The 144179-nt window shown below is 44.6% G+C and overlaps 3 protein-coding genes across 10 annotated transcripts in view; all 3 read right to left on the reverse strand.

Annotated features, from left to right (window-relative positions):
* Window positions 1–27761: 27761 nt before the first annotated feature.
* Window positions 27762–97554, reverse strand: SNX31 (sorting nexin 31). 6 transcript variants are annotated; one of them, XR_007772630.1, is made up of 14 exons: window positions 97281–97429; window positions 96906–96980; window positions 79813–79927; window positions 78757–78821; window positions 51216–51326; window positions 46879–46969; window positions 44487–44574; window positions 43235–43304; window positions 41993–42085; window positions 41029–41232; window positions 40522–40629; window positions 38410–38487; window positions 28641–28753; window positions 27762–27933 (listed from the first exon to the last, which is right to left on the reverse strand). XR_007772630.1 is itself a non-coding variant. In XM_050941020.1 (14 exons), exons 1-14 carry the CDS (start codon window positions 97344–97346, stop codon window positions 27838–27840), a joined length of 1317 nt encoding a protein of 438 aa, XP_050796977.1. In that variant the 5' UTR covers window positions 97347–97554; the 3' UTR covers window positions 27762–27837. The 6 variants fall into 6 exon arrangements, 5 of the variants coding, with proteins under 5 accessions (XP_050796977.1, XP_050796981.1, XP_050796979.1 ...); XM_050941020.1 differs by lacking the exon at window positions 28641–28753 and adding an exon at window positions 34367–34423 and having other exon boundaries at window positions 97281–97554; XM_050941024.1 differs by lacking the exon at window positions 28641–28753 and adding an exon at window positions 34367–34423 and having other exon boundaries at window positions 96811–96980; window positions 97281–97300.
* A 5180-nt stretch (window positions 97555–102734) lies between these two features.
* LOC127044724 (zinc finger and SCAN domain-containing protein 29-like) lies at window positions 102735–107561 on the reverse strand. Its single transcript, XM_050939787.1, has 3 exons — window positions 107125–107561; window positions 106072–106088; window positions 102735–102848 (listed from the first exon to the last, which is right to left on the reverse strand). The coding sequence occupies exons 1-3, from the start codon at window positions 107498–107500 to the stop codon at window positions 102735–102737; spliced, it is 507 nt and encodes a 168-aa protein (XP_050795744.1). The 5' UTR covers window positions 107501–107561.
* A 27076-nt stretch (window positions 107562–134637) lies between these two features.
* Window positions 134638–144179, reverse strand: part of PABPC1 (poly(A) binding protein cytoplasmic 1) — a 23525-nt gene continuing 13983 nt past the window's right edge. For 2 of the 3 annotated variants that reach the window (XM_050940930.1, XM_050940928.1), the window contains exons 6-15: window positions 144172–144179; window positions 143978–144073; window positions 142727–142999; window positions 142343–142433; window positions 141781–141891; window positions 140335–140489; window positions 139489–139573; window positions 138645–138775; window positions 138418–138513; window positions 134638–135076 (exon numbers count right to left, since the gene is read on the reverse strand). The exon at window positions 144172–144179 is cut by the window's right edge and continues 130 nt beyond it. In XM_050940930.1, coding sequence (XP_050796887.1) covers window positions 138421–138513; window positions 138645–138775; window positions 139489–139573; window positions 140335–140489; window positions 141781–141891; window positions 142343–142433; window positions 142727–142999; window positions 143978–144073; window positions 144172–144179 — 1043 coding nt within the window. In that variant the 3' untranslated portion in view covers window positions 134638–135076; window positions 138418–138420. The remainder of the gene's footprint in view (window positions 135077–138417; window positions 138514–138644; window positions 138776–139488; window positions 139574–140334; window positions 140490–141780; window positions 141892–142342; window positions 142434–142726; window positions 143000–143977; window positions 144074–144171) is intronic. The other variant, XM_050940929.1, reaches the window with a different exon arrangement.

The raw sequence follows: 144179 nt of genomic DNA on the forward strand, positions 1-144179 counted from the left end.
ACAGAGCAATAGAGTGAACGGTGGCATGACAAACAACAGTGGCCAGAGCATTGGACTATGTTTTAGTGACTTCACTCCAGAATGCTAGATTTGTGACTCAGAAACTTATATAAATATACATTTCCTAGTAGGCCAAGATTTTTAAAATGCATTTTTTGCCAAGTTCTCACATCATCGCTATCTCAAGAGGTCATTATCTTGGGGAGTTTCTGTACTAAACTTTTTGATTATTATAATTATTTTTTATGTAAGAATGGCTATATTGGGTCAGACCAATGGTCCATATATCCCAGTATCCTGTCTTCCAACAGCAACTATTGCAGGTGCTTCAGAGGGAATGAACAGAACAGGGAATCATCGAGTGATCCATCCCGTGTTGTCCACTCCCAGTTTCTGGCAAACAGAGGCTAGGGACACTCAGAGCATGGTGTTGCATCCTGGCTAATAGTCACTGATGGACCTAACCTCCATGAACTTATCTAGTTCTTTTTTGAACCCTGTTATAATTTTGCCTTCACAACATGCCTTGCAATAAGTTCTACAGGTGGCTGTGCATTGTGTAAAGAAATACTTCCTTTTGTTTGTTTTAAACTTGCTGCCTATTCATTTCATTGAGTGACCCCTGGTTCTTGTGAAGGGGTAAATAACACTTCTTTATTAATTTTCTCCACACCAGTCAAGATATTATAAGCTCTATCATATCCCCTCTTAGTTGTCTCTTTTCCGAGATGAAAAGTCCCAGTCTTTTTAATCTCTCCTCATATGGAATCTGTTTCATACCCTTAATAATTTTTGGACATGCATTTAACGAAGTGGGTATTCACCCACGAAAGCTCATGCTCCAAAACGTCTGTTAGTCTATAAGGTGCCACAGGATTCTTTGCTGCTTTTACAGATCCAGACTAACACGGCTACCCCTCTGATACTTAATAATTTTTGTTGTCCTTCTCTGAACTTTTTCCAATTCCAATATATCTTTTTTGAGACGGGGTGACCATGAACATATCATGAAGGACTGGAAGTACCGGACACACAAGAAGACACCAAAGAGTGCAAAATTACAACAAGAAACCAAGAAGGCTGTAGATATAGTGCTTCATGGTAGGCTTGAGTAGCCAACTTTAATTTTTGTGATGATTTTAAAATGTGAGTTAAATCTAATAAAATGGTCATGAAACATTTTTCAGTTTTTACTCTGGTGCCATACAGCCCAACTTTGCCCTCATGGTCTCAACCCTCATCAGCCTTCACCCTCCCTGACTATTCCAACACCCCTCTAATTTCAATTCCTGGGGAAAACACTGTACAGCAGTGGTCCCCCCTTATCCTGTCAACCATCCCCTCCCTGTCCCATGGAGCCAAGGCCGGGAGCAGGGTCGCAGGAACAGATCTCCAGGAACAGCTGGCAGTCGGGGCCCCTGGCACTGGCTGGGAGTGGATCCCTGAGCGGGGAGCCTGGGTCTGGGCCAGGAATGGAGCTGGGTGCCGCTCCTTCCCCACGCCCTGTGGAGGCTGGCCTGGGCCCCAGCTGTGCCCCCTCAGTGGGGACAACCCACAGTTTGGCAATCTCTGATGTACAGGGTTTGCAGTTTGGTTCAATGGCTTTCAGCAACCCTTCCATAAACATTGTTCTAGCACCCCTGCAGCCAACCCCAGCAAGCTTTGATTGAGCAGCAAAGCCTGTTTGCAGGAGCAGGGGGACGTGGACACCACTCCAGGCTGTGACCAGGACAGGGGGCTAAGCTAGCACATGCAGCCTCATGTTTCTTATTCCAACTCACAGCTAGTTCAGGTAGGGCTGTCTAGGGGTGCTGCAATCACATCTCCTGTCTGCAGTGTTCATGTACAACTTCAGGGATTCAGGTACCACGGCAATGCCTGCCTTAAATACCAGAAATAGCTCATCAGTCTTGAAGTGATAGCAACTAGCCATAGCATAGGAACATAGAAATTGCCACAATGGATCAGACCAGAGCTCCATCCAGCGCAGCAACCTGTCTCCAACAGTGGCCAACACCCGATGTCTCAGAGCAAAGGGTAAGAACCCCACAGTCTGTGGGTGTGGGATGGTGTGCATCCCCACATTAGGTCCATCCTAATCTCTAATAGTTAGAAAAATGCACCAGCATTTAACGTAAAGGTTTATTTCATCTCAGTAATGCCTAAAGAAGTGGTTATGTTATACACTTAAAACTCTTGCATCTCAAACAGCCTTTGCTATATTAGAAGAAATTATTTCCATGTGGGTAAGGTTTGTAAATTAACTCGGTAAGCTTGCTAATTAACGATCATGCAGCTCTTTAGCCCACAGTTTTAAAAAATCTCCTAAAGGAAATGAAATAGCCTCTTTACAACATGGCTGTCTTTAAAGAAAATACAAGTGACACCAATACTGAACTTGCTTGTAAAAGCAGGCTAGTTTGCTCATGGCGGTATGCTGGAAATTAACATGAGGTGAAAAGTATTTCACCAGTGTGCTGAAGAGTGACATTGGGACTGTTCAGGGCTGCTGTCAGAAGCTACAAACTAGTTTTATAAGAACATAAGAATGGCCATATTGGGTCAGTCCAGTATCCTGTCTTCCAACAATGGCCAATGCCAGGTGCTTCAGAGGGAATGAACAGAACAGGTAATCATCAAGTGATCCATCTATAGTCCCCCATTCCCAGCGTTATGTCTGCTTTAATAGTGCCGTATAATTAAGGCTAAGATTTTGTCATGGATATTTGTAGTAAAAGTCAGGGACAGGTCATGGGCTTCCATTAATTTTTATTTATTGCCCGTGACCTGTCCGTGACTTTTACTAAAAATATGCATGATAAAATGGGAAGGGACTGGGCAGCCGCAGGTGGCTGGGAGCACTGGGGCCCCCACCACACTTGGGGGCTCAGAGCTCCAGAGTCCCTCTGATGTCCATCCCCCGCAACAGTGGAAAGCTGCAGCGTCAGCCTGCCCCCTCCCCAGCAGCGGGGAGCTGCAGGAATCAGTGATGCCACTGCAGTGGGGAGCTGGGGGGGTCCCTCTGCATCCCCATGGCAGCCAGGGGCTCCAGGGGTCCCCTTGTAGCCAAGAGGAGCTGTGGAGATCCCCCTGACACTGCCACAGTGGGGAGCAGCAAGAGTCCCCCTGTCACTGTACCTCAGGAGAACACCCTGCACCCCCATGTTCATCCTTATAAAATGATTGTGTGGTACCCAATGCAAAGTTTGTCCATGTTGGGTGTCTTCATAAGACTCGTGATGCACTGAGCATTGCTGTTATGGTAATCTTATAGTAATGTTATAGGTTGTAATTTCATGTATATAGCAGCAAAGAATCCTGTGGCACCTTATAGATTAACAGACATATTGAAGCATGAGCTTTCGTGGGTGAATACCCACTTCGTCGGGTCCGAAAGCTCATGCTCCAATACGTCTGTTAGTCTATAAGGTGCCACAGGACTCTTTGCTGCTTTTACAGATTCAGGCTAACATGGCTACCCCTCTGATACTTGACTTCATGTATATAGTTATGAGGCTGAAAATGTGTCCTCGTGGCTTAACACAAGCCCAGGCAAAACTCTCCAGGAACAGAGGGGCAGTTCACATCTCATCAGGGCATGTATGGGACAAACCCAGCCCAGCCTCACAGGAACAAAGGACCCTGGCCTAGGCAGCAAAAAAGGATCTTTTGGACTCTTGAGTGAGTCACCCCCCTTCCCTTGGTCAGTCAGGGACTACGATGAGGTAATGCTCACCTGACCCTGAGCAGGGGGAGGCAAAGCCAAGAGGGAAGAAAAAATATGATAAAATGGAGAGACATTTGCCATGCTCGCTCTCTCTCCCACTTCCATCTACAGTCACCACCACCAAGCGACTGAAGTGCTGATCAAAGGTGAGAGCCTGGTTGAAGGGCAACCAGCCATCCTGTGGTGAGAAGCATCTAAGTTTGTAAGGGCACTGAAAGTGTTAAGATCAGCTTAGAACACATTTTGCTTTTGTTTCATTTGACCAAATCAGACATATTCATAGACTCTGGGACTGGAAGTGACCTCGAGAGGTCATCGACTTGTTATGCTTTGACTTATAATCACTTAAAATATATCTTTTGCAGTTAATAAATTTGTTTGTTTATTCTGCCTGAAGCAGTGCCTTTGGTCTGAAGTGTGTCAGAGACTCCCCTTGGAATAACAAGCCTGGCACATATCAATTTCTTTGTTAAATTGATGAAGTCATATAAGCTTGCAGCATCCAGTGGGCATAACTGGACACTGCAAGACAGAGGATCCTAAGGTTGTGTCTGGGACTGGAGATATTGGCCAGTGTCATTCAGTTGCACAATCCAAGGAGCAGCTTACATGCCAGAGGCTGTGCATGAACGGCCCAGGAGTGGGGGTTCTCACAGCAGAGTAGGGTAAGGTTGGCTCCCAGAATCGAGGATAGGAGTGACTTAGCAGATCATCGGTCCCAATAACATCAAGGGAATGTCACACCCTTTACCCCTGTTGTGGCTGAAGGCTGTGGGAGTCCCCCTGCCGCACTATGACAGCTGGGGGCTGTGGAGATCCCCCGCTACCATGGCTGGCAGGGAGCTGTGGGGGTCCCTCTGTCTGCCGCAGTAGCTGGGAGCTGCAGGTTACCCTCCCTGCCTGCAGCAGCTGAGTATTTGGGGGCCCGCTGCCTCAGGTGATGGTGGCACGTCTCAGCTCCCTGCTGCAGGTGCTGAACTCACAGAGGTCTTTGGAAGTCATAATACCATGACTAATGCGACCACCATGACAAAATTGCAGGCTTACTTATAATTCGTTATTTTTTGGCCTTAATTTAGCATAAAATAGTGAGGTGTTGGGTTTTTTTTCTGCTTCTCCTTTTGGTAATTCTCACTTTCCACTCACGTTTCTTAATAAGGCTTTGTATAGTTTTATTTTTAAAACAAACAATGATCTTAAGAATGTAATATTCAACCTTTTAAAAAGAAGTTAGTTTCAGACCACTTGAAAAAAAAATAGCGCTGGCTAAGGTGCCACACAGACAGCCCTGGAGCTATAAGTCTTCACTGTGTACAGAACAGGTACAGCATGTATAGGGGCTATGCAAGCTTCCTGCACCCTAAGGAATACGAAGTCTATCCCAGGTAAGTTTCATGCATAAGAATAATTGCCAGTGATGTCACTGTTTCTCTTTGAGCAGTCACAGATTCTTTTCCGTCACAGAGAACTGGTTATAATATCTTACATATACTTAGTCTGATCTTCATTTTGTTTTGAATTACTTCTTTCACAGTGCATTTTTTTTATTCTCTTCACAAAACTTTCTGACCAGATTCTTTACAATGGAATAACAATTTGTTCAGACCATTTCACAGGGACTTGTTACCCAATTCCTCTTACTGTCGCAGATTTACTGGAGTTTTTGGCATTCATCTTATAGTCAGTTTTCCCATGATAAAAGTGTGCACCTACAGGTTAGACTGGTCTACAAATGCTGTGGTTGGGGCCTAAGAGCAAGTTGTGAAACTTTTGAAATTCTTTCCTTTACACCATGTAGTGGCTAAAGTATATTCTGCCCTTTTTGGAATTTATTATAGGCCCCCATGATAAAACTAACATTTCTAAATGTTTACCGTCAGTCTATCATGGCTGGTCTTGCAACTTGACGGGAATCAAAGGGTATGTCTACACTACAGGATTATTCCGATTTTACAGAAACCGATTTTTGGAAACAGATTGTATAAAGTTGAATGCACGCAGCCACACTATGCACATTAATTCGGCGGTGTCCATCCATGTACCGAGGCTAGCGTCGACTTCCAGAATGTTGCACTGTGGGTAGCTATCCCATAGTTCCCGCAGTCTCCCCCGCCCATTGGAATTCTGGGTTGAGATCCCATTGCCTGATGGGGCCAAAAATTTGTCACGGGTGGTTATGGGTAAATGTCGTCAGTCAATCCTCCCTCTGTGAAAGCAATGGCAGACAATCATTTCATGTCCTTTTCCCTGGATTGTCTGGGCAGACGCCATACCACGGCAACCATGGAGCCCATTCAGCCTTTTTTCACTGTTACCGTATGTCTACTAGATGTTACTAACAGACGCGGTACTGCAGTGCTACACAGCAGTATCCCCTTGCCTTTTGCAAGTTAGCAAAGACGGTTACCAGTTCTACTGTACTGTCTGCTGCTTTGCAAGTTGACAATGATGGTTACCAGTCATACTGTACCGTCTGCTGCTATCATGGGTGCTCCTGGCGGCCTTGGTGAGGTCGGCTGGGGGCCCATGGACAAAAATGGGAATGACTCCCCAGGTCATTCTCCCTTTAGACAAAACTTAAAGAAGAGAATCAGTCCTGCCTAGAACATCAAGCAAGCCTACTAAAGAACCAGAGAGGCAAACGGCAGCTCTAGGTCAGAGCCCCAGACATCCCTCAGAAATGATGAGCTGCATGCCATTCTAGGGGGTGCCCCTGCAACAACGCCACCCATTGCTTCCCTCCTCACCTATTCCTCCTGGGCTACCATGGCAGTTATCTCCCCATTTGTGTGATGAAGTAATAAAGAATGTATGAATTTGAAACAACATTGACTTTATTGCCTCTGCAAGCAGAGATCAAAGCAGGGAGGGGAGGGCAGCCTCCAGCTGCTATGATATTCCAGGCAGGAGTGAATCTCCATTAGACAAAGCTTAAAGAAGAAGAGAATGACCTGGAGTCATTCCCATTTTTGCCCAGGAACCCCCAGCCGACCTCACCAAGGCCAGCCAGGAGCACTCACGGGACGACGATGACAGATATCACTCATACTGTACCATCTGCCGAAGGGAAGGGAAGGGGATGCTGCTGTGTAGCACTGCAGCACCACATCTGTCAGCAGTATCCAGTAGACATACGATAACGTTGAAAAAAGGCGAGAAAGGATTTTTTTCCCTTTGCTTTTACAGAGGGAGGGAAGTGTGGGGGCTGACAACATATACCCCGAACCGCCCGCGACAATGTTTTTGACCCTTCAGGCTTTGGGAGCTCAGCCAAGAATTCAAATGGTTTTCGGAGACTGCGGGATAGCTACAGTCGTCAGTCGCCCCTCCCTCCATGAGCGTCCATTTGATTCTTTGGTTTTCTGGTACGCTTGTCTCAGCTCCTTAGTTTCACGCAGCACTGTGTTGAGTCTCTGTTGTGGCTTCTGTCCATCTTGGCCTTGGAGATTATTTCAAATGTTTTGGCATTTCGTCTATTGGAAAGGAGTTCTGATAGAACAGATTCATATCCCCATACAGAGATCAGATTTAGTAACTCCTGTACAGTCCATGCTAGAGCTCTTTTTTGATTCTGGGACTGCATGGTCACCTGTGCTGATCAGCTCTCCACGCTGGGCAAACAGGAAATGAAATTCAAAAGTTCGCGGGGATTTTCCTATCTACCTGGCCAGTGCATCTGAGTTCAGATTGCTGTCCAGAGCAGTCACAATGGTGCACTGTAGGATAGGTAGCGGAGGCTAATACCATCGAATTGCAGCCACACTAACCCTAATTTGAAATTGCAATACCAATGTGAGCGCTACTCCCTTCGTCGGGGAGAAGTACAGATATTGATATTAAGAGCCCTTTATATCGAGACGTAAGCAGAGTCAGGATGAGCTCTACCCTGACATCTGGTGGTGAATTATGGGGAGTATGGAAAGGAATTTCAGGTATTTGCATTGGCACACCCACCCCACCTAGCATAGCCCACAGCAGCCTGGGATGGTTATTCTGACAGCTCTGGGATCCCCAATTTCTTTGTCATTGGGGCAGGAGGATGTAAATGGGCAGACTCACCCCTGCAGTGCCTCCTGCTGGTCGTCCTCGGGAATTAGCTCTTTGACTCAGGAGCGCCCTCTGCAGGCTGGTGATCTACATGTCCTCTGCTGGCCCCCGTTTCCCTCCCAGGACCCCCGTGCCCTTATCCCAGGGTTCTGCCTCCTGCAATACCCCACAGTCTTACTGGGTTTCCCCACCCCCAGAGAAGCCCCACTCCCTATCCCCACATCGCCTCAGTCGTGGCTACTGCCAGTCTCTGTTTAGCCCCCGCACCCTGGGGCAGACTGCAGTGTATTAGCCAATCATCACAGGCAACAAGGGGTTTGGACTGGCTGCTTTTACCCACCCTCCGACTGCCCCTCTGAAAGCCCAGGAAAACCTGCCGTATGAAAGGAGACTCAAAGAGCTTGGCTTGTTTAGTCTAGCCAAAAGAAGGCTGAGGGGGGATATGCTTGCTCTTTATAAATATATCAGAGGGATTAATATTAGGGAGGGAGAGGAATTATTTAAGCTTAGTACCAATGTAGACACAAGAACAAATGGGTATAAACTGGACACTAGGAAGTTTAGACTTGAAATTAGACGAAGGTTTCTAACCATTAGAGGAGTGAAATTCTGGAACAGCCTTCCAAGGGGAGTAGTGGGGGCAAAAGACATATCTGGCTTTAAGATTAAGCTTGATAAGTTTATGGAAGGGATGGTATGATGGGAGAGCCTAATTTTGGCAATTGATCTTTGATTATCGCCAGATAAGTATGCCCAGTGGTTGGTGATGGGATGTTGGATGGGATGGGATCTGAGTTACTGCAGAGAATTCTTTCCTGAGTGCTGGCTGGTGAGTCTTGCCCACATGCTCAGGGTTTAGCTGATCGCCATATTTGGGATCGGGAAGGAATTTTCCTCCAGGGCAGATTGGCAGAGGCCCTGGAGGTTTTTCACCTTCCCCTGCAGCGGGGGGCATGGGTCACTTGCTGGTGGATTCTCTGCAGCTTGAGGTCTTCAGACCACAATTTGAAGACTTCAATAACTCAGGCATAGGTTAGGGGTTTGTTATAGAAGTGGATGGGTAGGGTTCTGTGGCCACAGAACCCTACCCATCCACTTCTATAACAAACCCCTAACCTTTGTGCAAGGGGTCGGACTAGATGATCACATTGGTCCCTTCTGACCCTAGAATCTATGAATCTATGAATCTAAGCCCAATTCCTGGGAGGCCTAGAGCTAGGCCCTGCAGCCTGGGGCTTCCCAGCTCCTAAGGCCATTCCCCAGCTCTGCCTTCCCCTAGGTACCCTGGGTGAGTTCCCCAGCAGCCAGGCCTGTCTCCCTCTCCAGTCAGAGAGAGACTCCTCCTGCTTTTGGCTCCCCTGACCTTCTTATACCACCTTGTGGCTCAGTTTGGGGCGTGGCCCCCAGCTGCAGCCACTCCTGCCATCAGCCCAGGCTTCTGGCTCCAGCTACGGCCCCTTCTCAGGGCTGCTTTTAACCCCTTCAGGGCAGGAGCAGGGATCCACCCTGCTACAGAAGAATAAAGTGTTGTCACTCTGATTATGTGAATGAGGAACTATGAGACTGCTTTATGACTGAGATGTCTCAATATCAATTAATTAGCACTTGCTAAACAAGGGACATGGGAGCCAAAACCCATTGAAATGAGAGATGTTGGGGACTTGTGTGTGTACCTGATGGTATGGGCTCCTTATGAGGGCCTGGAACACCAATTGCACATCCTCCTCTCTCCACTGTTGAAGAGTAGAGCTAATTTTGATTCCATTACGAGCCCATCTAGAGGCTGCTGAGCTGAATTCATGTTGGGCCAATGGTGCACCAGTGCCGGGGCTCCCCTATTACAAGCTGAAATCACTAAAAGAGCTAAGCTTACTGAACTGAGATCACTGAGTGCTGTGTTAACTAGTGGGGGAGCCTGAAGATCTATTGCTAAGCGGTTGGCAGAGCAAAACAGTTTGCAGCATGTTGGAGCAGCTCACGGAACAGTGAGCGGAGTGGAGCGGTTTGCGGGGATGACTGGAGCGGATCACGGGTCGGCTGGAGGAGCGGCACAGCTGGTGTAGTGGAGCTGGTCGTGGTGAAGCCTGCAGCAGAACTTCACTGAAAGGCAGACAGTTGGCCCTGGCCCACGTAAGGTGCCCCTTAACACCCTGTGTGTGCCCCCCTGCATTTCCACCCAGGCTGGGGGGGTAAAACTCTGCAGATAAACTTTTGAACTCTGGGGTGGCACTGACCAGAGACTTTCGGGTTGTTGGACTTTGGGGTGATTAGACTTAAGACCCCAAGGGGGAAAGGACATTGCCAAACATACTTGGAGGTGGGTTGTTCTTTTTTGCTCATGGTTTGTGTTATAATCGTGTTTGTGGTGTTTCTCCAACGTGATGCTGCATTGTTTCCCTCTGTAATGGTATAATTCCCCATTCTGAACCTTAGCGTCCAAAAGATGGGGTACCAGCATGAATTCCTCTAAGCTTAATTACCAGCTTAGAACCTGTAGCGCTGCCACCAACCAGGAATTCCAGTGCCTGGTACACTCTGGTCCCCCCAAAACCTTGCCCGGGGACCCCCAGGACCCAGACCCTCTGGATCTTAACACAAGGAAAGTAAACCCTTTCCTTCACCGTTGCCTCTCCCAGGCTTCCCCTCCCTGGGTTACCCTGGAAGATCACTGTGATTCAAACTCCTTGAATCTTAAAACAGAGAGGAAAATTCACCTTCCCCCCTCCTTCTCTCTCCCCCTCCCAGACTCTCCCTGAGAGTGAAAGTAATCCTGACACAGAGAGAATTTCTCCCCACCGATTCCCTGGTGAATCCAGCCCCAGCCCCTGGGGTCTCACCAGAATAAAATAAAAACAATCAGGTTCTTAAACAAGAAAAGCTTTAATTAAAGAAAGAAAAAACAGTAAAAATTATCTTTGTAAATTTAAAATGGAATAGGTACAGGGTCTTTCAGCTATAGACACTGGGAATACCCTCCCAGCCCAAGTATACAAGTACAAATTAAAATCCTTTCAGCAAAATACAAATTTGAACTCCTTCCAGCCAAATACACATTTGCAAATAAAGAAAACAAACATAAGCCTAACTCGCCTTATCACCTAGCACTTACTATTTTGAATCTATAAGAAACTGTATCAGGGAGATTGGTTGCATGTCTGGTCACTCTCAAAACCCAGAGAGAACAACAACCAAAAACTAACAGCACACACAAAAACTTCCCTCCCTCAAGATTTGAAAGTATCCTGTCCCCTGATTGGTCCTCTGGTCAGGTGACAGCCAGGCTCACTGATCTTGTTAACCCTTTACAGGCAAAAGAGATATGAAGTACTTCTGTTCTATTAACTCTTACTTATCTGTTTATGACACTCTCCTTTATTAAAAGTATTTTGCTACACTCAGACTCTGTGCTTGTGAGTGGGGAAATATTGCCTCCTAGAGGCGCCCAGGGGGCTGGTATGTAATTGTCCCAGGTCACTGGGTGGGGGCTCGAGCCGGTTTTGCATTGTGTTATTGAAACGGAACCTCTGGATACTGAACCTGGCCCTTGTTGCTGCCAACTCAGAGGGACAGAAGGGTTACATTTTTGGGGGCTTGTCCGGGATCCCTGGGTCAGTACCCCTCACAAGCACCTGTTGTGTGTTCCACTGTATTGGGAAACAATTTTGTTTATATTTTGAAGAAATTACTGTTTGTATAATGGCTAATATGTCGGGTTTGTTGGGCCCCAGTCCTGCAGCCTCTAGCTCAGGGGCAGCAGCCTCAGCCAGTGATTGGGAAAAAGCACTAGGGCATATATTGGAAAAGATTGTGTTGGCCTATGCTACGTCAAACTCTTGTTGTAAGTTAAGGTTATTTGCTGGGGAAGAGGAGTTTGAACCCTGGTTGGAGCATACCACTGAAATGCTGCGGGAGTGGGCCGTACCCGATGTAGAAAAGCGAAGATGTCTAATAGAGAGCCTTAGTGGCCCAGCATTAGATGTAATTCACACCCAGAAGCTCATTGACCCTGGGGTCAGTGTGAAGGACTGCCTAGAGGCCCTTGATAATACCTTTGGGAGTGTAGAGGGCCCTGAAGACAGTTACTGTAAATTCCTTAATTCCCGACAGCAAAGGGGAGAGAAAATTTCAGCCTATATACAGAGGTTGGAGAGACTGCTTCAGAGAGCTGTTATGAGGGGAGCAGTGACTGCTGAGCAGATGGATCAGACCAGACTTGCTCAAGTTGTAAGAGGGACTCAGTATCAGAAACTGATTCTACTTCATCTCCGACTAAGAGAATGGCAGGAACATCCCCCAAGTTACTCCCAGCTGATAAAGGAGGTCAGGGAAGAGGAAGAAAGGCAGGCTGCCAGCGAGTGTTGGGAAGCCCAAACTTTGGAACCAGCCAGCACAACGCCACTGCAAATGGTCAGTGTACTGATGGTGAGCACCACAGAGGAACTTGCCCAACAAATGCAGATCCTGACAGAACGGATAGCTGAGCTGCACAGCACCATTGACCGAGCTAAGATTTCCAGGAATAAGGAGCCTCAGACTGTGACGATGGAGAAGTCAGTATCTAGAGCCACTGTCCCACCCCTGCGAAGGGGGAAAGGACAATTCTTTTGCTACCAGTGCCGTCAGGATGGGCACAGTGCTGCTAACTGCCATAAGGAAAAAAACCCCTCCTTAGTGTATGAGAAAGCTGAGGATCAGTTGGAAGAGATCCAGTAGCTGCCAGAATGTCTAGGGACAGGGACCACCTAGGCCTACACGATTTGAAGATTCCTCCAGAAGAGACCGTCCAGCTGGGATCCCTGCAGGACTGATAGGGCCTCGAGCAGAGATCATGGTGAGGATTGAAGGGGCGGAGTGTAAAGCCGTGCTTGACACTGGATCTCAAGTGACTATTATATTTCAGTCATTCTACCAACAAATGATTAGGCACCTGCCTATGCAGCCACTGACTGGCATTGGTCTGTGTGGCCTCAGCATGGATGAACACTCCTATCAAGGGTATGTCATAGTGCACCTAGAATTCCCAGAGGAGGTTGCTGGGGTAAGGGAAGAGGTAGACACAGCTGCCTTAATATGCCCTGACCCTAAAGGGACCTCTGATGTGTCTGTGCTGATAGGGACCAACTCCAGTCTCTTCAAGGTGCCTGCGGATTACTGCAGACAACGGACTGGGGACCAATACCTGAGTACCCTGATGATCCATACGCTTTGTGCTGAAGCCTATAGGAAGATTGAGAGCGCTAAAAAGGAGACATCTGAGCTACCAATTGGGGCACTGAAGTACACGGGCACAACTCCCTTAGTAGTGTCTGCAAGGACAGAGCAAGAAGTGCTTGTCATGAGTACCAGGCTAAAAGGCAGTAAAGGGGCATTAGCAGTGATAGAGCAGCCAGTTGAAGGAGAGCTCCTGGAAGGAGTGCTGGTCCCCAGTGGAGTCATAACCCTACCTGCTGAAGCCCAGGAAAAGGTGACTATACTGATTGCTAATGAAACAAATCGAGATGTTGTTGTGAAGCAAGGACAAAAGATAGCAGACCTCTTCAAGCCTGAATCAATTGTAAAACCCCAGTGCGAGACTTAAGTTCCGACAATAGACCCAGCAAAGTTTGACTTTGGAGATTCACCATTGTCCGAGGAGTGGAAAGATTGCCTGAGGAGGAAACTTTGTGAAAGATCCAAGGTGTTCTCATTGCATGAGTGGGATATGGGATGTGCAAAAGGAGTAGAGCACAACATCAGATTACATGACTCTCGACCTTTCAGACGGAGATCTAGGAGGCTTGCTCTCTCCAAGATGGAAGATGTGCGACAACATCTTCAAAGGCTGGCTGCAAATGGCATAATTACAGAGTCCCGCAGCTCATGTGCCTCACCCATTGTGGTGGTCTGTAAAAAGAATGGGAAAATCCGGATGTGTACTGACTACCGCACCCTAAACCGCCGTACTGTGGTTGACCAGTACACAATGCCTCGAGTCCAAGATGCCTTAGACTGTTTGCTGGGAAGCCAGTGGTTCTCTGTGTTGGATCTTCAGAGTGGATACTACCAGATCCCTCTGGGTGAAGAAGATAAGGAGAAGACAGCCTTCATCTGCCCATTAGGGTTTTATCAGTTCGAACGCATGCCCCAAGGGATTTCTGGAGCACCTGCCACATTTCAACGTCTTATGGAGAAAGTTGTGGGAGACATGAATTTACTGCAAGTGTTAGTTTATTTGGATGACCTGATTGTGTTTGGAAGAACCTTGGAGGAGCATGAAGAAAGACTTCTTAAAGTACTTGATAGGTTGGAGGATTATGGTTTGAAGCTTTCAATTGACAAATGCCAGTTATGCAGGACCTTGGTGAAGTATGTGGGTCACATCGTGTCCCAAGAGGGTGCGAGTACTGATCCCAATAAAATAGAAGCACTTACTACATGGCCATGTCCAAGCAACTACAGAGAACTCAAGACCTTCCTTGGGTTTAGTGGCTACTACCGCAGATTTGTGAAAAACTATGCTACAACTGTAAAACCCCTCAATGATCTTACCAGGGGATATCAGTCCAGCAAGAACAAATCTAAGACCAAGAATAAGGGGTCTTCCGTGCAGAGACACTATGGCCCCTTCGAACCCTTTAGGCCACGGTGGGATGAGAGATGTGAAAGGGCTTTTCGAGAAATCAATACTTGCCTAACTCATGCCCCAGTCCTAGTCTTTGCTGACCGAAGTAAGTCATTTATCTTGCATACTGATGCCAGTTTGGAGGGTCTGGGAGCAGTACTGTATCAGGAGGTGGAAGGCAAGTGTAAACCTGTAGCCTTTGCCAGCCGAGGATTGTCTGATAGTGAAACCCGCTATCCCACCCACAAGCTGGAGTTCTTGGCCTTGAAATGGGCCATCACTGAGAAATTTTGAGACTACTTGTATGGTGCTCAGTTCCAGGTGTGGACAGACAACAACCTACTGACTTATGTGTTAACAAGTGCTAAACTGGATGCTACAGGGCAAAGATGGGTGGCCGCTTTGGCTAGCTATGACTTCAGCATTCAATACCGATCAGGGAGAAGCAATGTAGATGCAGATGCATTGTCCAGGCATCCACAGGTACCAGGAGTTGCTGTGATACCCATGGATGGAGTGAGAGCTATTTGCAGTGTGAGTCGCCGAGAGCTGGAGGCCCATGAAAGCCTTCATGGATGTGTTGCTGAGCTTTGGGCCTGCCCCCTGAATGCGTGCCTTCTGCTTCAGTGAACTATATTGCTTTGGACCAATCTCCCTTGCCTATGCTCAATGCGGCTGACTGGCAGGAAGCCCAGCAGCAAAATATTGACATTCGTGATACACTACTTGCCAAAAGGGAGGGGCGAGGCCCAGCTGCGGTTGTCCCACCTAACCCGGAGGTCAAACTACTATTGAGAGAATGGACCAAACTAAAACTGATTCAGGGAGTGCTACACTGCATGACCACAGACCCTGTGCAAAAGCAACGGAATCAACTAGTGCTGCCGAAAGAGTACAGAGCCCTGGCCATGAGGGCCCTGCATGATGACTTTAGACATTTAGGGATGGAGAGGACCCTGGAACTTATCCGCAGTAGGTTCTATTGGCCCCGGATGGCTGAAGATGTTCGCAGGAAATGCGACACCTGCGCTCGATGTGTTCAAAGGAAAACTCTGCCCACGAGGGCTGCATATCTGAAGAACATCACCAGCAACAAACCTCTGGAGCTGGTTTGCATTGATTTCTTGTCTTTAGAAGTAGGGAAGAGGAATATTGGGAACATTCTAGTAGTGACCGACCATTATACGCGATATGCGCAGGCATATCCCACATGTGATCAGAGGGCCACCACTGTCGCTCGAGTGCTGTGGGAAAAATATTTCTCAGTTTATGGATTCCCAGCCCAGATACACTCGGATCAGGGACAAGACTTTGAGAGTCACCTTCTGAAGGAGGTACTGAGGACAGCAGGAATTAAAAAGTCGAGGGCAATGCCTTATCACCGGCAAGGTGATCCTCAGCCAGAAAGGTTCAACTGAACCCTATTAGATATGTTAGGGACTTTGTGGCCAGAGCAGAAGGCAACCTGGAGCCAACATGTTGCATTTCTGGTGCACGCCTACAACGCCACAAAGAACAATGCTACGGGAGTTACCCCATATCTCTTGATGTTTGGGCGAGAACCAAGATTACCCATAGACCTGTGCTTTGGTGTATCAGAGGATGGCGATAGCTATGAAACCCATCAGCAATATGTATCCCGACTATGAAAAAAGCTGCGGGATGCTTATCACTTAGCTATATCTGCAGCTTGGAAGAACGCAAACCGCAACAAACATCGATATGATGCTAGGGTACGTCTGCAAGAGCTCCAGCCAGGGGACAGAGTCCTGCTGCAAAATTTGGGTATTGCTGGCAAACACAAGATAGCTGACAGATGGAAGGCAATACCTTACTTGGTGATGGAAAAGCTAGGAGACCTGCCGGTCTACAAGATCAAACCTGAAGAGGGTCCAGGGCAGACAAAGACAGTGCATAGAAACCTTTTGCTCCCTGTGGGGGAATTGGTAGGCACCCCTTATGAGATGGGCCACAACAGGGCAACTGGGCAGAATGAAGGTGCTGTACCAAAGCTGCCTTCCAACGTGGACAGCCGGCCCCCTGCAGCTAACATACCCCTACTCAGCACATCTGAGAGTGAGTCTGAGGAGGAAGACACAACCATGGTGTATCCTGGGATGAAGACAAGATTTCAGTCTCGATCAGCTGAATCAAAAGAGAGCACCTCCTCTTCTGCCCCAAACCCTATGGCAGAAGTATTTAGGCCCATTTCTGACACTCCTGAGCCACTGGTGGGACCCCCGTGTGATAACATACACAGGTTATTGGACAGTGGCAACATACAGATGGAGGATGTCCTGAGCACCTTCGACTCTCCACTGTTAGAACTAGAAATGCAGGAGCCTATGCCAGTATCCGAGGGGACCTCACAGGAAACTTCCCCATCCGTCACTCAAGAGGATGTCCCCCCTACCACAGCAACAGAGATTCTCAATAGGTGAGACAGGGTAATAAGACCAGTGAAATGGTTAACTTACGATGCACCTGGGGTGACTAGTGAGGAGTCAATACATTTAGCACACAGGTTTGTGGAAGCTAAAGTGGGCTATCCTAGGCCCTTTGGAGGGGACCAGTGAGTTGGTATAGTAGGGAATGTGATTTGTCGGGATGACAAATTCTCAGCTGGGGGGAGGATGTAAGCAGAGTCAGGATGAGCTCTACCCTGACATCTGGTGGTGAATTATGGGGAGTGTGGAAAGGAATTTCAGGTATTTGCATTGGCACGCCCACCCCACCTAGCATAGTCCACGGCAGCCTGGGATAGTTATTTTGACAGCTCTGGGATCCCCAATTTCTTTGTTATTGGGGCAGGAGGAATAAAGTATTGTCACCCTGATTATGCGAATGAGGAACTATGAAACTGCTTTATGACAGAGAAGTCTCAACATCAATTAAGTAGCACTTGCTATACAAGGGACATGGGTGCCAAAACCCAGTGAAAGGAGAGAAGTTGGGGACTGATGTGTGTACCAGATGGTATGGGCCCCTTTTGAGGGCCTGGAACACCAATTGCACATCCTCCTCTCTCCACTGTTGAAGAGTAGAGCCAGTTTTGATTCCATTAGGAGTCCATCTAGAGGCTGCTGAGCTGAATTCACATTGGGCCAATGGTGCACAAGCACCGGGGCTCCCCTACTACAAGCTGAAATCACTAAGAGCTGAAATCACTAAAAGAGCTAAGCTTACTGACCTGAGATCACTGAGTGCTGTGTTAACTAGTGGGAGAGCCTGAAGACCTATCGCTAAGTGGCTGGCAGAGCGGAGCAGTTTGCAGCATGTTGGAGCAGCTCACGGAACAGTGAGCGGAGTGGAGCGGTTTGCGGGGATGACTGGAGTGGATCACGGGTCGGCTGGAGGAGCGGCACAGCTGGCGGAGTGGAGCTGGTCGTGGTGAAACCTGCAGCAGAACTCCATGGAGAGGCAGAGCAGTTGGCCCTGGCCCACGTAAGGTGCCCCTTAACACCCTGTGTGCCTCCCCCCCATTTCCACCCAGCCTGGGGAGGTAAAACTCTGCAGATAAACTTTTGAACTCTGGGGTGGCACTGACCAGAGACTTTTGGGTTGTTGGACTTTGGGGTGATTAGAATTAAGACCCTAAGGGGGAAAGGACATTGTAATTGTAATTGTCCCAGGTCACTGGGTGGGGGCTCGAGCCGGTTTTGCATTGTGTTATTGAAACGGAACCCCTGGATACTGAACCCGGCCCTTGTTGCTGCCAACTCAGAGGGGCAGAAGGGTTACAGAAATAAAGGGCTTCGTTGTGTGGATGGGTGCAGGGTTAATTCAGTTTAATGCTGCTAAATTCGAGATAAACTCGTAGTGTAGACCAGGCCAAAGGAATATATGCATCAGACATAAGTGAAACACTTGGATCATTTTGAGAATGGCCTAAAACATGGGAAGCAGGTAGCATAAGCAGGGGAAGGCTGTGCCTCCCCAAACAGCCTGGTGTGGCCTAGCCCACACTCTGCCCCTAGACACTCTCCTGCCTGCTTCAGTTCCCTTCCCACTCTTCTGTGGCCTAGAGGCTGGGGCAGGCAGGCTGGGGCAAAGGCATACAAGGCTGGGGCTGAGGCCATGCCACACCACCCATCCACCCAGTGCTGGGACCGGGCTGCCCCACACCCCCGCCCCCAGTGCTCTGGGGCGGCTCCGTCCGCCTAGTGCTCTGGGCTGGGAGCGCTCCAGCCATGCCGCCCGCCCAGTGCTGGGGCTAGAGGCACTCCGGGGTTAACGGTGCTCCGGCCATACCGCCCGCCACTCCACTAAAGTGTGTATTTTTGTTCATTCTGGAGGGTTGGTGCCAGTGGAAAGCAGTGCTTGGTCTATGAACGGTCCCTCCTGCTGGTTCCAGTTGCTGAGGGGCAGATGGAAGTTTGGGTTTGCTGAGGCAATAAAGACACTTTTTTCCTAGTTAACTCTTAGGTTCCAAACAATGGCTTGTGCTTAAGGTTGCCCCAGAAGGAACCTGAGGTACAAAGATAATAATTAGAGACTTTTACCAAACAACAGCAAAGGTTCTGATCTGATTCTTGATGTTTGTTGAAGCCTAATATCAACAATATTTCTTATTCATTGTTAACATTTTTTGACATTCAAGTGATTTCCCATCACATGCTGCTAAAAATGTTTGTACATTTTTAAAAGTTGCAGCTGTTACTATTAAGACAATAATGGACTACACATAATTTAAATTATGTTAAAGCAGCCATGATTTCATTCTTCAGAATGACAATATAATGGGTATGATTGATGAAGATAACTGCTACCATCCACAGTGTAAGCAAAAGGTGACTATTTTAGTTATTAGCATTATTCTACTGTTCATTGTAGATCTGTGCCTTTAGTTTAGTATTAGAGCCAGCTGAAAACTTTAAATCTTTAAAAGAACATTTCAAGTAGTTAATAGATGTTTAGTAATTGTTACTCATCATTTATACCACTGACAAATCTTTCCCTATTGATGTTTATCAGCCAATTTGTATCATATGTACTGTAATTTTCTACTGTCCAGTTATTTAAGTGTTGAACTATGTGAATTTACTAAAAACAGTGATGTTTATTTCTAAAAAGAAGCACAAGTTGTAGATAATTGAAACAGATCAGACTTCAAAGTTGAGAACATGAAAGTGTTGTAAAGCACTTCAAACTGTTAACCCATTTTAAAAAACTGACTAGATCAACATCCACGTCATTTGTGAAGTACTGCCCTGTTCCTGAATCCCACTACCAAATTTTGTGATTTTACAGAGACATTTTCCTAGTTTAAAGAATGAGGAGTACTTGTGGCACCTTGGAGACTAACTTTATTTGAGCATAAGCTTTTGTAGGCTACAACCCATGGATGCATGCAGTGGAAAATACAGTAGGAAGATATATACACACACACGAGAGGACATGAAAAAATGGGTGTTGCCATACTAACTATAATGAGAGTAATCAGTTAAGGTGGGCTATTATCAGCAGGAGAAAAAAAAACCTTTTGTAGTAATAATCAGGATGGCCCTTCCAACAGTTGACAAGAAGGTGTAACAGTAGGGGGAAAAATTAGCATAGGAAAATAGGTTTTACTTTGTGTAATGACCCATCCACTCCCAGTCTTTATTCCAACCTAATTTAATGGTGTCAAGTTTGCAAATTAATTCCAATTCTGCAGTTTCTCAGGATGAGGTAGTATCTTTTTATTGGACCAACTTCTGTTGGTGAGAGATATAGACAAGCTTTTGAGATTACACCTAGTTTCTCTTCAGGTTTGGGAAACTTAGAGTATCGCAACTAAATGCAAAATATGACACTATGAGTAAGTTTTTCAGACTTGAAGAAGAACTCTGTGTAACCTCGAAAGCTTGTCTCTCTCACCAACAGAAGTTGGTCCAATAAGATACCTCATGCTGAGAAACTGCAGAATTGGAATTAATTTGCAAACTTTACACCATTAATTTAGGTTGGAATAAAGACTGGGAGTGGATGGGTCATTACACAAAGTAAAACCTATTTCCCCATGCTAATTTTTCCTCATCCACCTTGTCTCTCTAATATCTTGAGACCAACAGTTACAACCACCTTTCTTTTATAGTCCAGTTCAAGTGGATTCTCCTGAGGGTTACCCCTCACAGCAAAGTTTATTCAAACAGTAAAGGAGACAACATAGAGTCTGGTGAGAAGGAGGCTCTATGCTCTTTCTTCTCACCTGTGTTTACTGAAATGCAAATGTGCTTTGTCTCCTGCCATCTCCTCTCCCTGATGTCTCAAGGACCCAGTTTACTTCTTATATGTAAATCGTGCAGGGCTGTTTGGTTGGGCAGGGCTGTGTGGTTTTGAACGTATGCTAATAAAATCATACAGGGGATTTCATAGCTTTACATATAATGTTGCTACTGATAGACTCATAGACTCTAGGACTGGAAGGGACCTCAAGAGGTCATCGAGTCCAGTCCCCTGCCCTCATGGCAGGACCAAATACTGTCTAGACCATCCCTAATAGACATTTATCTAACCTACTCTTAAATACCTCCAGAGATGGAGATTCCACAACTTCCCGAGGCAATCTATTCCAGTGTTTAACTACCCTGACAGTTAGGAACTTTTTCCTAATGTCCAACCTAAATCTCCCTTGCTGCAGTTTAAGCCCATTGCTTCTTGTTCTATCATTGGAGGCTAAGGTGAACAAGTTTTCTCCCTCCTCCTGATGACACCCTTTTAGATACCTGAAAACTGCTATCATGTCCCCTCTCAGTCTTCTCTTTTCCAAACTAAACAAACCCAATTCCTTCAGCCTTCCTTCATAGGTCATGTTCTAAAGACCTTTAATAATTCTCGTTACTCTTCTCTGGACCCTCTCCAATTTCTCCACATCTTTCTTGAAATGCGGTGCCCAGAACTGGACACAATACTCCAGTTGAGGCCTAACCAGCGCAGAGTAAAGCGGAAGAATGACTTCTCGTGTCTTGTTTACAACACACCTGGTAATGCATCCCAGAATCACGTTTGCTTTTTTGCAACAGTATCACACTGTTGACTCATATTAAGCTTGTGGTCTACTATGACCCCTAGATCTCTTTCTGCCATACTCCTTCCTAGACAGTCTCTTCCCATTCTGTATGTGTGAAACTGATTGTTCCTTCCTAAGTGGAGCACTTTGCATTTATCTTTATTGAACTCCATCCTGTTTACCTCAGACCATTTCTCCAATTTGTCCAGATCATTTTGAATTTTGACCCTGTCCTCCAAAGCAGTTGCAATCCCTCCCAGTTTGGTATCGTCCGCAAACTTAATAAGCGTACTTTCTATGCCAACATCTAAATCGTTGATGAAGATATTGAACAGAGCCGGTCCCAAAACAGACCCCTGCGGAACCCCACTTGTTATACCTTTCCAGCAGGATTGGGAGCCATTAATAACTACTCTCTGAGTACGGTTATCCAGCCAGTTATGCACCCACCTTATAGTAGCCCCATCTAAATTGTACTTTCCTAGTTTATCTATAAGAATATCATGCGAGACCGTATCAAATGCCTTACTAAAGTCTAGGTATATCACATCCACCGCTTCTCCCTTATCCACAAGGCTCGTTATCCTATCAACGAATGCTATCAGATTAGTTTGACACGATTTGTTCTTTACAAATCCATGCTGGCTATTCCCTATCACCTTACCACCTTCCAAGTGTTTACAGATGATTTCTTTAATTACCTGCTCCATTATCTTCCCTGGCACAGAAGTTAAACTAACTGGTCTGTAGTTTCCTGGGTTGTTTTTATTTCCCTTTTTATAGATGGGCACTATATTTGCCCCCTTCCAGTCTTCTGGAATCTCCCCCGTCTCCCATGATTTCCCAAAGATAATAGCTAGAGGCTCAGATACCTCTTCTATTAACTCCTTGAGTATTCTAGGATGCATTTCATCAGGCCCTGGTGACTTGCAGGCATCTAACTTTTCTAAGTGATTTTTTACTTGCTCTTTTTTTATTTTATCTTCTAAACCTACCCTCTTCCCGTAAGCATTCACTATATTAGACATTCCTTCAGACTTCTCAGTGAAGACCGAAACAAAGAAGTCATTAAGCATCTCTGCCATTTCCAAGTCTCCCGTTACTGTTTCCCCCTCCTCACTGAGCAGTGGGCCTACCCTGTCCTTGGTCTTCCTCTTGCTTCTAATGTATTGATAAAAAGTCTTCTTGTTTCCCTTTATTCCCATAGCTAGTTTGAGCTCATTTTGTGCCTTTGCCTTTCTAATCTTGCCTCTGCATTCCTGTGTTATTTGTCTATATTCGTCCTTTGTAATCTGACCTAGTTTCCATTTTTTATATGACGCCTTTTTATTTTGTAGGTCACGCAAGATCTCGTGGTTAAGCCAAGGTGGTCTTTTGCCACATTTTCTATCTTTCCTAACCATCGGAATAGCTTGCTTTTGGGCCCTTAATAGCGTCCCTTTGAAAAACTGCCAACTCTCCTCAGTTGTTTTTCCCCTCAGTCTTGATTCCCATGGACCTTACCTATCAGCTCTCTGAGCTTACCAAAATCCGCCTTCCTGAAATCCATTGTCTCTATTTTGCTGTACTCCCTTCTATCCTTCTTTAGAATTGCAAACTCTATGATTTCATGATCACTTTCACCCAAGCTTCCTTCTACTTTCAAATTCTCAACGAGTTCCTCCCTATTTGTTAAAATCAAGTCTAGAACAGCTTCCCCCCTAGTAGCTTTTTCAACTTTCTGAAATAAAAAGTTGTCTGCAATGCAGTCCAGGAACTTATTGGATAGTCTATGCCCCGATGTGTTATTTTCCCAACATATATCTGGATAGTTGAAGTCCCCCATTACCACCAAAACTTGGGCTTTGGATGATTTTGTTACTTGTTTGAAAAAGCCTCATCCACCTCTTCCACCTGATTTGGTGGCCTGTAGTAGACTCCCAGCATGACATCACCCATGTTTTTTTACCCCTTTTAGCCTAACCCAGAGACTCTCAACACTTCCATCTCCTATGTCCATCTCCACCTCAGTCCAAGTGTGTACATTTTTAATATATAAGGCAACACCTCCTCCCTTTTTCCCCTGTCTATCCTTCCTGAGCAAACTATACCCATCCACACCAACATTCCAGTCGTGTGTATTATCCCACCAAGTTTCAGTAATGCCAACAATGTCATAGTTGTATTTATTTATTAGCACTTCCAGTTCTTCCTGCTTATTACCCATACTTCTTGCATTTGTATATAGGCATCTAAGATACTGGTTTGATCTTGCCTCCCAGCTTTGCCCTGACCCTCCTTTCTCTCTGCCATTATAGCCCGTGCTCCCTCCTGTTTCCAACCCATCTCCCAGGTCTTGTTCCCCACTTACCTGTGGGGTTTGCTCACCTGTCCCCGTCGAACCTAGTTTAAAGCCCTCCTTACTAGGTTAGCCAGTCTGTGCGCAAATAAGGCCTTTCCCCTCCTCGAAAAGTGAACACCATCTGTGCCTAGCAGTCCTTCCTCGAATAGCATCCCGTGGTCGAGGAAGCCAAAGCCCTCCTGGCGACACCATCTTCGCAGTCAGGCATTCACCTCCACGATGCATCTGTCTCTGCCCGGGCCCCTACCTTCGACAGGAAGAATCGAAGAGAATACCACCTGCGCTCCAAACTCCTTAACCCGTACTCCCAGAGCCCTGTAGTCACTCTTGATCTGCTCAGTGTCACACCTCACAGTATCATTTGTGCCCACATGGATGGGTAGCATGGGGTAGTAGTCAGAAGGCCGGATAATCCTCGACAATGCCTCTGTAACATCTCGGATATGGGCCCCTGGCAGGCAGCATACCTCCCGGGATGAACGGTCAGGGCGACAGATGCGTGTCTCCGTCCCCCTCAGCAGAGAGTCTCCAACCACCACTACCCTACGTTTCTTATTATCAGTGGTGGCAGCAGACCTCCCAGCCTTAGGGATACGAGGCTTCGCCTCCTTAACTGTTGGGGGTGATTCCTTCTCTCCTGTATCAAGAAGAGCATAACGGTTATCTATTACCACAGCAGGGGCGGAGCACTGCCTGCTGCCAGAAGTAACCAGCTGCCAGTGTCCACCCTGAGCCATCTCCTCCTCCACTGGTGTGTCAGTAGTCCTATGAACTGGGACAGCTACGTCAGCTGTCTCCACATGGATACTGTCCAGGAATTGCTCATGGATACGGATGTTCCTCAGCCTACCCACCTCCTCCTGTAGCTCTCCCACCTGCTGCCTGAGAGATTCCACCAGTAGGCACCTTTCACATTGGATGCCACCCCCAGCCTGGATATCAGTAAGTGGAAATTGCAAGTTACAATCTTTGCAAGCCCACACCAGAATCTGGGTAAAAGCATCCATGCTTTGGTGCTCTGTCTGGCTACAGGCGCAGGTGGAGGAGACAGAAGCAGTGCTGCCACAGGTGTTGCGGGTCCTCCTCACCATCGTAAGCCTACATACATTTTACCATGATATTATTGACCAGTGAGTTAGAAATTTTCAAATGATACCTCACAGGCATATTTTGTACAAAAATTATTACAATCATGTGTAAGGTGTGAGTACAAGGGTGCTTAGGGTCACAGAAAGGCCCAAACAGGGGAAATGACTATTAGTGTAACAAGAAGACAACATACAAACTAAAGTTGAAAAATGGGAAATATTTCCTTCTATTCTTTCACAGGTATAGTAATATTAATCACACAGTGCTGGGGTGTATGTGTGTGACATACTGCCCTGTATCTGCTTTATATCCATGGACCATGTTTGCTGATGGGATCCAAATTTTATATAGAGCCCTGCAAATCTGTGGATATCCACTTTATTTCTGTGGCCCATGTTTGTGGATCGCAGATGGATGTAAATACAAATTCTGTATCTGCGCAGTGCTCTACTGGTAAGAGATCCCTGCAGGGAGCAGAGATAGAAGTCTTAGTGGGGAGAGCCTTTAGAAAAGGTCAGGCAGCAGTTTCTGAATTTCAGGAAGGAACTATGAAGCCTATTAGAGATTTGTTTTGAGCTGACACTGAATTGTTTTGCTGAACAAAGAAAACCTTGAAGAAAGGGATTGAAATTCTGCTTGGACGGCAGCTTTATTTGATATACTGGCTAGGGCACTGGCCCATTAGTTTACGTTGTGACAGTGGGTAAAAACTCAGATGCAAGTGTGATTTAAGTTGAGACACTCTCTAATTAGTCCCCACCATACCTCTGTGAGATAGATAAGTATTTGCTTAAGTTTCTCCATCAGTAAAGTGGGCATAATTGGTCATGTGACTTGCCCAAGGCCAGAGATACAACAGAGATCAGAATTTAGACATTCATGGCTTCCAGCTCCTTTCTCAGATCACTCACAGATATGCCTGTCTTTTAAAGAGAGAAGGAGATAGGTCAAATGATGGATCAACCACTTTCAGCTTGTCTCTCTACACCTTTTGCTATTCAGCTAAATACATAGTTAACATGAAAGACTAATTTACATATAGAGTAATTCAAGATACAGCCAGCCAGGTCACATATCTAATAAAAGATTTAAGAGATACTTTGTCTTATTAACCTTGTCTCTAGCACCCCTCCTTCTGTAAATTCATTCAGTCCAGACACCTTCCTCCTATGATTGCTAGCTTCTGCCCAATGTGACATCAATGAAACATGCTTTCTGCTACTCTGCCATACAAACCAAGGCTAGAGCTTGCAGGCTGCCTGTAGGGGAGAAGCAATTTGCATGTTTTTTTAAATGGCAGCTTTCTGTGTATAAAGGTATAACAAGACATTTAAAAACAATTGGATTTTCCTTACTGCATTAAGGAGATTGTATGCCAGTCTATGCTGAGTAAGTTTAAGTTACTAACATCCTGAAATGCCTCTTCTGCTCTTTGGAGCCAATCCTGTATGCCCTACCACTGAAATTGCAGGAGAGCCTGTGCAGGAGAGGGCCTTTTTTGTGGCATTCAGCATCTTCCAGAAAGGTATTCTTTAAATTTTGCAGATCACCTATAAACTGCACAATATGCTGTATTTTTGTCTGTCATAAGGTATCTGCACACCATACTACAAAGCATGCACAAACACAACACATGGTCAGAAGAATCATCCAGCCCAACTTCACATTCAGTCAGAACCCTGCAAGCAGGCACAGAAGGATTCCTGACAGTCCTCATAGTATCCACCCCACCAGCTTGTGCAAAATTTGGGGATCAAAAACTAGTTAAGATTGGCCAGGTGAAATTTGCAGGGTTTGCAGTGTTCCCTAGAGGCTGCCAAGGAACCTCCCTCTCAGTAGTTCTTACAACCCAGGGTGCCTCGACAGAGAAAGTTCTCCCTATAGCTTGGTCCTGGCTGAAATTAGGGACCAAGAACAGCCTCAGCATAACGGCTGGCCATGGACTCATCATTTTAGAGATTACATTTTGAAGGACTTTATATATGAACACTTAAGGGCTTGTCTACACAGGGAAAGAGACCCAGAATAGCTAGTGAAAAATAGCTATTGTGCTTTAAATTCACACTCTAACTGCACTAATTCACACCCTAATTGCACTAACTTCCCCATGAATTCCCTGTGTAGACAAGTCCTAAGACCTTTAAATATGTTCTTAGGCGTATCAGCAGCCAATGTAGATTCCACTGTGTGGGTTAATAGGTATAACTGACTCCCTTGCTTGTCACAGCAAGCGTGCTAATGCACGATAGTTATCTCAGTGTAATATGAAATAGCTTTAAGGGGGGATAGCTCAGTGGTTTGCGCATTGGCCTGCTAAACCCATGGTTGTGAGTTCAATCCTTGAGGGGGCCACTTAGGGATCTGGGGCAAAATCAGTACTTGATCCTGCTAGGGAAGGCAGGGGGCTGGACTCAGCGACCTTTCAGGGTCCCTTCCACTATGAGATAGGTATATCTCTTATGCCAGGAAGTACATTAAAAGCTGCATTCAGCAACTGTTGCAGTCTCCAGATCAGCATCAAGTGAAGCTCAGTTAGAAGCATGGGGGCATTGTAGTAGGCTCACTGCCCTTGATAAGTAAAAGCATAAATGATCATGGTAAGGTGTGTCCCCAAGGGAAATGGGTGGACTTCCCAGATAATCCAGAGATAGCAACACTGAGTTGCACTCAACCACTGTCACAATATTTAAACCAGCCCTCAACTAATTAAAACTTTGTATTTTACTGCAAAATAAAATTCTCCAGCTCTAACATTTCAGTAGACTGTTTTCTATTTCAAAAATTTTTTAATTTCAGTTATAAAAATACACATATATAAGAAATGTAAGATGTTTTTATGTTGCCCTGTCTTCACTTTTTCTTCAAATTTGTAGCAAGTTCTAACTCCAGGGAGTGGTTAACTGGATCTTAAAACTACAAGATCAAGAATGTTATAATTGTCAAGGAATTAGAAAAATGTATACGGTATAGTTAAATTGAAGACTATTTTAATATAATTGATACTTTGCAACATATTTTTATAGGCAGTTCTAAATAATCTATCACAGATCTTCCTCTCTTATCTTCTCAAAAACACCATCCTCTTTATTTGGTCTAACCAAAATCCTTTTTCTTGGTATAAAACCAGAGTGAGCTATCTGCAGAGAAACAAATACACAGTTAAATACAGTACGAGCACACAAATCACAGTAACCAAAAAAACCAATAGACATTCAGCGATAAGTATGAACATTAATGCAACTAAAAAAAGTTTAGCAGACATTATCCTATGTTACTGATGCAATGGATGGCACTTCTAGGTCAGCACTTAGGAGACAGATAATTGCTTATTGGAGCAGGAAACTGTAATGTTAGTAATATTTATTTCAATGCTCTAATGATGGGACAAATTGGGACATTTGGGGCTGCTTTTTATTGGTGTTATGCCTGAATAATAATGTCACAATCCAGCAAATACTTACAAGTATGTGCTTAAATAAAATTGCTCACATACTAAAGTTAAGTCAGTGGGAATACTCACATGCTTTAAATTAGAGATGTGGGTGTGACACTCTGTACCCCAAGGCAACACCCTGAAACCCCCGTATTTACCATGGTGATATAATTATGATGTTTTGTAAAAGTATGCTTTGTGAGGTATCTTTTAAAAGTCTTAATCTGTTGAACATTAATATCCTGTTACACTGTATGTGCTATCATCGTATGTGGAGTTACGAAGTTTTGCTATATGTATGTTACTGAAATATGTTGAGAGGTTGGAGACACGCATAACCAGTCCTTCGGGTACAACAATGGTACAGCCAGAAACTGATGATGGCCCATTAAGAGGAATACACACACTCACAAGGATTATCCAGGAACTGTATAAAATGAAAACCTCTCAGAGATAGCACGTACACAGTGGATGTTGCTTGACTCACATCATAGCAAAGGATCTTTCCAGCAAGCTAGACAAAGCTATAAAAGGGGGAAGTGACATCATCATTTGGCCTCACTCCCCACACAACTCAACACCTGGCAGTACATCCGGAGAACAAAGACTGAACTGGGAAGGTGGTCCCAGGTTGAAGGGAGTTTCCAGCCTGTGTATGAAGATCTGTGACCAGCTTGTATTGTCTATCAGGGTGAGAACCTGCTTGATTCAAATCCTGTCTAGTATATAGAACTCAGATCGTGATTTTACTTTTTATTTCTTATGTAACCAACTTTGATCTGAATTCTTACAATTTATAATCACTTAAAATCTATCTTTCTGTAGTTAATAAATCTGTTTTATATATTTTACCTAAAACAGTGTGTTACTTGAAGTACAAGGGAAAACTTCTCAGGAACAAGGGCTTATGCCATCCTCTCCACAATGAGGGAGGAATGGACTGGGGAATAAACTTACACCGGTCAGGCTTCTGACCAAGGCAAAACGGTACAGCTCTAGGTTCCTAGGCTGGGGAGAGTTGGCTAGAGCCTCTCTATTGTTAGTTCATGAGTGGCTGGGAGAAGCATTCATGTAACTCAGCTGGGTATGTCTCTGCCTGTGGACGGCTGTGTGAATGCAGGATCTGGAGGGGTTTGCAGCTTGTCACAGCGTCACAGTGTGAGATGGAGCTCAGATTGGTAAGACAGACAGCTCTGCAGAACCCCAGTTCCAAGTTGCACTCTGGGGAATCCATCACAGTGGGCAAGTGTTTGCAGGACTGGGGCCTACATATGGTAATTATTTATATCCAACCACTGTGAATGCATTGCATTCTGCTCTTCTGTCCTCAAAGAGCCATCATTGTTTTAAGCTTTTAGTTGGGAGAAGAGACCTCTTCCAACAGGTGGTAGATGCTACCCCAAACTCTCCCACTACAATGTCACCCAATTTCTCTAGTGTCTAAGTTTGCATTTAACATGAGCCTGCGTCTACACTAATGTGATATGTATTTGTAGATTACTGTTTATATCTGGAGAATTTAGAGCATAAGTTTTTCTTTTGTGTGTCTTGCAAATAGCTGAAATCTTGAATTACACATTAAATAAATTGTTTAAAGCAATGTATAAAAATGTATGTTATATAAATTGTGGCAACCTTAATTTTCATTATCATCTGTACAAAATTCTGTTTATAACTTCACCTAGCAGTAACAAATTAGTTATCTCAGTTCCCTTGTTCAGAGATTCCTCGAAGACTCAGGGCTAGTCTACCCCACAGTTAGGTCAACACTAAGGCAGCTTATGTCAACCTAATTATGTCAGTGTCTCCACTACAGCTTTCCTCCCACCGATTTTAGTGCCCTACTACACCAAAATAATTACTTCACTTCCACAAGAGGTGCAAGGCTTATGTCGGTGTAATCAGGCAATGCAGTGTCTACACAGACATTGCGTGCCTCCCATTGGTGGTCTTGTCGGTGGGGAACGGGGAGAGGGGAGGGGGGGACAGCCCGTCGGGAGCCCATGAGCCAGTGGGGTTGCCAGGCTCCTGGCAGACAGCTGCCAACAGAGCTGAGGGACCGGGCTCTCAGCTCCCACACTGCCTCTCTTAGGTTGGTGGAAGTGCTCCTGCTGAGGAGACACACCCCCAACCCAAGAAGAGTAGTGTGGACATGCACCACTGCAGTAATTACTGCGGTAGCTGTAAGTTGACTTAATATAGGCTGACTTAGGTTTGTAGTGTACATATACCTTCAGTCATTCTAAACTTGTCTAGATGTTGGAACAGTCCATAACATGGCCTCACTGTACTTATGGACTGCCTATATACTGCCTGTCAACCACTGTTTTTATTTCCATCTAGCGGATGATTCTTCAACTTCCTATTAATTTTTATAGCTGTACTGGATAATCTACAAAACAGACTCTTTATAGGTTATCTTGGTGGCCTAATAGTAGCATCCATGAGGCAGCAAGAAAAATGAAGGTCAGATTTCTTGTACCCATGAGTAGACAAAAAATACCCAGAAATAGTTCTCTAGAGATTCCTTTGGGTAAACACTGGGAGAGTGGTTCATTAAACATCCATCCCTCCTGGGCAAAGGGGTTAAATTCAGCTGGAGCTGTCTGGAGTGGAGCTCTGGTAAATATTTTCAAATCCACAGGTCAGAAGCCTCAAACCCTGGGGCTCCAGAAAATGCTCTGAGAATTTAAGCCCTGCCTGGGCTAGAAGGAAGATCAGCAAGGTGTTTGATCAAGATGGTCGTGGTGAGAGTAAATAGAGGCAGCCCAAGAAATTCTCTCTTTAACCTAAAAAACCTGTTAGGGAAAGAGTAATTTTTATGAAAGGCTTTTCAAGCATCTTACTAAGTGATATTAAGGCTTCAACAACGGTGGTGGGGTTGGGAGGCCTCAAGAACCTTACCACTGAGATATGTAGGAGGTTTTAAGAGGTTCAACTGAATAAGATTGAATCAAATGAAATCTTTATTATCTGCATTTTTGATAATGTAACAGTGCATTCCACAGACGAGCACTGTCCAACAATCAACTCCCTCCTCCCTCAGGTTGTTAACATTACAGAATATTTACACTGCAAATTAAATCTGGTGTCTTAAAACCAGAAATAAAGACTGAAGACTTACCTCACTGGTGGTTTTATAGCTTAGAGAAAGGATTTTGAAGTCTAGATAGAAAGTATCAGCATCTCATGTAAAGATTCAATAAAAAGGCTAATACTGTAGATAAAAATTAGCTAAAGCAAGTGCTTGGATCTAGCATAAGTGAACAGTTTTCTTTTTAGAATTCACTATGGGTGACATTCACTGCAGTACAGAGAGCCCTCAAGATCATATGCACCTCTTAAGCCTCATTTAAATCTTTTGTACAGGGTCTTGTGTGGACCTCTGTACTGGAGTAAATGTCACTATGTATGTTACCAATGCTAATAAAGTAGGCTGTATGAGAAGTATGTTAGAATCAGAAGAGATGTCTCTCAAATGGGCCATTCCACACAACTGAGAAAAAGAAGTGCAAAAATTCTCACTTCTAATGATGCACCAGACAAGGCTACTGGCTCAAATTCTAGGGTCCTTTTTCAATCATTACAAGCATTAGGTGAACGATTGACAGTGAACAACCTATTCAGACAATTTAGTTCCCTTTCTCCATTGACAAGTTATCTGCAAACAGATGTGGATTTTTACATAGGAATTGCAATTCTGGTCCCTCTAGTCCAGTAACCTGTTTCTAACAGTGCCCACTACCAGCTACCTCGGAGGAAAGGGACAAGAAACCTCACAACAGACAATCATTGAATAATTTGCTCCTGGAGGAAAATTACTTCCTAATTTCAGCACATTTAGTGGTTGGTTTATAGCCCTTATACATCAATTTTTCTCTTGGTCTTATTATCATGTGGCAATGGGTTCCATAGGTTAACTTTGCACTGTATAAAAAGGACTTTTTTATTAAGTTTAGATTTGTTACCTTTCAACTTTTATGTTTGGATCTTATTCAACTATTGGTTTAAGTGAACATATTTTAGCCAATAGGTACTCAAGAAGTATTAGCCATGAATGATGCTTTGAGCAATTGCTACTTGTAATTTGTTATATGCTCTATGTGACTGAAACTTTCTTGACTTCTCTTTACTTGATTGGGAGTTATCCAATCAGAGAACAGAAACAATACTACGTGAACAAATAATCCTAGTGAAATACTTGTTTGAGTATATAAATTGCACAAACATTTGCCAATGGATACACACATATAGGCAAGTGTGAACTTTTGTTTTTCACAAACATTCTTGCAAACAAAAAATTTCTACTCATGCAAATATTTGCAAAAAGCAAAAAACCAAAACCCAAACCCCTCGCCACCCCCCAAAATACATGAGTGCGGTGTGGGGTGCCATTAAATCCATCAAAGTAAATTAGCATTTTTATTTAAACAAGATTCAATTCCCATATTTGTCTAGCTCTGAATTAAATTTCCACTGAACTCAGTGGGAGTCTGCCCAGGTAAGGAACCCAACTGTCTGCTCAAACAGCATTAAAAAGCAAAGTTGTTTGCAATTATGTTTCATTTACACAATTTCTCATTTCGATGGAATATACCTGTATTCACATCCTACATTATTGTTTGTACAAGGTATGCCTTGTGAAGTATCATTTAAAAACTCAATTTGCTGATCAATAATGTGGCAAAATGCATGTAGCAGCGTTATATGTGACGTTACAAACATAAGTTGAGATCCTGACTAAAAATATGTTTTCCAGATAAGTCTGGGGTTTGGCCAAACCAGTTCCTCAGAGACAAAGGGCAAGCTGAAGCCTCAGCCAGGTGTAAACAAAGCTGCTAGACCATTACCTACTAAGTGGTCATTCTTTGGCAGGAAAAGTGGAGGGGGGAGGGCAAAAATCTCCATCTTAGCAAAGAAAGAGCATGGAGTTTCCTTCCATACAGACTGCCTGTCACCTTGCTCCCAGCTTTAAACACTTCTCAAAGTGGGGGATGGAGAGATAGCTCGGTGGTTTGAGTATTGGCCTGCTAAACCCAGGGTTGTGAATTCAATCCTAAAGAGGGCCATGTAGGAATCTGGGGCAATAAATCTGTCTGGGGATTGGTCCCCCTTTGAGCAGGGGGTTGGACTAGATGACCTCCTGAAGTCCCTTCTAACCTTGATATTCTATGACTATAAAAAGAAGGGGCAAAAACCCCTTCTCTCTCATGTGTGTCTGGTTGCATGTAAGATGACAAAGGAAAACAGCCATTGGACTTGGGTGGGAAGGGAGGGTCCTGAACTGAGAGTTTGACCAGTAATCTGCTGGAGCATATGATGACAAACTTTGCTTGAATCTAATATAATTTGTTAAATTAGGCACCAATAAGCAGTTTCTCATTATTTTTCTTATAATCATTTCTGACTTTTATGCCTTATTACTTATACTCACTTAAAATTTCTTTGTAGTTGATAAGATTGTTTTATTTTATCTAATACAGTGTGTTTAAATTGAAGTGTTTGGATAACTATTTAAAATGATAAACTGGCATATTATTTCCTTAAGAGACTTAATATATTTGTGCTATCCAGGAGAGGGCTGGGCAGTACAAGACATACATTTCGGAGGGACGATCTCGGACTGGGGATATGTTCAGGTCACCCTGCAGCATAACTATAGCTACTAAGAGCAAAGGTGTGGCTACCTGGCTGCAGAACACACAGCCAGAGGTAGGAGTGACTTACATGCTGGAGGCTGTTTGTGAGCAGTCCAGGTTGGAGGCTACAGCAGCAAGGCACTATAATGGGCACGCCTAGGTAGGGATGACAACTACGCAGGCTTGTCTTCACATACAGCACTGCAGCTGTGCCGCTCGCTGTAGCACTTTAGAGAAGATGCTCCTATGCCTGCGCGAGAGCTTCTCTTGTTGGCGGAGTTAATCCACCTCTCCAAGAGGTGGGAGCTATGTTGATGGGAGACACTCTCCTGTCACCATAGTGCTGTCTACACAGGTGGTTAGGTCGGTATAACTATGTCACTCAAGGGTGTGGCTTTTTCACACCGCTGAGCAACAAAGTTATACCGATATAAGTCTGTAGCGCAGACCTGGCCTCAGTTTGGATTGTACCTCGGTATGTCACACTCACTCACTGACCTGACTTTGTTGGACGCTGGATTTTTTACTCTTCAGAGATTCAGGCATCTCAATCAGCTACACAGAGTAATGAAATTTAAAACACAGTAAACTCAAAGAAAACAAGTATACAGACAAACCACATTGGGCCTGGCCCAGTTTCCATTTAATCCAATAGGAGCAGGAGTAGGGCATTAGTTCATTTATTTACAAGTCCTTAATTCGGTTCAAAATCACTATAGCTACTAAATAGTAGTAGCAGCAGCATCTGAAAATTAGCCATCACTGCCACATTTAAAATGTTAGCATCTCTCTACTACATATAACTTACGGTTTAAAGATTAAATCAGTTTCAAATTGGTCTCCAGCTCCATTTACCCAATGTTTGTTTATTAATTGCTTAAAATGGAACATGGAAGTCATTTGTTGCCTTCCTGTTCACTGTAATGAACATGGCGATATCATAATCCAAGTACTAATCCGGCAGCCCACATGTATTCTCTTCCTTTCACTTCTTAAAGAAAAAGAATTGAACATAACAGCTGTTCTACAATACTGTCAAATTTCAGAATGTTAGCAAAGGTATTGACATTTAGCACTCAGGCCTGGTCTACACTACGCGTTTATACTGATTTTAGCAGCGTTAAACTGATTTAACGCTGCACCCGTCCACACAATGAGGCTCTTTATATCAATATAAAGGGCTCTTTAAACCGGTTTCTGTACTCCTCCCCGACGAGAGGAGTAGCATTGAAATCGGTATTACCATATCGGATTAGGGTTAGTGTGGCCACAAATCGACAATATTGGCATCAGGCGGTATCCCACAGTGCACCATTGTGACCGCTCTGGACAGCAATCTGAACTTGGATGCACTGGCCAGGTAGACAGGAAAAGCCCCGCGAACTTTTGAATTTCATTTCCTGTTTGCCCAGCGTGGAGTTCTGATCAGCACGGGTGGCAATGCAGTCCCAAATCCAAAAAGAGCTTCAGCATGGACTGTAAGGGAGATACTGGATCTGACCGCTGTATGGGGAGGCAAATCTGTTCCATCAGAGCTCCGTTCCAGAAGACGAAATGCCAAAGCATTTGAAAAAAATCTCCAGACAGAGGCCACAGCAGGGACTCAGCATAGTGCTGCGTGACAAGCATAACGGAAAGCCAAAGAATCAAATGGATGCTCATGGAGGGAGGGAGGGGGTACTGAGGACTCCAGCTATCCCACAGTCCCCGCAGTCTCCGAAAAGCATTTGCATTATTTGCTGAGCTCCAAATGCCTGTAGGGTGAAACACATTGTTCCGGGTATAGCTCATCAATTTACCCCCCGACTCCCGTGAAAGAAAAGGCAAAAAAATCGTTTCTTGACTTTTTTTATATGTCACCCTATGTCTACCGCATGTTGCTGGTAGATGCAGTACTGCGGCACTGAACAGCAGCACCCTCTCCTCTCCCCTCCCCGGTGGCAGATGGTACAATATGACTGCTATCCATCATCATTATCAGCCCATGAGTGCTCCTGGCTGGCCTCAGGTGAGGTCGGCCGGAGGCGCCTGGGTAAAAATAGGAATGACTCCTGGTCATTCCCAGTAGATGGTACAGAACGGCTGGTAACCATCTTCATCATAGCAACTGGGGGCTGAGCTCCATCAGCCTCCCTCCTTTCATGTCTAAAGAAAAGATTCTGTACTGCCTGGACTATCATAGCAGCGGGATGCTGGGCTCCTCTCCTCCGCACCGTTTAATGTCCTGCCTGGACTATCATAGCAGCTGGAGGCTGACTCCTCCTCATTTTATCTCACTAACAAGTCAATGTTTCCTATTCCTGCATTCTTTATTACTTCATCACACAAATGAGGGGAACACTGCAATGGTAGCACAGGAGGGTTGGGGGAGCAGGGAAGCAACAGGTGGGGTTGTTGCAGGGGCACCCCCTAGAATGGCATGCAGCTCATCATTTCTGCGGGATCTGACACAAAGCGGCTGTGCTCTCTAGTACACTGGTTCTCTAGCACACTTGCCCCATATTCTAGGCAGGACTGACTATTTTTAGATAGAACATAAAGGAGGGAATGACCCGGGGGGTCATTCCCATTTTTGTCTTTGCGCCCCCGGCCGACCTCAGCCAGGAGCACCCATGACAGTAGCAGATGGTACAGAACGACTGATAACCGTCATCTCATCGCCAATTTACAATGGAATGGCAGACAGTACAGAACAACTGATAACCGTCTCTGCTATCTTGCAAAAGCAAACGAATGCTGCTGTGTAGCACTGCAGTACCGCCTCTGTCAGCGGCATCCAGTACACATACGGTGACAGTGACAAAAGGCAAAATGGACTCCATGGTTGCCATGCTATGGTGTCTGCCAGACCAATCCAGGGAAAAAGGGCGCGAAATGATTGTCTGCCGTTGCTTTCACGGAGGGAGGAATGAGTGACGACATTTACTCAGAATCACCCGCGACACTATTTTTGCACCATCATGTATTGGGATCTCAACCCAGAATTCCAATGGGCGGGGGAGACTGTGGGAAGTATGGGATAGCTACGGGATAGCTACCCACAGTGCAATGCTCCAGAAATCGACACTAGCCTCGGTACATGGACGCACACCACCGAATTAATGTGCTTAGTGTGGCCGCGTGCACTCGACTTTATACAATCTGTTTTACAAAACCGATTTATGTAAAATCAGAATAATCCAGTAGTGTAGACGTACCCTCAGTCCCTATAGCTAAGACCACCATAGAAACACCTATTGTGGGGTAAGTATAAAATTAAAGATTAAATTTGGTCAAGGATATATATATATATATGTATGGGCTGTAAAGAAGGCCAGAATCAGCAAGAAAAAGAAGTCCATGAGAATAAGTAGCATTCGTTGTAGTATGGGAAGGATGTATGGTTCCAGAAGTAACTAATAAAATAAAGAGCTCCAGTAATAAGACAAACTGTCTTAAAAGAAACAAGCCTATACCTTCCCATTGTTCTGTGAGTAAGCAAGGAATGAGGGGACAAGATAAGAAAGGAAAGGCCTTGGGAAGAAAGAAGGCTGTAAATCTTATCTGGATTAAGACTGGAAATAAGGGAGAACTGTCTCAAATTTGTTTTTAGCAGAAGTCAGTAATTGGCAATAACATCACTTGTTTGTTAGAGGGTATAAAAAGTAAACTCTTAAAGGGTTCATTGCTAATACAGTACCTGCCTGACCACATTGAGCAAACCAATATGGGTCTAATCACTCCTAGGTTTAGCCCATTTGAAAGCATCTTAATCATATGCTTATAAACATTTTGTTACTGTTTGGATGTAGTAATTTGCTTATTAGTTAGGCTTTTAGGCATCTTTATAGCATCTGCATAAACTACCATTTGGCCTTTAGATTTCATAAAAAGAATTTCTGGTTACATTGGTGTTTGGTGCTTTCCCATATTAATAATTTCAAATATTATGAATAAATCTAACACCTATAAAAGATGTTCCTTTTTAAATTTAAAAAAAACCATTCAATGGCAACAGGGAACTTTGACTATTAGCCTTTTTACTTTTTAAGTTTACTAAACTTCTCTCTTTTAACAAAATAGGCCCTCTCTGTCTCCGTGTGAATTTTCAAAATTTCAGATTGATCACTGCAAACGTGGTGAATAAAATGTCTCAGCAGAAAACAAAAATTCAGACAGGACCTGAATACAGCAAGTGAGAGAAGACATATAAGAGTTATAAGATAAGTGTGCTTTGTCATATGTGATAAAAGCTAAAGCTAGAGTGGGATAGAGAAAGACTAACATTAAAAACCATTACGACAAAAGGTCATCTTTGAAATACAGATCACAATATTTTTTGCGCCATTTCCACCATCTTGTTCAATTCAATCTACAGTAAAAATACTGGAAGCTGCAAGAGCCTTTTCTACACTGCAGATGCCACTGATGCAGCTGAATTGATGATAGCAGCAATGGAAATTTCATTCCCATAAAAATTCCTTAGCATAGACAAGTGAGAGTTGCTGGCCAGCTGCCATATACTTGGGCACCAAGAGATGCAGATAGATTGCTTTGCTCACCATTTCTTTGTCTTCTTTGGTTGTCTTCATCAGCTGTTCTGATATTATCTTTTTTAAGCAGCTACTCAGTAGAAATGCCTAAATAGATAAACAGAATATATTCTAGTTTCTTTTGTTAAAGATTATTCAACCCTATTTCCCCTCCCACTTTTCCTGGTAACTACTGAACTATTACTTGCCTAATCTGGTTAATTTTACCATGTGTTTAAAATATTTGTGCTCACCAAATTAGTTGCAATCCAATCTCACTGTGACCTGACACCACCACTTAGAAAATTTAGGGTAGGTGTCTTTATTGTGGGTTCTGTACTGCAAGTTATTCTCTTATAATTACCCCCATTTTGTGCCTCTAAGGCCGCTGAACTACATTCAAGGCTGGCTTAGGCAAACTGAATTGGTATTGAAAATATCAAATTAAGTACAGTACCTACCATACTTCTAACACACCTTAAACTCGAGTTTCTGAAGTGCTGAGAACCCAAAACTTCAACGGAAGTAAATGGCAGCAGCAGGTGCTCAGCACCTCTTAAATTCAGATCCCCTTGTGTCTACATGCAAAAGTTGTTGCAACAATGCAAATAGTATATATTTGATAGTATATTGCAATTGCTTGGAGCCAATCTCACGGCTATTGTGCACTGCATGGTTACAGTGGTAGTGTGAACTGAAAGCAGTGGGCATGGCAGCAACACCAGTTCTACTGGGGCCGGATGCAAAGCCCATCAAAGTCTATAGGAGTCTTTCCATTGACTTCAGTGGGCTTTAGATTAAGCCCTGGGGTCCTCCCAGCACCTTTTCAGGCTATATTTTCTAGCTCTCACTTTTGAAGAAAGGGACACTGTTTTCCTATTTCTTGGAGTCTAGGGGCAGCTCTAGTTAACAGATTCAGCCCGAAAATTAACAATGAGGGAATTTCAATTTGGCTGCTTTCTTCCCATAACAGCGACCAAAGTGGAAAGCTTGTGAATATGAGGGTGATTGATGTTCCTGTAAAACTCTGAGTAGCAGCAAAATAATGAGCTGCTACATAAGTGGGTGGACAATACAGAGTCATACTGGAAGGCAGAAATAAAGCATCAAAAATTAAGCATTCTGATTTCACTTGTAAAGTCTTATCTGCTATTAATTTTGGCAGGTTTGGGGTGTGAGGAAGGAAAGAGGAGAGATGAGGGGAAAGAAGAGAAACAGCTTATTTGAAGAACACACCACATTCCCTCTGTTTGATTTTTTTTTTAAAAGCAAAGTACTAGGGGTAGGCCTGTACCAAGATCCCCAGATTCCACACACACCCCTCCAAAAAACTTGGGTTCCTTCATATCCAGCTCTGAGTTTTGCAGCTCTGGCGCATAACTATATATTGGCTACTTCTCTTTCTGAACACCTTTTTCTTTGAACAGCAGCCAGAGACCTGATGGGTGGGGTGGGACAGTACCGAAGGAGGAAAAAGGGATTTTTAAAAAAATATTGTAAAAGCAGCAAAGAGTCCTGTGGCACCTTATAGACTAACAGACGTATTGGAGCATGAGCTTTCGTGGGTGAATACCCACTTCGTCGGATGCATCACCCACGAAAGCTCATGCTCCAATATGTCTGTTAGTCTATAAGGTGCCACAGGACTCTTTGCTGCTTTTACAGATCCAGACTAACATGGCTACCCCTCTGCTACTAAAAAATTATTATTATTTACAATATGCTAGCATAGATTTATATCTACCATGTACCTGTTTTTTATTTAACATGTACTTGAGTGGAATATTCATGTGCATCATCTACTATGTAGAAGACAGTGTCCAGTCATTAAGCATTTCCACCACATTAAAATTTGTGACTATCCACTGGACTAGTAAATAAAAAAAGAAAACTAACACCTCTGCATACCATTCCAGGCTTGCAGCCCAGTGCAGGGCAATTTCTCTTGCCAATCTCAACCCTCTCTCTGGGGAGAAGTATTTGAGCTCCCATGTAAGTCTGTCCTTAGACTGAACTGGCAAAGACACAGCAGTTGTCTAGATATAGGAGCCACACATAAGCACTGAAGAATAAATTCCAGCTCCAGTGACTAGCAGCCTACTTTTCACCAAAGGCCTTTCTTTTTACTGCCCTGAGGCTAACCTGTTTTGTGTAAAAGACGATCCATTTCCATGAGTCCGAATCATTGTACTCAAACCTGAGCTCTAGGGTCTGCTCAGGTCCTTGGTCTTTTGGCTGTGTAACAGCGCCCTGAAGAGAAAGAGAAGAAACTGCTGCAAAGAGGTATTAACTCAGAATCAGGGCTGGACTCTCCAGTCAGCCAGGTTCAGTCTGTGTGGCTTACAGGGCAAAAGTGAATTTTAGGCAGATGGAGATCTGTACTGGAAGAGTCCCCCTGCGAAGAGTGAAATCTCCACTAACATAAAATTGACTAAGGTGGCTTTACCTCATGTGCCAGTTCCACTGTCCCACTCTACCTTCTAGCTTAAGAGAAAGCAGCTGAAGGTATGTACGCTGAGGGCAAGGTATCTGAGAATTAGAGAGCTCCGACCAGCTCACTGACAGCCTTGATCTCATACAGGAAAAAAGTCATTTTGAGTTAAATGTGTTGAAATATTTGGGGAGCTGCAATGTCAGCAAGGTACTTACTAGAAAAGTGACCTGCCAGCACCTCACTCTGTTGATCTTGAAGCTGACCTCTTTGGTCTGGTTACTAGGTAACTTTATGGAGCAGCTAATCTCATTATTTCCTACATGAACAGCAGCAGAACAGTCTACTTCTGGATAGTCACAGGTGCAGGGATCAAGCTGCATATATCCATAGTGCTGCACTTCCTGAACCAGCTCTAGAACCTGCATCAGAAACACAGAATTAGAAAGTGATGAAATATAGTGTCCTACATGATCTTCTGTACAGAGGCAGTTGTGATCTAGTAACTGAGCAAGGCACAAGGAACCAAGACCTGATTTCTAATCTTAGCTCTACCAATTCACTGTGGCCTTGAAGTCACCTCTGGACCTGGAAAAGTTTTTCTATCTGAATTTTTTTTTGGCTAAAAATGCAGATTCAGTAACATCAAGCCATCTTGTAAATTGGTTTAAAATTCACCAGTTGTTTCAGTCAAACCTCTCTCTCCACCACTCCCCGCCCCGGCATCTGAAACAATGGAAATGTTTTAGTCTGACATTTTTTAAATTAAACTCATTTTTTTGCTTCAGAAAAACTTTGTTTAGAAATTTCCTTCACTTTTATTAAACATTAACAGTGTTTAATAATGCTCATAATTGAAACATTTTGTTTTAGAGTGAATTAAATGTTTAACCCAAAAAATTTTCTTCAATTTTTTGGAATTGCAGTGAACCAAAAAAATCCATTATTCACCCAGCTCTAGTCATCTGGTGTCTGTATCTCAGTTTACCTGTAAAATGGGTCTGAAAGTCACAGAGGGAGCGGGGGAGGGAGAGAATAAATATGGAACATTATGATGCCATTTTTACAGATTCACTTTTCAGAGAAAAAACACATTAATTATATGTGGCTGCAGCCTCAAGGATCTTCATCCTGAAATATATTCTCTCAATAGGTTTATATCATTTTAAAAGAGCACTTCACCTTCATTTTGTTTGCCGCTTTTTGTAGCGATTCCATTTTCTGCATCTGTTCATCTGTGGGTTTGACCCAATTCTTCTCAATTTCCTGCAGTGCCTTATTTAGAAGAGTTAGTAAATTTTAACTTAAAAATAAGAAGGGGGGCGGCCATGGGTATTTCCATCTGCCCTTTACTGTGGGGGTGGGGAAGATATACCAACATTTTTTAAAACACGCACTCAGATTTTTGGACAGCTGCACATAACTTTTAGTCTACTCAACCCTTAGTTCCTGCACCAAAATAGTTTCTAATTCAGCATTGCCCAAAATACCTGCAAGCCCCTGACCTCTGGTTATGAAAAGTGGTATCTATTGTTACTCTGTCAACCTGCTCGTTTGCTTTTGCAGAATATGATTCCAGTACACAGAGAAAATGTAACAACACATGGAATGATGGGGCACAACTACCAATTTTAAAAATAAAATGAGCATGCAAAAATGGTAATTAATCATGACACCGAAGGACCTCCCAGCACAATATAGTGGTAAGGACATTGGAGCCCTGTCTATACCACAGCTTCCACCAAAACGATCACGGGTGGGGCTGCACAGAGGGTGAATTACAACCATTAAATTTGCTAACAGAGATTGCTTAAGACAATGCACGTGCCAGGTTTGAAGCCTTTTGTGTTGAGTTCTCAATAGAGAAAGGAGGAGTGTAAAAGTTGTTACGGATATTTATTTTTTTCTACCTTCAGATAAAACAGAAGGAGCCTAGTGGAGTTAATCTTCCAAAAAAATTAACTCTGGACAGAAACTACCAGGAGACATTTTAATCCTCAAAACAACTTTTTTTTTGTTTTGAGAAAATGGTAAGTAGTGGAAGTGTTCAGTATGCTAGTGTAATCTCAGCCTTAATGCCACTAGCACATAATAGCACTTACTTATATTGTCATGAGAAGAAAACGGACTGAGGTCTAAATAAATCCCCTGTATGCATGGAATAATTACTTACACTAAACAGAATTTGCAAACTAGACAGTGTTATTTGTACATGAAAAATTCTCATAGAACAAGCTCATTCATAGTTATTTCTTTTGTTTTTAAATAAAAAAAAAGAAAAATACAACAAGATAGAAGTACTTGTCCATACTTAATATTCAGATAACTTGCACTGTTTAAAACATAGCTTTTACATTATTAAAATGGGAGACACATTTTGGGAATTAGCTTTTAGAAGTATCAGGAGTTTTCTTCTTTTGTTACCTGCATATAGAGTAAATTCACTGAAGCGTCACAGTCCATTAACGTTTTATCAAGAGAAGGATCCATATACCTGACAAATGGAAAAACATTAAACATTACATTTCTAAGCACAACTATTAGCATTTTCATTCAGCAATAAGTATGCATTTAGATACAGGAAGATCCCACTACTCGCAAAGTAATAAAAGACAGCAACATGTCACATCTTTGAAATTACACATCTGAGAAGCATGTAAAAAAAATTACTCTTTACAGCACTGTAGCAAATAGACTGCGGTATGAAATAAATTAAATTGCTCATCTGCTTTTATCAAAGTAATACGGAAAACAATTATTTAGAATCCAAGTGTTAAAAAACAGCATTAAATATTTCTCTTGCATGTGTCTAAAACTTAGGGCTTACCTACATGGGGAAGTTTAGTGGCAGAACATACACATAAGCTAAACCACAAAAAAGCACTCAGATTGAAATAAGTGTGTCCAGACAGAAAGTTCTGCCACTAAATTTCCCTATGTAGGTAAGTCCTTATAAACTGGAGAATTTAACAGAAGGGCTTATGCATGCCAAGCTTCAGTCCAGTTAAATTTAAAATTGAGAAGTTACAAGTGTCTGAAAATATTTTTATATAGCTCAGTGACAGACACTTAAGCATTGTGGCACTGCTATAATTCAGGTATTTTGTGATCTAATATTTAGCAATGTGATCTCTAAAGAAAATTCCCAAAAAACAATCTCCCCCAAACACATTGCAACTTGCAGCTCAGAACCTCTAGCCCTCCCATTTTTCTTGTAGGAGATACAATGCTGAATATAAAAAATAAACAAACACCATTAACTAAAGAAAAGAAAATAAGCATAAAATGTTTCCTTTATTGGTGGCTTTGGCAAGAAAACAAACAAAAATAAAACAAAACCACCAACAACAAACCATCTGTATTTATAGATTTTGGAAGTGTTCAAGAGTAATTGGCTGATTGCAGAAGTGGACATTCCATCAACAACTGTTACAGGATCATGTAAAGGGATCAGTTCCAACATTACACTGAGAGGTCCAAAGACCAGCAGTTAGGAACCATTATAATCCTTAAACAAAACAAAACAAAACAAAACAAAACAAAACAAAACAAAAATCAGCTTTGTGTGTTATGCTCTCAGGCCAAACACAAAGAATTTAAGTTGTGAGGATTCTCTTCTCTAGTACATTCATAATTTTAATGCATCTTCCAAATTTCTCTTTAGCTTTCAGCTCACCATTTTCTGATCCCAATCTTACAGTCTGACTCTTTCATACTCTGAAGACTGACGTAAGGAAGTTCAAATTCTGCCACTTTTTTCACCACTGGGGGCAGGGCAGGTGGGAAAAAACAGAAGAGACAAATAAGCCTGATTGGTTGAAACCCCACTGAAGCAGAACAGCTATTTTAGTATTTCAATAAGTGCTCCATGACAACATATGTTATGTAAAAGAAAGAGGACATCACAAAAACAAATGATAAAAAATGGTAGATGACAATCATGTTGTTTAGACACTCCCCACGCCCACCCCTTTACCTAATTTTTAAGGAGCAGTGTATCAGTGTCTCCTTATTCTGCTTTATACTAATGCAAGGATTGCAAATAAGGAGCACTAAACTGAGAAATCCAGGAAAGGAGATTTAAGTTAGTATAGATCTCAAATAACGCTGAGCAGTTTGAAGCAGCTGCAAATATGGGAGGCAAAAGAAATGTGTGATTCGGATGTACGCTAACAGGGTTGTGGCACTTTAAGTTATTCATTGCTTGAATGAAACAGAAGACAAACACATTATCACTAAAGTACAGTAAGGAATAAAAGTCACACGAGAGATGACTGCTGTCAGTAATAAGTTTTCCAAACATAAAATTAAGGGCCAGGGTTAGGGGGCAGTGCCTGTGAACGGGGCAGCACGCAGCAGAGCTGCGTAGGAACTGGAGTAGGGACATGCTGCTGCTTCCAGGAGCCACGTGGACCAGCCCCTGACCCCGTTCCCCAGCTAGAGCACCAGAGCGGGGCAAGCCCCAGACCCCGCTCCCCAGCCGGAGCTCGAGGGCCAGATTAAAATGGCTGCCAGGCCAGATGCGGCCTGTGAGCCATAGTTTTCCCATCCCTGCTTTAGGCCCTGCAGTAGGTCAGTCAGTGTGCTCCCACCCTATTCTTAAAGGGGCAGCACCTATTTCTCTAATTATAGAATTTTTATTACCATTAACAAATATATACACAACAAATATTTTTATATTTAGTAATTTTGAATATGACTTTATAAAACATCATCTATTCCAGGGACCTCATACTGTGCCAAGAGTCCTAGACCATTGTAACATCAGAGGTAATTAGACAAATCACCACCCTAACTCTACATATAATTTGCATGCAACAATTTCATTGGTTGTATGAGGGAGCATGCACTGATTGGTTACTTGGCCCAACTGCCACACATGCAGTAGCACAGACTTTCAGGTACTACTCATGTAATAAAAGCTGGGGATTCCACACTCCCAGCATCACATTCATCCTAAAGCAAGACCTAGTCAAGATAGAGAAATGATAAATAAAATGACCCTATATAGTGAAGTTTCACAGTGACAGTTGCACTACAAACCCTTCAAGGGATTGAACACCTGTCATGACCCTAACACCCAGAAGTCTTTCAGCCTTAATCTTATATACATTTAAAAAAAATCTAGATCACTTCTACAGCAATGTTTTTGTCTATGGACCTGAAAATACTTCCAGGACAGTATCATCATCACCATTTTGCAGACTGGAAAACTGAGGCAGAGAGAGGTTAAGTGACTTGTCCAAGGCCACGCAGAATCAGTAACAGTCAAGTAGCAAATTCAAGGGTGAAATTCTGACCCCACTCAAGTCAACAAGAGTTTTGCCATTTACGTCAATGGGGCCAAGATTTCAACCCAGATCTGAGTCTCAGTCCTGGGTTCAGTCCACTAGATTACAGCTGCCCAAATGGAGGAAGGGGCGGAGGGCATATATGTATCACCAGCCCATATCGGACAAAAACACACAGTACTCCAAGAGACTTCTACATTTTGTGAGCACAGAGAATCACCCCCTAGATTTAGGGCACATCCAGTTCCATCACTGTTATGACCTTTCTATGCTTATCAATTAAAAAGTGAAATAGTGGAATAAGAGGGCATAAATGTAAGTAAATTAGGGACTTCATTTTATAAGGGGATAGAGGGGGAAATCTTCCAAGTGTACAGATCTGAGTTTGAGATTATACAAACAGTTTTTACTTCAAAGTATAACCATTTGCAGAGAAGCCTGAAATAAAGCCAACCTAGCTCAATATTTACCAAAACAACCCACACAATAGTGACCAAGTTACTATATGCCCTATAAATTAAATGCAATGAAAACTGTGCTTATAGGCAAAGTCCACTACGCTATAGATAACCTCAACCCACCTGTGATCCTCTGTTCCTCCCTCGTGGTTGCTGGGCTACATATAGAGATTCAAAGGCTGGAAGTTCATCAGCTAACAGAGATGAGTCTTTTAGCTCAAGCAGGACAGATTAATGCTTTTAGATCCAGAGGTCCGATCCCCACTGGCAATGACCCACCCAGGGGTACATTATGTGACACATACTGCACATGGCTTACCAGAGAGAACTCCATTGCTGTGATCTTGAATAAAATATAAGCTAAAATATCCTATTAATTCTCTTGACAGCCCCATCTTGTATGAGACAACCTTAAAAACAAAAAATGAAAAAGGAGGTCACCTATGCATCTGAACATGAATTTATCCGAGGTCTGGTCACCAGCCATTAATGCAGCTTCAAAATTGTTTTTTTTAAACTGTTCCTTTATCCCTCTAGGCAGAAGCAGCTGTTAAGACCTAAACTTCAACCCTCCATATTCTTGCTTCTGGCATCGCATGAGAAAGACCTACCCAACTTGACTCTCAGAATCAGATTCTATTTTGCTATGGCCCCTTTATGCCACCTGAAAGATGTAAAGGAGGAATGGCCCCAGCCCCACTGGCAAAGAAAGTACAAACAGTCCTGTGCCAGTCCTTCCCCCCAACCTCAAGTGCAGGACGTGTGATGAGGAAGGGGTGGGGCAGGGAGAGGAACAGAAAGGGTAGGGTGGAAAAGGATCTGAAAACACTCCACCCTGCCTATTTTCTGCTTCAGACATTGGAAATCAGAGCTTAATTTAAAACAACCAGAGCCTACCCCCACCATTCCCGCACTCGATGGGTACCACAGAACCTCCTGGGCTCACAGATAGAAGAGTAAAAAAGGTGCCTCTTTCACTCATGAGCAGCCCACTTGATCAGGAAGTCACTGAGATGCAACTATGGAGAGGCAAGGACATGGAGAAACTTTCACCAGGAAAATGATTTTTCCATAGTTTAGTTGCTGGGTGTGTGAGTTGGCATAAGAAGTATAGTGGGAGAAGCAGGACTTCTTTGGTCTGAACACAAGGTGGAAGCACAAGTTTTCAGAGTGCCTTTAGAAGGTACGAATTCCACAAACACTTCCAGATGAGAGAGAGCTGGAGCATCATATCACTTCCCCCAACCCTCACTAAGCACTAGAATAAATGTTCAGAGGCCCAGGCAAAAAAGACCCGGACCAGGACTAACTTTCACCGTATTATGTTCTTTACCCAAAGTCCCCATTAACCTGTTACCTGAAATTGCAAGGTGGTACTACAGAGTGTCAGAAACTCATCACTTAGTACAGCTTCTCGCAGTGATCCAAATGAAGCACCTACTTCTATTCAACACGCTTCATAGAGCTACCCAATGTGAAACATTCAGTCAGTATTGAGTTTAATTTTCTAATTCTTGGATCAAGGCATACCCCAAAATACATCACTCCAACCCCCTGTAGACTCTACGCTATTAATTGGGAAGCTATCAGGGGGAATGTGGTGAGACAAATCTATAATGAGGAAAGCTCACACATGCCCCTTAGCCTGTCTCACGCTAAAGGGAACCAAAGAACAAGCAGCATTTACAGTGCCAGTGAATTATCAGACTCATTGCTGTTTGCCTATAGTGCCATAAGTGAACATGGCACTTTATTGTGAAGTGTACCCAAGGTACTACTGCACAAAGAGTGGCACCGGCTTGAAGAGGATCTGGCCCTTAAACAGGACAAACAAACAATATGCTTAGATAGCAAGATATTTTTATGGAGAGATGGGATTGAAGATGCTAGTGATGAAGGAAGCTACTGTCATGCTGATATAAATCTGAAGGGTACAGTAACTCCTTATGTAAAGTCATCCTGGTTAACGCTGTTTTGTTATGTTGCTGATCAATTAGGGAACATGCTCATTTAAAGTTGTGCAATGCTCCCTTCTAACGTCGTTTGGCAGCCGCCTGCTTTGTCCACTGCTTGCAGGAAGAGCAGCCCATTGCAGCTAGCTGGTGGGGGCTTGTAACCAGAGTGGATCAACAGCCCCCATAAGCTCCCTCTATCAGCTCCCTGCTCCCCTAAGTTCCCTGCGCTGCAGCCACCCAGCAGGCTATCAATTGGCAGTTTAGCTGTCCCTCCCCCCACTGCCATGTCCTGCTCCTGCCCTCTGCCTTGAAGCTGCTCCCAGAGACTCCTGCCTGCTGTACAGGAGGAGAAGGTGGGGGCTAATGTCAGGGTGTCCCCCCAGCTCCTGCACCCCACTTACCCCTTCTCCATATAGAGCAGGGAGGGAACACGGGTGGAGAGAAACAGAGAGAGCCTGGGGCAGCAGCTGCTGTCTCAACTTCCTGATCCACTTAAAAAGACAATGCACTTAAGAGTGGGTCAGCTTACTTAACGGGGCAGTGTGCATCTCTCTTTCTCTCTCTCTCTCCCCCACACACAAGGTGTGTGTCTGTCTGTGTCTGCTATGCTGTCTCCTCTCTCTCCTGTTCATGCTGCCTTGATGAGAGGCTACATTAACAATGTGTTAACCCTTGAGGGCTCAGCCGAGTGCTAGTTCATCATTTAGCAGCAAAGCATTCCCTGGGAAACATCCTTCCCTCTTCCACTCTCTAACTTCACCACCTCAACCAAGTTTCACAATCATCATAGCTGTGAACCGTACTAAATTGTTTGTTTAAAACATATACTGTGTGTATATATCTATATAATATATAGTTTTTTGTCTGGTGAAAAAGTTTTTCCTGGAACCTAACCCCCCCTATTTACATTAATTCTTATGGGGAAATTGGATTTGCTTAACATTGTTTCGCTTAAAGTCGCATTTTTCAGGAACATAATGACGTTGAGTGAGGAGTTACTGTATGTGCTTTTTGGATCAACCAATTTTATTGTTTTGCAATTCCTTTATTTTGGCAACTAACCAGTGAGGAGCTCCAAAGGTAGACAGGGGCTCAACAAACTTGAACATGATGCTTTTCAAAGGGGTGGAGGAAATCATTGTAGGAAGGTGTGTGGAATTCATTTCACTTGCATGATGTAGAACTGCTAGAATGATGTTGTGTGGCCAGCCTGAACCACTGAGCAAAACTATCTGTTAATGAAAAAAAACCAAAGTGAGAGAAATCTTTACACAAGGCAAAGCAGCTGCTCAGCTGCAGTGCGCTTTACTTAAGCACTGTGATCTGGCCAGCATTTGGGCAGTTCTCTGTGCTATATCAGGGACTTCGCTTTGAGAAGAGATTTAGTGCTCTCTATTCTTGGACCCATGATGAACGGGGATATTAGAGGCAATGATAATGCGCATAGTGAAGAGATGGAGAGACTTCATTAGCCAGAGTAACATCTGAGGGCCAGGCTGCATAAATTCTTTACTTAGGATGGCAAGCAGTTACGTGCACAAATAATCCCACTGAGGTCAATGGGCGTGCTGGTGTGTAATTGCTCACCAATCTCACGCAATCTGGCTCTCTGTGTCCCCTGCAGCAGCAACAGTGGCTACTGGGGAAGTAGCATCCATATTGTTACACACTTGCCATCCCTGGCTAGAGGAATGTTGGAGGATGAAGCTCACAATGTGAAAGGGATGAGAAAATAGAAATCAGGCAGATGGCAATAGTTTGGCTTCTGTTACTAAGAAGAGAAACAACTAAAGGCCAGCAACTCAAGCTTCCCTATCTATAAACAGGCCTATTGTTATCTTTGAATTAAAAAAAGATGTTACAACACGGTTCAGACTCTCTCTGTTTAAATAAAGTTTGGCTGCTATAGTGTCTAAGACAAAACTTGTAACTGTTTATTATTGGTATTGTAGCAAAATCTAGACACCTCAGCCCCATTGTGCTAGGCACTGAACAAAGAGACACTCCTTACCCTAAAGGGTCTACATACGCACTATAGACAACAGATAGATACAAGACAGATAGAAAGAGGGAGCACCAGGAAAAAAAGATTGGGCATCGGTCTGCGAGATACATAGATTGTAGATTCCTTCTACTGTAGAGGCAGGAACCTCTGTTCCTTTTGTTCTGTTTCTGTACAGCGCCAAGCACAAAGGAGTCCAGGTCCATAACCAGAGCTCCTGTGTGCTAGGATAGTAACAATACATGTGTCAGCACCCCAACAGTCTTAAACTATATTTAAGACAAATGTAGAACACTGTCTCTGGCCACACTGCCTGGCAACACAACGTTTATACAGATTTGGCCTGAACTATATTAAAAAAAACTTTTTAAAAAACAAAACCCCAGTTCTCTAATCATCTTAGATGGCCTCCTGCACACAGGGCCAAAACAGCCACCTTTGGAGACAAAAAGAGCTGCAGGGATGTTGAGTGAGTGCGGTTAGGGGCAGAGGAAAAAAAATGCTGATTAATATAAAAACTTTAAGAAACTTATCTACAGAATTAGTAAACAATGCCAAGTGTATGTTTTCTTCAGGTATTCCCTCAAACAAGCATTTTTGCCCATGTCCTGCTAAACTATGAGGGAAGGCATCTCAATTCTTCACACGCTTTTCCTTAAATTTAACAGTTTCAGCAGTATCCCATTTAGAAACCCTTACCTCTAGTACTCTTTCAGCAGTGTCCGATGTCTGGATATCAAGCCTAACATTCCTTCCGTCAGCCAGGTAAACATCTAGAGAGGCTCTCTGTGTCTGGATCTGAAATGTATCCTGTTAAAGTGAAATATGAAGGTGTTTTATTGCTGCCCTTCTTATTAGAGCCCTGCTGAAGGTGCTGGTGCTTCGCTTCCCTGTTAATCTTAGAGAAATGAACTGGATTATGGGGTGAGACGCTACAGCATGATGGAGGCCTGGTCTATGCTTTAAATTTAGATTGACCCAGTTACATCACTCGGGGTGTGAAAAAGTCACACCTTCGCACCATAATTAAACCAACCAAGCCCCTAGCATAGACGCAGTTAAGTGGCCAGAAGAATTCTTTTATCAACCCAGCTACTGCTGCTTAGCAAGGTGGATTTCTTACACAGAGACAGCAAAACTCCTTCTGTCAATGTAGGAAGCGTCTACACTGCAATGCTACAGCAGCATACATGCAGCACTATAGTTGTGCCATTCTAGCCCCCATAGTGTTGACATGACCTGAGGGTCTGTAGGAGGGAAGAGGAAAGTACTGTATTGACTAGATTCTCACTCTTGTACTATAAAGCTGAAACCCAAGACAGGCCTTGTGTGTTTAAAATAATTATCCTTTCTCTGGGAAATTCACGGGATTTAGTGTTACAATTCATTTTCCTTCCGAGGTGACACCATTTCCAGTGTGATCTTGTCAAGAAGAGAAAGGCTCTTTTGGCTTCCTCCAAGGCTGCAGCATCTCTCTGCAGTTTGGGGTTTTCAGCTGATCCTGGATAAGAGCAAACAGCAAGTTTTGGCTATGGCTACACTACAGCTTAAGTTGACATGAGTTATGTCGCTCGGGTGTGAATTAGCCACCCCCCAACTGACAAGTTACACCGACCTACATGCCGGTGTGGACATGTTGGCAGGAAAGCTTCTCCTGGAGACAGGCTGCCACCATTTGTTGGGGGTGGATTACTTAAATTGGTGAGAGAGCTCTCTGCATCGGTGCAGCTACGCTGCTGTAAGCTCTCTAGTTAGCCATACCCTTTCAGCCTTCAGTCTTTCTGCTTTGTTCTACATAGTTTGCCACTGTGACCAACAGGACAGGAGTTGACTTGGATTTAAATCTTTTCTAATGGAGACAAATGTAGCACCAAAGACATAGGCAATACAGTACTGCTCAGACTATACAACTGTAAACATATACGTACATTTATATATATAGAGAGAGAGATAGATAATATGCGTGCTGAGGTATACAATAAAGAAAATCCATGAAAATACAGTCCAAATCTGCCAGAGAAAAAAACTATTACGTCACTTATCTCATCCGAATGAGGAGAATGTATAAGGACCTGTTAAATAGGACTATGGGCAGAACAATTTGTATAGTGGGGGTGCTGAGAGCCATTGACCCAAACTGTAAACCCTGTATATGACGGAAACCATCTCAAGCCAGGAGGTGCAGCAGCACCCCAAGTTTCACCACCTATGGCTAGGAAAACAAGCTTATGCAATTTAGGGTTTATTTTAAAACATGGGCAGTTTAATATCCTGCCTACACTGTGTAAAGCAAACTGTTAGCCTACACATATATGTTAGGTGTAGTATACACTACATTAATGGGTATTATGTGCATAGTATTAACATAATATACAAGTTTTGTGAGGTTATGTTAATTGAATGTATTACGCTCTTCCATCAGTTCTGTTCCCTTTTGCTAAATATCCCATAACACTTTGCAAAGCTGAAGTCAGCTATGGCTCCAGATGATATGAAGTCTGTCAAAATTCAAGATACATTTGTTCCACGTCCTAGTACAGGGACCTTCATGGGTAACTGGTTTGAAATGTAATATCCAAAACAGAGAAGAAAAGTACAGAACAAAATGGCAAGTTAAGTAACTGTTACAAACTGGAGGGTTGGATTTCAGTGACAAAGAGAGGGTTTTGTAACTTTTAAAACCACACTATAAATATACCCAGTTTAAATCCATATTTCCAAAGCACACCTACTATGTAAGGTGAGCATGCTGTAAGATAAGAATTGCTTCCTGGAAGGAGGGTATGTGTCTCCTTTTTGTACTGTGTTATTTTGTCTTTAGACAATAATTGGTTGAAAGTGGTTATTTGGTCTCGAACATTTTTAATATTGAATCACAAGTGTTATCAAAATCAACCAGCTACATATTAGCAATGCAACCACACTGTGTGACCCAGTTACAAAACAGCAGCGGCTGATTTGATTAAAACACAGAGTGGTCCTGTAGTGTAGGCAAAACTGAACCAGGCTCCCAAGCAATGCTGAACACCCGGTGAGGTTCAGATCATGGAGTGTGGCTAAAACACTATTCAGTATTATCTTCACCACAGGATTAAACTGGGTTTTAAGCACATTGAGATCTACTGTGTTGTACCACAATATGGTGGCTTTCCACAGCACAGACTGGATCCCTAAAGGACATGTTTGCACTGATATACTTGCCTATGCAATTTTAAGGAATCTCACACTACAGCCATTTAATTTACACAAGTAATTGGACAAGCGAAAGTATGCGAGTAGCCAGCAAACTGGGCTGCAAAGGGAAATATCTCTATATACTTCATTCCTTCACTGGGTTTGCTTGAAACCCACTTGCTCAGACACGAGCTAGCCAGGTACAGGGCAAGATTCACCCTTTGGAGAGCTCCCTAGTTTTAAGATACACATAACAGATTCCAGACCTATATCATTTTTTCTTTTGGAGCTCATTTTTCATCTTGAAACACTGCCAATACGTCATACTAAAAATACTTTAAAAACAGGAACAGTTGGAGAACAACATCAAAATATAAGATAAATTAAAAACCCAGGACGCTCTCAGCATGCTAGGGATAAAACCAACAGTAGCTCAGAGTTCCCAAGCTGTCTTAGCCATTGACTTAGGAGACCAATAGAGTTCATTTGGAGAGCAGAAAATGTACATGATCAAAACACCAGGTATGCTCATGTAGGTGGAAAGCAAAGGAGGCCCCAGACTTAGTGAAGGGCAGAGGTAAACCAACAAAGAGCGACAAAACAGAGAGACTATTTAGCAGGGTTTCCTTATTCAGGAAGAATCCAGGAACACACTACTCCTATGTTTCTGTACCCAGTTTCAATCCTTGTACTCATGTATATTATAACCAGAGCCCTGCACCTACTGCAATTCCACAGTTGGAGAATAAATCCAGATCAGCAGAGTTGACTAGCAAAAATAAGTGTAGATTAATCACACTTAACTCATGCATTTAACTCAAAAAAATTAATCGTGGTTAAAAAAAATTGACCATGATTAATAGCACTATTAACCAATAGAATACTAATGGAAATGTATTAAATATTTTTGGATGTTTTTCTACATTTCAAATATATTGATTTCTATTACAATGCAGAATACAAAGTGTACAGTGCTCACTTTATATTATTTTTATTATATATATTTGCACTGTAAAAGTGATAAACAAAAGAAACAGTATTTTTCAATTCACCTCATACAAGCACTGTAGTGCAATCTTTTAATCATGAAAGTGTAACTTACAAATGTAGATTTTTTTTGTTACATAACTGCACTCAAAACCAAAACAATGTAAAACTTTAGAGCCTACAAGTCCATTCAGTCCTACTTCTTGTTCAGCTAATTGCTAAGACAAACATGTTTGTTTACACTTACAGGAGATACTGATGGCTGCTTCTTATTTACAATGTCACATGAAAGTGAGAACAGGTATTTGCATGGCACTTTTGTAGCCAGTGTTGCAAGGTATTAATGTGTCAGATATCCTAAACATTCATATGTCTCTTCATGTTTGGGCCACCATTCCAGAGGACATGCTTCCATGTTGATTATGCCTGTTAAAAAAATAATGCGTTAATTAAATTTGTGACTGAACTCCTTGGCGGAGAATTGTACGCTACCTGTTCTTTTTTTACCCCCATTCTGCTATATATTTCATGTTACAGCAGTCTCGGACGATGACTCAGCACATGTTCATTTTAAGAACACTTTCATAGCAGATTTGACATAATGCAAAGAAGGTACCAATGTGAGAGAGTTCTAAAAGTAGCTACAGCACTTGACCCAAGAATCTGAAGTACCATCCAAAATCTGAGAGGGATGAGGTGTGGAGCATGCTTTCAGAAGTCTTAGAAGAGCAAAACTCAGATACGGAAACCACAGAACCCAAACCACCAAAAAAGAAAATCAACCTTCTGCTGGTGACATCTGACTCAGATGATGAAAATGAACATGTGTCAGTCCACACTGCTTTGGATTGTTATCAAGCAAAACCCGTCATCAGCATTGACGCATGTCCTCTAGAATGGTGGTTGAAGCATGAAGGGACATTTGAATCTTTAGCGCATCTGGCATGTAAATATCTTGTGACGCTCACTACAACAGTGCCATGAAAATGCCTGTTCTCACTTTCAGGTGATATTGTAAAGAAGAAGTGGGCAACATTATCTCCTGCAAATTGCAACCAAACTTGTCTGTCTGAGCAATTATCTAAGTAGGACTGGTGGACTTGTAGGCTCCAAAGTTTTACATTGTTTTATTTTTGAATGCAGTTAATTTTTCATACATAATTCTACATTTGTAAGTTCAACTTTATCATGATAAAGAGATTGCACTACAATACATGTATTAAGTGAATTGAAAAATACTAGTTTTTACAGTACAAATATTTATGATAAAAATATGAAGTGAGCATTGTACATTTTGTATTCTGTGTTGTAACTGAAATCAATATATTTGAAAATGTAGAAAACATGCAAAATATTTAAATAAATGGTATTCTATTATTGTTTAATCACATAATCACGATTTTTTTAATTGCCGGACAGCCCTAAAAATAAGCTATTTAATTATAAAGATAATTCAAGCTTCTAGCCACATATTAGAGAAGAAAACTTCCACACTGTAAAACAAATGCAAACCCAGGCAGCATTGTCTTTCAGAGTCTGCTAAGAGACAGCCTTAAACACCTCAGAGGATGAACTGTCCCATTCTTCTCAATGAAATGTAAAGTGGTCGCTATTATGATTCAGAGGGCTTGTCTACACTGGCAAGTTTTGTCGATGAAACTAATGTCAACAAGGAAAAAAACGACAAAAGCAAAGTCAGCAAAGCGTGTCTACATTTTCTCCCTCTGTTGACAGATCGTGTCCACATTCGGTGCACCTTTGTTGACAGCGAGAGCAATGGACAGTGGGTATGTATCCCACAGTGCCTGGCGACACCATCCATTGCTAAGTGTTGTAGGAATGTGGAAACAGAGTGCGACGCATCCTGGGATGTGCAAAATGTACCTTCATCATGCACCGCTCTGTGTCTCACCCCTCCAAAGGTTTCTGGCTTCCTTTTGTGCCATTTTTCCAACTGTCATTCTTTTGTAGTGCGCGCTAGCATCTGTAGTGAGAGGTTGAATCTCTCACTTCTCTCTTATGCATTGTTAGCTGTCGTGAGGACATTGTGCATGGTAGCACAGTTATTCGCAGAGTTAGCAGAGGATGAATCACAGGCACCAGAGTGTGATATGGATGACAGCAACTTATCAGTGCTTTGTGCATTCACAGAGCAGCTGCATACAGTAGACAGTTGCTTTTGGGCTAGGGAAATAAGCACTGATTGGTGAGACTGCAATGTCATGCAGGTGTTGGATGACGACCAGTGGGTACAGAACTTTAGACTGCGTAAAGCAACCTTCATGGAGCTATGTGCTGAGCTGTCCCCTGACCTGTGGCGCAAGGACACCAGATTGAGAGCTGCCCTTTCGGTAGAGAAGCGTGTTGCAATCGCTGTGTGGAAGCTGGCGAATCCAGACGGCTACTGGTCAGCTGCAAATCAATTTGGAGTAGGAAAGGGCACTGTTGGGGATGTATTACTCCAGGCATGCAGGGCAATAAATCGCATCTTGCTGCACAGGACCGTGTCTCTGGGAAATGTGCATGAAATAGCAGACGGCTTTGCAGAGATGGGTCTCCCTAACTGTGGCGGGGCAATTGATGGCACATACATTCCAATGTTAGTGTCTGACCACCTTGCCTCTGAATACATGAATAGGAAGTGATTCTTCTTCACGGTGTTGCAGGCTCTTGTGGCTCACCGGGGTTGTTTCATGGACATCAATGTAGACTGGTTTGGAAAGGTGCATGACGCACGCATCTTCAGGAACAGTGATCTGTACAGAAAGCTGTGGCCAGGGACTTTCTTTCCAGACCACAAGTTCACAGTGGGGGATGTGGAAATGCCCATAGTAATCCTGGGAGACCCGTCGTACCCCTTACAGTCCTGGCTTGTGAAACCTTACACAGGGCACCTGGGCAGCAGCAAGGATCATTTTAACAACAGGCTGAGCATGTACCACATGGTAGTCGAACGTGCCTTTGGCCATTTGAAAGCTCACTGGAGGTGTCTCAGTGGCAGGCTAGACCTTATTGAGGATAATATTCCCATGGGCATAGCTGCATGCTGTACTCTGCATAATCTGTGTGAATCTAAGGGTGAAATGTTTGCTCAGGTGTGGAGCACTGAGGCAGAGCACTTGGCTGCACAGTTTGAACAGCCAGATGCTAGGGCTGTCAGAGGAGCCTAGAGGGCAGCTATTAACATCGCAGAGGCTTTGAGGAACCACTTTGACAATGAGGGTCAGTAACACATGTCGGCTTTGGAGTTGCTTCCCTGGTGCATCCATGTACAATTTTGGGGCCCAAGATCCATGCAACACAATGCTTTAGAAGCCTGTTCCCGAGAGTGAATTGATTGCTATATGCTTCTGTAGAACACAGAATAAAAATGCTGTGCCATTAAATACTTTAGCCTTTATTTATTGTTAAAAAGTGTAAAACCTCAACTGTGTATAGCTACAGTTATCATTTTGCAAGCTGTGAGGGGGGCCTTATGGTACACCTGCCTCAGCTCCTTTATATTCGCTCTGCACTGCTGCATGTCCCGACCCTAGGTGCAGCAAAGAAGACATTCTGGGTGGTGCTGCAGCACGATGAGAGACAGACCAGGGAATGGAAAGAGTGCTGAAAGGCAGGACAGAAAAGAGAATGCTGCTTTTGCTAGGCAAGAGACAGAGCGGATGAGAAAAGTTATGGAGGATCAGACAGAGACAGACCTTTTAACACAAGCCTTGAGAAATCTGCCCACATATGTCCTGATTCCTATGGGTCACTCGCAGCTGCAACTGAACAGACTCCTCTCCCCATATACTGATCAGATCCAACAACTCAGCAGTGGTCCAAGTGCAAGCGTGTTTGGTGAGATAGCCAGCCATGCTCACCTGGGAAGCTACCTGGGAAGCCAGCAAGCAGGAAATGAGAATTAAAATTCCCGGATCTTACATGGGGGAGGGGCAGGTTGGCTACAGGGCAGTGGAGTTCAAACCACTGATCAGAGCGGCAGCATGGGAATTATGAGATACTTTCTGGAGGCCAATAAAATGGAAAAAAAAACCCAAAAAACTGTAGTGTCTACACTGCATGTTTGTCAACAATGAAGGGAGGGGAAAAGACAAAAGTCTCTCGCACGGGTGGAAGTTTTGTGTCACCAAAACTAGGCGTTTTTTCGAAAAAAGTCACATTGCAGTGTGTATGCTATCACTGTTTTGTCGCCAAAAGCCAGTTCTGGGCGACAAAAACTTACCAGTGTAGACAAGCCCAGTGTAAAACATTGGCATTGTTAACTATTTTACTACCAGTCATGAGAGTGCAATCATTCAGCAAACACACGCATCTATTGTTGATGAATGAGGAGTGGATGTTTTGGATGCCACCAGTTGCATCCAGTGTCGTTGAGCACTAAAGCCTAATCTACATTAGAAAATGTATCATTCCAACTTGAACCAGTGGGATTACACCTGAGCAAGTTACAATGGTGTAAAGCATTCATGCTAGGCATACTGTTTTGGAGCCACAGTGAGCACTGCATCCAGGAGCGGCAGGTCCACCGGAGCCTTTAGACCAGCGCACCATCCGCCGAAATAACTGCGGCAGCTCCACCGGAACCTTTCCAGCAGCAGACCATCTGCTGGCATTACTGTGGTAAGTCCACCGGACTCACGTGCCGCCCCCCACCCCCGGCAAAATAGTGCCCCCCCCAAAATTCTGGCGCCCTAGGCCATTGCCTACGTCGCCTAAATGGTAGTGCCAGCCCTAACTGCATCCACAGACAGAATACTCCCTGCAAGCTTTGCAAGACCTGTGAATTGCTGCAGAACTCCTAGCACAATTGCCAGCAGCAGGCACATGTCTATTTGCACCTGTACATTACTTTTTTTGCCTATAGTCTGTCTAGTCTGGTTCTGAAGTGCATGAGCACTGCTTACATTGAAATGGTCCAGGACTGGGCCCTGCTACAACCTCATGCTACCAATACCAATGGCACAGGAGAAGCTCCAGCCCCTCCCCAAAAGCTGCTGCTGCATCATTATGCAGAATTGCACCTCCACTGGGTGACGGTGCTTTAGGAGATAGAGAAGATTTTTAGTTATTTTCATTTAATTTTTCAGTAGGTTTTTGTGAGTTTTATTTTGGCTTTTTTGGGGTTCTTCAGCTTCTTTTTCTTCTTTATTTTGTCACTGGACAAATGCTTTCCCTTTCTTTCTCTTGTGTTTCCCTCTAGGGACCAATGATGGGAGTGATCCGGACTCCTCCATGCAGTTCAGTCTCATGTCCCACAATGCAGCGGGGTCCTGGAAAGGAGGGGGAGAATCCTCAGGAGAAGGGCTAGGGTGATGAGTAGTTGCTGGAGCACCAGGTGGTGGCAAATGTGTTTACATAAGGGCAAAGATAACCTTGCTTGTATCATTTAATTAATGAGCCTACACTATTTAATATCTTTATTAATGACCTGGAAGAAATTAAAATAATCACTGATAAAGTTTGCAAGTTACACAAAGATTGTAGGAATGGTAAGTAAAGATGAGGACAGAGCAATATGACCACTTGGTGTCAAGAATCAGGGCTTGCAGCAGAGCCAGCCTGCAAGCAACCTAACACACACAGCTGGCCTGAAGTAGGCTGCCTGATTGGTTGGAAGAGTCAGCAGACTGGCTCGTAAACCCAGCAGCAGCAGCTCTGCAGTGGCTTCTCAAAGCATTTGCCCTCACTTGTGATAGCTCCTGCCTTGGACTCAGCCTTGCCTCATTCCAGGTAACTCACCTCTGAGCCCCTGGCTCTGATTCCTGACTTTGGACTCCCGTTCCAACCACTAGGCCTGACTGTCCACATCCTGGTCTCTAACACTTGGTAAGCTGCACAAGTAAATGTGCATTTCAATATGGCCAAATATAAAGTCATACATCCGAGAACAAAGAATTTAGGCCGTACTTACAGGTTGGGGTACTCCATTCCAGGAAGCAGCAACTCTGATGTGGCGGCCATGGTGAAAAATCAACTGAACATCAGCTTCCAGTACAACACCATGGCCAAAAGGGCTAATGTGCTCCTTGGACGTACAAATGGGATTATTAAATAGGAGTAAGGAGGTTATATTAGGTGATTTCCCACCCCTCACCCCCACTGATATGACTGCTGCTGGAACAGGGTGTCTAATTCTGGTGTTCACAATTCAAGAAGGATGTTAATACATTGGAGGGGGTTCAGAGAAGAACCAGGAGAATGATTAACGGATTACAAAACATGCCTGATAGTGACACTTTCTTTATGCTAAATAGATTCAGCTTCTTGAAAGTTAAGGGGTCACTTGATTACAGTTTATAACTATCTACACAAGGAACAAACATTAGATAATGAGCTCTTCAGTCTAGCAGGCAAAAAGATAACACAGTCCAATGGCTGGAAGTTGAAGCTAGACATATTCAGACTGGAAATACAGCTTTTTTTTTTTTTTTTTTTTTTTTAACTGTAAGGATAATTAACCATTGGAACAACTTACCATGGGCTGTGATGAATTCTTCATCATCGGTAATTTTTAATCAAGGCTGAATGGCAGAAATAGGCTGCTGTAAATTTAGACAGAGCTGTCTAAATAAAACACTAGTGGCCACTTCAGTCCCCGCAGTGGCCCAGGATCAGGTGGATGAAAGAGTGGCCTAAAGCTACCTTAGCCCTGCTCCACCTGGGTTGAGAGGTTGGTGCTACGCGTCTTAGAGGCAGAGCACAGGATCTCATCCCCAGTGTCCAGTCACCCATCCAGGAGGATGAGGGAAAGAGGAGAGGCATCCCCTCTTGCATCAGAAGATTCAGCTACCTCTGAACTGCCCAACATTTAAACTGTCACCCACCTTCCTGAATGTCAGAAATACCAACTTTTCCCTGCCCAGCTGTTGATCTCCAGGTTCCCCTCCATCCATAGTTCAGCTATTGTATCTTCAACACAAAACTTAGCCAAACATTTAAAATTTAAGGGTATCATAAACTAAGATGTATTCGGTATATTAAAAAAACCCCTCAGACACCACAAGGAAGAGCGTATGGGGTGCATTATCTGTTTTAACAGCATAGACTGGGGGAAAGTGCACTGGACTAAGTCAAGAGACTTGAGGTTTTCTCCCAGATTTATTACCAGTTTGCAGAGTGACCTTGCACAGGTCACAGCACCTCTGTGCCTCAGTTTCCCCCTGTAAAATGGAGACAAATACCATCTTTTGTAGGGCTCTTTTAGAGAGCTTTTCTTCTGTACATCTTAAGGAGCTATATGTTGCTGAATTAAATTAGAGCTAGAACTGAATTGTTGAATTAAAGTTTACCTGAATCTGCTGCAGAAATCACAGGGCCTTGGCACAACAGTTTCAGCTTGCTGCCGAGTCCCAATTATAACATTAGTATTTACTAACAAGCCACTAAGTTAGGTATTTACCTCGATGAATTTTTCTTGAGGACAAGATAATGCACAGGTGATCAGGTTAATTTGGGTATCTGCTGAAAGGTGGGAGGTAAGTACAAAGAGAAAAATATGGAGAAAACCTACCCTGACTGGAATGACCACATTGAGTCACTCTGGAACTGCATAATACATAGTTTCCTTGTTTGCTATCTTAAGCCTACACCCATCTGTCTCCACTAAACTACAGGCAATTGTTTCATTTAACAGTATTGCTGTAACAAGATCTCCATTTCCTCATCTCCAACATTTGTCATAGTAACGTTAGGAAAATTTACTACAACAGAGTGGCTGCTCCCCCCAGAAAGTTCACCTGTACATTAAAAGCTTTTGGGTGAAAACAACTCAGACCATCTTCACCCAAAAAAGGTCTAAACCACAATTTCTATACATTAATTTAACATCTTACGTGTTTGTTATATCCATGTTTGGCTAACTACAGTACAGACAAAAAAATACTTATGTAAAAGCAAAAGAAGGAAATAGCACTGTAAAATATATATTCCCCCCGATAGCTATAAAAGTACTAAGGGAATTTGGGGTTAATTTGTTCCTGACATATTGGGAACAGTTTTATCATAGCTAGAAAGCAAATGCAATCTCCATAACACTGAAAAATAAATTTGTTATTTAAAAGTCCACAACTCTGGGAGTAAAGTGTGGCCAGGCTACGGCAGTGATACAATCACCTGAGTAGTCATTTACTTCTTATTCAATGCTGTTTTAATTTTATTTGAGGAGAGGGACAAAGGCACTGCCCCATTTACTCAAAGCCCAAAAACTTTCTCCAGACTACAACTTCATGTTTTTCTTTTTTGCTTTATTTTTTTTTAAAAAAGCTAATAATTTGGCAACCTCACCCTTCAGTATTTATGCCGTTACCTCTCTCTATATTCCCTAGGTCTTCTTGCCTCTCAAATACATTCCTATGTAGATTCTCAAGATCACATGAAACAACCCCCCACCCATCCAAATTCTTCTCCCTTAGGGTATGTCTACACTACAGGATTATTCCGATTTTACATAAACTGGTTTTGTAAAACAGATTGTATAAAGTCGAGTGCATGCAGCCACACAAAGCACAATAATTCGGCAGTGTGTGTCTATGTACTGAGGCTAACGTCAACTTCCGGAGCGTTGCACTGTGGGTAGCTATCCCATAGTTCCCGCAGTCTCCCCCGCCCCTTCGAATTCTGGGTTGAAATCCCAGTGCCTGATGGGAAAAAACATTGTCGCGGGTGGTTCTGGGTACAGCCTCACCCCTCCCTCCGTGAAAACAGCAGACAACCGTTTCGCGCCTTTTTCCCTACGTGAACTGTTCAGATGCCATAGCACAGCAAGCATGGACCCTGCTCAGATCAAGACCGCAATCGTGGACGTTGTAAACACCTCGCGCATTCTCGTGCAGTCTATGCTGAACCAGGACCTGCAAAGCCAGGCGAGGAGGCGGCGACTACGGCAGCGCGGCAACGAGAGTGATGAGGACATGGACACAGAATTCTCTCAAACCACGGGCCCCTGTGCTTTGGAGATCCTGCTGGTAATGGGGCAGGTTCTAGCCATTGAACGCCAATTTTGGGCCCGGGAAACAAGCACAGACTGGTGGGACCGCATAGTTTTGCGGGTGTGGGACGATTTCCAATGGCTGCGAAACTTTCGCATGCATAAGAGCACTTTCATGGAACTTTGTGACTTGCTTTCCTTTTCCCTGAAACACCAGAATACCAAGATGAGAGCAGCCCTCACAGTTGAGAAGCGAGTGGCAATAGCCCTCTGGAAGCTTGCAACGCCAGACAGCTATCGGTCAGTCGGGAATCAATTTGGAGTGGGTAAATCTACTGTGGGGACTGCTGTGATGCAAGCAGCCAAAGCAATCATTAAGCTGCTGCTACGAAAGGTTGTGACTCTGGGAAATGTGCAGGTCATAGTGGATGGCTTTGCTGCAATGGGATTCCCTAACTGTGGTGGGGCGATAGATGGAACTCATATCCCTATCTTGGCACCGGAGCACCAGGGCACCCAGTACATAAACCGCAAGGGGTACTTTTCCATGGTGCTGCAAGCACTGGTGGATCACAAGGGACGTTTCACCAACATCCACGTGGGATGGCCGGGAAGGGTTCATGATGCTCGTGTCTTCAGGAACACTACTCTGTTTAAACGGCTGCAGCAAGGGAATTACTTCCCAGACCAGAAAATAACAGTTGGGGATGTTGAAATGCCTGTAGTTATCCTGGGGGACCCATCCTACCCCTTGATGCCATGGCTCATGAAGCCATACACAGGCAGCCTGGACAGTAGTCAGGAGCTGTTCAACTACAGGCTGAGCAAGTGCAGAATGGTGGTAGAATGTGCATTTGGCCATTTAAAGGCGCACTGGCGCACATTACTTACTCGCTCAGACCTCAGCCAAACCAATGTCCCCATTGTTATTGCTGCTTGTTGTGTGCTCCACAATCTCTGTGAGAGTAAGGGGGAGACCTTTATGGCGGGGTGGGAGGCTGAGGCAAATCACATGGCTGCTGATTACGCGCAGCAAGACACCAGGGCGATTAGAAGAGCACACCAGGAAGCAGTGCGCAGAGAAGCTGTGAAAACGAGTTTCATCACGGGCCAGGGTACGGTGTGACTGCTGTGTTTGTTTCTCCTTGATCAACGCCCCCCTTGATTGACTCATCCCCTGTAAGCAACCCACCCTCCCCCTTTGATTACAGCTTGCTTAAGGAAATAAAGTCACTGTCGTCTAAAAATCATGTATTCTTTATTAATTCATTATAAAAAGAGGGAGAGAACTGACAAGGTATCCCGGGTGTGGTTTGGGAGGAGGATAAGAGGGAAGGAAAAGGCCACTAAAAAAATTTCAAAGTAATGACAGCCTTTTGGTTGGGCGGCCCACGGGGGTGGAGTGGGCAGGTGCATGAAGTTCTTATACGTCTGGGTGAGGAAGATATGGAATATGGTGAGGGTGGTTACACAGGGGCTGCAGCGGCACTCTGTGACCCTGCTGCTGTTCCTGAAGCTCCAGACGTCGGAGGATGTCAGTTTGATCATGCAGCAGCTCCAGCGTTGCATCCCGCCACCGCTGATCTTCCTGCCTACACCTCTGATCTTCTTGCCGCCACCTCTCATCTCGAGCGTCTCTCCTATCCTCACGTTCATCCCTCCTATCCTCACGTTCACAGGCATCTTTCCTGTAATTTGATACCACGTCCTTCCACTCATTCAGATGAGCTCTTTCATTGCGGGTCACTTCCATGATTTCTGAGAACATTTCGTCTCGCGTCTTTTTTTTCTGCCGCCTTATCTGAGATAGCCTTCGGGACGGAGTAGGGAGGCTTAAAAAATTTGCAGCTGCATGAGGGAGGGGAAAAAAGGGAGAGAAGTATTTAAAAAGATACATTTTACAGAACAATGCTTATACTCTTTCACGGTGAACAACACTATTCACCTTACATAGCACGTCATTTCACTACAAGGTCGCACTTTGCATCTTAATATTGAGTGCCTGCGGCTCTCGTGTAGGAGATCTCACAGACGCAGGTCCGGGCAGCAGAATTCAGCTTGCACACGTCCATGGTAAGCCATTGTCTTTTTGCTTCTGCAGCCTTCATATACACAGTGCCCTCCTTTCCCAAATACCAAGCAAATCCCGTGCAGTGCTGCTTCTTTCCTGTTAACATGCAGCAGCAGAAACCACCGCCCCATCCAATTTTCTGGGATGATTGCTTTACCCCTCCCCCCACCGCATGGCTGGTAGCAGGAAAGATCCCTGCTAGCCAAACGCGAAAAAGCTCAGCGCCATTCCCCTCTCCTCACCTCTCCCTGCTTGGCTTCCTGCAAGGAAGGATTTCTTTTAAGCAACAGGCAAACAGCCCAGTAGGAATGGCCATCTCTGTCCCCTTACTTAAATTCCTGAATTTCAACCAGGTTACCATGAACGATATCACTCTCCTGAGGATAACACAGCGAGATAAAGAACGGATGTTGCTTGAGTGCCAGCAATCACCGGGACCATACGCAGCTAGGCTTTGTCATGCAATGATACCTGATTACTTGCTACATGCATGGTGTGGTCAAGTGTCCTACCATGGAGGACGGAATAAGGCTGCCCTGCCCAGAAACCTTCTGCAAAGGCTTTTGGAGTACCTCCAGGAGAGCTTCACGGAGATGTTCCTGGACGATTTCCGCTCCATCCCCAGACATGTTAACAGACTTTTCCAATAACTGTACTGGCCGCGAATGCATCCCGAGTCCTCAGGGCAAATTAATAATTAAAAAATGCTTGCTTTTAAACCATGTTTTATATTTACAAAAGTACACTTACCAGAGGTCGCTTCCATGGCTTCATTGTCTGGGCTAGTGGCTTGGGAGGGCAGGGAGGGTAATTCGTCTGGGTGAGAAAAAGCTCCTGGCTGTTGGGAAGAACGGAGTGCTGTGTGCTCTCTGCAAGGTCATCCTCCTCTTCCTCCTCCTCATCTTCCCTGTCCGCAGAATCCTCAGGCATGGCTGAGATTACCACCCCCACCTCAGAATCCACGGACAGGGGTGGGGAACTGGTGGCAGACCCCCCTAGAATTGCATGCAGCTCAGCGTAGAAGCAGCATGTTTTCGGCCCTGCCCCGGAACTTCCATTTGCTTCTTTGGTTTTCTGGTAGGCTTGTCTGAGCTCCTTAACTTTCACTCTGCACTGCACTGAGTCCCTGGTGTGGCCTCTCTCCATCATGGCCTTGGAAATTTTTTCTAATGTTTTTTCATTTCGTCTTTTGGAACGGAGTTCTGTTAGCATGGAATCCTCTCCCCATACAGCGATCAGATCTAGTACCTCCCATGCGGTCCATGCTGGAGCTCTTTTTCTATTCTCAGGAGACTGCATTGTTACCTGTGCTGATGAGCTCTGCGTGGTCACCTGTGCTGGTGAGCGCTCCACGCTGGCCAAACAGGAAATTAAATTCAAAAGTTAGTGGGGCTTTTCCTGTCTACCTAACCACTGCATCCAAGTTCAGATTGCTTTCCAGAGCGGTCACAATGGTGCATTGTGGGATACCACCCGGAGGCCAATACCGTCGATTTGCGGCCACACTAACCCTAATCCGACATGGCAATACCGATTTCAGCGCTACTCCTCTCGTCGGGGAGGAGTACAGAAACCGGTTTAAAGAGCCCTTTATATCGATATTAAGGGCCTCGTTGTGTGGACGGGTGCACGGTTAAATTGGTTTAACGCTGCTAAATTCGGTTTAAACGCGTAGTGTAGACCAGGCCTTAGAGTTGCTACTACTACCACCAATAGTAACATCTTTCTAACTGCAAACAACATTTGCTGCCCCCTCTTCACTATACAGTCCAACAAGTTATTAACACAAGAATCCAGAACAATAACTAAGCTATTGAGTAGGGCTGGCCAAGAATTCTCCATCAAAATAGGTTTTTGATGGAACAAAAGCAGTTTCTGCACAATCAGTTTTCCCTGGAAAAGTTTTGAATTTACTGAATTTTTTTTTGGATTTTCCACTGTTAAGTTAAAAATGAAATATTACATTTTGGTTAGTGTCAATATTAATAGGTCTCACCTGAGCTGATGCAGTGCCTCATTGGAACTGTAGGTCTGGCACCTCACACACCCATTCCCCTCTATAGGCCAGTCTCCCTAGCTGAACCACCCATAGTGCATATAGCAGCCTCCCCTCTGACTGAGCTGCTGTAGTGCATTATTGGAGTCCCAAACAGGGAGTCGAGCCCATATAGCAGAACAGAGGGACGGGGCATCCATGAGGCACTGCAGCAGCTTAGGGGGACACAGATTAAAGTCAAACCAAGCCAAAACTAAATGTTTTGACATCTCCAGATCGCAATTTTTCACAATGTTTGCATTTGAATATTTTAACTTTTCATCCTGATTTAGGATCAAAACAAATTCTGAAATATCAAAATTTAGTGCAGGGTGGAAATTATGAGAATAGTACAGCAGGTCAGATCAACGTTTCATATATCTTTAGGCTGGAAGGGACTGTTAGGGTACGTCTACAGTACGAACTTAATTTGAACTTATTTTACTCGAATTTTCGGAAACAATTTTATAAAATCAGTGTTGTGTGTCCCCACTAAAGCACGTGAATTCAGCGGAGTGCATCCACAGTACTGAGACAAGCATCAAATGTCAGAGCAGTGCACTGTGGGAAGCTATCCCACAGTTCCCGACACCCATTGTAATTGTAGGTTAAGCTCTCAGTGCATGATGGGGCAAACGCATTCTCGCGGGTGTTTCTGGGTGTGTGCCATCACTCACTCATCCCTCCGTGAAAGCTATGGCAGATGCCATACTGCCAGCAGATGGTGCAGTGCCGTACACCGCCTGCCTCCTGGTACTATGAATCCACCTCGCATGTCCTCATGTCTATCTACTCTTTTATTGAGCCATTTCCCGCCTTTTTTCAGCTACCATGAACTGGGCAGCACAGCTTCTGCCACAAACTGTGTTTTCCTGCTCTTGCATCGCTAGCTAGTTTTTCCATGTTTATCTGTCCTGGGCTCCCATGGAAGCTACAGACAGCAACAATTCCCCACTGTTTTTTGGCCATCGTGACCTAAGCCGCACAGCTTCTGCCGCAAACTCTGCTCTCCTGCTCTTGCAGCTCTAGCGAGCTTCCCGACTCCATGAAAGCTACAGAAGACAACCATTTACCGCCTTTTATCAGCCATCTTGAACCGAACATGCCTCCTGCCTTTCGCGCCCTTTTTTCAGGATTACCCGTGCAGGCACCATAGCGCGGCAATCATGGAGCCCACTCAGATCTCCGCTGCAGTTTTGACCACTATAAATACCTCACGCATTATCCAGCAGTATGCGCAGTACCTGCAAAACCGGGCAAGGAAACGACTACAGTGCGATTACTATACTGATGAGGACATGGACACAGATGTTCCTAGAAGCATGGCATGTGGCAATTGGGAGATCATGGTGGCATTGGGCCAGGTTCACGCCATAGAACACCGATTCTGGGCCTGGGAAACAAGCACAGACTGGTGGGACCGCATAGTGTTGTGAGTCTGGGATGATTCCCAGTGGCTGCAAAACTTTCGTATGCGTAGGGCCACTTTCATGGAACTTTGTGATTTGCTGTCCCCTGCCCTGAAGAGCAAAGACACCAAAATGAGAGCACCCCTCACAGTTGAGAAGCGAGTGGCCATAGCACTGTGGAAGCTTGCAATGCCCAACAGCTACTGGTCAGTCGGGAATGGGCAAATCTACTGTAGGGGCTGCTGGGCTGCAAGTAGCCAACGCAATCATTGACCAGCTGCTATCAAAGGTAGTGACTTTGGGAAACGTGCAGACCATTGTGGATGGCTTTAATGCACTGGAGTTCCCTAACTGTGGCGGGGTGATAGATGGAACGCATATCCCTATCTTGGCCCCGGCATACCAGGGCGGCCAGTACATAAACCACAAGGGGTACTTCTCCATGGTGTGTAAGCACTGGTGGATCACAAGGGATGTTTCACCGACATCAGCATGGGATGACCGGGAAAGGTGCAGGACGCTTGCATCTTCAGGAACTCTGGTCTGTCTGAACAGCTTCAGGAAAGGACTTACTTCCCAGACCAGAAAATTACTGTGGGGGATATTGAAATGCCTATAGTTATCCTCGGGGACCCAGCCTCCCCTGAATGCCATGGCTCATGAAGCCGTACACAGGCACCCTGGACAGTATTAAGAAGCAGTTCAACTACAGGCTAAGCAAGTGCAGAATGGTGGTAGAATGTGCTTTTGGACCCTTGAAAGCGCGCTGGTGCAGTTTACTGACTTGGTTAGATCTCAGAGCAACCAATATTCCAATTGTAATTGCTGCTGGTTGCGTGCTCCACAATCTCTGTGAGAGTAAGGGGGAGACATTTATGGTGGGGTGGGAGGTTGAGGCAACTCACTTGGTGGCCAATTTTGCACAGCCAGACAACAGGGCTATTAGAAGAGTGCAGCAGTGTGCGCTGCACATCAGAGAAGCTTTGAAAGCCAGTTTCATGACTGGCCAGGGTACGGTGTGACAGTTGTGTTTGTTTCTCTTGAAGTTACCTGCCCCCTATATATATGTGAAAGGAAATAAAGTCAAAATTGTTTTAAAACTGTTATTTATTATTTGTTGCACAACACACTGAGAGAAATCCAAAGGTAGACTCGGGGGGGGGGGGGGGGTGGAGGGAAGGACAAGTCCAGAAACCAAATCAAAAGTCTGCATATGCCAGCTTTCTGCTGCTTGAGCGATCCTCTGGGGTTGAGTGTGTGGGTCCCCGTAGCCTCCCCCATCATGTTCTTGGGCGTCTGGGTGATGAGGTGATGGAACTTGGGGAGGAGGGAGGGTGGTTATACAGATGCTGCAGCAGCAGTCTGATCTTGCTTCCTTTCCCGCATTAGATCCACCATACAGAGGAGCTGGTCAGTTTGCTCCCCCATGAGCTTGACCATAGCGTCCTGCCTGCTCTCATTGTGCGCCTCCCTCCGCTCTTTGGGTTCCTGTAATGCTTTACGGGACTCTGCAATTGTTTGCCTCCACGCATTCAGCTGGGCCCTATCAGTGCAGGAGGACTGAATGAGCTCAGCAATCATGTCGTCCTGAGTTCGTTTTTTCTGCCTTCTAATCTGGACCAGCCTCTGGGATGGAATATTTGCACCTGCGGGAGGAGAAAAAGGGAGGGTAGTATTTTAAAAGATACATTTCAGAGAACAAAGGGGACACTTTGGTGTGAGTAAGCCATCACACATGGCCGGGCAACAGAATTCAGCTTGCAGGCAGCCTAGGGGCATGCGGGGTTCTGCTTCTTCTACATTCATTTCAATGCTTTCAAACTGCTAGGCCCCCTTTTCCATAGCAAGCAATGGCCTGGTGGGTTTGCCATATAAAAGGAGGGCCTGTGGGCTCTCTGGGATGATCGCTTCACACAACAAACCCCCTTCTGCACCCCCGCCCCGCACGGCTCTGATGAGGCTCTGAGCAGGGATGAGCCCTTTAAACTAAACGTGAACAGCCCAGCGCGGCTGGGTTTCCCTGCCCCCTGCCGCGTGGCTCTGATTAGGCTCTCCTTCACCAGAAGTACCTTCTCCAGGGTCATGGTCCGGGAGCCCGCCCTGGGAGTGGGGGGGAGGTTATTGGCTCCAGCATTAAGAATTGTTCCTGGCTAGGGGGAGGAAATGGATTCCCCACTTGCCGCCTGTGCACTGTCCTCTTCCTCTTCTTCATCCTCCAATGACTCTTCCTCCTTGCTCCGTGCAACTGCCCCCTTGCAGGTGTCCACAGAAAGTGGTGAGGTAGTGGTGGCATCACCCCCCATAATTGCATGCAGCTCATGATAGAAGTGGAATGTATGTGGCTGTGACCCAGAGCGCCCATTTGCCTCCCTGGCTTTTTGGTACACTTGCCTGAGCTCCTTGATTTTTGTACGACACTGCTCTGTGTCTCTGGAGTAGCCTCTTTCTGTCATGGCCCTGGAGACTTTAGCATTCCTTTTTTGGGAACGTAGTTCTGCCATAACAGACTCGTCTCCCCAACATGCAATGAGATCCAGTACCTCCCATTCGGACCATGCTGGAGCTTGTCTGCAAATCCAGGACTGCATGATCTCCTGTGATGGTGGACTCTGCATGGTCACCTGTGCTGATGGTGACCAAACAGGAAATGAAATTCAAAAGTTCCCGGGGCTTTTCCTGCCCACCTGGCTAGTGCATCGGAGTTGAGAGTGTCGTCCAGAGCAGTCACAAGGGAGCATACTGGGATAGCTCCCAGAGGCCAATTATCATAACCTAGTCCCAGATTTGGACCTTAGCGTCCAAAATATGGGGGTTAGCATGAAAACCTTCAAGCTTAGTTACCAGCTTGGACCTGGTAAAGCTGCCACCACCCAAAAAATTAGAGTGTTTTGGGGCACTCTGGTCCCCCCAAACCTTCCCTGGGGACCCCAAGACCCAAATACCTTGAGTCTCACAACAAAGGGAAATAATCCTTTTTCCCTTCCCCCCTCCAGGTGTTCCTGGAGAGATGCACAGAAGCAAGCTCCGTGAATCTAAACAGAGGGATTCCACCCTCCCCGTTCCCAGTCCTGGAAAACAGAATTACTTCCCTCTTCACCCAGAGGGTATGCAAAGTCAGGCTAGTAAATCTAACACACACAGATTTCCCCCTGACTTCTTCCTCCCACCAATTCCCTGGTGAGCACAGACTCAATTCCCTGGAGTTCCCCACTAAAGAAAAACTCCAACAGGTCTTAAAGAGAAAGCTTTATGTAAAAAGAAAAAAAAATACATAAAAATGGTCTCTCTGTATTAAGGTGACAAATACAGAGTCAATTGCTTAAAAGAAATATGAATAAACAGCCTTATTCAAAAAGAATACAATTCAAAACACTCCAGAAACTACATACATGTAAATACAAAAAAACAAACCTATCTTTGTACTCACAACTTGGAAACAGAAGATTAGAAAGCAGGAAATAGAAAAATCCTTTCCATAGCCGAGAGGGACAGATTCAAGACAAAGAACTCAGACACACACTTCCCTCCACCCAGACCTGAAAAAGTCTGGTTTCCTGATTGGTCCTTTGGTCAGGTGCTTCAGGTTACTTTTTTTTCAGGTGAAAGAGACATTAACCCTTAGCTATCTGTTTATGACACCAATAACGTCGAATTGCGTCCACAATACCTTTAACCTGGGATTGCGATCTCAATTTAAGTGCTACTCCACTTGCTGAGGTGGACGACAAAAATTGCATTAAAGAGCCCTTTAAATCAAAAAAACTGGTTTGTGTGGACGGAATCATTTTTTTCAAAATTAACTCAGCTAATTCCAAAATAACAGACTAGTGTAGACCAGGCCTTAGATTGTCTATTCTGACCTCCTGTATATCACAAGGTGTTAAATTTCACCCAAATACTCCTATATTATGCTCAATGACTTTAGTTAAAGTTGAGCATTTCAGTCCTCAGGAGACTCAACTGTTGTGTCTGCCACAGGCAGAGAAGAGAGACGAAGGTGCCACCTGGGCCTCAGCTATGGCAAGGAAGTGATTAGGTGAAATATGCCCAGCAGGTCCTAGCAGGCAATCCACACTGAAAAGGAAGGCAATCCTTGCCCCAAGATCCCTGACAATCTAAGCTGGGGGGAAATTCCTTCTTAACTCCAAATCTAATCATCAGTTTAATCCCAAGCACTGGGAGCAAGACATACCAGCCAAGTATCTAAGAAAGAAGATTCTCTGTATCACTTAGGACCACTGGTCCATCTTGTCCAGCGTCTCATCTCCAGCTGTGATCAGTCTCTGATGTTTCAGAAGAAGGCAAAACAAAACCCAGAATACATCAGGCCAATTGTGCATCCGGGGAGAGTGTGGGGGTGGGGGAGAATCCTTCCTGACCCTGGAGATGACCCACAAACTCTGAAGCATGAGATTTGTTTATAGTCACTGTCTGAATGCAGAGTTGCAAGTGTTATGAGCATGCTGAGGGTAATGCCTGCAATCCTGTCCTCCCCATGTTCATGAAGGAAAGGAAGGGGATGAACCAAGGAGATTCCAAGGCTGGAAAGGACCATCATGACCATCCCAAACACTCCCCCTCCCGTCATGGGCCATAAAATTTCTTCCAGAAACTGGATTAAAGCATAACTTTTAGAAAGATATCTAGTCTCAACCCAATGACTACGTTATGGTGCTTATGCCTCACATTGTAAGGCTTGTTTTCCAGCCCCTAGATCATGTTTGTGGACCTCCTTCAAACTCTCTTCAGTATTTCCACATCCATATTGAAGAGTGGACACCAGAACTGGACATAGCATTCTAATAGTGGTCTTACAATGCTGTGTACAGAGGCATGATCACTTCAATCCTTCTACCTGATATTCCCCCTTTTTATACATCCATGGATCACATTAGCTCATTTTGCCACTGCATCACTGAGCAGTCATGTTGAGGCAATTACCCACCATAACCCCTAAGTCCTTCTCTGAGTCATTGCTTTTCAAGACAGAGACCATTCTGTAGGCATATCATGCATTCATTGTCTCCAGATGTATTGCCCTGCATTTGGTTGTATTAAAAATCTTTTTATTGGATTGTGACCATTTAACTAGGTGATTCAGATCACTCTGTAACCGTAACCTGTCGTCCTCATTATTTAATTTTTACATTTACACCAACTTTGCAATCAGATTTTTCTATCATTGTTTAGATCATTGATAAAAATAATGAAGTAGAAAGCAATAAATACGGATCTCAATTCGCTTTGGTTTAGGAAAGCACAGCGTTTTTACACAAAGGACAAACCTTATTTAAGCCTAAGCCTGGTTTAAACCGAAGTAAGTGTCCACACATAGGAGGAAGACCTGTTGAAAGACTCAGGGTCAGGATAAAAGGGGTGATTTCGTGGTAGGAGTCTAACACAGATTACCTAACCACGAAGAAGAGGTGGATGAGGCTTTTTTTTAAAACAACTAACAAAATCATCCAAAGAACAGGACTTTGTGGTGATATGGAACTTCAGCTACCCAGACATCAGCTGGGAAAATACAGCTGGCACAGATTATTCAACAAGTGTTTGGAATGCACTGCAGACAACTTTTTCTTACATAGGGTGGAGAAAGTGACTAGGAGAATGGTTGTTCTAGATTTGATGCTGACAAACATGGAGGAACTAGTTGACATTCTGAAGGAAGAAGGCAGCCTGGGTAAAAATGATCATGGGATATGACAGTTATGGATTTTAAGGAATGGTAGGCGCAGAAACAGCAGATTAAAGAAAATGGAATTCGAAAGGCAGACTTTAGCAATTCAAAGAACTGGCAGGTTAGATCCTATGGGAAACAAGTTTAAGGAGAAAAACAGTTCAGGAGAGGTTTTTGGGTTTTTTTAAAGGGAAAAAAAAAGAGATTACTAAGGGCATAAGCACAAACAATCTCATTGCACAGGAAAGATTGGAAGTATGGTAAGAAATCACCCTGGCTTAACCAGGAGATCTTCAGTAACCTGAAACTCAAGAGTGCTACAAAAAGTGGAAGCGAGGTCAAATTACAAAGGACAAATTAAAAACAAAACAAAAAACACAACCCACCATCACAAACACATAGGGACACAACTGAAAAGACCAAAACACAAAATGAGATTAAGCAAAAAGGCCACAAGAAAACATTTTACGGATACATTAGAAGCAAAAAGGTGGCTTTATTTACACTACAAATTTAGGTCAACACAAGATGGCTGACATCAACCTAGTTGTGCACGTGTCTACATTTAAATTTGTCATCCACTGATGCAAGTACCCCTTTAGTGACACCACCTCCCTGAGCGGCATTGACCTCAATACATAGACACTGATGACCTATGTTGACCCTAACAGTCCTCCAGCAGCTGTCCCACAATGCCTGACACTGACTGCTCTGGTCATAACTGTTAACTCCACTGCCCATGGGTCACAGAGACGAGAAGTCCCCCTACCTCCTGCCCCTCTAAAGCTCTGGGAATTTTTAAAATGCTTTTCCTGATAGTCGAACTGAGCAAGCATAGTAGCAGCTCTCCACGGTTGTGTACATTAGCCCAGCCAACCATGCTGGCTACATGCTTCAGATGCACTCTGGACTGGAGTAGACAGGGAGTATTGGATCTGTTGGGACTGTGGGGAGAAGTGGGTGTGCAGGCACAGCTATGGACCATTCATAGAAACATGGACATCTACAAGCAGATTGCATGGGAAATGCAGGAGAGGGGGTATGACAGGGATCAGCAGCAGTGCTGTGTGAAAGCAAAGGAACTGCAGCAGGCATATCAGAAGGCCAGGGAGGCCAAGAGTCGATCTGATACCAAGCCACAGACCTGCACTCTTTGCCAACTATGGAATGCAGCTCTTGGTAAAGACCCCATCACCACTCTGCAGACCTCCATGGATATGTCCAAGAAACCCAATACACAGACCCTTAGCATGGACGATAAAGGAGGAAAATGCAACTGGAGGGTCCAGCTATGCCATGAACCAGGACCTGTTTGAGACTCCACTGCAGTTCAGCAGTTGAAAACGGGCAAGCCTGATGCAAGGGAAGGGCCCTTGCGTAAGTGTGTAAATATATTTCCTGTTACAAAGATGTACTGGTGGCACCCCCAACTCAGCAGGACAGCTAATTGACTTTTCATTCATTTACTACACCCCTCATGGAGGGGATTTTTTTCCAGTGTTGGAAGAGCTCTCTCTCCCAGTGCTGCACCATGACCACACAAGCCACGTTAAAGCGCAGCCACAGCAGCGCTTTAACGTTGCCAGTGTAGACTAGCCCTTAGTGTCATGCAAGACACAATAAGTGATGCCTGCAAGTCTTAAAGATATAGCAATGGAAATGAGGACTCTGCAGGGACATATGAAAGATCAAGTTTATTCATCTCTTTCAAAACTATCGCAGAATTTCTTTACCATAGAACATTTTTACAAGACATTGATTGTGCTATTAAATATTTGGAGCATCTCAACCAAAGCCATGTTGTTCAGCAAGATTCTTTAATATCTAAATGAATGTCTGTTAAGCTTTTATTTACACCAATTAAAGGCACTTAAGCACAGATGATGACAGAGAATGAACTTGTGTCATTCACACAGCTTTCAGGTTTGTCCCAGGATCCAGCTCTTCCCCATAATGGAAGAACATACCCAGCACTATTGCTATGTGTATTAAGAAGAAATCACTTTGTGTAAGTCTAATAATTATAAGATGAAGTTGTAAACAAAAATGTTGCGGAACTAGTATCTTTGCCAGGCAGAAAACTTAAAAAAAACAGCACAAGAAACAAGCCATTCCAAAGTGGAACAGAAAGTTCTCTCGATTTTGTGTTGCGAGGATACATTGACTTTGTATTAAAACTTAAGATTTATTTCAACCTACCATGAAATGCAGGAAGCAATTGACTAATGTGGTGTTCAGTATCTCTCTACTTTAATAAATGCATTTGACTGTACAATCATAGTTTGAAACATTCCCCCCATCAGATGTTCCCCAAAACAAAGAAATTCACATCCCCTATGCAGACAGCCAGTTTCAACACTTGCAATACACGTGTAGGAATATGTCATTCCAAAACCAGTGCCCCACTCTCCCAGTTAAGACAACATAGTGGCAAAGTTTTTTCCATTAGAGCTCTGATAGAAAAGGCTTACTATCAGAAATTAATAGTTGAGGGGGGGAAATGACAAGACAAGGGGACCTGTGAAGGATCCACTCTTTTTAGCCATCTTTATGGATCTGAGCCAGACCCCATGGGAGTCACCAGGAGTCATTCTGTTGATTGTAAAGGCTTTGGATCAGAGCTTAACATGCTATATCCTTCCCTAAATAAATCTCTAAGAGCTTGTCTATACTGGCACTTTACAGCATGGGGAAAACATACCCGAGCACTGCAAGTTTCAGTACTGTAAAGTGCCAGTGTAGACAGTGTACCAGCGCTGGTAGCTATTCCCCTCATGGAGGTGGGTTTTTTACAGCGCTGTGCAGCGACTACACAGCCAGCAGCGCTTTAATATTGCTAGTGAAGACGTGCCCTAACTCTCAAATACAGAGTGCTGCTTTGCTCATTGACTCAAGAACCTTTCCTGGTCTGGAAAAAAAGAAGAGGTAGTAAATAAGCCACATTTTTATTGTGAAAAAATTTGTCTAAGCTTTGTGTGGAATGCTTTTTTACGCAATTACCTGTAATCTTGCTAGCCCTAAAATTCACAGCAAATATTAACCAAGAGCAGTAAAGTTACAAAGTTAAACATTAATTGTTACATTATGAAATTCTTACAAGCATAACTTCCTCTCAGGAATTTCTAATAACTATTAGGATTATGGTCACACAACAGGTAGGTGCTTTCCATAACAAAAGACAAAAAGTCCCTTCAGAAAGAGAGGCTCACTGTGGTATTTAAGAGCCAAACTAAACATAAAATTGACATATTGCACATCCACAAACACCGTACGATGGGGGGGAGGGGAGAGCAAGAGAGTTAGTTAGTTACTTTGGGAGTCATAACCGTTTCCGGATTGTGCATTTACTGCAATGTTATGGTGGACCCTTTCAGTGCAGTGGGGATTTTTGTGATTATACTTAATATTCCCGTCCTTCACCCCCTGCCCCACTATGGAGCAAGTAAAAATGGATTTTGAAAGCAGTTCAGGCTGCAAAACTCCATATACATGCCCAACTCTGTCACGGTGTGTTACAAGATAAGAGAAGCTGACATTCACAGCAGTCATCAATACACTCATTGCCCCAAAGTACTGACACAACCAAAAAACATCTATGCTTGCAAAACTCAAGGATGTATATAATCCTTTCAGTGAGCTCTCAACAAAAGACTTTTCTGGGCATTATTTAGGGGCAAAAGATTCATCAGATACCACACCAGGACATAAATAAAGCAAACAATTCTTTTAATGGTGAGGTTGTACCGAGAGGAACAATTTAGTATGTGGATAAGATAACAACTAGCTCTTACATAGCACTTTTTATCAGTAGATCTCAAAGTGCTTTACAAAGGAGGTCAATATTTTGCGCATATGAATACAAGGAAGCACACAGCCTTTGTGCAGAGGAGCTGAAGCACAAGTTCAATCATCCCAAGCAGCTAATTGTGTTGCTGAAAAATTCAAAACTTACCTGCTGTAATTTTCTAAAAAAACTGATGAAGACATCACTGTTTGTAATACTTGGATCTACAGTTACTGAAAAACAAAGGTATAGAAATCAAAGTTAATTGAAGGGATGGGAGAAAAGGGTCTGCATCTGTAAGTAAGATTACCTGCAATGCCCCTCTAAGTTAACATTTAAGTATCAAAAGACTTCTGGTAGAGCTGTCAACGAGTGCTTTAACCATCTTTTGATTTAAGCAAAGTTTGCTTTTTATTGGATGGTGCTCAGATCACTCCCAAGTCCTGCTCAGCCAAAGGCAGGTACTGCATTAGGTACACATCCCAGTGGTGAAACCTGGCTCTACTGAAGTAAATGGAAGTTTTACCATGGACTTCAACAGTGCAAGGATTTCATCTCAATATTTAATATATGGGCCTAGAGTTGTGGTCATTTATTTAGGAGCTTATTTTATGAAGTGCTGAGCACCCAGCAGCTCCCACTATCATCATCAGAAGCTGCTGGGTGCTCAACAGTTTTGGAAGTGAGGTTATTTAAAAGATTAACCTTATTTTTTTTTAAAAGTCTTGGCCAAAGCATATATTACATCAGAGGCCAAAAAGTGTCTCAGAGCTTCCTATTTCTTGTAGTTGAAAGGGTTACATTTAATTTATTGGCTTACGTGAAATTCATGCACGACACATTATACCTGCACTTCAGATATATAGTTTTCCTACAAACTTCACGTGTCTTGTAACAATTCTCAACTCTCTGCTTGGAAATCTGAGAAAAACAAATTTACTTACTTCTAGAAAAAATGGAGGCCAATTTAAAGGCAAGAGGAGGGGTATGATATCTGAAAGGGACCTGCCCAAAGGCTCAGTTTTTGACTCTGAAGTCAGTGGAAGTATTTGGCATGCTAGGACTGCAGGATCAGGCCCCCTATGTAGTTTAATCCCAACATTTCAGGGTATGCTCCCTGCAGAGCCTACAAATCATGACTTGCAGAATCCATAAACATATTTCAACTGTTCAATCCACATGAGATGAAAACCCAACCATCTAGTGGAAGCAGAGACTCCGTACCACTTTGTAGATATTGCTCAAGCTGAGACCTCCTCTCCTCAGCCATGGACTTGGTCATTGCAAGATAGAACTTTGGAGGGAAAGCAGGCACGGTACTCCCAAAGATCCGTCTTAGCTACAATGGCAGTCAAATAATGCTTAAGGTTAGTGAAGATCCGCTATGGGCTTCTGTGGACATCACCGTATTACCACATTCCCCGGGTTGGAGATGTCCATTCACTTTAGCCCCAAGGCAGCTGACAGCTCTCTCAACTTCTAAATGTATTCAAGACATACAACCCCTTCAGTGCCAAACAATGTAGTCAATAATGAAACTTTCTTCAGAGCCACTCAGAGGGGACTCTGTCACCAATGCAAAGCATGCTGCATTTTGTTTTGTTTTTAGCTTTATTCAATCTGAGTAGCAGCTTGGAAGCAGTTTTTATTTCCAAGTCAGAAGGATCGCAGCATGTCTTCTTCATTAAGTCTTACACATTCTATATAGACAAATGCTATGCTGTCTTTGTCAACACTCAGTATTTGCTTTCCAAACTATCTATACCAGGATTTATTGGTAATACTGTATGATCACATAAACCCTCTCTTTTGGGAACCACTGACTTCCATCCTTGATTTTCATTCACAAATGCAAAGAAAGGAATCCTCGACATGCCATAATCCTTGCCACAGGTCTCCCTTGCATCACTGTATTTCTTTAACATATTAAAGACTCTGTATAGCGTTGAGAAATATTTGGAGACACTTTACACTTCCAGTTGACTGTTACCATGCTTTACAGTCAGCTGTGGTTGAATGTGGACAGTAAGTTTTACAGAGAGCATGTTGCTTCCTGAGCACTTTCAACTCAGTTGCAACCAAGCACAGCAGAAAATTGAACTTTCTTCTGACAACAGCATAGAACACTCGATTGGCTTGGCTTTTGTTTTTAAAAATACATGATCAGGCAGAGTCACTTCAGGACTCCATTTCTTTGTTTGTCACCCAACACAATACCAGTTTTCTTGCAGTTTAGATTCCACCAGAAAGTGATGGAAGACACAGGAAATATGATCCTCTTAGTTCAGTTGAATTAAATGGAGATTTTCCAACTTGGTATTTGGACAATCCAATGGGAATCTTCCAGTACACAGGAGGGAGGGATCTCAAACTAAAGAAGGAGCAACTGTTTTTAAAGTTACAATTTACAATGTTGCCAATTCTTGTGATATTATCCAAAATCCTGTGATATTTGGCATTTTTTCCTGAAGCCCCAGCTCCTAGAGTCACATGAATGTGAAGTGCTCAGCTTTCACTTAAAAATAAAAAAGTTTCTAATTCTCTTGTTTGTGGAGGAAAGCTTGAAATCATGAACCAAGTGCACCCTAAGGCCTCAGAAACCCAGAAGAAAGATTCATCATTTTTAAAAACATCATTTTTCAGCTAGTCAATTTATTGATTGGGGGAGGGGGGCTGACCCAGGAATTTTGAGCCAATAGGGTTGGCAATATTGAAGTTAAAGAAACCTGAAATTAAGACGTCCATTCTCTCCTACTCATGCCACTTGATCATGTGATCCCCCAAACTGGAAGTGCTCCTGCTTTCAGGAACTCATGTGGTCAGTTAAAAAAACAAACAAAATACACACTTAGACCCAGCTTTTGTAAACCCTTAAGGGGCTACCAGGCAACAAGCTGGCAAAAATGAAAAGCCAGCTGGAAGCATGGGCACCTCATAGACCCTCCTTGATAATAAGAGTCTGTTGTAGTAAGTAAATAATAATTTAAACTTTTTTTTTTTTAACATTACCATATACTAAAGGTGCACATTGATACTATGTGTTGGTTTTCCCACCTCCACGACTCAAGACCATACCTGACTAACATGAAAAGAGCATGAAAGGTGAACATTCTGCTTAAAATAATTTTTAATGGGCGGCGCAATCCCATTGTCACCAATGGCACGTGCTGCAAGGAGCTTAAAGTATTTACAAAGGTGTTAAACTTCCATCCTAACCCAAGTGACTGATTAAAAGCTAGAGCTTGTTGTAAATTTTAAAAATTGTAAAAAGTTTCAAAGTTATTACCATTTTTTAAAGCAGGGGTCCCCAACGCAGAAATTCGGCAGCATTTCGGCGGATGCTCCACCATCGCCATGGTCCTTCGTCTGGCGCCCGCCAGACAAAAAGGTTGGGGACCACTGTTTTAAAGTGACTCTCAATATTTACAAGGATTTTGAAAAAAATGCCATAAAACTAACTTTTAATTTATTTTTAGGGCAAAAAAAACCTTTTGTTTTCAAAGGGACTTTTTTTTTTTTTTTTTTTTTTTAAACCAGAAAAGCTTTGTTTGAAAAGCTTCAGTCAACTCTAGTCAAAGCTATTTAATTTAGTGGACTTACAGATTGATTTTTACAACCAGACGCCATTCGGCCACTATTGAGAAATGATAGTTCATGGATCAAGGTTTATTATACATTTAATGCCACTCTCTGGAACCAGGGGAAAATGGAGGTAGAAAACAATTATAGGCATTTTCAGGAAGGAAGAGGCATTAAGTCTGACAAGCCTGGCCAAAAATCCCTCTCTCAGTAAAGCAGTTTCTGAATATATTAAGATTTGTGAGAGCTTTGCTTGTGGCACATGTAGCAGCTACTCCATTACCCCTATACTGGCAACACATCACCAGTTTCCAATTTGTTTATTATTTACCTATTATTAGGTACTTGTAAATTGCCTTGAGAGACACAGGAGTATAAAAGGAGCTATATAAAACCAAATCATGTTTTCCATGTAGTGTTGCTGCATAAATATAACGAACAGCAGCTTTTATAGAATGCTTTTCATCTTCAAAGTTCTTCATATACATACACTGATGCCTCCAAAGCCTCAGAGACAGAGAAGCATTCTCTGTTTTACAGACAGGGAAAGTGAGGCAAAGATATAAAAAGTAATTTGCCAGAGTTCAGAGATGGAGTCAGAGCTTGAATCAGAACCTCCTGCCTCCTCACCATGCCTATCACCCATGTAATACAGCACTACCCATCATCATCAGTAGTTCGTACAAATGGAGATATGGACTATTTAAAAATATCCAAATTAATGAGAGCAATTAATTCACCTTGGAACAGACTGATTGGTCAATTTTATTTTTCAAACTTAGGCTATGTTTGTCTGAAGGATTTGGAGGAGTGGGGAAGTGGGGTGGGGAGAGAAGTATCTCCCTTGTCGTACTTCTAAGAACTATAGAAATTTTCCATAATAGTTTACACACATACTTTGGAAGGTGGAGGTGGGGAGTTATTTTAAATCAGACAGAGCTATCAGTCTGCAGGCATTAAGTTTCAGTCCAACATGATTGGAAACTTGGTTGTTTCCAATATTCACCAGCCCAAAAGATGGACTTACATTTTAAACACAAACAGAGGCTGTACCTGGCAGAGCTATGTTCTGGGGGCCAAATTCACTTCCAGCACAACATAGGTTGCAGATCTCCAGATGGCAGTAAATCCATCTAGAGAAGGAGCCAGAAGCACAAGCTGCTTGCAACCCTTGCTCTGCTGGGAACCTCAAAGCCTGGTAATACATCTCAAAGTGGGCAAGGCCAGGCTGACTGGGAGAAGAGCTGAATCAATGTCTCTCCAGGGCTTCTTCCACCAGTAGAGCTCCTATGAACACCCAGACAGGTTTAAAGCTGTCCTATCTTGTGGAGAGACAAGTGGTTTCACCAATAGAAGTTGGTCTAATAAAAGATATTACCTCACCCACTTTGTCTCACTGAGCTTTTCTTTGGGTCCGGGAAAAGTACTCAGTGTCACAGCTAAATACAAGATGGAACAGATTGTTTAGCACAGTCATACTCAGACCTCTGTGGCTCAGAAGCCAAATTAGCAATCAACATTACCCAAAAGAGCCAGGGTAGTGTGAATTAATGGTTTCTTTTTATATATATGCACACACATATTAGTGCACTAGATGAGCACACCACATGTTGTGATAGGCATGTGTAGGACCAATGGATCTTGAAACGTGTGTTGTTGGGAGTATTGATCATCATAGCAGTGTTATGGCAGGGTCTAGTGCTGCTTTGAGTTGTTTGAACAGGACACCCACATGCCCTAAGAGAACTTGCTTCAATACAGAAGAAAAACCTGTCTAATCGCACACCTCTTGTTGTCATGTACTACCCCAGGCTGGAACTCATACGTGGGGTAATTACAGCCCATACTTTAGGAGGACCACATCCTGAAGGAAATCTTCCCTGAACTCCCTCTTCTGACCTTCAAACAACCCCCCAAAATCATCAGTTCCCCACAGAACCTTTCAAAAATCCATGGGACCTACCCATGCCTATCAACATTTGATGTACCTCATCCAGTGTACTAAATGCCCCAATAACTATGTGGGTGAAGTGAGACAATCACTACATTCCTGAATTAACTCACAGAAAATTGAGAGAAAAACACTATCAACCATGGATGAACACTTTTCCCAGCATGATCACTTCATTTCGGACTTCAGTCTGCATCCTTAAAGGAAAATGGGACAAGACATTCAAAAAGATGAGCCTGGGAGCTTAAATTCATAACTTGCCATGATTTTCAGTGTCTAGCATTCCGTAAAGACATTATTGGCTTTATGGCTCATTACAATCTGTAACCCACTAATACATCTTCATTTTATGACCACAAAGGTGTTAACCGCCTACTTCACCTTGAATGCTCTCTTTTAACATGTTAAGTCTTTATGCTAAAGAATCTGTTCCTCCCTGTATTTAGCTGCAACACTCTGGATATGTGTACACTGCAATAAAAAAAAAAAAAAAAAAACACCCCACAAGGAGTCTCCAAACCCAGGTCAGCTGAGTTGAGCTAGTAGGGCTCAGGTTTCAGAACTAACTAAAAACTGCGGTGTAGCTGTTTGGGCTTGGGTTGGAGCCTGGGCTCTGAGAGGCTGGGAGAGAAAGGGTCTCAGAGTCCAGGCTCCAGCCCAAACCCGAATGTCTACACTGCAATTTTACAACTCTGCAGCCCAAGCTCCACTAACCCAAGTCAGCTGACCCAGGCCAGCTTTGGATATGCCACTCGTCTTTTTTTGCAGTGTTGATATACCATCTGAGTATCTTTCCCAGACGTGAAGATGAGCTCTGTGTAGCTCAAAAGCTTGTGTCTTTCACCAACAGAACTTAGTCCAATAAAAAGATATTAACTCACTCACCTTGTCTCGCTAATATCCTGGGATTAACATAGCTACAACACTACCTTGTGGAATCCACCTAACGTTGAAACCCTCCATTCATCTGGCCCAAGACATACAAAGCAGAGAGTATTGTTTCTTTTCCATCCATCCACAAAAATGCTCCTCTTCCACAGAAAATGGTTGCTTGTTTCTGTTGCAGCCCTAAGGTCTTTATTCCAACATGGTGTCTGTATGGCTAACTGTCGGTCATCTAAAGGTCACACTGGTACTGTGTGCAACACCACGGTGCTGTGTGCAATCTTAAGGTGCGGTGTGCAACATTAGAGTGTGCCGTGTGCAGTTTCCCGCTCTTTTTGCCTGGTCATCTAAGGGTCAGGTTAGTGCTGTGTGCATAGCACCGGCGTGCCATGAACAAAGGAATCCAATCTGACCAATCGTAGTTCAGTTCAAACGGTCAGATTGGAGTTGTGTGCAAAATCATGCTAGTGTGCTGGGTGCAGCTTCTAGCAGCTTCCAGTGTGCCGTGTGCAGACTATCTACGTGGAGGGCGCCAGCTCGGAACCTGGAAGGTGAAGGAGCTAGGAACCAATCAGATTTTAACAAGTGTAAAAGAGCCTTTGAATAAAACTATGCCTCGTGCCAGAATCTGCAGGAGTATCCACGTACTGACTGAAGGACCTGATCAACCCTTCAGCCAGGGGTCTCTTCCGGATGTAGCCGGCTCGGGACGTGTCGTTTTATTGCTTTTTCAACTTTATCTTTTACGGATTCGGTATGCTTCTGGTGTCTGTACTGCTGGTCAGCTGCGCCTGGAATACGGTACTTGCTTTCTAATTTTTCTGTCTGTGCTTTGCTTAGCCTTTTCTCCTCTCTTATTTGATACAGAACTGCATATATGTTATCTGATGTATAGTTGTGTACATATGGTATATAAGAACTGTGTCGTTGTAATAACTGCTATTGAAGTTAATTGGTGTACTTGACAGTAGTATTTGGTTAGTGTGCACACAGTTCGTTTAATTTGGTGTATTCGTTTACCTTTTTTAAAGTGCAGTTAATTTTGAAGTATTTCGTTTCTTGTTAATGGATGTAAATAGATTGCTTCAGGTTGTGTGAAGATTTCTTGTTCCAATAGTACTGTTAGTTGGTAAAAGTGCTCCTCCCCAGCCCAACTTTAGATTTTTTCCCTGTTAATAAACGGCCACGTGGTGTTTTGAAGTTTCAATTTGTCTGGTTTTAATTTTCCTCTCTCAATTAAAAAATTCACCGAACCCGCATTAGGGACGGACAGTTTCAAGAGTAAGTGGCTGGAATTACCTAATCTTGTGGGGGTGTTTTTAAATGAAGTGTTTAGCCCCACCCACACTGTCTAAACCAACTATTTCAGCCACAGCCACGTTCCATTATATGGTAAAAGCCTAGGGCAGATGGGGCATTTGAGATAAGATTTCTACCCTGGAAATAATAGTCAGAGCAGCTTTACTAAAAGGAGTTAGAAAGGTGTCAAACTGTCCATAAAGAGCAATTAAGGGAGCTGTACTTTTAGATACAGTTTACATGAAGTGTACAGAAAGGGGCTCCTAATTTTAAAGTGTATTTAAACACGTTTCACATGCTAATAAAAATATTTGTATATGTAGATGCCTAACAAACCCAAAATATAAAATTAGTCTGCTATACGAATACACAAAATTGAAAAACAAATTTATTTTAATCATTAAATCCTTTATGCCTAATTACTTTTGTGATTAATTGACTTTTAGAATAATTTTCCAAACAGCTGTTCATGAAAATCATGGTTGTTCCTAGAGTGACTCAGTGAATGCTGGTACAGTGTTTAGAATCAATCAACATTATGCTTTTGTCTTCAGACTAATTGTTACCATTTCAGAAGTGACTCTTTGTCTGAATATTCATTGTTGACTTATTTCCAGGCACTAAATGTACAATTATGATACCTAGCAGCTTTTTCTTCTTGGCTTTATAACTTCTTGTCAGGTTGTCATATGCGTGTTATTCTAATATTTGTCTAGAAAGGGACAAGCAGCATACTATTTTCATCTGCTTCTGAATAGTCACCCAAATCTAAAAAGTCATTTGTTAACACCACAGTTTTTCAAAGTTGGAAAGTAAGGAGAATTTAGCCACCACAACCCCCATCAAAATAGAATTGTTTTGTAATAATGAAATCCAGCAGCTATTTCAATCTTCCCAAACAATTTGCAGTAAAGCTCTCCTTTTCAAAACAAAAAATTATGTTCAGTTTCCCATACTTTTATAATAGAGTTTATTCTTCCTAAGACTCAAATATTTGAATGAAGGAGACAGCTGACATCTACTAATACCATACCATCAGCCTGAGTTCCTCAAATCAGACTTATCTGGGGTTAGTGCAGTTAGTGCTTTACATTAAAAGAACATCAATATTTACCTGGCACATTCCCTTTAAAGATATTGATAACGATTTGTGTGGAGAAATTCAGGGAACACTTTATACAGAATACAACAGCCCCTACAGATAGAAAGGAAAAGAAATTTAAAAGTGGTAAAGATGCAAGTACATTACTTGCAATAATGGTGAATGGAAAGATGCACAAATGGGGGGGAAAAGTGAGGTTCAAGTGTCATAGGCAAAAATGAACTAAAGATTGAGTCAGTCTGAGGAGAGGAGTTTCTAGAGATGAGGTAACAGTACTTAGGAACTGCTGCACTGGATCAGACCAGCAGTCCAACTAACCCAGTATCATGTCTCTGACAGTGGCCAGAACTAGATGCTTCAGAGAACTGTTCAAGGGAAGCTGTAGTGAACAATTATGCAATAGTATGCCCATAGAGGAAGTTTCCTTCAAACCAGGCGTGTGCGCAAAGCGGAGTCAGCAGAGACTCAGCTATTTCTTCCCCCCACCCCCCCAATAATCAGCAGGGGATGCAGAAATCCTCCTGCTCCTGGGCTGCTGCAAGGAGAGTGAGAGCTCCTCTCCCTGGGGCTGTGGCAAGAAAAGTGCTCTCCTCACCGCAGCCCTGGGGCTGAAGAAGGAGTTCTGCTCTCCCAGCCACAGCCCAGGAGCAGGAGCAGTTCCCTCTCCCTGCCGCAGCCCCAGGGAGAGGAGCTGTCTCCCTCTCCCCACCACATCCTAGGAGCAGGAGGAGTTCTGCACCCCTCACTGGGGCCAGAGGAGTTTGCTCACTCTCCCTGTCATAGTATCATTCCCAAATCTGAACCTTAGTGTCCAAAATATGGGTACTAGCATGAATTCCCCTAAGCTTAATTACCAGCTTAGATTCTGTAGCGCTGCCACCAATCAGGAATTTCAGGGCCTGATACCCTCTGGTCCCCCCAAACCCTTCCCTGGGGACCCCCAAGACCCAGATTCCTTGAGTCTCAAAACAAAGAGGAATAAACCATTTCCCCTCCTTTCTTTCTCCCAGCTCCTTCCCGCCCTGGGTACACTAGGAGACCACCGTGATTCAATTCCTTGAATCCCCACCCAAAAGGAATGTTCCCTTCCCCCTCCCTTCTTCCCCGGAGAGAGATACAGAGATAAACGCAGAGAGCAGGTTTTTCTTCCCTCCTCCCTTTCCTTTCTCCCACCAATTCCCTGGTGAGTGCAGACTCCCTTCCCTGGAGTCTTACAAAAGATAACCCAAAAAAATCAATTAGGTTCTAAAAAAGAGGAAAACTTTAATAAAGAAGGAAAAAACATAAAAATTGTCTCTGTAATCAAGATGGTAAATATACAGGGATTTTTAGCTTATAGACAATAGAAAGAAGCTTTCTCCAGCAGAAAAACAATTTAAGCTACTTCCAGCAAGTACACATCTGCAAATAAAGAAAAACAAGTTAAAACACTATGGCCGCCTTTGTACTTCCTTACTATTCTGAATAGATAAAAGACTGTAGCAGGGAGATTGGCAGAAACCTGGTTGCACCTCCAGTCCCGTCCAGGACCCAGAGAGAACGCACGCACAAACCCAAAACCCCCAAACAAAGGCTTCCCTCCACCCAGATTTGAAAGTATCTTGTTTCCTGATTGGTCCTCTGGTCAGGTGTTTGGGTCCCTGTTTGTTAACCCTTTACAGGTAAAAAAAGAGACATTAACCCTTAACTATCTGTTTATGACACACCCCGCGCCGGAGGAGTTCTGTATCCCCCACCGGTGTCCCGTCACCCCACCCCCCCCCCTCGAAAGCAGTAAAATTTAAATTTCTGCGCACTCCCCTGGACTCATGCCGTTCAGTGGTCCAATTATGACCAGAAGCATGAATATTTATTGTGGCGGATGTGGAGACATTATGCAATAAGTAGTATATTAATATTATGAATACTCTACAACCTGGTTAGTGAGGTGATATTATTGTACATTGGATTATAAGGCTTTCCTGTATGAATGTACTGTTCTAACTTAATAGGGTAGGGAAAAGAACAAGCAGTGATGCAACACAGTAACAACCTCCCAGCAAACATTGGGGAAGCAGTTACAGGACAATGGCATACTTTCCAGCACCAGGCCAAAGTGACAGCTGTTCTACCAATTCTGGGAAACAAAGATCTAAAGAAAAATGAACAGGATGAACTGATTTAAATTTAAATCATCCATTTTAATCATGATTTAAATCAGCAAGCACAAATCAGTTATTTAAATCCAGGCTTTCTACCTTGTTTTGAACTGGTACTCTCTTTTGGAAAATATTTTAAAAGAGTGATAATGGTAGATATAATTTGGTACTACTTTTTGCTAACTGGGAGGGATTCACTATATATTACACACACACTTATATGGCTTAATATATATTTTTCAGATTCTTATTTTTTATATTTTTATTATGTTAGAAAATGACAAATGAGGCATTTCTTGCTTATTTGATTAATCCTTTTTTTACTCGTGATATGTGTCAAGCTGCACTCGATGAAAATTTGGAATTCAATTAAAATGCACAAAACCGGACATTTAAAAACTGTTTTTGTTAATTAAATAAAAGCTACCTTAAATGTGCTGAATACATCATAAGAAAAAGTTTATCAAAATATGATTTACGTTTAAAAAGTAACTGCTTTATGAATCAAAGGAAATATTCTCTGTAGGTAGCATATAGAACTGATTATTTCTGGTGACCATGTCCTTCAACATTTTGGAAATAGTAGATCTAATTCTCTCACCCATAGTTTTTAGTCTCAGATTGAAATTGAAAACAAGTTTTCCTGCCTTTTCAACTCCCAACTGGTTTCTCAACTTAGAAAGAACTAGTCATTGAACTGAACTAATTGAATAAACTGAAATAAAGAAAACAGGTTCTCTGCACCTGCCGCCAAAAGCCAGTTTATGCAGTGGTGTTATAGCTGTGTTAGTTCCAGGACAAGAGAAAGAAAAGGTGGGTGAGGTAATATCTTTTATTGGACTAAATTCTGTTGGCGAGAGCTGTGTAGCTTGAAAGTTTCTCTCTCACTCACCAACAGTTGTTGGTCCAATAGAAGATATTATCTCACATACCTTGTCTCTCTAAAAGCTAGTTTAGCACTTCAACCAACTCTGCTTCCAGGTGATTAGCCACTGACTTCTACCAGTTCAGTGGTCTGACTGTTTAAAACTTGGGTAGCAAACATATACGGCTTGAATTTTCTTTTATTTAATTTGAATTATTTTAATATAGTATAATAAGTTGAGGCCTAAATATGATTGTCAATTTTAAAACAGATTTTTTTCATTAATTTGACTTTAAAAAATTGCTTCTAAAAAATGGATCTTTAATCCATCCTGCACTAAACAATTAAAAAGCCCTTCTTAGGCTTCTGAATTTTCAGAAGCTGTTGAGAGACAGGCGGATACTGAGAGACTTTACAGACAGAGTCTGAAGGAGTTGGACATTCACAGGTCCCGGGAATGGTAAACCTTAGGGAAAGGCAGGCCTGTGTATAGACAGGTTTATTGTTTAAGATTGGTTTTCTCAGAAATGTTTTTATTCTAAATAAATAACACTTTGCTCTAATCAGACTGTTTGGTTTTTGGACACCACTGTTATAGAACTGCAGGGCTGAGCCTAAGTCAGACCTAAAGAGATGATCACAAGGGACTGCTACTAGGTACTAGTTTAAGAGTGGGAGAATCGCATGATTAAAACCTGAGAGAGAAACTGCTAGAAGCCCAAGACTTGAGAGGGAGTGCCCTCAAAAAGACCCAGAACGGTGAGAGATGCAGTTAACCTGGTGATGATGGCAGAGGATAGAGCCATGTGTTCCTGCTTACAAAACTAGAGGCAACTTGGACAGTAAATAAGATACACAAACTCCCAAAAAAGTAGTTCTGAAATAATCCAGTTGTTTTAGGGATACTGTTTATCTGTGTCACTGTCACTGTTCATTTGTCTACTTAAGTAGCACCATTGAGACTACGGATAAAGCTGCATCCTGCTCTCCTTGAGTTTATATATGCATGTGTGTTTTCTGAGGCCGAAAGGCAATGAGTACCAGCCCTAGAAATTAAGTTTTCTGTTTAATATCTGAACAGATATAGCATAGTCCTCAGTTCTACAACCTTTTCCACACTACGATGTTAACATGGCTCCAAACTTTGTTCCAGGGATGCTAAGACATAATTCATTCTTCAGGCTCATTTTGGTTCTTGGCCTCTCTGCCAAGATGGCCAACAAAGTACTTGGTTATGGTTTTTGTCATGGGACAAGTGTCCTCTGGGACTAGGATTGAGATAAAAAAGTTATTGTCTGCTTGGTTGAGCATTACCACTTGAGCTGGTTTTGAACTGGTGACCTAGATATAAAAGTTTCTATAGCCCACGACCAATCTTTGGAGTCATCCAGTTTCCACAAGCCTGCTTTGTTTCAATGTGGCACTCAGGGAATAAAGAGCAAAACCAAGAATGAATCTGAGGAACAGAGGCATCAAAAAACTCATTTACAGACAGAAAAGGTATTTGACAAGCATTCATAACACAGCAGCCTCTTCAAGTCACTGGAAAGTTGGGGGAAGTGAGCTAGAACTCATCAAATCTTCAATTTGGGCACTGGATAAGCCAGTGGTTCTCAACCTATTTACCATTGTGGGCCACCCCCCCCCCCCACAATATACATACACACACTCTCTCTCTCTCTCTCTACCTGTATGGGACTAAGGATGTCACATGGGCCACAGCTGTGTGCTGATTGGACTTCAGGTTGAGAACCACTAGGATAAATACTCACAAGTCTGAAAAACACTGTTCTTCCGGCTATATAGCTTATTAGCATATCCCCTAGAAACAAAGGCTGACATTTTAAAGCTTAGGGCTTACATTTTCTAAGCTTGAGAAGCCTGGAGAAAAGTACTTAAATAGGTCCCCGATTGTGCAATTAAATCAACATATGCATATTCCTGCACCCCCACAAAGCCCCACCGACTTCAACTGCTTGACAAACACATTGCGGAATCAAGATCTATGTGGTCTGCTTTTCAGAAATATAAGTACCCTCAATTCCTACTGAAGTCTGAGTTACAAATGCTCACTAACTCTGGGAAAAAAAAGAGGCCACTTATACAGGTGCCTAAACATACATTCAGGAGCTTCAACTGAGGGCATCCAAGCTTGAAATTTTGGACATGCAGAGAAAATCTATTCAAAATGCTGACATGATTGAAACATGGACTCATGAAATCCATATAAGACAGAAAACAAATAAAAGATTTTTAAGTTTTGTGGAAACTGTATCCAGAACAAAATTCTACCTTTTTGTTCTCAGAAATTACTGCTTAAGCTGGACATTAAAGGAAGACTCAGTTGGACTAGCTAAAGAGAAGACACGTATTGGGTCACATCTACTTAAACAAAAATAAAGAAATGAAAAAAAATTGTGTTTTAAGTCCTGAGTTTCATAAACATCCATCCAATAAAAGTTACAATGATTTATATTGTACATTTCAAAAATTCAGTTTCACATAAGACAGAAGTGGAATTCAAGGGACACTTTCTGAATAAATGCCATTCTTGACATCCAAAACCAGATACAATTCCAGTGATAAATACAAAACTTCACTGTCAAGTAATTCTGTTATCTACAAAAACGCTGGTTTTCAAATTAGTTACATTTTCAATCAATGACATTGGCTTTTATGATGACTGCACTATCAGTGTGATCCCATGCTGTGATGTTCCATTCTATAGCATCAAGAAATTTACACATTAAGTGGGGAGAGTGAAAAAGCACTGGAGGCAGAGGTCTGCCAATGTAGAATGGCTTGCAAGATCAGGGCCATAATATTAAGGGATGGAACAGACCTCACAGACCAGGGGCTCTCGAACTTTTTCACAGCATGAATCATTATAGTATCAAAATGGACCACTTTAAACACAGAGATTGTCACGGACACATCCCATAATCATGAAGACCACCTCCCTGATCCTTCATAACCACGTAACATCCCTGTCTCAACTGAAATGATTGCTTACAATTAGGGCTGTCAATTAAATCACAGTTAATTCACATGATTAACTCAAAAAAGTTAATTGCAATTTAAAATTTAATCATCATTAATTTCAGTTTTAAATGCACTGTTAAATAGAGTACCAATTGAAATTTATTAAATATTTGGATGTTTTTCTACATTTTCAAATATATTAGTTTCAGTTACAATATAGAAAACAAAGTGTACAGTTGTCACTTTATATTATTTTTATTACAAATATTTGCACTGTAAAAATGATAAAATAGCATTTTTCAATTCACCTCATATAAGTACCATAGTGCAATCTCTTTATTGTGATAGCGCAACTTACAAATGTAGATTTTTTTTTTGTTACATAACTATGCACTCAAAAACAAAACAATGCAAAACTTTAGAGCCTACAAGTCCACTCAGTCCTACTTCTTGTGCAGCCAATCGCTAAGAGAAACAAGTTTGTTTACATTTATGCGAGATAATGCTGCCCGCTTATTTACAATATCTTCTGAAAGTGAGAACAGACATTTGCATGGCACTTTTGTAGCCTGCATTGCAAGGTATTTACGTGCCAGATATGCTAAAAGTTCATATGCCCCTTCATGCTTGGGCCACCATTCCAGAGGACATGCTTCAGCATAGAAGCATGTCCTCTGGAATGCCGGCCGAAGACACTCGTTAAAAAAAAAAATGCATTAATTAAATTTGTGACTGAACTCCTTGGGGCAGAATTGTATGCCTCCTGCTCTGTGTTTTATCCACATTTTGTCATATATTTCATGTTATAGCAGTCTTGGACAATGACCCAGCATGTTGTTCATTTTAAGAACACTTTCATTGCAGATCTGACAAAATGCAAAGAAGATACCAATGTGAGATTTCTAAAGATAGCTACAGCACTCGACCCAAGGTTTAAGACTCTGAAGTGTCTTCCAAAAATCTGAGAAGGATGGGGTGTGGAGAATGCTTTCAGAAGTCTTAAAAGAGCAACATTCTGATGCAGAAACTATAGAACCTGAACCCCCCCAAAAAGGAAAATCAACCTTCTGCTGGTGACATCTGACTCAGATGATGAAAATGAATATACATTGGTCTGCACTGCTTTAGATCATTATTGAGCAGAAAACATCATCAGCAAGAACGCATCTCCTCTGGAATGGTGGTTGAAGCATGAAGGGACATATGAATCTTTAGAGCATCTGGCAAGTAAATATCTTGCAACGCCGGCTACAACAGTGCCATGCAAACCCCTGTTATCACTTTCAGGTGATATTATAAACAAGAAGCGGGCAACATTATCTCCTGCAAATGTAAACAAACTTGTTTGTCTGAGCGATTGGCTGAACAAGAAGTAGGACTGAGTGGACTTGTAAAAATTTAGAGCCTATGTTGTTTTATTTGCATGCAGTTATTCTTTGTACATAACTCTACATTTGTAAGTTCAACTTTCATGATAAAGAGATTGCATTACAGTACTTGTATTATTTTTTCAGTTCACTTAATATTTTTATTTTACAGTACCAATGTTTACAATAAAAATACATATAAAGTGAGCACTGTACACTTTGTATTCTGTGTTGTAACTGAAATCAATATATTTGAAAATGTGGAAAATATCCAAAAATACTTAAATAATAATAGAATACCGTTTATATAACAGCAGGATTAATCACGATTAATTTTTGTAATTGCTTGACAGCCCTACTTACAATACTTCCCTAGTGGCCTTTTTCTATGTATTTGCAGCTGTCTTCATGCAATACAGCAGGTGGAGAGGAGGAGGGAACCAACATTATGTTAACGTGCATGTTTCCACAGACTACAGTTTGAGAACTTCTGGAATAGATTATCCAGTCCACCTATCACCAGTACTGGACTGACCTCTGCAGTACATCTTCTACTGCTATTTCCAGTCTGCTGTTAGAATTCTTAAGCAGAGTGGCTTCCCTACGACGCTATTAAACATATGTGATCTGGACACTTATCTCATATTTGTTACTGGATCAGAGAATGGGTGATCCAGAAGAATACATTAATGAAGAGCAACAGGTTGTACACGATACAAAACAGCTTGTTATGTAATTATCTGTAACACTTACTGTTATCTGAAAATTATGTGATAAACCTCTCTAGATATTTATAAAGCTCCCACTATCATTAATGGGGATTTTATCTTCACACCAACCCCGTGAGGAAGAGAAGTAATTATTCCCATGTTACAGATAAATAACTGAGGAAAAGGGTAGATTAATTGACATGTCCAAGATCACAGAGTGTCTGTAGTCAAGTTAGAAACTGAACCCAGGTCTCCTCAATCCCAGTCCAGTGCTCTATTCACAAGATAATCTTTCCTATGACTCTGACTCACACAGTCCATAGGTGTGTTAACAGCAGGACCTTGGCCTCAGCATACATAGCTGGAGCCTACATACTTGAACTCAAAACAATGTTAACACCTTCCAAGCAAGAAAAGTTTGAAAAAAAACCCAACCACCTATGATTTGAACTCTAGCATAGACAGAACCTAAAAGAGGCTCTAGTGTTATTTATGACTCAGACAGGAATGCTGCAATAGTTTCGGATGTCCTAAAATCAGAGCAAGCTTCTTGTAGTCAATGATACTAAAAATAACTGTGAAACCTATTCCCCTGAATACTGGGTACATGACCATTACTCAATTCCTCTTTCATAGCTTTCAGATGTTGCCAGGTCTCAATAAGGAAACACCTTAAACCTTCACTGAGGAGTATTATGGGGAAAACGGAAAATATTTTGCAAAGAAAAAAGTGGGAGAAAGAGCTCATCTCTTGCATATAGTTCAGACCAGCACGCGTGGGGTATGCACAATAGAAGCCAAAGAATTGCCATGAAAATAACTGAAAAAGTAGGAGAAAAAAATGAAAATCAGACTGCTTACAAAGGGGGAAGAGTTTGCCAAAGAAGTATTCGATTTGTAATCACCTCCAATTCATACTTCATATTACCTGTTTAAGTGTAAAGGAAATGGGGGACAGCCAAAAAATTCCATTGCCATTACCCAAAAAATAGATCTTATTTGACACTAATATAAATTCCCAGCATATTGTATTTCCCAACACCCCTCCTCTCAATATTTCTCTGTGATTTGCTTCAGAGTTTGCCACTCCCTATTGTGCAGGGCACCTTAAAAATGTGTGTAATAACAAATACGACAACACATTCACTCCACAGCATCCAGACCTTTATGTATCTCCCTCCCACTTCAGGTACTACACAAGAAAAGCTCGTTACCATCCAGAGGCAACATTACAGGATATCAGCCTGTATTCATTTCAACAAGGTGAAGAAGAGCTGTGCAGCTCAAAAGCTCCTCTCTTTCACCCACAGAAGTTGGTCCAGTAAAAGATATGCTCTCACCCACCTTGTCTGTCCTCATTTCAATGGGATATTTGTTGGAAATTCCCATAGCTGAAGCTGGAAGGGCAGAGTGAAGGGGGTTGTGCTGGAGTCTCTCACCTGATCATTCCAGTGGTGTAGCTGGCTGTAGCGCACCTTGCAGAAGAGGAAGCCTTCCAGGTACACAGAGTACAGCTGAAAATACACCCAAGGAGCATCAGCTCCCCTGCCTACACAGGCACCTCCTGGCTCCCCTACCTACGCAGCACCCCATCCTCCTCCTCCACACCCCTCCCTCAATTCCCGCCTCCCCACACAGCTCCCCTCCCCACACAAGCCCCCCCCCCCCCATTCCCCTGCCTCCCCACACAGCTCAGTTCCCTTTCCCGCTCAGCCGCTCCCGTCCGCCCGCAGCCATAACAGCGCTGCCCGGGAGCCCGCGGAGGCGCGACTCCCCAGCCCTAGCGCCGGGGCCGGACAGCGGAGATACTCAACCACGTAGCGGCCCCCGAACTTCTCCAGCAGCTGCTCCGAGACGGGAATGCTGAAATGCATCTTCATGGTGCCGCACACGCCCGCCCGCGCTCCGCCTCGCCGGGCCACAGGGGCAGGGCAGCGGCCGCAGTATTTGTTTTCCCACGTGATAGAGGGGAGGGCGGGAAGGTCTCCTCCCTCCTGAGGGCGGGGGGCAAACCGCTCATCCTGGCGGGTGATGCTGCCTTCGCGCCGCCGGCTGGGGTCTGCCACAAACGGGGGAGGCCTCCTGGCTTAGCCCCCGCTCCCAGGGCAGGAACAGCATCCAGCTGCGGCTACAACTTCCGCTCCTCTCCTCCCCCCGCCCAGTAGTTGGCCGGGTCCCTTCCATGGGTTTGATTTAACCAGGCTGGGAATCACCAGGAGAGCGTGTCCCAGCCTACAGGTATCATTGGTCTGATTTCCTGTGCTCTCCTCCTCGCTGCCCCAAGTGTGGGCAAGGTCCCTTGTGTGACCACGGATAGAACAGTAGGGATGTAAGCAGGTAAAGGGCCGCTGGAGGCTGCCTTCCTTCTGTATGAATTTTCCTCCCATCCTTCCTCTAGGTCAGAGGTCGGCAACCTTTCCGAAGTGGTGTGCCCAGTCTTCATTTATTCACTCTAATTCAAGGTTTCACGTGCCAGTAATACACTGTAACGTTTTTAGAAGGTCTCATTCTATAAGTCTAGAGCAGAGGTAGGCAACCTATCGCCCCGTGCCAAAGGCAGAACGCGAGCGGATTTTCAGTAGCACTCACACTGCCCAAGTCGTGGCCATTGGTCGGGGGGGGGGGCTCTGCATTTTAATTTACTTTTAAATCAAGCTTCTTAAACATTTTAAAAACCTTATTTACTTTACATACAACAATAGTTTAGTTATATATTATAGCCTTATAGAAAGAGGCTTTCTAAAAACGTTAAAATGTATTACTGGCATGCAAAACCTTAAATTAGAGTGAATAAATGAAGACATGGCACAACACTTCTGAAAGTTTGCCGACCCCGGTCTAGAATATATAACTAAACTATTGTTGTATGTAAAGTAAATAAGGTTTTAAAAACGTTTAAGAAACTTCATGTAAAATTAAATTAAAATGCAGAGCCCCCTGGACTGGTGACCAGGACCCAGGCATTGTGAGTGCCACTGAAAATCAGCTCACACGCATGCCATAGGTTCCTACCTCTGCTCTAGGTGTTGGGCAGCTCCTAGTCCCAGCCTCAGTTTTCTGGCTTTTCATTGCTTCCTGGGACCAGGCTTGTGATAATGAAACAATCATGGAAACAGGTGCTTACCATCCAAGGAACCACGTTTTCAGACTCCCCCATGTAGTGAATTGCTTGTTATTTAGATTTTTTAGGGATGTTTAGAGCAATTGTATAAATATCATTCAGCCTTTGGATTTAATAAAGGAATTTATGGTTAAATGAGTGTCATGGTAATACCCTGCACAAACAATAATAATTCCAACAGGTGGTCTGTCAGACCATGACTCCTCTCTGGCAGACTACAGGAGTTCTACCAGAGGGAGAAGCTACGGCACTTTTAGCTGCAAAATCTCTCCCTCCTTTCTTGGTTGCCCCTTTTTATGGTGGAAGGAGACAGGGTTGGGGGAGACTTACAGGTGAAGGTGTGACAGCATGGAATACATCTGGGCCAAACAGTGAGATCCATTTTATATTGTAACTTCCATTTTGGATTAGGACACACCCATTTGTGTTATGTGCTGAACTCGTGTCTGAGGGCTTGTCTACACTACAGAGTTTTGTCGATAAAAGTCAGCTTTTGTTGACAAAACTCTGGAGGTGTACACACTACAATACTACTTCCGCCAACAAAATAAAGCCACCTCAACGAGGAACATAGATCTTTTTGCGGCAAAGTTAGATTGACAAAGTGTAAGTGTTGACACTGTGCTTGGTTATGTCACTTTAAATGGTCTTCAGGAGATATCCCACAATGCCCATCCTGACCACTCTGGTCAGCTGTTCGAACTCTGCTGCCCTTCATCCAGTTACACAGGCATCTGTCCCTGCCCTTTAAATGCCTGGGAATTTTTGAAATTCCACTTGCTCAGCATGGAGAGCTCACATCACATCTTCTCAGCTGACCATGGCAGCTCCATGCAGCAAACGCTGTCTCGCTTGGAGCACTCCTGAGTTGTTGGATCTGCTGGCACTGTGGGGAGAAGTGGCTGTGCAGTCCCAGCTCTGCTCTAGCATAGGAACTTCGATACCTATGGTCAGATTTCTTGTGGCCCGTTGGAGAAGGGCTACTAACAGGACACGCATCAGTTCTGTACAAAGATAAAGGAGCTGAAGCAGGCATATCAGAAGGCAAGGGAGTCAAACCATTGCTCTGGTGCTGCGCCAAAGACCTGCTGCTTCTACAGGGAGCGGGATGCCATCCTCAACAGCGATTCCACCTCCACTGCCAACAGCCACATGGATAGTTTGGAGGGACTGGAGACAGTGGACTCAATCCCGAGGACAAAGTGGTGGATGAGGAAATCAAGTTGGAGGACAAGATGGGACAGATGACAGGGTCATTCAGTACTGTGGTGAGCCAGGACCTCTTCTCAACCCAGGAAGGTTTGAGTCAGTCCCAGCACTCCATCTCTGGCACACATGATGCAGGAGAGGGTAGCTCTGGTAAGTGATGTTTTTGAGTTAATGCTGCTCGGTTATATGAGGTAGAGCTGTCCTTTGCTTTCTTATATGTTAGAAGCAGTTAAAGGGCTAGAAATGTATCTGACTAGCTGTGTTTGAGTGTGCTTCACATTCCCCTGTGCAGCTACAGAGTGGGGCAGAACTGTTTGTTCATGCACACTGAGATTTCACAGGAATCCTCCAGAGAGATCTCTAGGAAACTTTCCTGGATGTACTCATCAATCCTCTACCCAAGTTTCTTTGGCAGAGATGCTTTGCTCCTTCCCCTATGGTAGGAAACTTTCTCACATCAATTGGCAACCACTTTTGCCAGGACCAAAGCGGCACATTTGTGAGCAGCTTAGGGACCGGATCTGAAGCCCACGACTGCAGGAGATGCACCCTTGCATCTTTGCATACCCTCAAGAATGACATATTGGCTTCAATGACCCCCGCCTGTGGGAAATGTTGGCAGCATTTACAATTTTGTCCCTGGTCACTTGCAGTTATCACCTTAAAAAAACATCTACACCCTCTGCCCCATCATGAGTGCCCACCTCCGGGCCAAACTTATTATGGCTGTGTGCTTGTCAAGGGACAATGAGAAACTGATTTGTATGTTAAAAGAGGTGTACTTTACTATGATTCAATGCAGTGAGTGCACTAACCATCATGCTTCTGTTTATTGTTTCTTGTGCTTCTGCAGATGTGGCCTTCAGGGGAACCTCCTACACATGGGTGGAGCACCTCCGCCAGATAAGGAAGTGACTGAGCAGGAACTGTTTTGAGAGGTGCTCCAATCCTCAGATGATGAAAAACAAGAACACAGGGCATGGAGAGAGACTGTAAATGAACATCATAAAATAAACAGGCAGGACAGAAAGGAGATCCAAGAGCGAATTTTTATGGATCAGGAGCGGATGATAAATGTGATGGAAAAGCAAATGGAGATGTTGAAGTCTGCAGGCAGAATATGTGCGGGCACCCCACTTCCTGCAGCTGATGCAGAACTGCTTGCCATGCTCTCTCCAAACTCCTCCCACACATTCCTTGCATCTTCCCGGCCCTGTTCACTCCACTCCTTCGAATAGTTTCCAAAATGATATCTGGAGTTACTCACAGCTATGAGAGCCTACATCAGGACGCTGCCCTTCACTATTATCTACTTTTACACCACTTGTTACTTGGTTGGTGAACTCTAATTACAGAATGCACAACCAGTTTAGGGTTTCTTAACAGTCTGCCCTGAGGTTGGTATTCTAGCTTGAGAGTCATTCCAGACAGTGGGTCCTACTTCACTTCAATTTCATTTATCACCCTACTTATCATCTCACTGGCAGTGGAGCAGTCAATGCTAGCCTTTGATCACCTCCTGATGCCAGCCTCCACTGCCCACTTGCTGAATTTTAAAACAAACACCTTTGTGCTTTCTCTCATGCGACCCCATGTGCACGGGAGGCTGTGACCATGGTCGCTGGAAGAGCTATACTGAGAATGCTCAGTAAGGGCAAACTACAAAGAGTAGAGCAGATGATCCCCAAATCTGGTGGTTTATTCTGATAATTAAATTCACCAAGCCAGTAACAAAACAGCTTCTGTACTACCTCGCTGATTACCAAGAAGCCAAAATACAGTTCCTTTTAAGCAATCCAGCCTTTGGCTCCTAACCAGACAGCTAAGTCTATATAGTGAGGGTTATTTAAAACCTTATTCACCATATATAAAGTTCTACCAATCCCAAGAGACCAGATGCATTACGCACTAGGTCAATGAATATTTCAGATCTTACCTAAATACATACTTACAGCCAATTCTTATGAATTTAATCTAAAATTTATTTAAAAAAAGAAAAGATTTACTATGGTTAAAGATTATCTATACAGATATGAGTAAAGTTCTTAGGTCAGTTTTATTAGCAGAGATGGTGAAATTACTGATTTGTAAAAGTTATTCCAGAATCAGTTCAATAGCTTATAGTTCAATAAGCAGTCCAGGTGCAGAGTTTGTTCAAATTCTTCTATGAGTAATTGCAGGGCTAATTCAGAGTAGACCTGGAGACCTCAGTCCTGCAACTTGAACTTCCCATGACAAAGATTAAGCAGATCTGACATAGTAAGGATCAGTCCCCAAAGTCCCTTTACAGACGCTCCCCAGGTTACGCAAACCCGACTTAGGCAAACCCGCATTTATGGAAAAAGTTCCGTAAGCCTTTTTTTTTTTTTTTTTTGGTATAATTGTCAGGTATACGTCTCCAACTCATGCAAAATTCGACTTACGCAAGGTGTTCTGGAATGGAACGCTTGTGTAAGTAGGGGAGCATCTGCATAGCCAAAGCTCAGTTGATTAGCCTCTTGTCAGCAAATGATCACAGCAGGCATTCCTTGGATGAAGAACAGGTAATGTACATTGTTGTTTTGAAGTAAATCGCTATTTCCTAGGCATAAACTGATAACTAGTTACACTGATAAACCATAAGGCAATTAACCATTCAAATGGTTCATAGATAATTTACTACAAACTTCAAAGAGAAACACAATGATTTTATTAACGATACAAGTTTAATCTAAATGTTAATATCCCCTTTATATCTCTAAACTAGCAAGATATAGGTAAACACAGACAAATACAATCAGTATCTACTTCTGATTGTCTAACAATACAGACTTAAATTTCAAGAACTCTAGTCTATTTAATATGGATTTGCTGACTATCTTCAAGGAATAGCCCTATTTACCATTTCAATATTTTTCTACAATGTCCTTAAAAGGTTGCTTTTAGTTCTATCAGCCTGCTAGTTGCTTAACCTTCGCTGGCTCAGTGTCACAGGGGCCTTCTCCCTAAACATCCACAAAGCTACCTCATTATCCTTCAAATCCCTGGTCAAAACTCCTCTTTTCCATGACGCCTACAAAAAAACATGACAAAGGTTAGGCTGCTGGTATACAGATACCACTGCATATCATAGTGACCAATATTCTCATCATTTCCTTGTGCTCCACCATCTGTCGGCTCTTGTCTTACACCCCCCAGCTCTTTGGAAAGTCGGGGCCTGTGCTTCCACATAGTGTGCAAATTGCGACAAGTCATTTAACCTCTGTGTGCTTCATTTTCCCCATCTATACAATGGAAAAATTATGTTCTCCAACCCTTGTAAACTGTTTTGAGATCTATGAACAAGTGCTGTATAAATGCTCAGGGAGAGTAGCATATGTGCCAGCACTGAACAAAGCAACAAATATGTGCAGGGATGAGAGGGAATTCTGCTGTCAGCTGGAGTTCTCCCATTCATTGAGTCCTCAATGAGAGCAGGATCAACCACCCAGACTAGCCAACAGACACCTAATTTCCATGATTTGTTTTACCTTCTAAAATATTTGTTTCAGTATTTTAAAGTATTTTAGAGCTAACAGAATTATTTAGTTTAAAAAGATAATCTTGTAGTAAGTAGTAAAAGTGTATTGTTAACATTTCTGCTACAACCCCCCCTCAGAAATGTCAGTTTACTCAGTAGGTAGGGCATTGTTCCCTCAGGCTATTAGCCAGCTTAATCAGCAACTTCCTTCTATCTCACATTCCCTCAGGGCATTCTGTGTGTCAGAGGCTTACATTAGCTCAACTGATCTAGAGCAGAAAACAGGGAAACATTGATTCTCTGCAGTACCACTAAACACTCAGCCCTAAGCCGATTTTGCTGAATCCTCTAGCATTTCATTCCCTCAGCCCTCCCCCATCTTCCATTTTAGCCAGAGCAAACATTTCAGAATTGGGATGAGAGAGAGTCAAAAGTCACTGCCCCTAGCCTGAAATGTAGGGTTACTAGAATTAATTGATGGAATCATGTAAACCCCTGAGGGTATGGCTACACTTACAGTTTTGCAGCGCTGGTAGTTACAGCTGTGTTCGTACAGCTGTGTAGGGCCAGCGCTGCAGTGTGGCCACACTTACAACAACCAGCGCTGCAGTGTGGCCACATTTACAGCACTTGCAGCGCTGTTGGGAGTGGTGCATTGTGGGCAGCTATCCCACAGAGCACCTCGTCCCATTTTGGCGCTGTGGCTTGTGGGAAGGGGAAGGAAGTGTGCGGGTTTTTCCGCTTCCTGTTCCAACGCACCGTGGTGCTTTGCTACACATTCCGAGCAGTTTGGCGGCATTGTGATTCTGCAGCGCTATTTCTGCGATTTTTGTTATAAATGGAGCTTGAGCTGCTGAGGACATTGCTGATGAATGTTGCCAGCACAGCACGCATGGCAGTGGAGCTATTCCTTCAGCTGCAAAGTGACAGTGACAGTGACAGTGAGGAGTCAGACGATGATATTGAATCGCCTGACGCTGAAGACACTAAATTGCTTGTGGCAGTAACAGACGTGCTCAGCACCGTGGAACGGCACCTTTGGGCTCGGGAAACCAGCACTCAGTGGTGGGATCACATCGTCCTGCAATCCTGGGATGACGAGCAGTGGCTGCAGAACTTTCGGATGAGAAAAGCCACTTTCATGGCACTGTGTGCTGAGCTTGCCCCTACCCTGCGGCGCAGGGACACGAGATTGAGAGCTGCCCTGCCAGTGGAGAAGCGGGTGGCTATTGCAATCTGGAAGCTGGCAACTCCAGACAGCTTCTGATCGGTGGCGAACCAGTTTGGAGTGGGAAAGACTACCATTGGAATGGTGCTGATGCAAGTTTGCACAGCCATTAATCGCACCTTGCTAAGAAGAACTGTGACTCTTGGGAACGTGCAGGACATTGTGGATGGCTTTGCAGAAATGGGTTTCCCTAACTGTGGAGGGGCAATAGATGGGACGCATATTCCTATTCTGTCACCACCCCACCTGGAATCAGAGTACGTTAATCGCAAGGGGTATTTCTCCGTGGTTCTGCAGGCGCTTGTGGATCACCATGGGCGTTTCACTGACATTTACTCAGGATGGCCTGGAAAGGTGCATGATGCACGCATCTTTCGGAACAGTTCCCTGTTCAGGAGGCTGAGGGCCGGGACTTTTTTCCCAGACCGCAAGATCACAGTAGGGGACGTCGAAATGCCCACTGTGATCCTTGGAGACCCCGCTTACCCCTTAATGCCATGGCTCATGAAACCGTATACAGGGAAGCTTGACAGGAGCAAGGACCGGTTCAACTACAGGCTGAGCCGGTGCAGAATGACTGTGGAGTGTGCTTTTGGCCGTTTGAAAGCCCGCTGGTGCTGTCTTTATGGGAAGCTAGATTTGGGGGAAAGCAGCATCTGCGCTGTTATATCCGCGTGCTGTACCCTCCATAATATTTGTGAAGGGAAGGGCGAAAGATTCAGTTAGGAATGGACCTCCGAGGTTCGCCGCCTAGAGGATGAATTTGCTCAGCCAGAGAGCGGGGCTACTAGAGAGGCCCAGGAAAGGGCTTCAAGGATTAGGGATGCTTTAAGGGAGCAATTTGATGCTGAGAGCCAACAGTAATGTTTGGTGCCTTTGCTGTGCTTTGTTCTACCTTGGGGTACAATATTTACCACTTCCTGCAATAATATAACGTAGTGAAAAAGAAATAAAATTCTTTATTCAACATACAGTACATAAAAGGCAAGGGGGGTTGGGTGGTGGACTGCACATTCACAGGTTTGAATATGTCCTATTTTGATTACTATTCAATGTCTGCTGCACTTCAGGATTACTATGCTGCAGGGTAATGGGGGTGGAGTGCACAGGGTAAGAATTATAGTTATCAGGGCTGGTAGGTGATCGTACAGGTGTTGGGGGAAGCTGGGGGTAATAAGAAACTGGCTGCTGGAGAAAATTGTTTTGTGGAAATACTGGGGAACAAGAAAGAGGGCTTTGGGAGGGCTGTGGGTTACCACGGTACATATTTGCCTGCATGGCTACGAGAGACTCGAAAGACTCAGTTTGACGAGCCAGGAGGCTTATCATCTGCTTTGTGGTTTTTTTGGCAGCCAATTCCTTTCTCCTGCTTTCTGTTTGCCTCCATTCATGTATTTTCTGTCTCCATTCATCCATTTTCTCTCTCCATTCCTGTGTCTTCCTACTTTCTCTGTTGTAGTGAATCATAACTGATTTGATCAATTCCTCTTTTGATTTTCTGGGATTTCTTCTCAAGTTCTGCAATCTACGTGAGGCCGCTGATCCGGCTGCATTAGTCAAGGTCACTAGAAAAAAGAAAGATAGAACCATGTAATACACAGAGGCTACATTGTTTATTATCACACAGTGAAGGACTTTTTAGACTTTTGGTAGCATCCTTCTCACATACCTCACATAACACAGAGAGGCCAGGGAAGCTAAGTCATGGCGAGCAATGGGGCGAGTGTTTTTCCCCCGAGTTCCCCTTGGGAGTGGGAATTGACCAATGGGTCACTGGGGTTTATCTGCACTGGGTACAGGAGGTAGCTGGTGTCCTGCACAGGGGACAGTAGTGAACAGGAAGGTGGTGAGCTGCTGGCGGGGGGGGAGGGGGCCTTTGGTCCGCGTTCATGCCGTCCTGCTGGTGAGGGGGGGGGGGGAATGCACCGCGGGGCTGGATGCCTGATGGGAGGGGGGTGGGGAACACCGGACCACACCGCGTGGCCGGATGCCTGCTGGGAGGGGGGTGGGGAACACCGGAGCGCACTACGGTGCTGGATGCCTGCTGGGAGGGGGGTGGGGAACACCGGAGCGCACCGCGGGGCTAGTTACGTGCTGGGAGGGGGGGGTGGGGAACACCGGAGCGCACCGCGGGGCTAGCTACGTGCTGGGGGGGTGGGGGGAAACAACAGAGCGCACTGGGCTGGGGAAACGCGAACCTGGCGCCCTGCACTCAAGTATCCCTAAATTCTCAACAAGGTTTCCTACTGCCAGACATATCACTGCTGCGTGTTACCTGGGAAGAGAGGGAGGGTCTTCTACAGCAATGTGGATACCGCCCTGGCCCCTATGCAGGTTGCCTGTGTGCAGCCATGGTCCCCTCACCCCTCGCTGCACAGTGGATCGGACGAGTTAGCCTGACTGGGACAAGGACCACGGTGGCTCTCCCGATCAACTTGAGAAAGCAAATAGCAAACGCTCTGGCTGCAACTTTTCAAGAGATTACCGAGGCAGATTACAGAGATGTGATAGAGCAAATCAATGGGCTATTCCACATTTAGGCATGCATGCAGGCAGCCATAACCACAACCCTCCTCTCCCAAAACATAAAAATCTACTTACCCCGAGCACGCTCCTCAGTTTCTTCCTCACCAGCAACTTCCTGCTGCTGCGACTGGCTAGCCTCCTCCTGGCTTGAGAAGAGCTCCTGGCTGCATGCCTCCTGGGACTCCGGGGTGTCTCCCTCCACGCCAGTAGCCTCACTGTTGCCTTCCTCTACACCCTCCCCCACTTCTCCCTGCTGTGAATTCTCCATCGTGGTCCTCGGATTGGCAGTGGGGTCACACCCAAGTATGGCATCCAGCTCCTGGTAAAAACGGCAGGTCTTGGGGGCAGCTCCTGAGCGGCGATTTCCCTCACGGGCTTTGCAGTAAGCACTCCTCAGCTCTTTTATTTTGACCCTGCACTGCAATGCGTCCCGTTCATGGCCCCTTCTCATCAATGACTGCGATATCTGCCCATAGGTATCATAATTTCTCCTTCTGGAGCGCAGCTGTGCTTGCACAGCCTCCTCACCCCAAACACTTATGAGGTCCTGCAGCTCTGAATTGGTCCATGCTGGGGCTCGTTTGGTGCGTGGAGGCATGGTCGCTGATTGATTGAATGATTGATTGCACTCCACACCTGGCTGAGCAAACAGGAAGAGGTTTTTTAAAATTCCCGGGGCATTTAAAGGAGGGGTCAGGTGAGCCCAGGGCAGTGGAGTTTGCATGATTACCAGAGAGGCTTCTAAGGTATGCTGGGATACCTACTTATGCCACGGAGGTCAATAAAAACGCTGGTGGGTGTCCACACTTGCTGACCAGCACTGGATCACCAGCGCTGGATCCCCTACACCCGAGGCTCGACCGGGTGTACAGCCAGCGCTGCAACCAGGGAGTTGCAGCGCTGGCCGTGCTTTGCAAGTGTGGCCACATCCTAAGTTGCAGCACTGTAACCACCTCACCAGTGCTGCAACTCTGTAGTGTAGCCAAGACCTGAGCAGCGGCTGCTCCAGGCATCAGCGCTCCAAGCGTGTGCCTGGGGCGGCAAGCCACGGGGTGCACCCTGCTGGTCCCTGCGAGGGCCGCAGTCAGGCAGCCTTCGGCGGCTTGCCTATGGGAGATCTGTCGGTCCCACGGATTCAGCAGCAATTTGGCGGTGTGTACGCCGAATCCGTGCGACCGAGGACCTCTCACAGGCAAGCCTGACTGCCGTGCTTGGGGCGGCAAAAAAAGCTAGAACCACCCCTGCCCCTGAGGTTCTTAAGCAAAGAATACTTTAGTGTAGTCACACACAAATGAAATTACTTGGGTTTGCAAGTATTCTCTCTGGGTTTCTGCAGAGGGCCTGGAGATCTGGATAAGATTTTGGAGGCGAAATCTAATCAGTATCCCTGGTTCACGCAGCATAATCACAGATGCCTCTCTTACCTCAGATAGGCTGTGTGACTACCACATCAAAACACAATCTGCATTTCAAAAAGTAAACAATGCCCTTCAGGTTGATTATGTTCCCTTACAGGGAATCAGCAGCTTTGTCAATGACTGTCATGGATAACTGGATATTGGAAGAGAGCCACTATCATTTTCCTAGACTAAGAAACTTGGCAAATAGGCTTTTGCCTTCTGCTCTAGTAACCAAGATTTTGCATGGAATATCAAGTAAATCTTCAAAACAAGGGTTTTATTTATCTTTAGAGATAATCCAAGTTATGATCCATAATTCTGACACACATTGCCAGAATCTCATGTCCCATTGTTTCATGTGATTAGGGCTTATAAGAGACACTTGTTCTGCCAGGGTCTTCCATCTCCAGCTGTTCTGACAAACCTGCCTCTGCAGCTCAGAATACTTCAGAAGAGGTAAGAAATTCTCCCATTTCTATGATTAATCTTTCTGTTAGATTTTTGTTTCCCTGACACTGGGAGGGGTTCTCCTTCTGTGGCCCTCCATACCCTACTGCAGCAATGTACAAGAGCTGTAAAAACTCATTAGCCAGCCATGGGAGAACTCCTCCAGCACAGGCATTGTAGGCTGCAAGCACCAGCCTAGCAAGCATGAATGGGGCCATCTCTGAAGCTGGAGGGGGTGAGGTCATAATAGTGAACTGGAGAGTGCGGGGCAGCTCTGGGTTGTGTGGAGTACAATCCTGTAAGTCCTGCTAAAATTTAGAGCAGCTCCTTGGGCTACCTGTGACAGCAAGGACTATTTTGGCCCCTGCCTGGCTTAAAATGGGAGATGGCTTTAGGTGACCTTTGGCCTCCTGGATACAAAGCACACAATCTCAGCCTTTTTTTCCTGTTCTCTCAGAATCATAACTAAAACTTTTGTTGAAATGAAAATTCAGGCTAGTCTTGAAACTTACTAAACCTGAAAAGTGCCGTTCACCAGAGTATCTAGGTACAAGATGTTCAGGCTGCACTGACAAAAAAAAGTCTCTTTTCTTTTCACAATCAATAGCTGCAACTTGTTCATTCCTGATCACAGCTGGATTATGACAATCTGAGGCCCTAAATTATGTCAAGTGTAAGAGGCCCCATATAATAAAAAAATGAATATAAACACTAAAGCTTTATATTTGCATATATACAAAGGCGAATAATAATCTTCATTTTCAGCAGCCCTCTCTGTAACGATGACATCATGACAGAAATACATTTTAGACAAATTCTTTGAACTAATTGTGTATGTAAGTAAAGTAGAAGTAAACAATACAATTTACTAGAAGAGTTCTCAGAAAGCTCTTCTTCTCTGTTGGGGCATCTAAATTGCAGAATTCCTTGTCTGAACAGGCAAAGAAACTCTTAGAGAAGATAAGATGGCAATAGAGCAGTGGTCCCCAACACGGTGCCCACGGGCACCATGGCGCCCGCAAGGGCATCTTAATGCGCCTGTGTCCTGGCCCCCAGGAGAGCACCCACTGAAATGCCGCCGAATTTCAGCAGCATTTCAGCGGGGACGCCTCTCAATGACTTCACTTGTCGATGGCAAGTGGCGTCATCGAGAGGCGTTGCCGCCAAAATGCCGCCGAAATTCGGTGGCATTTCGGTGGGTGCTCCACCGCTGCAGTGGTCCTTCATCTGGCGCCCACCAGACTAAAAGGTTGGGGACCACTGCAATAGAGGATACCGGATGGGGATAACCCACAGTCTTAAAGTTCAACTGTTAGTTATATTTATATGAATTACATCCAGGTAATAAGAAAATTATCAAAAAATTGTATGTGGATTGCATTTTTTCAATAAATTGATTTTTGTTTTTATAGAAGGTTACGCTGAATTACCTAATATTGGTACTAAAATTAGTAGCAGAAAGTTTTTTTTTTGAAAAAAAACCAAAACAAACAAACAGTTACTCACCTTCTTGTAACGGTTGTTCTTTGAGATGTGTTGTTCATGTCCATTCCAATTGGGTGTGTGCGTGCCATGTGCACAGTCATCAGAAAGTTTTCCCTTAGGAGCTCCTGTCAGGTTGGCTGTGGAGCCCCCTGAAGTGGTGCCTTCATGGTGCTCAGTATATGAGCCTGCCAACCCAGCCCCATCTCAGTTCCTTCTTGCCAGCTAATCCGACAGAGGGGTAGGAGGGTGGATATTGGAATGGATATGAACAACACATCTCAAAGTTACAAGAAGATGAGTAACCATTTTTTCCCTCTTCAAGTGCTTGTTCATGTCATTTCCAATCAGGTGACTCCCAAGTTAAGGAAACGCTGATTGGAGCACCGCTCTGCTGACAGCTGCATCATCTCTAATGTGCTGCCACAGTGAAAGGTGAATGTATGCACTGAGGACCAAGTAGCTGCCCTGCAGATTTCCGTGTTGGGACCTGGGCCAGGAACGCTGCTGACGAGGCCTGTGCCCTCATGGAATGTGCTGTAAGTATCAGGGCTGGAACCTTGGCCAGCTCATAGCATGTGCGGATACACACTGTGATCCAGGAAGATATTCTTTGAGATGAGACTAGGAGTCCTTTCATCTGGTCTGCTACTGCTACATACAGCTGGTTTGACTTCCTATCTACCTATCTCCTAGAACTGGAAGGGACCCTGAAAGGTCATCGAGTCCAGTCCCCTGCCTTCACTAGCAGGACCAAGTACTGATTTTGCCCCAGATCCCTAAGCGGCCCTCTCAAGGATTGAGCTCACAATCCTGGGTTTTGTAGGCCAATGCTCAAACCACTGAGCTATCCCTCCTGAATGGCTTAGCATGCTCGATGTAGAATGCTAGTGCTCGCCAAACTTCCAATGAGTGTAGTCTCTGCTCTCAGCTACTGGCATGAGGCTTAGGATACAAGACAAGTAGAAAAATATCTTGGCTAGTATGAAAGAGTGACACTACCTTGGAAAGAAAGTCTGAGTGAGGCCTGAGTTGCACCTTATCCTTGTGGAAGATCATGTAGGGTGGATCGGAGGTAAGGGCCTTTACCTCTGACATCCTCCTAGCTGATGTGATGGCCACCAGGAAGGCTACCTTCCATGATAGATAGAGAAGGGAGCAAGTCGCTATTGGCTTAAAAGGGGCCCCCATTAATTTGGAGAGGACAAGATTGAGGTCTCACGCTGGAACAGACTGTCTGGTCTGAGGATGTAGGTGTTCCAGACCCTTGAGGAAATGACCATGGGGTTAGCAAATATGGATTGGCAGGTTGCTCCTGGGTGAAAGGCTGAGATAGAAGCGAGATGTACTTTGATGGATGACGCTGCCAGTCCTTGTTGTTTCAGGTACAGAAGATACTCTAGAATGAATGGTATAGACACCTATAGTGGAGGTGTATGGAGGTTGGGACTGGGGAAATCCTGCTCCCAAAGCTCACTATATATGCTAACAACTAAGACTAACTACAACTAAACGAGGCTAAGTTAACTATATGAAAGAATGCTAAGGACGCGCTTGCTAAGCAAGCGACTGCAGTTCTAACGACCATCACTGGCAGTAAGAAGGAACTGAGGAGGGGCCAGGTTGGCAGGGTCGTATATTGAGCACCATGAAGGTGCCACTCCAGGGGGCTCCACAGCCAACCTGACGGAAGCTGCTAAGGGAAAACTTTCTGAGAACTGTGCACGCAGTGCACACACACCTGATTGGCATTAACATGAACAAGCACTCGAAGAAGAACCTGTGTTATTTTACCAGGATATTTCTGTGCAAGTTAGTGCTATTTTGTCTATTTTCTCACAGGAAAACAAGAGAAGATATATACTCTTTTTTACACCATGAATAAGGAAATTTATCCTTCTTTTCATATGAATAAATTAAAAAGCATTTGATTGATTTTGTTAGGGAAATACAAAGTTTATTCAGACTATATATAAAATATATTTACAAATGTTTATTCTGATTTAATTTTCGCTACGAAACAATGAATTGTGGGATTTTTCTTTTGCCATACTATAAAAATACTACAATGCATTATGCGTATGATATGTGATTTATAAGCCTGTGTAAGAATTTTTACATAGCATACTACCTGTAATAAAATATTATCTTGCACATTCCAAACCTGCTGAGCAGAATATCCCAGTCTTTTTTCTAGGCAGACGTATCTTTTCGTGTTTGCTTCTCTATCCTCTGTCTCCCCTAGGACCACTAATTAATTTTGAGAAAACACCTTGGATACACAGAGTGACAACAAGCTATATGCACAAAAGAGAAAGAATTTACCAGAAAAAACACTGGTAATCTCTAGACAGGCACTGAGAAAGTGAGAATAACTACCCTATATTCCCTCAGAGCCCCGACCAGGGTTATTCTATCTACTACCCAAGATCCACAAACCCGGAAATCCTGGACGCCCCATCATCTCGGGCATTGGCACTCTCACTGAAGGACTGTCTGGATATGTGGACACTCTACTCAGACCCTATGCCACCAACACTCCCAGCTATCTCTCCGTGACACCACCGATTTCCTGAGTAAACTACAATGCATTGGCGACCTTCCAGAAAACACCATCCAAGCCGCCATGGATGTAGAGGCTCTTTACACAAACATCCCACACACAGATGGAATACAAGCGGTCAGGAACAGTATCCCTGATGATGCCACAGCACAACTGGCTGCTGAGCTCTGTGCCTTTATCCTCACACAGAACTATTTCAAATTTGATGACAATATATATCTCCAGATCAGTGGCACTGCTATGGGCACCTGCATGGCCCCACAATATGCCAATATTTTTATGGCCCACCTGGAACAACGCTTCCTCAGCTCTCGTCCACTCACACCCCTTCTCTACCTACGCTACATTGATGACATCTTCATCATCTGGACCCATGGGAAGGAGACTCTGGAAACATTCCACCAGGATTTCAACAGCTTCCACCCCACCATCAACTTCAGCCTGGACCAATCTACACGGGAGATCCACTTCCTAGACACCACAGTGCAAATAAGTGATGGTCACATTAACACCACCCTATACCGAAAACCTACCGACCGCTATGCCTACCTTCATGCCCCCAGCTTCCATCCCGGGCACATCACACGATCCATTGTCTACAGCCAAGTACTGAGGTACAACCGCATCTGCTCTAACCCCTCAGACAGAGACCAACACCTACAAAATCTCCACCAAGCATTCTCAAAACTACAATACCCGCACGAGGAAATAAGGAAACAGATCAACAGAGCCAGACGTGTACCCAGAAGCCTCCTACTGCAAGACAAACCCAAGAAAGAAACCAACAGGACTCCACTAGCCATCACATACAGTCCCCAATTAAAACCCCTCCGACGCATCATCAGGGATCTACAACCCATCCTGGACAATGACCCCACACTTTCACAGGCCTTGGGTGGCAGGCCAGTCCTCGCCCACAGACAACCTGCCAACCTGAAATATATTCTCACCAGTAACTGCACACCACACCATAGTAACTCTAGCTCAGGAACCAATTCATGCAACAAACCTCGATGCCAACTCTGCCTACATATCTACACCAGCGACACCATCACAGGACCTAGCCAGATCAGCCACACCATCACCGGTTCATTCACCTGCACGTCCACCAATGTAATATACGCCATCATATGCCAGCAATGCCCCTCTGCTATGTACATCGGCCAAACTGGGCAGTCTCTACGGAAAAGGATAAATGGACGCAAATCAGGTAATAGGAATGGCAATATACAAAAACCTGTAGGAGAACACTTCAACCTCCCTGGCCACACTATAGCAGACCTTAAGGTGGCCATCCTGCAGCAAAAAAAACTTCAGGACCAGACTTCAAAGAGAAACTGCTGAGCTTCAGTTCATCTGCAAATTTGACACCATCAGCTCAGGATTAAACAAAGAATGGCTTGCCAACTACAGAACCAGTTTCTCCTCCCTTGGTTTTCACACCTCAACTGCTAGAACAGGGCCTCATCCTCCCTGATTGAACTAACCTCATTATCTCTAGCTTGCTTGCATATATATACCTGCCCCTGGAAATTTCCACTACATGCATCTGAAGAAGTGGGTATTCACCCATGAAAGCTCATGCTCCAAAACATCTGTTAGTCTATAAGGTGCCAAAGGGTTCTTTGCTGCTTTTACCCTATATTCAAGCAAATATAATGAATATTATAGGCTTTAATAGCCTATAAATCATATATGCACATAGTTTGAAATAACTTACTCACCAAGTACTCAGAATAATTTGATATATGTGTATATCTTCCTTCACTTCTCTCAAAACCTTCTAGTTATCCTTTCATTAGTACTCTCTGATAGTTACTGTGAAGGTTCCCAAAACTGACGGAAGGAAGCCAACACAAATTTATCTTTCTCAAGATCCACTTGACCCAAATCCATAAGACGATCACCTACAAACTCAATCACGTGAAGCATGGATACTGCATGAAGCAGAAAGTGGCATGCGCACTAAAATATACAATTGTATGTATGTACAGATCAAAAGAAGAAAGAACACACTAACATACAAGTATAAGCTTTGCAGAATTGCATCATGGCACTGCTGTCTCTGAATTCACAGTTTTCCCAATTTTATTGGCAAGGGGGATTGTTTGTTTATTTATTTAAGTAAGTAAGTAAGGCATGGTCAGAATTTTACCAGTAGCAGCTGGCCAACAAAACGCTGCCTTAGGAGACTGATAACAGAGTTACTTGTAGAAATACTAATTTTACAAGTGCAATTATCATTTTTTTCTCAGCCTTGGCCTTCCGCCTGTCAATAATGAACAATTTAGCGAAGGGCAAGGGTAGCGTAAGGGTATTTGTGTAGCCAGATCTGTATATTTTTGTCATATTTGAATGAAAATGTCTATATTTAGAAAGACTCTTCTTTTTCCCATATTTCCTTTATTTATCAACCAATTTTGATAAAATTTGGAACGGAGTCAGTTTCCTCTTTATTAGAGACCCCTCATAGTGTGAGGCCATAAACTGTAGTTTAGTTAATTTATGCCTTAATCCGGCACTGTTTCTGATGAAGCCACCATACATCTTTTTTGACAAGTTCCATTGACAAGAAGGCCCTAGCCAGGCCTTCCCAGCTGAGATTGCAACTACTGCACCTCAACCAGTGTATAAAGGGGATGTGGATTTACTGGAAGCAGGGGCTATTCCTGAGAATGACCCTGTGTTATCTCAAAATAAGACGGTTACTCACCTTTGTAACTGTTGTTCTTCAAGATGTGTTGCTCATATCCATTCCAGTTAGGTGTGCGCGCGCCGCGTGCATGCTCGGAGACTTTTTACCCTAGCAACACTCGGTGGGCCAGCAGGTCGCCCCCTGGAGTGGCGCCGGCATGGCGCCTGATATATACCCCTGCTGGCCCACCCACTCCTCAGTTCCTTCTTGCCGGCTACTCCGACAGTGGGGAAGGAGGGCGGGTGTGGAATGGATATGAGCAGCACATCTCGAAGAACAACAGTTACAAAGGTGAGTAACCATCTTTTCTTCTTCGAGTGCTTGCTCATATCCATTCCAGTTAGGTGATTCCCAAGCCTTACCTAGGCAGTGGGGTCGAAGCGAGACGTTGCGGACTGCAAAACCGCTGCGCCAAAAGCGGCATCGTTTCTAGCTTGCTGTACCAGCGCATAGCGTGATGCGAAGGTGTGCACAGAAGACCATGTGGCCGCACGGCAGATTTCCTGTATGGGGACATAAGCCAAAAACGCGGCCGAGGAAGCCTGAGCCCTGGTAGAATGGGCGGTCAGGGGTCCCGTTGGCACACTGGCCAAGTCGTAACATGTCCTGATGCAGGACGTGACCCAGGATGCGATACGCTGGGAGGAGATTGCCATGCCTCTCATGCGTTCTGCTACTGCCACAAACAATTGTGGTGAACGCCGGAAGGGTTTTGTTCTCTCAATGTAGAACGCGAGAGCTCTTCGGACGTCCAAGGAGTGGAGCTGTTGCTCTCTTCGGGATGAATGCGGCTTTGGGTAAAAGACTGGCAGGAAGACGTCTTGGTTAATATGGAAGGCGGAAACGACCTTAGGGAGGAACGCCGGGTGCAGTTGCAGCTGTACCTTGTCCTTATGGAACACTGTGTATGGAGGGTCCACGGTCAGAGCCCGAAGCTCCGAGACTCGCCGGGCCGATGTAATAGCGACTAGGAAGGCCACCTTCCAGGATAGGTACAGCAACGAGCATGTGGCTAAGGGCTCGAAGGGGGGGCGCCATGAGCCTGGTTAGAACCAGGTTCAGGTCCCAAGTAGGGGTAGGCCGTCTGACCTGGGGGTAGAGCCGCTCCAGGCCCTTGATAAATCTTGACACCATTGGGTGAGAAAAGACGGACTTGCCAGCCTCGCCTGGGTGGAAGGTGGATATAGCCGCAAGGTGGACGCGTAGAGAGGAGATCAACAAGCCGTGCTGCTTGAGAGACCACACGTAGTCCAAGATGGTGGGGACTAGTACGGCGAGTGGATCGTGGTCGTGCTGACTGCACCAGCAGCAGAAGCGTTTCCATTTCGCTAGGTAGGTTGAACGCGTGGAAGGCTTCCTGCTGCCCAACAACACTTGTTGTACTGCTTCGGAACAGCGCAACTCGGATTGGCTTAACCAGCCAGGAGCCATGCAGACAGATGGAGGGACTGTAGATCCGGATGGCGCATCCTGCCGAAGTCCTGTGTGATCAGGTCCGGCCAAAGAGGTAGGGCAATCGGATTTGCCAGGGAGAGATCGAGCAGCATGGTGTACCAAGGCTGCCGCGGCCACGCCGGAGCGATCAGGATGAGGCGGGCCTTGTCTCTCCGGACCTTGATCAGGACTCGATGGACGAGAGGGAAGGGTGGGAAGGCGTAGCAAAGGCGACCCGTCTACGGTATGAGAAACGCGTCTGACAGGGAGCCCGGGGAGCGGCCCTGCAGAGAGCAGAACACCTGGCATTTCCTGTTCGATCTGGAGGCGAACAGGTCTATCTGGGGAAACCCCCACCTCTGGAAAATGACATAGAGGACGTCCGGACGGATGGACCATTCGTGGGACAGGAAGGATCTGCTCAGGTGATCCGCCAGGGTGTTCTGCACTCCCGGGAGAAAGGAGGCCACTAGATGAATAGAGTGGGCTATGCAAAAGTCCCACAGACGTATTGCTTCCTGACACAGCGGGGAGGACCGGGTCCCGCCCTGCTTGTTGATGTAATACATGGCCGTTGTGTTGTCCGTGAATACCGCAACACAACGACCGTGCAAATGGAGTTGGAATGTCTGGCATGCGAGGCGAATGGCCCGTAGCTCTCGCACATTGATGTGAAGAGTCAACTCTCTCTGTGACCACAGGCCCTGTGTACACAGGGTCCCCAGGTGCGCCCCCCAGCCCAGCGATGATGCGTCCGTTGTCAGGGACGCTGATGGCTGTGGGGCGTGAAACGGGAGGCCGGCACACACTTGGAAGGGCATTGTCCACCAGCCTAGGGAGCCTAGAACATTGGGTGGAATCGTTACAATTGTGTCTATGGCATCCCTGCGTGGTCGATAGACCGACGCGAGCCAGGTCTGCAACGGGCGCATGCGGAGTCTTGCGTGTCTGGTGACGAAGGTGCATGCGGCCAAGTGCCCCAGGAGAGCGAGGCACGTTCGAGCAGATGTGGTCAGGAAGGCCCGCAGGCTTGTGACCATGGACACTATGGCTTGGAATCGGTGCCGGGGGAGGCTGGCCGTCGCAAGGTTGGAGTCCAGCACTGCCCCTATGAATTCTATGCTCCGCGTAGGCACCAGAGTGGACTTGCCCGGATTGATGGTCAGGCCTAGGCTCGCAAATAGCTCCGTGATGATGGCGATGTGTCCGGTCACCTGCTCTTCCGACGTGCCTTGGATGAGCCAGTCGTCGAGGTAAGGGAAGACATGGATACGACGAAGTCGCAGGGCAGCAGCGACGACCGCCATACATTTGGTGAACACCCGGGGGGCCGAGGAGAGCCCAAAGGGGAGGACCGTGAACTGGTAGTGGTCCTGATTCACCACAAAGCGGAGATACCGTCTGTGCGGGGGGAAGATCGCAATGTGGAAGTACGCATCCTTCATGTCGAGAGCGGCGTACGAATCTCCTGAATCCAGGGAAGGAATGATGGTTCCTAATGTTACCATGCGGAACTTGAACTTTTTGATGAATTTGTTCAGGCCTCGCAGGTCCAGGATGGGTCCTAGGCCCCCTTTTGATTTGGGGATTAAGAAGTACCGGGAATAAAACCCCTTGCCCCTTAGCTCCCTTGGCACTTCCTCTATAGCCCCAATGGACAGGAGCTTGTGAACCTCCTGGACGATAAGTTGTCGTGAGAGGGGTCCCTGAAGAGGGATGAGGAGGGAGGATGGGAGGGGGGTGGAGAAACAAACTGAAGATGGTAACCAAACTGCACCGTGCTCAGGACCCAATGATCCGAAGTCAGCTGGGACCATGACGGTAGGAAGTGGCGGAGGCGGTTGAGGAAATGAAGTGGATCCAGAGAGGGGATTGGTAAGCTGCTCTCGGGCGCACCTTCAAAAGTTCGCCTTGGGTCCCTGCGGTGGCTTTTCGGACCCGGAAGTGTTACCCCTTTGAGGACCTGACTGTCGTCTGCGATTTGGCCGGCCTCGCCTCCGGTTGAAGTCTTGTCTGGGGCGAGGCGGGGGGTAAGTGCGCTGATGGTAGGGGTGGAATGGCCTTCTCTGAGTCTGGGGCATGTGCATTCCCAGAGAACGCATGATGACCCGGTTATCCTTTAGGCTCTGTAGCCTGGGATCCGTCTTTTCAGAGAAGAGGCCCTGCTGGTCGAATGGCAGGTCCTGGATCGTGTATTGCAGCTCCGGCGGTAGTCCGGAAGACTGCAGCCACGATATACGGTGCATGGCTATGCCCGATGCCAGAGTCCTCGCTGCTGAATCTGCGGCATCTAAGGACGCCTGTAGCGAGGTTCTGGCGACCCTCCTGCCCTCTTCCAGGAGAGATGAAAATTCCTGGCGTGAGTCCTGAGGGAGCAGCTCTGCAAATTTGCCGACAGCCTCCCAGGTGTTGTGGCTGTAACGGCTCAGGAGGGCCTGCTGGTTCGCCACACGGAGCTGAAGGCCTCCAGCAGAATAAATTTTACGTCCCAGCAAGTCCATGCGTCTGGCTTCCCTGGATTTTGGAGCAGGAGCCTGTTGGCCATGGCGTTCCCGGTCATTGACTGACTGTACCACCAAGGAGCAGGGAGCGGGGTGTACGTAGAGGTACTCATACCCCTTGGATGGTACCATATACTTCCTTTCCACGCCGCGGGCAGTGGGTGGAATGGAGGCCGGAGACTGCCAGATGGTGTCCGCCTTTGCCTGGATCGACTTAATGAAGGGGAGGGCTACCCTGGTCGGTGCCTCCGCTGAGAGGATGCTTACTACCGGGTCCTCTACTTCCGGGACTTCCTCTACAGGAAGGTTTATGTTTTGGGCCACTCGCCTCAACAGGTCCTGATGTGCCCGGAGATCGATCGGCGGGGGCCCTGATGAAGACGTGCCCGCTACCGCCTCATCCGGGGACGAGGACGAAGACACCCCAGGGAGAAGCGGTTCTTGCACTGAAGCCTCGTCCAGAGGGGCTTCCGTTTCCCGGGAATCCTGCTGCCCCATGGTATCCGTGGGGTCTTCCTCTGTACCTGAGGGGGGGGGGGCCGACTGATTGTGGCCTCTGGTGCACGATGCTCCGGTGGGTTGGAGCGAGCTTGTCCTGAAGGTTCGCCCTGGGCTTGGTGGTATGCCCAGGGCGTCCAAAAGGACCATTGAGGTGGACCCTGGTCCGTGCGGGCGTGCACATCTGAACCCCCGTAAGAGGCGCTGTCCATATGGGATGAAGCGGACGAGTGCCTCGAAGGCCAGGGAGGAGCCGCCGATGACTGTGGCAGGCCTCTGCGCATCCCGACGTCACTGCGCGGTGCCGGTGAACGGTACCGGGAGTCATGGCGGTACCGTGATCTAGACCAGGACCTGCTACCAGCTCGGTGCCGGGAGGTCGACCGGTGCCGGCCACTGCTGTGCCGGGATCGGCTGCGGTATGAACGTCGGTGCCGCGATCTAGACCGGTGCCGAGAGTAGTACGACGGCGACCTGGATCTCGACCGGTGCCACGAGTATGACCGGTGCCGCAGGTAGCGGTCCCGGGACTGCGAGCGGCGTCTAGATCTCGAGCGGCGACGCTGTGAGTGGTCCCTCGATTTAGATCGGGACCGCTGCTCGGTAGTGCCTGGCGAATGCGGCCGTACCATGGCGGGCTTGCCCAGCGATTGTATAACCCGCACCGGCGGTGCCGGGGGTTGGGGCAGCTCGGGCTCTGTCAATGCGATGATGTCACGTGCCGCTGAGAAGGTCTCCGGCGTGGAGGGCGCGACGAGCTTGACCCCTGTCCTCACCGGGGAGCTGAATGGCACAGGACTCAACGGCCTCTGAGGGGCCGGAGTCGACGGTGTGGCGACGCTCGGTGCCGCGGCAGATGACGGTGCCGGGCGGTCAGATTTTGAGGCACGCTCTGACTGTGGTGCAGTTGCAGGCACCGCAGGAGCCCTGTGCTTTTTGCTCCTCGGGGAGAGGGAGCGGTGCCGGCTAGGGTGCCGGGCCGGTGCCGAGCGGGAAGTTGGAGCCCTCGCCGGCGCCTGGCGGTCCGGAGCGGAGGCGACACTTGGTCCCGGTGCCGGAGTCGGTGCCGACGGTGGGGGAGTCAGCGCTGCCTCCATCAGGATCTGCTTCAGGCGACTGTCCCGCTCCTTCTTAGTTCGGGGCTTGAACGCCTTGCAGATCCGACACTTGTCCATAAGGTGGGACTCACCTAGGCACCTCAGACAGGAGTCGTGCGGGTCTCCTGTTGGCATCGGCCGATGACAGGCCGCACAAGGCTTAAAGCCGGGTGAACCGGGCATGGGCCCCGGCACTGCGGGGAGGAAAAAGGGGCGAACCCCCGATCCTCAGTATAACTATTTACAACTATACTTACTTAACTTTATAACTACAACTAACACTATAATAACTAAACTATATACACTAGACTACAGAAGAGTGAAACGCTAGGGAGGTGGAGAGCGGCTAGGCGTGCTCCACAGTTCCAACGACCGACACGGGCGGTAAGAAGGAACTGAGGAGCGGGTGGGCCAGCAGGGGTATATATCAGGCGCCATGCCGGCGCCACTCCAGGGGGCGACCTGCTGGCCCACCGAGTGTTGCTAGGGTAAAAAGTCTCCGACGAGCGTTCACGCGGCGCGCGCACACCTAACTGGAATGGATATGAGCAAGCACTCTAAGAAGAATTTTTTTTATATTTGTGAGTAAGCATCAGTGGGCTCATCAGAATTAATTCCTATGACATTCCAGGGTGCAATACAAATGAGCGAGGGGCTGAGTAACCCCTGCCCTGCATCCTCAGATGACTCACAATGCCTTGCTACTGTAGTTCTCACCTGGGTCATTCACAAACAGCCTGTCAGCATACAGGTCACACCCAGAGTGTCTGTGTATGATCACAGTGCTGGTTCAGCAATTTTGATCCCAGCAGCCTGTCAGCAAACACCAGCCACACTCCAGCTTCAACCGGTCTGGGTCATTACTTGCAGGGTGACCCCAACACACTCCCAGTCCTGAATCTCCACCTCAAAATGTGTGTTCTGTAATGTGCAGCCCTCTCCTGGACAGTTCAGATACTTCAGGTTCATTGTCACTGTAGGGGAACAATATACAGCAACTTACCACCTTAAATAGAGTGACTCACACAGTTCACAACACCAGATTAGTTTTGATAAAAGAGTGAAACAAATGTATTCAGCTACAAAGAGAGAGATTTTAAATGAGTACAAGTATCAAGGCACTAAAGTCAGAAATTAAAAATAAAGATAAAACACTTTCTAAACTTAAACTAGAGATGGTTCAAGGTAAAATTCTTACCACAGGTTTTTGGTGGCCTTGCTGACCAAGTTTCAGGCCAGAAACTGCTCAGAAGCTCTAGTGGTCTGTTTCTTTTGTCTTCTAAGGTGAAAAAAAGAGAGATGGACAAGGAGGAATAACATGGAGTGCTGTTGCTCCTCACTTTTATAGTTAAGTCACCCCTTGAAATGCATGTTCCTGAGAGTGACCCCTAGATAAAGTTCTTTCTGGCTGAGAGCAAGGAAACATGGAGTCTGCTGGGGAAGAAGTGCCAAGCTGTTTCTTCTCCCCACGTTTGCTGAAATGCAGATTTTGTCTTCTTTCTTTCCCTTCTCACGGTCTGAGGCCTTTGTATACAGCTTATATGCAAACTGAGGTGAACACACATCCTTTTTTTTAAAGACAGACCTGCTTGACCAGTTCTACCTAATCAGGGATACATGGGTTTGAACATGTGCCTTTAACATCATACAGGGGGGATTTCATAACTTTACACATGATGTTGTTACACACAAATCACCATGATATTATTGACCAGTAATTTAGTTTCCAAATACCTTACAAGGCATATCTTGTACAAAGATTATTACAATAGCATGTGAATACGGGGCCCCCAACCTGAACCAGCACAATCCCCTTCACAATCCAGGAAATAAAAAGCCTGAGGATATTGTTGTTACCCCAGTCAGTCAAATGCCTCATTAACAGCACACAAATGGCTCCTGATAAATAGGGCCTGGGTACACCTTCATTGTGGAAAATCCAAGAGGACTATAGGGATGTCCTAGAAAACTCTGCATATATCTTCTTGTGGAGTTTCTGTAGATCATGCAGGTTTAATGGGGTAGGGGGGGAGGTTGCAGTCCAACGGCATGGAGGTCAAGGATGAGGCTCTCCAGCACCACTCACTCATATTCTTATTTTCATAAGAAAATGCTACAGCTATATGAAGTGCTGTAGAAATCCCCTCTCCACTAGTCCCTGCTGCCATCCTACCTTGGACTCTTCCTCCATGTCTGGCTTATGTTATAGCCCCGCAAAGGCTATTGACAGTGCTGATTAGAAATCCACAAGAATAATATTGCATTAACTCCTGCAGGTAAGAGTTACTCTCCTGGATCTGCAGTCACCTAAACTTCTGGAGCTCTTTCCATGCAGGGCTTCCACAAGCTTGGTAATGAGACAAAGGGGCTGCTACTGCAGCTTGGTCTCAGCTCCTCTCCCTTTGACAGATTTGAGGCAATTAATTTATAGGCAGGGCCTGCTGTGTATTCTGTGATTCCATGGCTGTGGGATTTGTTGCAAAAATGTGCTCCAGACTCTCAGCTTTCATTTAAAAACAGTATGTTAGCAGCCCTTATGGTTACAGAAAAAAACTTCAAGTACATGAACCGAGCATAAATCAATGCAGTGTCCATTTGCCTACATCTGATCAGAGCAAGAACCAATAGTTCTGAGAGGAGTGGCCTGCCCCATTTATCTCAGTTACAGCCTGTTAGACTCTACAATTCAGTGGCTGGATAACTTGAAATTTTCCCAAGATGCCATGGAATTTAGCATCCCTGCCACAGTATTTACCATTTTGCTGAAGCCAATGTTTTGTTTTCTCTGTCACCCTGAGTTAATTGGAGAAGTTAATTGGATTACAGCATATGCTCCTTGCATTGTTCCTTGGAGCCAGGCAGCACGGGAGTGAGAAGTGGAATCCAGCTCCCAGCCAGAGGAAGCATAAGGGTAGTCTGGAGAACAGTGCAGCAGCTAAGACTATGTCTACACTGCACTTTTGTCAGTAAAACTTTTATTGGTCAGGGGTGTGAAAAAACAAACCCCAACTGACAAAAGTATTACAAGCGAAAAGCATAGGTGTGGACATAGCTTTGTCAGCAGGAGACAAAGCTGCTGCCCCTCATTGAGGGTGGTTTTATTTTGTCCGCAGGAGAGAGCTCTCCTGCCAACAAAGAGCAGCTACACTGCATGCCTTTCTGTGGCACTGCTGTAGCAGCACAGCTGTGCTGCTGTAAGGTGCACAAAGTAGACATAGCCAGAGAGCTGGGGAGATAAACTATAGAAGGCTCCAAGCTCCCCTCTTCCTTAGCATGTTGGGAGAAAGCGGTTTTGAGCTGGGTCTCCTGGACAACATCATGGGAGCTGAGATGGGGATCTGTAGCAGATAAAGAGCGTGATGAAAAACCCATCCTTGAAAATAATAATAATGGTAGAAAAACCAACATTTATATCAATTAGTGCTTTTGCCTGAGCCTCACTGTGTTTTGGGGGCTGGGAACAAAGGAGTTTTCATGATGACCGGATAAACCAACATTGTTGTGTAATTTAGGGGTTACCACCACAGAATCTGATACTGTTATGCCATGAAGTATAAGGAGTCCTGCTTATAATGAGTTTTCCACTACTTTCTCTAATCTGTGGGAAATACTGGAAAGCATGGTACAGCCCAGAATATGTCATTCCCACTAATAAGCTCTATAATCTTCCCCGGGATAGCAGTAAATTTTGGTCTGTAGTTCTCATGTAGAACTGGTCAACAGTTTTCCATCAAAAAAATCTTGATTTAAAATAAGTTTCTTGGAAACTCAATGAGTTAATCTGAATTAGTGAAAAATTATCATGTATTGTTTTGATAAGGTCAAAGAGCCTTATATAAGTAATTAAGTATAATTAAGTCAATTGTACTTAATTTTCATTATTTGCATTACCATAGCACCTAGCAGCTTGCTACCCCAGCATCAGAATGAGTAGAGGGCCTGCCACATAACATAGGCTATAAAGAAATCCTCTTGTTCTGTCTTAATGATCCTGAGTCTCAAACAGAAAAAAGGTTTTAAGATAGGACAGAATGAGGCACAACACATTTCTCCAAGGCCTTCCAATCCACCAAATATTAACTGCATATAATTAATTTGTGGGCCAGACAAGGTTTGACCTTCAGCCTTTCACTTAATCATGTGTATGCCTTCTATACATTGCACGACAGTTTGATCTCTACTGACCGTGTCTGATTTAGGGTCCAATCCCACAAACCATTTCTTATTGACTTCAGTGGGACTACCAGTTTTGAGAATAGGTCCCATACAGCCTAATCCTGCTTCCAGTGAAGTCAGTGATAAAACTCCCACTCCATGTCTTCTGTTCTCTTCAGCACTGAGCACTGCTGCCACTCAGTAAGAGTTAAGGATCAACCCAGACATCCTATCAATCAATTTTATAACTAGAAAAGGGAGTTTAATAGAGGTTTCCTTTTTGCCAAGCTAAATTGCTGCAAATCTGTGTGCTGCAAGCTCAGATGACGACTCTTAGTTCTGCAATTCACTTCCTGTTTGACAGAGCCCAGGTATGGTTATCTTCAGGGGAGAATGAAGAGACAGAGGGCCAGGCTCAGCTAATCTTTTGTGCCTACTGGGCAGCATGTTGTATAGCTTGTTGTAAAATCAAGTAATATGACTAGAGAATGTTTAAGGGACTATGAAAAAAAGATTACAAACCCTGTTGTGAATAAATCAGAGATCCATACTCCTGGTGTTTTGTAGACTATATATTTGTGTGCTCAGTTGGTTTGGAGGGGGTCTGGCACGTGCCAGAAGTCCACATTTCCAGGCAGTTTTGTTTAGATCTTCTAAAAAAGACGGTTACTTACCTTTGTAACTGTTGTTCTTCGAGATGTGTTGCTCATATCCATTCCAGTTAGGTGTGTGCGCCGCGCGTGCACATTCGTCGGAAAACTTTTACCCTAGCAACTCGGTGGGCCGGCAGGTCGCCCCCTAGAGTGGCGCCATCATGGCGCTTGATATATACCCCTGCCGGCCCGCCCGCTCCTCAGTTCCTTCTTGCCGGCTACTCCGACAGTGGGGAAGGAGGGCGGGTGTGGAATGGATATGAGCAACACATCTCGAAGAACAACAGTTACAAAGGTAAGTAACCGTCTTTTCTTCTTCGAGTGATTGCTCATATCCATTCCAGTTAGGTGAATCCCAAGCCTTACGTAGGCGGTGGGGTCGGAGTGAAATGTGGCAGAATGAAAACTGCTGAGCCAAAGGCTACAGCACCTCTTGACTGTTGAACCAGGGCATACTGCGAAGCAAAGGTATGGACCGAGGACCAATGGAGCTGCGCGACAGATCTCGTGGGTAGGAACACGAGCCAGCAAGGCGGCAGATGAAGCCTGAGCCCTGGTAGAATGCACGGTGATGTGGCTTGGGGAAATATGAGCCAAATCATAACAAGTTCGGAAGTCTGCCATCACCCGAGATGTGATCCTCTGAGAGGAAAACAAGCAAGCCCTCCCTTTGGCCCGCTACCGTGACAGAGCTGGGGCACCTTACGAAATGGTTCTGGCAGCGCAATATAAATGCAAGCACTCCACAGATGTCCAAGGAGTGCAATGGTTGTGCCCATTGCGTTGAGCTGTGGGTAACATGAAAGGCCGAAACCACCTTAGGGAGGAAAGCCGGGTGCGGTCATAACTGCACCTTGTCTTTGTGAAACCTAGTGTACGGCGGAACCCTCGTAAGAGCTCTGAGCTCGGAGACCCGTCTGGCCGATGTAACAGCTACGAGGAAAGTTTGTCGTCCAAGACGGGTATATCAGAGGGCCAGTCGTGAACGGCTCGACTGGGGGAGACATAAGTCTGATTAAAACTAGGTTGAGGTCCAAGGTTGGGGCTGGCGGCGCACCCGAGGGTGCAAGCTCTCCAAGCCCTTGAGGGATCTCGAACCCATAGAGTGTGAGAACACGGAACGTCCACCTTAGCCTGGCTGGAAGGTAGAGATGGTTGCTGAGTGTATCCTCAGCGATGATACCTCCAGGACCTGCCGCTGAAGGCCAGAGGTAGGCCAAATAGAGGGGGTCGAGACCTCAGCAGGAGCAAGATCGAGCGTATTGCAGCTGTAGAAGAAACGCTTCCACCTGGCCCGGTACGTTGACCAGGTGGAAGGCTTCCTGTCACCCCAGCTCAGTTACGCAGCGGCCACACCGTGAGGCGAAGAGGCTGCAGGTCCGAGTGACGAAGCCTGTCGTTGCCCTGAGTGATGAGGTCTGGGTGGGGTGGCAGGGTAATTGGGTCTGTTATTGACAGGCCGAGCAACGTGGTATATCAGTGCTGCCTGGACCACTCTGGAGTGATCATGATGATGCGCGCTCTGCCCCTGCGGAGTGTGAGCAGGACCTAATGAACCAGTGGGAACAGTGGGAAGGCATAATGGAGTTGGCCTTTCCACGGCATCAGGAATGCGTCCAAGACCGATCCTGAGGAGAGACCTTGGAAGGAGCAGAACATGTGGCATTTTCTGCTCTCTCGGTGAGCGAACAGGTCTATGTGAGGAAACATCTCCGCTTCTGGACAGCAGAACGCCGCACATGGGGCAGAGTGATCACTCGTAAGACAGGAAAGACCTGCTGAGTCAAAGCGCCAAGACGTTCCGAACGCCTGGGAGAAAGGACGTCACCAGCTCCATCAAGTAGGCCATGCAAAAGTCCCGGAATTGGATGGCCTCCTGACAAAAAGTGGGGGGGGGGGGAGGACCATGTCCCTCCCTGGATACTTATGAAGCACATGGCCGCTGTGTTGGCTGTAAACACCTAGATACAACGGCCTCGCATCTGCCGCTGGAACCCCTGGTACTCCAGGCGGACTACTCTCATTTTTGGGGCATTGACGTGGAATGCCAGCTCCCAAGAAGACCAAAGGCCTTAAACTCGGAGGTGACCGTGAGCACTTGAGCAGAGAGATGACGCGTCCGTCGTCAGGGGCAGTGAGGGCTGGGGCGGAGGAAACCGCCTCCCTGCCCACACCAGGGAGGGAGTTAGCCACCACTCTAGGGAGCCTAAGGTGCTCGAGGGAACGGTGACTACCATGACCATTGGCTCCCTGTCCGGGTGGTACGCCGAGGTGAGTCGGACTTGGAGAGGACGGAGGCGGAGCTTGGCATGTTTGGTTACCAACTTGCGGGCAACCATGGACCCAGGAGACTGAGACAAGTACGAGCCGAGGTCGTTGGGAAAGCCTGCAGACCTCAGATGATTGTTGCCATCGCTAAAACCGCAGTTGTGATAAGTAGGCTCCGGCTAGGTAGGAGACCAGATAGCTCCTAGGAAGTCCAACCTCTGCGTGGGAACCAGAGTGGATTGCTCTATAGTAATCATCAGGCCTCGACCTGTGAATAAGACCGTGACGATGCCCACGCGCTGAGTGGTTTGTGTCTCAGAGTCTCCTCGGATAAGCTAATCGTCCAGATACGGAAAAACGCATATCCGACATCAGCGAAGGTAGGCGGCGACTATGGCCGTAAACCAGAAGTACTGACAGTCAGCTAGAAAGCGGAGGTATCTCCTGTGCGGAGGGAAGATGGCGTAGCGAAAGTACGCGTCCTTCATATCCAGGGCGGCATAGTAGCCCCCAGGAGGCAAGGATGGAATAATGGTTCCCAGGGATACCGTGCAGAACTTCAACCTTATCCTAAACCGGTTGAGTCCGTGCAGGACTAGGAAGGTCTGAGACCTGCATTCGAGTGGGGAACTAGGGCATAACGGGAGTAAAACCCCTTGCCCCTTTCGTCCATCGGCGTCTGCACCTCTTGTACGAGGAATTGCTCGTGAGAGGGGTCCCTGAACGGGGACAGGGCTGGAACAAATTAGAGGTGGTATCTATGCTCCACCGTGCGCAGGATCCAGCGATCTGAAATTAACTAGGGCCACGCCAGGAGAAAGCGGGATTGGGATCCCGGTCTGTGACTGGTACACCGCCCTCAGGCGCACCTTGGAAGGTTCGTCTTTGGTCCCAGTGGTAATTGCAAGGGACCTTGACCTGGGCTCTTTAGGGGTCCTGACGTTCGTCTGCGACCGCCTTGGCCTCGCCGTTTGCCAAAGTCCTGTCTCTGGCTAGGCACAGAGTATGGCGGGTGGGGGCAGAAAGGCCTGCGTTTGGTCGCTGGCATATGCATGCTGAGAGAGCGCATTAGGACCCTATTGTCCATTAGGCTTGGCAGCCTGGGGCTGTCTTTGCCGCGAAAGGCCTTTACCACAAAGGGTAAATCCTGAATGGCATACTGCAGCTCCGGCCGGAGGTTTAAAACCTGGAGCCATGAGATGCACCCCATGGCGACACCAAAGGTCAGAGTCCTGGCTGCAGAGTCTGCTGCATCCAACGAGGCCTGGAGGGATGCTCTGGGTACCTTTTTCTTTTCCCCCGTCCTCCAAGACGGCAGCGAACTCTTGGCCGGTTTCGGGGCTGGCGCCCGCTGGCCATCATATCAGAATCGTGGTCCTGAGCATAAGATCTGCGCATGTGGGATGACACGCATGCGTGTCCGGATGGCCATGGAGGTACTAAAAGAAGGCACAGGCAGAGTCTCTGACTCTATCGGACCTTGCCCAACTCGGCACCGGGAACCGGCACCGGGATGCGTACTGGTACCTGGAACGAGATCCAGACCCGCAACCAGAATGGTGCCTGGAGGTCGACCGAGATCTCGAGGCTCGGGGAGAGGCTACAGGAGTCAAGGTACCTGTCGCGGTGCCGGGAGTCGGAACGGTGCCGACAGCGGGTCGGCGAATGGGATACCGACCGGTGCAGCGAGTGCGACTAGTACCGATGAGGAAAACAGCACCGGGACTGCAAGTGGTGTCGGGCGTGCCGACAGGATCTGGAGTGTCTGCGGGACCGTGATCATGAACGGTGCCGTTCTGCTGTGCTGACAGAGGATGGTCACATGAAGAGACTGTATTACCCGCACCGGCGGTGCCGGGGTCAGGCAGCATCGACTCTGTCATGGCAATGAGATCCCTCGCCGTTGGTAATGCCTCCAGCATGGAGGGAACAGCAGGCTCAACCACAGTGCATACTGGGGAGCTGTCAGGCACCGGATTCGACGGCCCCCATGGGACCGGGGTCGACGGTACCGAGGTCGTCAGAGCTTCGGTGGGCGTCGGTGCCGGGCGATCCGAATTAGATGAGCTGTCTGGCTGCGGTGCCGTCGGCACGGAAGCAGCAGGAGCAATAAGCTCAACCACGGCGCGCGCCGGGGAGCCGTCAGGCACCGGATTCCACGGCCCTTGTGGGACTGGAATCGACAGTGCCGACGTTGTCGCTGCCTCAGAGGTGTCGGTGCCGGGCAATCCGACTTAGACGAGCTGGCTGCGGCGCCGTAGGCACGGAAGCAGCAGGAGCAGTAGCTCAACCACGGCGTGTGCCGGGGAGCCGTCAGGCACCGGATTCTACGGCCCTTATGGGACCGGGATCGACTGTGCCGACGTCGTCGGTGTCGCAGCAAGTGTCGGTGCGGGGCGATCCGACTGAGACGAGCTCTCTGGCTGCGGTGCCGTTGGCACGGAAGCAGCAGGAGCAGCTCAACCACGGCGCGTGCCGGGGAGCCGTCAGGCACCGGATTCTACGGCCCTTGTGGGACCGGGATCGACGGTGCCGACGTCGTCGGTGCCGCAGCAGGTGCTGGTGCCAGGCGATCCGACTAGACGAGCTCTCTGGCTGCGGTGCCGTTGGCACGGAAGCAGCAGGAGCAGAAGCTCAACCACGGCGCGTGCCGGGGAGCCGTCAGGCACCGGATTCTACGGCCCTTGTGGGACCGGGATCGACGGTGCCGACGTCGTCGGTGCCGCAGCAGGTGTTGGTGCCAGGCGATCCGACTTAGACGAGCTCTCTGGCTGCGGTGCCGATGGCACGGAAGCAGCAGGAGCAGTAGCTCAACCACGGCGCGTGCCGGGGAGCCGTCAGGCACCGGATTCTACGGCCCTTGTGCGACCGGGATCGACGGTGCCGACGTTGTTGGTGCCTCAGCAGGTGTCGGTGCCGGGCGATCCGACATAGACGAGCTCTCTGGCTGCGGTGCAGTCGGCACGGAAGCAGCAGGAGCAGTAAGCTCTACCACGGCGCGTGCCGGGGAGCTGTCAGGCACCGGATTCAATGGCCCTGGGGGACCGGAATCGACGGTGCCAATGTCATCGGTGCCTCTGCAGATGTCGGTGCCGGGCCATCCGACTTAGGCGAGCTCTCTGACTGCGATGCAGGTGGCACGGAAGCAGCAGGAGCAGGGGGCTCTACCACGGCGCGTGCCGGGGAGCCGTCAGGCACCAGCAGGAATTGTAGGCTCTCTCAACCTCGGAGGAAGGGAGCGGTGCCGAGTCGACTTCGGTGCCGGCGACGGCCGGTGCCGAAAGGCCTTGGCAGTACCGGCGGAGTCCGGTGCCGAGGAGGCGCTTCTGCCAGCCGCTTGATCATCGCTCGGCACCCAAGGTGGAGGGGTAAGTGAAAGTCCCGCTCCTTTTTGTTCTCGGCTTAAAAGCCTTGCAAATGGGGTACTTAGCTGTCAAGTGATTCCCTGAGGCACTTCAAACAGGAGTCGTGTGGATCTCCCTTCGGCATCGGCTTCTGGCAGGCCGAGCCCATTTTAAAACCCAGTGAGCCGTGCCTGGGCTCCGGCACCGGGTTCATGGAAGGGGCTACTTCCTGAACCCCGCTAACAATTATCAATCTAACTATGTTAGCAGAGAAAAAACGTATAACTATACAAATATATATATCTATATACGAGAACTACGAGTAGCTAGGGAAGTGGAGGTCAGCTAAGCCGCGCTCCACTGTTCCAACGACCGACACGGGCGGTAAGAAGGAACTGAGGAGCGGGCGGGCCGGCAGGGGTATATATCAAGCGCCATGATGGCGCCACTCTAGGGGGCGACCTGCCGGCCCACCGAGTTGCTAGGGTAAAAGTTTTCCGACGAATGTGCACGCGCGGCGCACACACCTAACTGGAATGGATATGAGCAATCACTCGAAGAAGAACTTCCATATTTAAGAGAACTTTAAATCATTTCAGAATATGGCAAAATATTTTAGGATAGGATGAATTTAAAAAATTCAGACAAAAAAAAGGCCACATCTAGCAAAATATCTTTAAAGAGATTACAGTAATTAACCTAATGCTCACTTTACAAAGGGAAGTTTTTTTGTAAATTCAGGGCTAGTGTAGCTAGACTGCTATTCGTACTCGCTCGATGAGAGCTATGGAGTACATGTAGTACCAGTTCAAGTGGATATTGCTAGGCATCAACTTTTGCATTAAGCAACAGAGTCTCAAGTCCCCCTCTCCCCATACCCCTTCTGTCTTGTAAATATGCAGTGAAAAAGGGGCAGGATGTGTGTGGAGAATGAGCCTGAGGCATCCTCACACTGAGTTGTTTCACTACATATTCCAGTCTAGCCTGCTGGTAGGCAGGAGTCACTTGGCCCAGGTAATGCACAGCAACGCACTCATTAATGCAGGATTGGATTCCTGTGCACTCAGCTCCACTTATCATTTTTGACTTTTCACACACGCAACATTCCTTGCATCAGCACCGTGCAGGACCAAACCCTAGCTCTTGCCCACTGAAGAGGAAAGTACTGCCTACAGCGTTAAATGGTTGTCATGAGAAACTTTCACCTATGTAGCAGTTGTTGGCAGAACTAGGTGACTACTGTAAATAAAAGGTTTGATGTTCCTGCACACAGTTATGTTTAAGAAAGTGAAAGAGTTGCCTTGAGTGCAGGGGACTGGACACGATGACCTCTCAAGGTCCCTTGAGATCCTATGAGCAGGTGAACACCATCTTAAGTTCAAAGTGTAGGCATAGCCCACAAGTCTCTACTTAGCAGGGCCTTGGTAACTGTTCTTCAGAGGAAAGTGCAAGAAAAACTCTAACAGGCAGCTCTGGGATAACCTGTCCCTAGGGAGTTTCTTAACACCAGCGGTGAGAGGATAGCTTACATTCAGAGGGCTTGCATCCTTTCAAATGTACTGTTTTAGTATTCATTGCAATTCCAGATATTCCTTTCATGCATAGAACTTTGACCTTATTAAGCTACTGGCCTCAAGGGTGTTCTCTGGCACTGAGTTTCAGGAGCTGATTGTGCATGATTTTAAAGCATCTCCTCCTTTCTTTACTTTTGATTTTGCCACCTTTCAACATCCTCTTTTCTTATAAGGAAGATGAACAAAGGTTCCTGTTCTACCCTCAGTGAATACTTGCAGGCTGATTTTTGTGTCATTCCACATTTGCCCTAGGTCTCAATTTTATATTAAGGTTAAAACTTATTTTACAGACTAAATAGAGGGAACAGATACTGTGAAATGCCTCGTTTTAGGTCATCTTCCAAACAGTAGAAAGGAATCAAGAAGCCAACTTTACATGGAGAAACAGGTTTATACCTGTTGTAGGACATTAATGGTCACCATACAGATTATAGACAACTTTTTTTTTTAAAAATTTGCCACAGGATCCTGACTCTGCCAGAGACCTGCGCTTTATAATTTCATTTTGGGGCAGTGGGATTGCTGGTTGCTACCAAGTGTTTCTGAAGGGGAAGTAGGAGTTCAGGCCATGCACCATCTACCAGCCAAAAACCATTACCCTTCTCTCTCAAAAAAGCTAGAAATCACTTATGAATGGGGAAGTTATGAATAGATTGTTATTTAATTGCAGATTTCTACTGCTCCTGCATATAAAGCATTAGTAACATACCACTGCTGTGAAATACCTATAAGTGAATAAATTGTTTATTAATTGGGGACAATGATTAGGCTCAGACCACTTCAAGATTCTTAAATCACCAGGTCCACTGACTGAATTAAACGCATAAAAAAATCTGCATTACTTTAAGATAATTTAAGTGAGAGTTATGTAACATCCTTTATTGGCAGAGGAAACTTGCAGGTGTCAATTACAGAATCCCCATTAATTCTTCCACATCCCTGGGGGTATCTTTTTTGAGAATCTCCCTTCTTTAGACTGGTCCACACTCAAGTTCTTGCTTCAGCTACAGTGGATAAAACTCCTTCAGAGTAATCAGCCTTCTTAAAGCCAGCCAAAAGGGTGCATGGAGATCATGTTTCCTTCCACAAAATGGGAACAGTTGGTAAATTTCTCCTGCTGCACAAGGGAGTGAGATCCAATTTCAATAGTCCTATACTTTAAATTGCTCATGTTTTAGGGTGGTCTACAGGAAGTAATTCAATATCTTATTTATAAATACATAAATACGTTCATGAAGACAGAGAAAATACATACTAGGAATGGAAAACTAAAACATGTGGATCCAGCTGTTCAGTTCACTTGTTTTAGTACCTGAGTTTATAATATTAGCGACAGGTGGCTAAATGTAGGTTAATCTGATCTGGAAACTGCATAAGGGTATTATAGTGAGTGGGATTCCAGCTCAGACTCTAGAATGACACCAATGTAGTTTGAGGCATACCAACATGAGAGGAAAAAGGAAAGAGTTAAATAAAACAGTGTTTAAGGAATTTTTATTAAAGCAAGAATTTTATAATCCAAATTACGTTTCTTTGCTCAGCTATCAATTCTCGCTGTTAACTAAAACAGTGGTGATATTCTGAGCTTTTCCACAGTAAAGAATTACAAAATTAAAGAAAGGAATGCTTTAAATTTCTGTACTGTGCTGAAAATTCTTTTCCCCCGGGTTTATAAAACATTAATTTGTATTTTTTATTTTACTATTTTTTTTTGTTTTAAATCAATAGGTAAATCTAGGACCAGCATTAGTTTTGCTAGCCCTGGCATTTGCTCTGTACATAAGCTTCAAAGTTTCCTTTCCTTTTTTTATTTATTTTATATTTTGCAATGTTTTTCTCAATATTTAATCATTTTTCCATGTTTAGATTTTTTTTCTTCGGTGAAGCGAAGTTCTAGTTTGAAGTCCCGGATCTTTCTGTAAACAAGAACAGTATTAGAAGCTGTTAATGTGAAAAAATTAGTAACTTACAGTAATATTCTTCATTTTCATAGTATCGTCTACATAATGATCTAAAAGACCGCCACAAACATTACAGGTTCACATACAGATGTGGAAAGAGGTAGAGAAGTTGTGCCTCTTCCAAAGGTCATAGCTACTCATTGAGAGTTGAAACTAGATCTCTTATCTTTGTACAGTGCTTAGCACAATGGGGCCATCGCCTATGGGGCTACAGTAATACAAATAAATAGTTTGAATTCAAGTCCTCCCTACTCTAAGCACTGGACTATACTGCCTCATTCTGAGACAACTATTACCATACACTTAATTACAGCAATGGAGAACACCTAATTTAGTAACTATTCCCAAGTAGTAATGTGTCATGAAGCCCAAAAAACATCACAGTATGGGCAAGCACATATGCTGGTAAGTAATGTTGTGATAGTAGTAGTGAAGGATCTTTCCAAGTAATTTTAATGATGGTAATTTGCTGGACATCAAATCTGAGTCTCCTTTAATAGTGGAGAAGATGCATCAGGTACCCAAGTAGAGCTCCAAGACAACCTACATTAAATATGAGCAAATTTCCTGGAGAACATTACCAAATAATCCTCTCTTCAGGTACATGTTGAGTTTGGGCCAAAATTAGAATTGAAAACATTTTCTTTTCAAGTAGTGTGAACACATTTTCCCCCTGTTCATCTAGGCACAAACTAAAAATGGCAACAATTGGCCGTTTAGAGAGACTATATTGAAACTAGCGTACAACTGTTGTATTTGCTCCTGCAAAATAACAGATCATGATGAAACTAGATGTTTCAAATTCTCTCTCCTCAATTCCCTAACCTCCATTTTAGGGACCTAGATATAGAATTTAAACTTTCATTTTTAAAAAGCACATCCCTAGCCATTTCCGGTGAAGATTGTTCAAAAATGTTAACTTATATCAGGAGTAGTCTATTTTTTGTCAAGGTCCAAATGTCTTAGTCAAGGTGTAGTCAAGATCCAGACTCCACAGAAAATAAAAAAATATATATGTAAATAAAAAGATTTCAGGATCCGTTCAAAAACATTAGTGGTTTAGATTTGGCCTGTGGCCTGCCTATTCACTACCCCAACATATATAAAGTCAGGTAATGTGGTTTAACTGGACTAAACGCTGGATTGAATGATGGGACTTCTGCACTGTAATCATGACTCTGCAATTCTGTTCCCTTTCTGGACCTGGTCAAGTTATTTCACATTTCTGCCCCAGTTTCTCATCTATAAAATGGAGACAAAAAATTTAGCAACCTCATGGGGAGGACAATTTTTAATTGAAATATAAAAATATAAAAATTAAAGTAATCAGCATGTAAAGAAAACCCTGTAGAGTGAATTCTATATACACGGTTAGTTGGACAACTGTCACTGCTGAGGGAATTCTGCAAAAAGTTATGTGCATATTTTAAAATTCTGCAAATTTTCTCAATAAATAATGTGGTTCCAGCATGGTAGTGAGGAGCACAGGCCACTGGCTACATTGAGGTAGAAGATCACTCTGAAGCCCCACCTCCCCCAGTACAGGGACTTGGCAGTGAGGCTGCACCCAACCCTCACAGTGCAAGGGCTGGGCCTGCCCCAGAAACACCCTGGGACCCCACCCCTCTGCACCAGGTGCATAGATACTGGAACTAAGGGTTTGGGAGTTACTGCAGCAGCCCCAGGCTTGAAGTGGTTTCCATTACATACAGGGTTTACAGTTTGGTTCAAGTGTAGAGGAGCAAGAGGTTTCTGTGTGGCGCAATCTGGGTGTGGGCGGTTCAGTGGGAGATCTGGATGCACAGGGGCTTCTTGGGGGGTTCCAGGTGCAGGGGCAATGGGAACTCTGCAGGGAATCCAGGTGAAGGTGGTTGGGGCTCAACAGGGGGTGTCTAGGTGCGTCATGTCCGGGTGTGGGGAGATGAGACTTGGCAGGGGGTGTCTGATGCTGGGGCTTGATGGGGTGAGGGTCCCGGTGCAGCTGGTTGGGGCTCAGTGGGAGAGTCCAGATGTAGGGGGTAGGATTTGTCAGGATGAAGGTTTGATGGACCTGCTTAACAGGAAGCCTCAGCTGTTGCCAAGGGGACAGGGCATGCTGGGCTCCTGCTTCCCCCTTGTTATTCCCCTATCCCCTTTGCTTCCCGATCTCATTCCCCTCCCCCTGCCCTGTTGCACAGAAAACAGGAAGGCTCCCAAGCACACAGAAGGGGAGCATGACTGGCACTAGGACCCAGGAGGTGGCATTCAGCTGCAGAGTCAGCTGAGCTGAAAACCTCCTTCAGCTGGGCAGCTCTGTGCTTGCAGAAAGGCAGTCGGGGGAGAGAGGAGGGAGAAGCCCAGTGGCAGGTAACCCTATGTGCCCCCTCTCCCCTCATACCCATGGTTCTGTCCCCCCGCTGGCGGGCATTCACAGGCATTCTGCAGGGTGGGGTGTTCAATTATGCACAAACTATAGCATAAATAGCTGAGCTCCATATCTACTGAAAAAAGGAAAGTGAAAAAAGGGAATGCCACACATACTATATAAAAAAAAATTCATCAAGTTTGTGTATCCTAAAGAACATTCTCAACAAACCTCCCCAAAATTCTCAAGCTGCCATTTGAATAATTATATGGATGGCGATTTATATTTGTCAGAGGTGGTGATTTCCTCCGAAGTTCTAATTTATGATGTATTCCTCAATGAACAGTATTTCTGAGGACATTTACATTTCAATTATGGACAGTATCTTCTGTATTGCTAATTAGGGATATTCCTTTTACAATTCCAATTCTAATCGCCTTCTCTCCCTCCTCCCCCCCAATTGAGGGCTTTACAACAGAATCTTGCAGTTGCATTTATGTTCAGGTATTAATATCTTGTTTCTTTTTATTCTGAAGCAAGTATATGAGTAATTTATGATAGAATTTAACCTTCACATAGCTGCACATACCTCTTGTTTGAGGAATAAGAAGGCCATCTCTAAGCAGTCTCAAGTTTACAAGCTCCCAGATTAGGGACAAGCTTTAGTGAAGTCCTGCATCCCAATAGCTCTAGTAAATAGGTCAACTTAAACTAAAGCTATATTTTTATATAATTCCCTCCCTTCTTTCCAAATTATTATTGCCAAAGCTGTCTAATGATAGTCTATTTAACAGTGGCTTATAACTAGAAACTTATTTCTAGGAGTACAGAAACTTTAGCTACAGCAGGTCATATTAAAACATTCTTGATTAACTATATACACAATAAAATGCCAGTAGAACACCCTGGTCAGATGAGAAAAATTAAGAATGCATTCTGTAGGAAAACTTACATATTAAACACTTGGAACCCCAGTGGGATTGTTAACTGCTTTCTGAGCAGCCTCTTTAGCTTGGTGGGCTTGTAGTACAGCTACAGCTTCATCAACCTAATAGGATAAAACAATTGTTACAAAAGAATGCTTTAATTTCAGTAAAGTTAAGATAGTGAAGCAGCTAAATTACACACAATACACATGTAGTATCAAAAGGAGGGCTTAGATGCTAAAAGTCTATCTACCTTCGAACGAAGAGACTCAGGAGACTCAAGCATATGAAGGAGTTCAGAGTTGTCAATCTCCAACAACATACCGGTGATTTTACCCGCCAGAGTAGGGTGCATAGCTTGAATAAGGGGAAACAACCGTTCACCTAGAAAAAGAGTAAAACTCTACGTTGGTTACAGTGATCAATGTCATTAAAATTTAATTTAGCCTTTAACAATGCTAAACATAGGCACTAAAATCTGTTAAGCAATCTATGGACTTTATCTAAATTCCTCAAAATTATTAAAAGGTTAAATATTATATCCTACCCACTTGAATGCTAAAAATAAAAACTCCTGAATATGATTGTATAAAACTAGAGTATCAGTCATTAAAAACAAGATTAAAGGAGCCTTTAATGTAATCAGCAACTGAGTCTTTGCTTTGCATATACTCAGAAGTTAACTCTGTTGCAGAAAAGTAGTATCCATTAAAAGCCTAAATTACAGCAGTATCAACCCCACTGCTATGCATTCCATGCTCTCACTTAGTTAAGGCTTTTGCATTAGGTAAACAAATCATTGGTTTATTGGAATAGAAAATACATCAACTGCCTAATCCTAATCTAAAGTGGTCTGATATTTCATTCATGTCTCTCCATTTTACATCTGCTGAGGATAGACAGCAGTGCTATAGTCAGATGTCAAATCCTACAATGTGAAAAGGGGCAAATACTTTCATCTTAAAAACTCAACCATGTATCCTACAACAGGAGGATTCAAAATAGTCCTTTACAACTGATTAGAAGCACATATTTTAAAAAAGTTGAAAACTATTTAATCTCTAATACAATTGGCTAGTGGGATCAAATGTACATACCTAACATCTGCTTTTGTTCTTGTGGAGGGGCAGAAGCCAACATGGAAGCAGTCAAGGGTTCCTGACCTTGCACATGGACAGCTGGCTGCAAGTTAATAAAACATTGTACTTTAAAGTTAAATTCTGGAATATTCTAACATATTTTATACCTCCACGACTTAGAACATAAGAACGGCCATCCTGAGTCAGACCAATGGTCCATCTAGCCCAGTATCCTGCCTTCTGACAGCGGCCAATGCCAGGTGCTTCAGAGGGCATGAACAGAACAGGGAATCTTCAGCATAACAATCATGCTTGCATATTTGTCAAATATCAGAAAAAATTATAGCTGAGTAATTTTCTTCAAGAGGCTGATAAAAGATGACTGATACTGCAAGGCACACTAGTGCTGATTCAATCTCTTGCTGAGCATAATTTATATATATTAAGCAAAGCTCAAGCCCAGAATGTATCATCAAGCACTTGGGTAGTACAAAACAAGAAGAACAGAGTCATGTCCTCCTTAAGAATGCTTGAGATTTATTTTAAGCTCCAAGCTTGCAAACTTGGTGCCACAATTTCGTACCTGAATTTTGGCGCAATGGGGGGAAAACTAATGCAGAAGCACAAAAAAATCTCAACCACATAAGGTGAGAAAACTCAAAAATATGTAATATCACAATAGAAAATAAGTTTTGTTCCCAATATATTTTAGAATTGTGAAAAATAAAGCCTTAACATCAGACTCTGTGATTTCAATGATCTCAGTGGTGAAGGCAGATGCTTTACAGTTATGATACAGATTAGGCAAAAGAAAAGTTTCCTCAGCAAAGACATCACTTGGCTACCAAAACCAAGACTCCATACCTGCTGCATAGCAACCTGTGGCTGTGTGTTAAGATGTTGCTGAGGATTACGAACACCTGCAGCATACTTGTACTGTGGAACTGTGCGTACAGCAGGAGTGGCTGCAGCAGCAGCTGCTGCAGGACGTGGACCCATTGTCTGTGTTGACGTATTAGCTGTAAAGATTAACATGATTTATATGTTAATAATTCAGCTTTCATTAAGCTTACATTTTGTACAAGTTAATGAATTGACACAGTGTTACAACTATACTGAATATCTAATTTTAGTATTGTATTATATTTGAATACAGCAATGATAGGAAATAAAAACACCAACGGTCAATCTGTGGGCTCAGAACCAAAAAGCATGTTTCTTTTCTCATTATTTTGCTAATTATTTGCTTTTCTTTAAACACTATAAAAAAGCACCATGGAGAGAATATCTGCTTTTGATTAAACATGTTTACTTGAATTTCATTCTACCCCAGTCATAATTAAAGGTGATTCTCTTTTTCAATTAAAACATTTTGCCAATTAAATTACTCTAAAAATTACTTTAAATGATTAGATGTGTTACTAATATATAGCTGACTAATACATTCTGACTGTGCTTTTCTTTATAGAACAGTGGTCCCCACTTGCCGCTGATCTCCAGACAGTACTGTCATGTGATACTGGCACTCCTTGTTCCCATCTGCAACAATGTTAAGAGCTAAAAATAAATGTTGTTTTCTCAATATTATTCTGCCACATAATCCACTGCTGTAGTTACCACAGGAATGGAACAGATACAAATGGGAAGGGAAGGCCACCCACGCAATATCATTAAGATGTGGCCCACAGCATGAAAAAGTTGAGAACTCCTAGTTAATATTAATCTAGTGGGTTAAGTTGATCTATATATTGAGCAACATCTTCTCATAGTTGCAAAATAATTGGAAAATACAGGTTATGACTGAGAAGGATTAAACAAGCAGCCTCCCCTAGAGACACAGGTCAGCCTCAAATGTGCAGTCTTGACAGGGCACATTCCTAAGCAGGGAGAGGGTTTTTACTGGAAGAGGGGTAGGTGGTAGAGAAATCACAGCGAGGGAGGAGGAGGACAGCAATCTAACCTGGGAGGGAAATACTGAGAAGTATGAAATAGCCATATAGCCATAAGCAGAAGAGAAATGGATGGTTCTATGAGGGCTAGGCGCCTCCTCAACCTTCCTTATACACGCCGGGCTAACATGTTAACTGGCCATTAGGAGGTTAGAAACCCCAAGTCAGCTAAGGGCAGGTACAATACAGAGCAAAGGGGTGCCTCCTCTGCACTATTCAGCTTCAGAAAAGATATTTGAATTATTATTCAGCATGAACAGAATCTCTGAAGTGTGGCCACAAATGAGTTACATACTAAACAAAGGTGGATATTGGTGCAGCCTGATGAAGGAATATGCAATTTTTAAAACCTGAAACTCACCAACACGTTGTGTTGACATGACACGTGGAACCTGTGAAGAAGCTGGCCTCATGGTACTAAATGGTGGTCTGGGTGCTGCTGGGCGGATAGCACCAGGCATGTTCTGGAATGCTGCATTTAAAACAATGAGAGTGTTTAAGTTGTATCATGTAACAATATTGAATGGTGATGGAAGACTGTCAGTCATTTTTTTTCCCTTTGCCATCCTCACATGGCACGTTAACTAGTATTATAGATAAGGGTAGAAAGGGAAAAGTCAGCAGTCTAGTTTTTGGGGAGTTGAAATTTAACCCAATGACAATTTGTGATACAGCTGCTTAATAAAAGCTAGGTGGTTTTATATAAAAACTATCTCATCAGTTATATTTTAAAAAGTTAACTTTAAATTAGGTCTCCTGGCAAACATCTGCAAACAGGAGCCAGAACTGGCATATTACCTTTCTACCAATTACATGTAATGACCATCAAACATTTTTATTTTAGTGCCACATAGTTAACCTTCGCTAGACAATAAGCATTCAATGAATGCCCCTTTATTTAGAAAGTTAAGGAGACTACTTACGATGAGGTCTAGCACCCTGAGCAGTCCAGCGAGGACTTGGTCTGAGTTGAGCAAGTTGGCTAGTTGGATAATATGCAGCACGGTTCTGAGTCTGTCAAAAAATAAGACACCTGTTTATTAATCTTGATGTACCTATTCCACCTACCACCCAGGCATTTTTAAATACTTTCTTCTATAAACGTTCTTAATTCAAATATCTGAAAAAATACTGATTTAGAGAATGTAATGTATGGTTCCATCCAGACATTTAGACATTTTCATAGGTTCTTCAGTACTTAAATTCATAAAGCTGGTGATTTTGATGTTTGAGTCATAATTTATTGCTAAATCTAAACAGATTCTATCAATGGTATAGAATATGAAATTGATTATTTCTATACATACCGGTGGGAGAGCTGCCATGAAGTAACCTGAAGGAGGTGCTGGTTGGTAGGGGTTGATTACAGGATTAGGTACTGCTCTCACACTTGCCATTCTCTGCATATATTGGTTGGTGAGGTGAGCCTGGCGCTCTTCTTTGCGTTGGGCTAGAGCTACATATAATGGTTTAGTGGCCACAATTCTACCATTCATTTCTGTGACAGCTTTGGTTGCTTCTTCTGGTGAAGAAAAGCATACAAACCCAAACCCTTTGCTGCGGCCACCTTCCATCATGACCTGCCAAAAAAACACAAGGTAGTTTTTTAAAACCAGTCTGGAGCAGGATGCACAATTTGGTACAGATAAGAATTGGATTCCAGGTTTCTGCATTTTTTTTTACACACACACACTTTCTGCAAGTAGAAGGTATATGATGTATACTGCTTAGTTTTGAAACATAATATACCCACTGTCAATGCTGCCTTCTGCTAGGGAAAAAAAATCCAACCTAGTTGACTGCAAACAGCCAGCATCTCAAAATTCTGATGTAACCTACAGTTTTCTAAGACTCAAGTAATCTGTTCCAGCTTTGAATTGAGGAATATATAATTTAAATATCCCTTTTGATAAATTGCTCTGCATACAATGGACCTGCCAGCTCCTGTGCCAGGACTATGAATGGCATGGGATGATTTTTGTTCTTTTCTTTCAGAGCTGGTTTATTGGATATAAGTCTATCCTCTCGCAACACTAGTCACTTCAGGCCTATTAGTGAGGAACAGTATGAACGAACTATTGCATTGAAAAAATATTTGATTTTTTTGTTAGTAATGTCAGCGTCCATCCATCCCAGATATAAATTGAGATTTCTGGAGTTTTTCTATGGTTGACTGATCTGAGTTTTTATTAATTTGTGAAAAAAAGAGAAATAAATACTCATGCAGTGGTTCATGACCATGAATGTGAAACACAAAGGAGTAATAAGGTACTGTAGACAGCCTATAATGCATGCATTTTTAAAACTATCATGTATCACTGCATCCAAAAATACAACATGAATACACTTTTAAAAACCATATTTTTTTTTAGTAAGAATCAGTACTCAAATTTAATGACGATTGGATGTAGGGGTGGTTGTACGATATCTCCACATCTTATTTTTGCCAGTTGAGAAAAAGCTGAATGCCACTCACTTCTTAGGTGACAAACCATGACTTACTTTCTTTCATACAAGACGTTGCAAAACACAAATTAAGTCTAAAATGTTAACTTTACCTTTGCACTAGTGATTGTACCAAATGGGGAGAATTCTTTTCTTAGACGTTCATCATCAATCCCATCATCAAGATTTTTCACATAAAGGTTTACACCCTAAAAAATAAAACTACCCTCTTTAGAAAAGACAGAATTGCTTTATTTAAAAAGATTAGTAATAAAATAAATGTCTTCATTTAATTTAAAAGTGTAACCTGGTATC

This window comes from Gopherus flavomarginatus, chromosome 2 (genome assembly GCF_025201925.1).
Source record: "Gopherus flavomarginatus isolate rGopFla2 chromosome 2, rGopFla2.mat.asm, whole genome shotgun sequence".
NCBI lineage: Eukaryota > Metazoa > Chordata > Testudines > Testudinidae > Gopherus > Gopherus flavomarginatus.

Bases quoted from the DNA above. Each gene is read 5' to 3' on its own strand.
- LOC127044724 (XM_050939787.1), bottom strand. From the start codon at position 107,500: ATGAGAAGGGGCCATGAACGGGACGCATTGCAGTGCAGGGTCAAAATA.
- SNX31 (XM_050941020.1), bottom strand. From the start codon at position 97,346: ATGAAGATGCATTTCAGCATTCCCGTCTCGGAGCAGCTGCTGGAGAAG. The intron at 42,086-43,234 runs GTAACAAAAGAA...CTTCTAAATAAG, and splicing joins TGAATTTACTCTATATGCAG to GCACTGCAGGAAATTGAGAA. The intron at 27,934-34,366 runs GTCAGTGAGTGA...GTTTCTCTGCAG, and splicing joins CCAGCGTCCAACAAAGTCAG to ATAGCTCACTCTGGTTTTAT.